Raw genomic sequence first — 144179 nt, 5'->3', positions numbered from 1 at the left:
CAGGTTAAGCAGTGATGGTTTTAGGTCACATGGTATTGTGCACCCATAGTATTCTACCCGTGGTATTATATGTAATGGACCTTATAAAAGGCTGGAAAGACTTCATTGTAATGTAAGACCTGGAGGTGAGTGGTGAAGGCTCATTTGGTCGGATTGGCCAGGGTTTTGGCCAAGGATAATGAAATTTCATTATGTTTGGGTTTTTCCCTGGATTTGGGGTTTTCCCAGATAAACATTTGTGTTTATGTCTTTATGGTTGTTGCTGGTTATTTTCTTATATATATTCCTCTCGGTAATTATTTGTGTTCTTGAGTAAATTTCTTAACATCTGGAACATGCCTTACCTCCTTTAATAGCCATTGGTTTCCATTCTGCTGTTTTACAAGAACCTTACCCATTCCAACGATTTTACAGGGTTTATCATCACCCAGACGAACTTTTCCAAAATCTCCTTGAACATAGTCATGAAAGTATTTCTTATCAGGTGTGGCATGGAATGAAGCCCCTGAATCTACCACCCATGAATCAGTAATATTTTCGAAAGAAAGAATCAAAGCATCTTGTAACAACTCACCTGTCACATTTGCTTCATGATTGTTTTCTTGCTGTGCATCTCCTTATTTTCCCTTCCGAGATCTACAGTCTTTCTTTAGGTGTCCTTTCTTTCCACATTTCCAGCACACTATCCCCGATCTCGACTTGGATCTGCCTTTCCTTGATTTACTGCGATATCCTGAGCTCTTTCCTCTTTCCATTTTTCTTCCTCTAGACTCTGCACTCAAAGCATTTCCCGATGTCTCACCGAAGCTTTTTCGTCGCATTTCCTCGCTAAGGATAGCACCGACAACATCATCAAACTTTAAAGTACTAGATCCAGAAACGGAGTTACTAATGGCCATTACCAAACCATTCCAACTTTCTGGTAATGAGCACAAGAATAACAAAGCTCTAACTTCATCGTCAAAGTTTACCCCTACATAGCTTAACTGACTTGTAACTGTATTAAAATCATTTAAATGGTTTGCAACAGATCCACCTTCCGACATATTCATATTAAATAACCGTTTCATAAGAAATACCTTGTTTGAGGCCGAGGGTTTTTCATATAGTTTCGACAACGTTTGCATCAAACCCTCTGTCGTGGTTTCCTTCGAAATGTTGAAGGTGACTGACGCAGCAAGGCACAATCGTATTGTTCTGAGTGCCTTTCTATCGAGAAGGTTCCATTCTTCGTCTTTCATACCCGTTGGCATCTTTGTTTTTCCTCCCAATGGTAGGTATAGATCTTTCTGATACAGATAATCTTCCATCTGCATCTTCCACAGCGAGAAGTTTTGGCCATTAAATTTCTCGACCCTAAATTTACCATCTTCTGCCATTGCTCCCACTCGAACCAGGAACCCTTCTTTCCTGCGAGTTTATCAGCCAAATAAACCTTCGGCTCCGATACCAGTTGTTAGAAAATTATATATTACGGAGCAATGGAACACATAAAATATTGCAGAAATATAAACACAAATAACGCACAAAACAAGAGAGACACAGATATACGTGGTTCACCCAGTTTGGGCTACGTCCACCCCGAACAGCCAGTCCTTCCTTTCTATTATCCATCAAAATGAAGAGACACAACCTACAGCAAATCGGCTGTAATATCCTCTGTTTTCTCTCACAGTCTCACCTCTCTGTTTCTCGCTCACAGAATACACCTCTATCACACGACCTCAAATACAATACCCTCATACAAAGAGAGGGGTTGCCTTCTAGGGCAAAAAGCCCTAAACTAAACATAAGTTCTATCGTCAGATCATCTGCCTAATGAACGGCCCAGATTGACTAGAAATTACTATACTTTTACAAGGCAATTTTACAGCTGTTTTTAGTTTCTGGGGCACTGCCCTCGAAACCCCCCGCAAGGGGGGGCTCCCAAAGGTCGCAGCCGCCCCCCCCTGAACCCCCCCTGCAACGAATATTTTACGGGCGGCGTTGCCGCCCCCATTTCGAACTGGGGTCCTATGTGGCGATACCTTTGAATATAGAAGATAATCAGGCTTCACACCCAACACGGTTTGACCAAATAATATCCCTATATTCACTCATATGTCAGCCCATAAAGCAGGGAAACATCCAAATTTGACCTGTTTGAGGAATTATTATTCCTAATGGAGTCTAAAAAACAGGGAAAGAGCAATAAAGCATGGAAACATCTCAGCTTTCTCTCAAGAGAACTCATGAAAGAATTGGCAAGGATTATCCTCTCATGCTATATATTAGAGGCTTGGGGCATTGTGAATGAGGTCGAAAGTATTGAAAGGATTGCCTATTGACTATCGAAGCTTTGCATTAGTCGTTGGCTCATCAAGAGGCTAAGAAGGGAGAGAGAGAGAGAGGAGTTGGAGGAGTAAGGGAAGCTTGATGCAATTGATGGTTGTAATCACTCTTTCCTATCATTAAATATAGACCTGTAGTTGTGTTGTCCATTCCATGGCATTGGTACTATGATTTATTTACATGTTTATGCAATGCTATTGATTATGAGTACCTTAGGTATGTGTAGTTAGATATCCTTATGTATTCTTGTATTGATTGTCAAGGCTATATGTTGTGATATTACGCCTCGTCGTGTCTATGTGCAGGTATTGATCTAGGAGCTAGTTGAGAGGTCTTCCACTCCGCTACTTTGAGTTCTCCATCAACACCACACCAAGATCTGAGGTAACAATCTTCCTTCTTACTCTGATTATCATCTCAGTAATATGGATATGTGCATGTATCTCTGGGTCAGTTGCAGCTAAGCTGACTGTCTCCCAAGGATCCCAGGAAGGTCATTGAGGGTATTTCCACCACAACCACCTGTGCATTAATCCCTATAGAAGAATTGGCGACTCCACATGGGACTACATGTTGAAAATATCAACAAGAAATGATAAAAATAGCATTGCTATAGATAGCAATTCAGGATATATTCCAATTTTAATTTGTCCTTGAATTAAAATTCAGAATTAAAATTCGAATTTAGTCTCACCAGCTGTTTGAAAAATAATTAATTAATTCATCTTGGGTTAATTAGTTGGTGAAATTCAAACATGAAGTCTTTGTGAAGACATGCAATAGTTATCCCTTTGATTGAGGAAGTTATCCCTTAATTAAGGAGATAAGGATGAGTTGTATTTGAGTTGTAATTAGTTAGCTTAGTTAACTGAGTTAAGTCCAGTTAAATTAGTTCCAAACAATTTGTGGAACTAATTGTGAGTTCAGTCAATTAATGCATGCATGCATGCAACTAGTGTTTTCCAGATAACTGAATATTCTCTCATAAATAACTCATGCATATCAGTTCAGATAAATACCCAGTTGAGATTAAAGGCAAGGACAGTGTACTATCAATTGCTAGAATATTCCTATGAGAATATCTCTTGCATGCAGAAGGAATTAATTCCTTGAGGATTGCACAATTACTACAGAGGTTAGAGCAGTGTGTGAGGTGACAATCACACAGGTTACAGCTGGAGGACCCAGGAGAAACTGTGCAAGGAAATAGGAGGCTTGGAGGATCGAGGAGAAGGAATATGTGTTGTCTATTCTGTCTATGAGCAGTAGTGAGGGATTGTAGTGAGAGCTAGATAGCTTGTGAGCTAAAGCTTTGTGTAATCTTGAGATATTTCCACTTGTATGATTATACAGATAGAGGGGTTTCTAGCTGAGGCTTTCCCCAGAGTATCCTTCTGTGTTTCATGTGTGATTGAATCTTCTTCTCTGTTATTTGTGTTCTATTTGATCTTGCTCAAAATCGATTAAGCTTACGCAAGTTTGATTGTAGAAGTAGATCAAGTATTTTGCTTTAGTGCATTGCATAATCAGTTTAATCTATAGTGAGAATTTCTACACTACACTTAGTTCCTAGTATTTTCCCTGAAAGTTCTCAGATCTCCCTTTCTTACAAGCCCTCCTATACTTCTTGATTCCCTTTCTGACCACTCAGGACTATACAACGCCATTCTCACAGTGCTCAACTTTTGATCTGATCCCAACAACCTTGTTTTAAAGCATCTGCCACACTAACGCACCTCAACAATGAAACTAGTGCTTTATAAAGAATTGTTGCCTTGAAAACAAAGCGTTAGTGCAACCACTAACTTTATGTTCCCTCTATTGAAGAGTGTTAGCCAACCAAATATTGATAAACAACCAGTTCTTTGAACTCCTAGGTTGGGAAAGTTTCTTGTAGGTTGATCAAGGATCTGTAGTTGTGCATGTTTTTTTGGCTGTCTGTTTCCTAAACAATTTTTTCTTTTTAGGAAAATAGCTTTGCTGCTTAAGTTTTTCATAAAAAGAAAATACAATTTTTTTTTATAGTTTTTTCTACTTAGTTGGTTAGATCCTGCATTTATTTGGTTTTAAAAGTTGTTAGAGAGCATTGAATTTCTATCGGTTGTGCTTGTGTTTTACTGTACTGGATGCATGGTATATATTGATGTATAAATGACCCTTTCCTTGTAGAAGAAACTCTTTCATCGAAGTGAAATTAAAAGCATTTTTCTGCATGGTTTGTGTCAGAGTCCCATATAACTCCATACGTCAACACCCCCACCAAAGACATTAACAAAGTATGCTTAAAAATTACATCGTAATAAAATCAATCAGTAACTCTTTTATGAGTAAACACACATATTAGTCTAGGTTAGGATCTTGGGCTAGGCAGTTGTGAGTTAGCTGCCCAATATCACACATCGAGACTAGTGTCATTAACGAGGGAAATCCTTCTACACTCATACTATTCATGACCACTCTAGTCAAAGTGGAGCTAAATGAGAGACAACATTAGAGTGTAAAAGAAAGTAGCCTACCTTCGATTACATCTTCTTTGGGTATTCTATGTATCAGGGATCCCTTCAGGGATATCGGAGCTGAGTCGGGGACTCAGGTATCCTACCCACACAATTTATTATCTACAACCATGTCCCCCCTGGTAGTGTCCGTGATTTGAGGTAACCATAGTGGCCATACTTTTTAGGGACGAACACAAGGTGCCTGTGGCGAGCTACCCTGGTACCTAAACAAACGAACCTACTATGTCTTCAGTTTTTGGGAGGATGCTCATCTTCACAAGAGTACCTGGCCCCATAATCTGAGGTTTGAGCGAAGCTCAAGAGTAATCATAACTGTACATTTGGCTAACTCTCTCTATTATACATTGTGATACTAGGTTTCATCTCCAGCAAACAGTGGTTATCAGACAGAGTCATACCCTCTGCTTGTTGATTGACTTATTTAGAAGTATTTTTTATTTTTTTAGGTGCTAGTTTGTTATCACTAAGACTATAATAAATATCGTTGTAAAATCTTTTAATAAAATCTATCAGTCACTGTGGCTACATACAACCCTCATTGTCAATCTAGACAGTTATAAGGTCTTCCTCCAGTAACTATGGAGTATCTACCAAGCCCCAGTGAGCCAGATTACCCATCTTCAGGTAATCAGTCTCCAATATCTAACACTAAATCAATTTATACATACCACGACTCAAGTCTACCGGAAGATTTATTTCCTGAAGGTTTTATCCCTCCTTATAATCCTCCAATCACAAATCCATTGGGACTGCTATTGATTCAAGTTACACCTATACCTCATATGTCTTCCACTGTGCCTATACCCACCATCCCATCGACGACTAACAAGTCGTGGGCTTTTGTGGACACTTTTGGTCCACCCTCACTTCCCCAGTCGACAATCAGCACTACACCGCTGATAACAAACCCCGATATCCCAACTGTACCAGGTATGAGCACCATAGTTACACCCAAAACGAGTGGAACCCAGTACATACCGGTTTCTGCCCATTTTGTGTCAACTCCTGGTCCTTCGGAAAGTGCTCCATATAGCGCAGTTAGCATGGGTCCCTTCAGTAACCCCTTTGGTTGGAATCCTTTGTTTAGTTCCAACCCCTAGGTTCAAATGTCTAGGGGAACCATTCCCAACATGCACATAATGACCGCGAACATATCAGTTTCCCCTTTGTTTATAGGACAAACTAGACAACCCTTGATTAACATGAATCCTCCATATGTTAGTTAAATGCCAATGACTAACTACGCGGCTGGTGGTATCCCTCAACCCGGTCTCTCTCAATCCATATGGGCACCCCATTCTCAACTTCAAATGATCCAAGGGGGCACTTATTATCTTGGGAAAAACCAATCATATATCCCACAGCCTAACAACCCCTATGGACAACCACAATATACGATTGTGCCCCAAGGAAATTATTATTCCATAAATCCTGTGTATAATGTTGTGAACAATATGATGGGAGGAACACAAGGACCCTCAAGTCATTGTCATCATCTTGGTTCGAATTGGGGGCATTAAATACATTTCCTTTCTTGGCAACACTTGACATCCTTGATTTGAACAAACTCACCAATGACCCCATCTTTCATAACTTACTATTGCCTCCAATCCTGCACAAAATTCCTATTGATATCCTAAAGTTTGAAGGGAAAGAAGGGGAGGATTTGGGTACACACATCACCACCTATCATATATGGTGAGTCTCTAACTCCATGGTGGGATAATAGTATCTGGATTCGACTCTTCCCCCGCACTTACTGGCAATGCAGCCAAGTGGTACATTGAGTTACCATGCATGTCAGTCAACACCTTTGGCACTTTAGCGATGGATTTTTTAAAGCACTTTTAGCTACTGATCCACTATGAAACCAAGATGGAACTCCTTACTAGTTTACGACAAGACACCGCCACCCACATCTCTGATCACATCCATGAATGGAGACGTAGTCGAAGGCTAGTCAAAGTGCCCCTCCCAGATTATCTATTAGCAGATTGGTTCTGCAAATCTATTCTCCCCCAAATCGCTAAGGAGGTTGCCTTAGGTGGTGCGGTCATTGAAGACCAATCCATTCATCATGCCTAACACTTAGATTTGATTTATTCACAATCTGGCACATTATATGATGTCATTCCCAATTCCTCTAGAACTTCCAATGCTCTTGCTATTGAGCAACCCGATGCTCACACTGATGGTATTATTGGCGCTACCTTTGGGGTTGCTGCTAAACAACTTAGAGGATACATTTCCTAGTTTTCTGTTGATTGACTTCTCTCCTACCCCCGCGATAAACTCTATGCAGTCTACACAAAAAATCCGACGGTAAGAATAATAAGATAAGAAAAATACTGCTCCTTTTGAAGAGCAGTCAGGCAAGTAGTCCCACCCAAAGCAAAAAGTTTCCATGCCATCTGGTAGCGGAAAGGGAAAAGCTGTCAAGTTCCCTTGCAAGATCTGTGTGGAAGACCATATGACACATCGTTGTTCACACCTCTAAGAATGCACATATCTCCTTACTCAAAAGGATACTGATCGAACCCTCGCAGTCCTACACAACCATTTCCATGCTCATAAATAGCAACATATTATTGCAAACTAGCCTCAACCCCTGTAACAGGGAAAGGCAGTTCACATCATCCTTCCTCTAGTGAAGGACCATCCATTGTTTACACCTTTGAAATAGTTGATCTTCAAACGAATGCCAAAACTTATGGAGTTCCAGCCACTAATGTTGAGGAAGCTTCCTCGAGTCCAAACACACTACTGCCCAACGATCTTCATATCGAACGACTGATTGGTAATCTTGTGATTCGCCCACCAAAAGGGGTACTTCGTCACACAACACATAATATATCTACATGTGCTATCCAGAACTACAATATTGTAGAATATTTGGCACAAGCACCGTGAGCTATGTCAGCACTAAAAGTATTGCAAACTTGTCCAAGACAAAGGAAAGCTCTACTTTCAGCTGTTGGTGGGGTTGACCCTTAGGACTCCATGCTAGCAATATTCAAGATGGAAAAATGTAAACATCCCCTTTCACACCAGCCTGCATTTCAGGTTCAAATGTTTTTGAAAGGACTGGGTGTACATAGAACTGTTATTCACGAAGGCGCTTCAACTTGTGTCATGTCAGTTTGATGTTGGCTCGCCTTGGGTTCTCCAACCCTATCCCCATCATCGAACTCCCTTAGAGATTTCGATGACCACACTTTCATCCCAAAAGGTTACCTTACCATCTACCCCATCACTTTGAGTGGGAAAACCGTAACAGCGAACGTTGAATTTGTGGAAAAAAAACTCGACAATAATCTATTGTTGGTTGTAGTCGGACTTATGCCATGACTACCATTGTGTCTACAATATTTCGTATCATCCTATTTCCATGTATGGAAGGTTAGTCACAGTGGAATAGTTGTCCTTTTGCACCCCAGATTACTCCCCGTTACCTAGTGGCTCTATACCTTTAGTGGGTGGCATACCTAACTCTTATGCTAGTATTGGTACCATTCTTTTGAAGGATTCTTCCCTGATGGGTTTCTTTCCTCTCCCGCCACCCATGGTTCCACAGACAGTTTCTATGGCCTCATCTATTCCTCATGAACCAACTGATCCCTAGATCCTCCCAACCCCTTCAGACATTGACTCTTATGGAGAACAAATGTCATTATCACTAGCTGAATTGGCCTATCAATCCATTCAATCTGCATCTGACTCTCTAGTCACTTTGGTCACGACCAATGGTATTGCCTCCTCTCTCATAACTACTCCCTCTAACGATCTCCTCAATCAAGTCCTACCTTCGGACGAAGCTATTCGAGAGATCATGTGTTTAGAGGAGAGACCTTGGGAAAACCCTCACCATTGCATTTCGATATTTAATTCGGACACCATACCTATACAAATCCTATATTTTGAAACACCTGAAATCATTCCCTCGAGTTATACAACCATCCAAACTTTGAATTTGGAATGGAACATGGGAAACCTTTCCAAGACACTGCTCATCGATATTTCAATGAAGACAGTGATCGTGGAAAACATACAGATTGAAGAAGATTGCACTCCTAAGGAAATTACAAGCTTCACCTTCCTTTTCAAGGAATTTTGCGGTGTATTTGTTGGTCTTACGAGGAAATGCCTGACATAGACCCATCTATTATCGAGCATGAGATCAAGGGTTATGACAATGCCAAGCCTGTCCGCCAAAGACTTCGACCAGTCCACCCACACAAATCTCCAGCCATCAAGACTGAGGTGGAAAAATTGTTACATGCTAGTTTCGTTTAGCCCATTCCCTTAATGGAATGGGTTTCCAATCTGGTTCATGTAGATAAAAAACAAGGTACCATCCACATCTGTGTCGACTACGGGGATTTGAAAATTGTGTGTCCAAAAGATAATTATCTAACATTGTTCATCAACCAAATAATCAACGATTGCGCCAGTTGTGAGTCCTTCTCATTTATGGATGGTTTCTCAGGCTATAACCAAATCGCCATAAAACCACTAACTAGCACAAAACTACCTTAATTTTCCCTTGGGGAATATTTGCATATAGAAAACTCCCAGTCAATTTAAAGAATTCTGGAGAAACATTTCAACAGCCATGGACTACGCATTCCATGATATCAGATATATTTTACAAGCTTACTTGGACAATCTTCCATCCCATTCCAAGAAGTGAGCCCAGCACCTAGTTCATTTAAAAGAAATTTTTCTTTGGTGCAAGTTCTATAACATATGTCTGAATCCACACAAAAACATTTTATTTGTCGAGTTTGGACGCCTACTTGGTGTCATTGTCTCCAAACATGGGATTAGGGTTAATCCTGATAAGGTAAAGGTAATTACTTAATTTCCCGAACCACAATCCATTCTACAGCTCCAACATTTGCAAGGGAAAGGAAACTTCTTACGACGATTCATTGTAAACTATGTCAAGCTAATGAAAGGCTTTATGCACCTATTAAAGAAGGGAGTATCATACTTGTGGGATGATTAATCCCAACAATCATTTGATGCCTTGAAAAAAGAAATTATATATGCTCCACTGCATAGTGCTCACAACTATGTGCGTGACTTTCTGCTCTATCTAGTAGCCTCGCCATCCTCTATTGGAATGGTGCTGATCCAAAATCATGATGATCTTAGTGAGCATGTGATCTATTATCTCTCGAAAGACATGTCTGGGCCTGAACTCAGATATTCACATGTGGAAAAGTTGTCCTTGGCAGTTGTCTTTGTTGTCAATCGTTTCCGACACTATACACTGTTGCGACAGACTACCGTCATCGTTTTGGAGAATCCCATGAGACAAGTTTTGTCTCGTCAATTCATTGGAGGAAAATATTCCAAATGGATTGTTATCCTCCAGCAATTTGATTTGGTTTTCGCCACTACCAAGGCGAAAAAATCCTTAGTCTTTGCAAAACTATTGTCGGATCTTCCCATTGTTAATCCAAATGAGATAGCCCATGATCCTCTCTCGGATGAATTTGTCTATATGATCAACTTAAATGACCCTTGATATGGTGACATTATGGTATACCTCCAAGCACAACGATTCCGCCCTGAACTATTGTCAAGTGGTCGTCATCGCATCCATCACCAAGCTTGACACTATTTAGTGTTAAACGATAATTTATTTCATCGTGGTGCTGATACAGTTCTCCGACGTCGCCTCGCTCATGAAGAGGCAGAACATATTTTAAATGACTGCCATGCTAGGGCATGTGGCTGTCATATTTATGGCATATCTACTGCCCAGAAAATTCTACGCAAAGGATACTACTGGCCAGCCTTGTTCAAAGATTGTATCAAGCCAATCGAGTAGTGTCACCCTTGTCTAGTATTTACAAATCAAATGTGTGCACCCCCGACCCCCCTACAACTGGTTATCTCTTTCGACGCCTTTGCCAAATGGGGCATTGACTTCATCACATTCAACCCCACTTCCTATGATGGACACAACTACATTATTGTCGTTGTGGACTACTTTACAAAATGGGCCAAAGCCATTCCCACTTTCCAGGCCGATGGAGAAACCATGATGTTACTCTTGTTCAATCAGGTAATCTGTCGCTTCAATGTGCCCCGCACGATCGTTACATACCATGGTTCTCACTTTCAGAATCACATGATGTCTGACTTAACATCGTTGCTCAATTTTTGTCAGGACTAATCATCCTCCTACTACCCCGAGGATAATGGCAAAGTGGAAGTCGTTAATGGCATCTTAAAAACCATGATCTGCAGGTTAGTAGGTAATCACAAAAACCACTAGCACTGCATGTTATATCTTGTGTTGTGGGCATATTGAACTTCAGTTAAAACCTCTACAGGATTCACACCATTTCAACTCGCTTATGGCTTGGAAGCAATACTATCTATTGAGTGCCAAATTCCTTCCCTAAAACTTGTTGTTGAACTCTTTCCTTCCACCACTGTCGAAGAAGAGAATTTTCTATATCTCAATCAGTTGGACGAGACCCATCGAGATGCCACACTAGCACTCGAAGCCCATAAGCATCGGTCAAAGTCCAATATGAGAAAAAGTTCAAACCTCTTTCTTACCAAGAAGGCGATCTTGTTTTACTCTATGATCAAAAGAACAACCTCTTGGGGGAAGGAACACTTCAACCATTATAGATCGGTCCAAATATCATCACCAAGGCCCTCTCAAAAGTGTCCTATGAACTTTAGGACTGTGAAGGAGTCCCGCTTGTAGAGCCCCGAAATGGGCTCTATCTGAAAAAAGTATTATGCCTAGTATTGCACTAGGCATGTGTTTTGTAATTATATGTATTTATAAGTTTTGTTTCCTTTTTTTTGTGAATATATTTTTTAATTTTTTGAGTATTTGTCTCATACATGTTTCTCATTGCGTAAATGTCTTCATTACCCTTACCATATGTAGGATATGTGGATGGTTCCAGTCATCACATTGCATCAGTTTCTTGGTTCATTTACACACCTGAGTCGGAACTACTTTGTTCTAGGGAAGTCTTTCTTGGTACTGCCACCAACAATATTGCTGAGTATATGTCTATGATTTCACTTCTCACTGAAGCGTCATCTCAGGACATCTCCAATCTGGTGGTCAGGTTAGACTCTCAGCTTGTCATTATGTAATTGAAAAATCATTATCACATTCGCAATCCAATCTTGTTACGTCATTATTTAAGGGTACGACTCTTGGAACATCAATTTGAGTTTATTACATATGAACACATTCCTCGAGAATTTAATGTAGTTGCTGACTCATTAGCAAACTATGTATTAGATTGGCATATGTCTCATTTATTATAGATACATGCATGAAAGTAAATATTTACATAGTTAAAAATTTACAAAAAAATTAAAAAATATTTATATCATAAAAATGGAAATATATATATACATATATATCAAATCCAATATTTTACATCAGAAAATTCCCAAAACTTGGGTGTTTTAAGTACAAAAATGGCTCTACTAAGCCTCGCTATAACACCGCTGGCTACACCAGGCTAGTGCTAAAGAGTCTACTTCTCATAAAAACTCAAAACATCTCTAGCTATCCTTTGAAGAGGAACCAGAAACCGCTCATGCACACCAACGATGTGTCACTACATATGAGTGGGAATCTCCCTCATGGGAAGTTGTCGAATGCCCATGCTTAGGCCTTTGAGGTTCCTCCAAACCTCACGGAGACTCTGAGCATCATCTCCATCTTTGGCAGTCGTTGCTCCCATGCCAGCTCCAGGTAGACGGTCCCCCCACCTTGCTTGGCGGGGCATGCCTGCTGGTCACACAGGTGCCACATCTGTGTCAAGCAAACGCTTCATGTCAGTACTTACTCACCCATAAAAACAAAAACATTACATAAATATTCAAAAGATAAAAAATACTTTAAAGTACTCTAAAAAACCTTTCTTACCTTGAGGCCCCCAATGTGTACCAGGTGACAGTATCAAGTCTGGATCTCCTGTAAATTTCACACCTTCATAGGCATAGTCATCAATCATCAAGATCTAGCCACTAAGCCACTCGAAGAAGTCCTCTTCGAAGAAATGTCGGATTGGTACCCCTCGAGTACACAGATCAAGAGAGGCCCATCGCCCTTGATCGGGCTCCCTGGGATCATCATAACCCACACTCATCCACGATCTCATCATGGGCACTCTCTCAAGTACGAAGGACACAATGAGAATACCATACCAAAAAGTCATTTAGGTACGAGTCTTGGAGGCTATCAATTCTACCTTCAGCTGACAAAGAACTGCCTCACACTAGTTAAATATATGAGGTTGTACACAGTCAACAACAAGCAATAGCTGGGCCTTTGTCACTACATGAGGACTCTTGGAACCCGCCAAGCATACAATCATCTACAAAATGGCCCTCATGGACCTTGACCTGATCCTCTCAATGGGGAACATGTTTCTCACTAAGCCATTGTCATATCTATAGTAAGTTTGGACCAACTCAAGGGTGGACCGTCAATCTATCTTACCCCCGATCAGGTTTTCTCGTGCACCTCTGCACAACAAAATCATCAAAAAATAGATATCATCTCTATCAATCGAGAGCTCGTGACCCCCAATCCGGAATGCCCCTTGGTGTTCATCCCATTGTTGGATTATCTAACTTAGAAGTTCTTCCTGACCCTTCATCAAGTCAAGCCTTGCATACTTCATTAAGCCACATCTTTGCAGTGCAAGTATGCATGCTGGATCATTCAACATCTGTATTTCTTGGCTATAATGAGCTCTTTCTCCCCACATACTCATGATGATGGCCCCAAACCTACAGAAAAGAACCCAAAAATCAATCAAAATGATGGAGAAATGCAAAACAAATCATATGATAATGTTTGTAAGTGCGCCCATACAGCCTAATGCCCCCCCTTAGGGCCCACAAGGCCTGCTAACACCATCCTCTAGGTCATGACGGGTGTTTAACACCCCTCTAGACCTAGAGGGGAGCGTTAGTTGCATTATATGAGCTAGGGCTTCCCAAAATTCAAAAAATCCACCCCTAATGTAGCTGAAAAAGGTTAAATAATGCAAGATAAAGGTTTGGCCATCTACCTAGAACAAATGGCACATCGAATGGTCACCTAGATTGCTCGTAATTGTCCAGGGAAGATCTACTCCTCTTTCACTCTAGAACACTCTCACAACACTCAAATGATGCAAATGGTGAAAATGGAGGCTCAAAAATCCTCCTTATAGTCACTCTGGAGGTATGACTCAACTTAATTTGTCATTGAAATAGAAGTTGTTCATTTCCTATGATATTTATCATGCGCTACTATGATATATTGTCAATATTACTCATGCTTTGATGAAGGGGTTTCAGGGTTGAATCGCGAAAATGACCATGTTTGATTCACCATGAACGCTTTCTTTTATGGGATATTTTCTCGCTCTTGAATTGAAAAATCCCCGAGTTTTCATCATCGGGCTCGTAAAATTCCTAAGACGACGATATGAGTGCTTTCTTTTTTGGGACTATTCTCACTCTTAAATTGAAAAATCCCCAAGTTTTTTCCTTCTTCGGACTCGTTAAATCTACGAAGAAAGCATGAGAATTTCTTTTACCTCTTTTTCCTCACTCATTAACTAAAAATATACCTCGAGTTTTCTTCATTTGACTCGTTAAAATTTTATGAAGATCTATTGAGTTTTTCATCGTGTGACTCATTAAAATTTCACGACGAATATCGAGTTTACTCCATCCCCTCATACTCGTAATAAAATGAGGCAAACGTCAATTGAGAATGGGTTTATCACTTTATCCAGACTCACTAGACTAACTTACAAAAGAGGAACCATGTCTAGTATATTGTTAAACCTTTGTCACACGTAGTTAACAACTATGACAAAGGACCCCCCTAGAGTCACTCTTTACGATCTTTTCAGACTCTCAAGATATGAAAAGACCACCGATTTTACCCGTCTGGCCTTTTTAAATTAATCGTATGGGGAAAATTGGACAACACAATTGCTTTATGTTAGTATTTTGGAAATATTTTTTTGGCAGTAGTCATTCCCTTGAACATGGCACTCCCTTAGCAAAACCTTCTTTATGACGACCTCTCAAGATGAACCTTACCATCCTATGAGTTTAGCCTATATACCCCAATGTTCTTGCATCTATGTATCCTAACACTCTTTGGTGTTCATGAATCTAGTGCTGCTTGGTTAAAACCTTTGTGTTGTGCCTTCTATTGTTTAAGGGATCCATTTATCCTCTGCTTCCTCCATCAAACCATCAAACATTTACTTCCATAATGTGCTATGTTTATTTGACCCAATGCTCAAACTATTCTTGAAAAATAAATCATTCTTGTCCCATTTAGTGTCGACTGGTGTAGGACACATTATTGCCTACCTTTTGACAGGTCTCTTCCTATCGACTTCAACACTCTATCTAAGAAGCAGATCAAGAAACACATCAACGCCTTGGAACTTGTAGACATAATTGGTAGGTTACCTTGTGTTTTATCTGGGGTTTTCATTATTGTCTCCTCGCCGAACGATTATACGAGTGTTTGACAACAAAAAAATTATTCACACTCACTAGATTGTACTATGCATATTGGATACCATCGCCATTATTGGTGGTCTTCCTCGTGTCTGTTAACAATCTTCATTATTGACTGGTAATCAGATGATTTTGTGCATGTTTTACCTCAATGCCTTTATTCACATGTATCAAAAAATGTTGTTAATAGGAAGTGGAGATTAAGACCTTTGGTAGAGGCTTACATCACTTAGCCTTGTTTCCTCTCCCAATCTACATATATTATTTTTTTGAGATAGCTCATCAAGATGATCCTATTATGACACAAGTTCCACATTATGCTTATCGGTGGACATGATCATCATATCTCTTTGTTGAGAAAGCACCCTAACATAGCTATTGATCGTGGGAATGCCCAACTTAGGACATGATTTTAGATTTTATATATATGTGGTTGTATTAGGTTTCTCGTAGTCTTGAAGCTCTAATCCTCTCTTTCTCTTTTCCAGACACGACAGTTATAATGTATTTCGGCCATCGTCTTTGCCTCTGATCTCACACTTTAGGGGGCATCTATTATACAGGAAAATGACCTCCTCATCAGCTCAGAGGAGAAAGGCAAGATGATTGAAAGATTGACCAAGTTCACAGGCCTATTTTCCAAGATAACGCTCCCAAAGAACTAGCAAGGTGCTTTACAAAGCTTCCTAGCCATGAATCAGGTGCATTAGTCCCTAGGGTAACTATCTATGTTGCCTTGAGGGCAGCATTAGTCAACTCTAGTGAGTTTCTGGAGGTCAAAGGAGCGGGTTGACCGAATAATATCCCTATATTCACTCATATGTCAGCCCATAAAGTAGGGAAACATCCAGATTCGACCTGTTTGAGGAATTACTATTCCTAACAGAGTCTAACAAATAGGGAAAGAGCGATAAAGCATGGAAACATCTCATATTTTTCCCAAAATAACTCATGAAAGAATTGGAAAGGCTTATCCTTTCATTCTATATATTTGAGGTTGGGGGGATTGTGAATGAGGTCGAAAGTATTGAAATGATTTCCTATTGGCTGTCAAAGATTTTCATTAGTCATTGGCTCATCAAGAGGTTAAGAAGATAGAAAGAGACAGGAGCTGGAGGAGTAAGGGAAGGTTGATGCAATTGATGGTTGTAATAACTCTTTCCTATCATTAATATAGACCTTCAGTTGTGTTGTCCACCCCATGTCGTTGGTACTATGATTTATTTACATGTTTATGCAATGCTATTGATTATGAGTAGCTTAGGTATGTGTAGTTAGATATACTTATGTATTCTTGTATTGATTGTCAAGGTTATATGCTGTGATATTAAGCCTCCTCTTGTCTATGTGTAGGTGTTTATCTATGAGCTAGCTGAGAGGTCTTCCACTCCACTACTTTGAGTTCTCCAGCAACACCACACTAAGATCTGAGGTAACAATATTTCTTCTTACTTTGATCACAATTTCACTAATACGTATATGTGCATGTATCTTTGTTCCAACTACAACTAATCTGACTGTCTGCCAAGGATCTCGGGAAGGTCCTTGGGGGTATTTCCACAACAATCACTTGTGCATTAATCCCTATAGCAATATTTTATTGAGAATTTTTGTACAACACTTGGAAGGGGAGGCCCGTAAATGCTTTAGAACTCTTCCCCAAAATAGTATCAATATTATGGATAGGCTGATTAACCTATTCTTATAGCAATATGGTGTAAAAAAGAGTAACCAGTGGTGGCTCACAGAAATTTCCACTTTAAAATTAAAACTTTATGAGTTAGTTTCTAATTTTAACTAGAGTTTACAAAATTTTATAACCTTTTACCTGGTATTATGCAACCATATGACACCACCACAGTCGTTTCTTATTCCACGACTCTTGATGAAGACTTATCATATGCTTTGCAAGAAAGAGAACCGACTACTTTAGTTGATGCTCAATCTAAGGCTTGTTCTTGTGTGGGAAACCTCATTTCTACTAGGAAACGTTCCTCTCATGATAATCAATCCGATGGTAAGAAGAAGATGTTTGACACATCGTAGCAACTTCCGGCTTCCTCCTCCTCCCAGGATCAGAAAATTGAGGAAATGTCGAATCTTATTAAGTCATTAAATAATAAAATCCAATGCCTTGAGGTTGGAAACAGGGAAGTTCCTCCACCTCTTGCAAACCCCTTTGCACAACTCAAATTCCATCCTAATCCACCAAATAGAAATCCCAATTTTTTGCTAAGAAATCAAGCCCCTTATCATCATCCTCCACAAATGTTGCAAAGAGGGAAAAGACTAGACGAGCCCCACATTTAGGCTCCTCTAAGAAATAATGATAACCTTGTTGATGAATACAACAATGATGTTGCTAGTCAGTAGATGAATCCTGAAGAGGATGAGTACCCTAATGTTCCATTAATACCTTTGAGGTGCATGACCAAGACACCTCTGATTATATAGAACATGATTTTTGGGATCCTCAGCTTTGGCCTTTTGCAAAATAGCTAGAAGCTCAATTTCAACATAAATATATTCTTAGACCCAGGAAGGGCCATGTTCCTCAGAAAGAACCCACACCTCAGCCCCTTCCGTGCAAGGATAAACCATCCATACCCCAAGAACCTAACCCACTTGAGGTTGATCCACCTTTTGCGCAAAGATTTAACCTACAAAATGAGTTGAACAAACCCAAAATTAGTATGCCTTTAACTAAATTCGTTAAGCTTCCTAACTATAAATAATAAATTGATTATTTTTTCAAAATTTCATATTGAACATCTCAATAAATGGGGTTGAAATACGTTATTAATATCCAAGACAAAGCTCCCAAAATTACTTTTGGTCCCATAAAACAAAAAGATGGTAATTCAGTTCCCCCTTTCTATATTAGCTTAAAGATTCATGATTGGAATATTCACAATTGTATGCTATATTATGGCGTCTCTCATAATATCATGCCAAAAGGAATTATGGATAAACTCAGACTAAACATAACTTGAGAGTATCACGATCTTTATTCTTTCGATTCCTGTAGTGTTAAATGTCTAGGTGTAATTAAAGACCTGGTTGTAGTTATAGCCCAGGTTCCTGTTAAAAGTATCGTTATGGACATAGTGGTATTTGACATCCCTCCTAACTACACAATTCTCCTATCAAGGATTTGGAGCATTAAGGTCGATCACTCATTGCAACTTGATCTCTCCTATGCCACCATACCCATATTTGCAAGGGGAACACGCTAATTATACAGAGAATCTAAGTTAACTTATATCATTAGTTCATAATAGCATCCCAAGAACTCACTAGTCTATACCTTTGACGATAATATGGGAAATTTCCTCTTCGTTTTTTCAGACACAGAAAAGGCATTTATTTGTGAAAAATATTCCTCAATCCCCCTACTGGAAGATTTTAATGCCATTTGGAAAATGTAATTTTATGGGGCCTCCTCTAGGGCAGGTTCTAGTGTAGGTGTTGTTTTTATACCACCATCTCAACGCAGTATTACTTACTCTTTTAAATCAAATTTTGAAGCTACTAATAATATAGCAGAGTATGAGGCTATAGTACTTGGATTATAGACTGCGCACAAACTAGGCATTCAAAATCTATAAATCTTTGGAGACTCCAAGTTAATAATTAAACAAGTGACAAATAAATGTCAAACTAAACATCCTCAATTGCGAGCTTATAGGATCAAGCCTGGGATTTAATTGATAATTTATTTTCCGCTATCAATTTTACTACTATTCCTAGGGAAAGAAATCAACTAGCGGATGCTCTTGTTGTTAATGTTGCTAATTTTACCCCTCCCACTAGCCTTAAATTAAAATTTGAGATCAAAGTCCTCTATATACCTTCTATACCTGATAACATAAAACATTGGTAGGTATTTGAAGATGATTAAGAAATTAAAAAATTCATTGAGATGATTGGTGAATTTTCATATGATCTGAAATTGAAGATCTTAGATTACTTTTAAGGTATTACACACTCATGTGCATGGATTTTCCTATATTACTTAGTGCAACGGATTGATAATATTGCGAATAATATAGACAATTGAACAGTTAGAGAAACATAATAGAAAAACACACATAAACACAGCAAGTTTAATATGGAGTTCACCCAAAACTCTTGGGCTACGTCTCCCGGTCCAGCCTTCAGTGGTGACCTCTCTATTATGTCTTCAAGAGTAGAGTTTTACAAAATGTGAGCTCAAAATGAGTCTCAACACAACAGATACAAAATAGCAGGAGTTTTGATTGAATCCCTCAAGCCTCTCTGAGTACACATACTCTTCCTCTCACTCTTTGTCTCTATGTTCTCTCTGTCTCAGCACTGCTTCCCCTCTATCTCTATCAATCTATGGCTTTAAAGCCAATCGGTGTTGTCTTCTCATTTCCCCTTCTCTAGCTCTCTGGCTCCTGGCCTCTGTATGCTCGAATCCCCTTCTGAGCATTAGCAATCATGGCATAACGTCTTCAAGGAAGGTGGCCACTTGTTCTGCAACGAAAGGGACCATCAGGCCTTTGAAATCCCCCAAAATAGTCTTCTCTATTTACACAAAGAAAAACTGTAAAATATGGGAAAAATCTGCCAAATCAATGTTTATCAGACTTCAAATATTATGAATTCCGCCCTATATGCCATCGGGTCCACCTTTAAATCATTATAGCATGTCACAAATGCCCATTCCATGGTTTCCCTTTGTATTTGAAAAATACATTAAAACACTGAAAATATCACAAAAAGGCTTTATGGAAAACTTGAAATGTTATATATTTGCATCTATAAGTTCCATCGGGTCAGGTTTTATATCGCGAAGGTGTACAGAGATTATCCACCCAAAAAGGTGGTTTTCTCATGCCACATGTCAGCTAGTGGATGGGATTGGGCGGAGCCCATCCAATACCACTTACCGCCTAAGGCCTGCCCGAAATACTACCCATTACGGAACTCAAAACATATATATCTGCATGTATATCCCTTTCGGGTCCAGATTCATCACTTTATTCGCATTTCCTTTGTTTTTCGTTTATTTACGAAAATACGAAATACATTGAAAAAGCCCTTTTACCGAACTTGAAATATTATCAACTTTCATCCATAATCCTATCGGGTCCGGCTATCGCGGTCGCAAGTATATCGACCCCGCTCCTTTGTATTCTACTGATGCGATATCGTGAGTTAACTTGGGCTGTCGATCTGTGCGCTTGATTGATGGTCCTCGTTGACCCGCACTAATCGCGATCGCAACTGTTATATAGTCACCTCCGATAGCCTCCGCCTATCACCGCCAATTGTGATATGCTGATCAGATCTGGACTATTGATTGGACAAATCTGACGACTCTTGTGCAAAGTTGTTTTGACCTCCAATAGGCTCTATTTCCGCTGTTTCCTTGTGTTTTTCACTCTTGATAGTGTAATCCGCCATTTTTAAAGGTTCTTCTTATGCGATAGTTTTGGATGTTTGAAGACTTAGAGGGTGTTTAGGATCCATTTTGGATCACGCCTTCCCACTAAAAAAAAAATTGGACCACCAAAATTTGGTTTTCAAGCATCGATCAAGTGAGGATACAACTTCCTCACTTGTCCAATCTCTATCCATCATGCACTTCTTGGTTTTGAACCTTTGAGTCCGATTCAGATGTACTCAACATCCCCTCTACACGTAGTTCTCACCTTCCTGTCCAGAACTGTATCTTCTTGCAACTCATTGAGATATTCAGGCAACAGATCATCAATAGAAGGCAACTAAATTTTCTCTTCAGGATCTTCAATCAATGAAGGTTCAAACAATCTCAAGTTCTCTGCATTAATGACTAAATAGATATGCATATAAGCTGGTAATCAAGGTGAAAAGAATTTTCACCAATTTTCTCAAGTATCTTGAAAGGCCCATACCTTATTGGCTTCAACTTCTTACCTTCACCTTGCATTCTATCGTTGTTGTTGTACAGCCGGACTTGATCACCAACTTGGAAGCTATGCTCAATTCGATGCTTGTCATGCCTTGCCTTGTACTTGGCCTGGCTTCTTTCTAACTATTCCTGCACTGCCTGGTGAATTTCTTGGATCTGTTCAATGAACTTGGTTGCTTTGTCCACATCACTGTGTCCATCAACTTCTATGTCTTTTCCAAAGACAAAATCCAAGTGAGACTTTGGTGTAAAACCAAAAACAGTCTCAAAAGGAGATCTTTGTGTAGAAGAGTGCTTGGCATAGTTGTAAGCATGTTGCACATAACACAAATGTTCATCCCAAAGCTTGGGATGCTTGCTACAATAGCACTTGAGCAACTGGATCACTGTCTTGTTGACCACCTCTGTTTGGCCATCTGTTTGTGGATGAAAGGCTGTGCTCTTCTTCAGTCTGGTGTCCATCAATTCCCACAGACTTGACCAAAACTTCCCAACAAATTGGGAATCTCGATCAGATACAATGGAAGCGGGTAACCCAAAATGAACCCATACACACTGAAAGAACAACTTCGCTATTTGTTCAGTTGTAATCTACTTGTTACAAGGTATTAGAATACACATTTTGCTGAACTTGTCCACAATAACATATAAATAGTCATGACCTTTTCTAGATTTGGGCAATCCCCCAACAAAGTCCATGGAAACACTTTCCCAAGAATGAGAAGGAACTGGTAGTGGAGTGTACAAGCCTAATTTTCTATTTTTGGGCTTGCTTTTAGCACACATGGTACACCCTTTAATATATCTAGAAACTGTTTCATGCATTCTTAGCCAATAACAGAACCTTTGCAGCTGTGCAACTATTTTACTTACACCAAAATGACCTGATATAAGAGAAGTATGTGCTTCTAAGATTATGTTAACTCTTTCAGTTTGAGGAATGCATAACTTTCCCAAATGATATAAGAGTTGGTCCTTAACATAATAATCCAATTCTTCTACTTGTTTTCCATGACTTAAAGTTGCATATACATCTTTAAAATCTATATCTTGAGAATATTGTTCAATGTAGCTTTCATGCATTACTAAGTTATGCTTAAGTATAGTAGAGGCATTTATGATTGGCCTGGATAACATATCTGCAACCTTATTGTGTATGCCCTTCTTATATATGATGACATATGAAATTGTTGTAGAAAACCCATCCACCTATAGTGTCTTGATTGCTGCAATTTAGTTTGTGAGTACAAATACTGAAGTGGTTGATGATTTGTATGGATGATTGTTTCTTTGCCCAGTAAGTAATGTTTCCACTTTTTCACACTCTGTACTAATGCATACAATTCTTTATCATATGTGGGATAATTAACTACTGCAGAATTAAATGTCTCAGAATGATAGCATATGGGTTTACCGTGTTGCATCAACATTGCTCCCATGGCATAGTCACTGGCATCTGTTTCAATCTCAAATGGTCGTTGAAGATCTGGCAGTGCTAGTACTGGTGTTCTATTAATTTTTTCTTTTAAGGTGTCGAAGGCTTTCTATTGTTTTCCTCCCCACTAAAACACCTTATTCAATCCTGTTAAAGCATGTAAGGGAGCTGCAATCAAGGAAAAGTTAGCAATAAACTTTCTCCAATATTGTGTTGCTCCTACGAAGCTCCTAACTTCTGTAGCAGACTTGGGTTTAGGCCAGTTCACAATGACTTCAACCTTAGATGGATCTATCTTGAATTCACCACCCCCTACAATATGACCCAAATAATTTAAAGATGTTTTTCCGAATTCACATTTTGATAATTTCACATAGAGATTTTTTCCTTTCAAAACATCTAAAGTTTGCTTTACATGCTTCAAGTCTTCTTCCCATGTTTTACTGAAAACAAGAATGTCATCTAAATATGCAATTATAAAATCATCAATAAAAGGTCTGAGTACATCATTCATAACTCTCATGAAAGTGGCAGGAGCATTAGTTAAGCCAAAACGCATAACCGGTAATTCATACAGCCCTTGCTTTGTTTCGAAAGCAGTCTTCCATGCATCTTGTTCTACTACTCAGACCTGATGATAGCCACTACGCAAGTCCAACTTGGAAAAGTAAACTGACTCTTTCAGCTAATCTAATAGATCATCAATGTGAGGAAGAGGATAATGACTCTTGATCGTTATTTTATTCAGTGCTCTGTAATCAATGCACATCCTCCACGAACCATATTTCTTTCTCACCAACACAATTGGGGATCTGCATGGTGATGTGCTTGGTCTTATGAACCCTTTCTCGAGCAGCTCCTATACCTTCTTCTTGATCTATGTATTCTCTAAAGCGGATAACCTGTACATTCCGACGTTAGAAAATGGAGCATCTTGCTGCAAATGAATATCATGTACTATTTCCCTTTTGGGTGGCAGACCTTTAGGTTCTTGAAATAGGATACGATATTCTAAAACAACTTTTTCTAAATCAATTTTCTGTTTAGCATCATAGCCCTCAAATACATTGGTTTTATCAGGGTTCTTTTCCTTTACAACCATTAGTAAAAATTGCTTGCATGAATTTACAATTCTTTTCATATGTCCTGAGTTTATGAGAGTGTAGTTATTTTTGAGTTTATGAGCTCTTACAATATATTCTATTCCATCTTTGGTGAGTTGATACTTATTTTCAGCTATATAGAATATGTCTTTTCTATCATACAAGTAAGGACTTCCTAAAACAATACCACATATATCCAAGGGAACTATATCTAACTCAACCTTATCTACAAATGTTGACCCAAATGCAAACCTAAGTTTACATTGTCTAGTCACTTGTAGCTTTGCTTTATCACATACCCAACCTAATGGATATGGCTTCTTGTGAGGTGTGGTTAGTAATCCCAACTTCTTTACAATTGCTTCAGAAATCAAGTTTACTTGTGATCCACTATCAAATAAAGTATCAATCTTTTGATGCTTGGAAATAACTCTAATATGAAAAAGCTCGTGTCTTTTCCTCTCATTTTCTTCATTATCAATAGATTGTACAAAATTACTAGTAGATGCTTTAGAATTTTTACCTTTTATACCTGTAGCTATGGCTATCATTTCATCACCTGAGTCTGACCCCAAATATTTCAGAATAGCAGCAGTAGTCTTCTTCTTCTTACCACCGAAATTTTTGGGTTTCAGCTCTGGATGCAAAGACTAGCAGTGTTTATCATCATGTACATCCTTCTTACAGTGAGTGCATGAAGCTTTGTCTTTCTGTACAGCGTTTGCCTTCCTCTCTTTCCATCTCAGCTTCTTCTTTTCCTTGTTCTTGCTTGCAGAGGGCATTGATGATCCCCCAATCTCTAAGTTCACATTCTTGCCTCTAGCCTCTAGATGTGTAGCCTAAACTGATACATCATCTAGGCTAGTGGGGTTAAAGATGAGAATGGTGTGCTTCAAATAGCTATGTAGACCACCTATATACTTCAACAAAGTTTCAGGTGAGTCTAGAGAAGTTCCAAGAATTAAAACTCTTTTTCTAAATTCCTGGGTGTAGCTTTGCACACTTTGGCCCTTTAATTGGCGAAGATTTTTCCAAATCATCATTGCTTGTTGCATATAAGCTAGAGGATAGAACTTTTTTTTAATGGCAGAAACAAATTTATTCCATGTAGAAAGAATTTTACCGTGCTTCTTCAAATCAGCTTGGGTCCTGCCTTCCCACCACACTAGGGCAGTTCCTCCAAGGCAAAGGCTAGCCAATTGAATTTTACTCCTTTCTGAATCGATGTTCTGCACCCTACAATACACATCAATCTGTCTGATCCAGTTATCTAGATTTTCTGCATTTAATTCCCCATCATAGATTGGCAAATGAAATTTTACATCTAATTTAATTAAGGATGTTTTCTTCTTTTTCTTTTCAAGGCTAGAAGGAGGAGTTGATGGAGGAGGCTGCTCCCCTTTACCTTTGCCTTATGAATGAGCAACTAGAAGAGGTTCCTCTACTCCTTTGCCTTGTTCGAGTGTTGAGGTGCTTTCACCTTGATCCTTCTTAAATTCTCGATACATTTCTTCCACCATGGCTCTCATATTCATGAAACTGTCCATGAACTGAGATTCTGATTCCAATGGCACCTCTCCAACCATTCTCCTCTGAGCGTAGACTCTTCCAATCTTTGGATTAGTCTCAACAAGCTCTCATTCTCCTAATTTGAGCTTTGACCTAGTTAGCATTCAAAAATGTAGCACAAGCTTGTCTAACCTTAGCAAACCTAAAACTCTCATACCACTTGATCTGAAATTGAAGTTCTTAGATTACTTTTAAGGTATTACACACTCATGTGCATGGATTTTCCTATATTACTTAGTGCAACGGATTGATAATATTGCAAATAATATAGACAATTGAGTAGTCAGAGAAACATAATAGACAAACACACATAAAAACATCAAGTTTAATATGGAGTTTACCCAAAACTCTTGGGCTATGTCTCCTGGTCCAGCCTTCAGTGGTGACCTCTCTATTATGTCTTCAAGAGAAGAGTTTTACAAAATGTGAGCTCAAATTGAGTCTCAACACAACAGATACAAAACAATAAGAGTTTTTCTTTAATCCCTCAAGCCTCTCTGATTACACAGACTCTTTCTCTCACTCTCTGTCTTTGTCTTCTCTCTATCTCAGCACTACTTCCCCTCTGTCTCTGTCAATCTGTGGCTTTAAAGCCAATCGACGCTGTCTGTTTGTTTCCCCTTCTCAGACTCTCTGGCTCTCGGCCTCTATCCACTCGAATCCCCTTCTTAGTGTTAGTAATCATGGTGTAATGTCTCCAGGGAAGGTGGCCACCCGTTCTACAACGGAAGGGACCATCGAGCCTTTTAAATCCCCAAAAATAGTTTTCTCTGTTTACACAGAGAAACACTGTAAAACATGAGAAAAATCTGCCAAATCACTGTTTGTCGGATTTCAAATATTATGAATTCTTCCCTATATTCCATCAGGTCTACCTTTAAATCACTATCGCATTTCGCAAATGCTCATTCCGTGGTTTCCCTTTGTATTTGAAAAATACATTAAAACACTGAAAATATCACAAAAAGGCTTTATGGCAGACTTGAAATGTTATATATTTGCATCTATAAGTTCCATTGGGTCTAGTTTTATATCACTATCGCATATCCACCATTGATCTGAGTGATCTTGATCCAACGGTTGAGATTCATTTCGGGTGGCGAAGGCGTACGGAGATTACCCGCCCAAAAAGGCAGTTTTCTCACGCCACGTGTCGGCCAGTGGATGGGATCGGGCGGAGCCCATCCAATACCACTTACCGCCTAAGGCCCACCCAAAATCCTACCCATTACAGAACTCAAAACATATATATCTGCATGTATATCCCTTTCGGGTCCGGATTCATTGCCTTATTCACATTTCGTTTGTTTTTCATTTATTTACGAAAATACGAAATACATTGAAAAAACCCTTTTACTGAACTTGAAATATTATCAACTTTCGTCCATAATCCTATCAGGTATGGCTATCACGGTTGCAAGTATATCGGCCCCGCTCCTTTGTATTCTACCAATGTGATATCGCGATTTAACCTAGGCCATTGATCTGCGCACTTGATCGACAGTCCTTGTTGACCTGCACTGATCGCGATCACCACTGTCATATAGTTACCTCCCATAGCCTCCGCCTGTCACCGCCGATTGCAATATGCCAATCAGATCTAGACCGTTGATCAACCAGATCCAACGGATCCTGAAAAGTTGTTTTGACCTCTGATAGGCTCTATTTCTGCTGTTTCCTTGTGTTTTTCATTCTCGTTAGTGTAATTCACTATTTTTAAAGGTTCTTCTTGTGCAATAGTTTTGGATGTTTGAAGACTTAGAGGGTGTTTAGGATCCATTTTGGATCATCATATTCCTACATAGACGAGGATGAAGAAATCAATCAAGCAAGTGCTAATGTCACAAACCTTAAAACTAAAATTGGAAAACACAATGTAATTCAATTAAAAAAATATTATATCCCCAGAGGACTGATTCCTTTAGAAAATATTTTTGATCGAAATTATGTTGTTCCCAACCTAGCATTAAATCATTCAAATATAGAAGTAGAGCTAGTGAACATTGCTCATACTGGTGAAAGTAATTTAGTTAACTTATCTCGACTGTTACCCTTTGATATAAAAGAGAAATATGCCAAGCTTTTGTCTAAATTTACCGATGTATTTTACTGGTCATAAGATGACCTCAAATCGTATGACCAAAGTATTATAGAACATTGTATCCCTTTAAAAGAAGGATTCAAACCTTTCAGAAAAAATCTTAGACACATCAACCCCCTCTTGCTTCCCCCCATTGAGAAATAAATTAAAAACCTCTAGATGCCAAGATAATTCACTACAAGAAAAAGGTCATTGGTGAGGGCCATGCCTGTGACAGACCTTTAAGGTCTGTCACCAATGTCGCATATCGTGACGATCTTTAAAAAAACATTGTTGTAAGTGTATATAGTGATAGTCCTTTAAGGTTTGTCATCAAAGCAATTTTCAATGACACTTTTGGTGAGGGTCATTAAAGGCCCGTCACTAATTCTCCCTTTGGTGACACTTTTGGTGAGGGTCGTTAAAGGCCCATCACTAATTCTCTCTTTGGTGACACTTCTAGTGACGATATTTTATTGACCAACACCAATGATCTTTTTGGTTACTTTTGGTGACGGTCAATAAATGTTCGTCATCATTGATCATTCCAATGAGTTTTTTATGACACTTCATGCCTATGACGAACCTTTAAGGTCCATCACCAATGTCGCATGTGGTGATGGTCTTTAAAAGTTGTTTTTGTAAGTGTATATAGTGATGGTCCTTTAACGTTTGTCACCAAAGCCATTTTCAATGACACTTTTGGTGAGGGTCGTTAAAGGCTCGTCACTAATTCTCTCTTTGGTGACACTTTTGGTGAGGGTCGTTAAAGGCCCATCACTAATTCTCTCTTTGGTGAGACTTCTAGTGACGATATTTCATTGACCCTCACCAATGCTCATTTTGGTTACTCTTGGTGATGGTCAAAAAATGTTCGTCATCATTGATCATTCCAATGAGTTTTTGATGACGTTATGTATCTGTTACTATATTTTTTGTCAAAATGTAATGATTTAAAACTGCTATTGTGGAGTCTTTTTCATTATGTGTCAAGGTCTTGGTCACCTCAGGCCTAGGTGCCTTAGAAACCTCATCCTGTTTTCTTTATGACCCCACCTCCAAGGGTTGTACTAACATGGTTTGGTGTTGGCTTGGTGAAGTGGTTATATGCGTTTTCAAGGTTGCCTCAATGAAGGTGTCCCATGTCATATTCTTCTCTTTCAACTAATGGATTACTATAACCTTTATCAGGCTATGGTGAAAGAAATTGGGATAATTCACTTTTCTTTTCAATTTCACCCTTTCAGACATTTTGGTTAGGCTCCTATACAAGTAGCTAGACAAATTTAGAGACTTGGCAACTGTAAAGTGCATGAGCAGTCTTATGTGGTATTGATATAGCTTAGAAAATCTACTCTCACATGTGAAGAACTTCATGACAACCTTCATCAATGGTGCATAGCTCTCCAACAAGTATCTGAATGGGAAAACATGTGAGTGAGCTCCTTTGTATTGTGATTTCAAGTAGGGGTTGTACTATTCTAGGTCTAGGTTCATGCCTTTGAACCAATTTTCACCATGGTTTGGTATGCTTGTAGCTTGAGAGATGGCATCCACTGAAAACATGAAATCAGTCCTTGCAATGGTGACCTTGTCTTCCTTCAAGGTGAGTGAAAATATACCTGTGAGATGCTCATGGTAACCAACTTCCTGCACTCTTTGAAAAACCCTAAACAATTGACATCTTCACAACATTTCATGACAAATGGGGAGGAGGTGGTTTCATTGTAATTAGAGGGCTCAAACCTCAATATCCTTCCCCCCTTGTTGTATTTCCTCTTCTTTGATGGTGATGAGTCAGGCTCCATACTTCAAACCCTAGGTGAAAGGCAAGCAAAAATAGTAAAATTTGCTACTGTGAGGGAATGAGGTGTTATGATGGACTTAGGAGTTACCTAAATTTGTAAGGAAATTTAAGAGGGTAGGGGACGATGTCAGTGAGTAGGGGAAAAAGGAATTTTGGGAAATGAGTGAGGGGAGGGGGTGGAAAAGGCCAAAACATAGGCCTATCCTAGAAAGAGATAGGGTAGATTAGGGTTGGATCTTTCCTTAGCATGTCTAGCACTCGTTGACACCCCCTCATATTCATTCATTTCTGTGAATTTTTACCTAGTTCTCCCTTTTGTTTCCCTAGCACTCCCTAAAAATCCTTGGTATGGATTGGCACACCTTAGCACTCTTCGACATGCCTTGCCACTCCATAGAATGTGTAATACTCCCTAACACACATTGGCAGTTGGCACATGTTGGCACTTGGAAAGTATTAGCATGCTTGGCATGCGTTGAGTTGCCTTGGTATGATTTGGCATGGTTTGGAACGGATTAATATTAAAGCTATTTGAGATCAATTATTGGAAACTAGGAGATAAGTAACAAAGGAAGATTTCACACTTAGAATGCACTAACACTTGGCACTTGGCACGTATTGGCACCTACACTACCACAAAAAGGCCTTTAGGGGAGGTTTGGATTGCAATGGTCTTACCAAAACCACATCTAAATGTGTTTTTAGGATTTAGGGATAGTTTTCGGAAACCCCTCGAAAGTCAGGAAAAAATGAACTTTTTGCGTGGTTTTATAACCACCGCCTCTAAAAGTGTTTTCTCATGTTTTTTTTTTGGAGCGTGGGGGGCGGGGGGGAGGGAGGGGGGGATGCGAATTGGTTGGGGGGAGGGTTAAATAATGTCCCCTAAATATATTTTTCATGCCAATTTTTAAATGCCCCCCCCCGGAAAGTCATGAAAAATATCTTTTTTTTTTGTGGCGGGGGGGTTCTAACAACTACCTCTAAAAAAAATTTCTCATGACTTTTCTGAGGGAGCTATGGGGAAAGGGGAGGTCCAAGCATGGTTTAGTAAGATCTATATTCCTAGCATTAGAGAATGAGAAGTCTGCTTAGGACCTAATGTCATATGGGCTAAGGGGCCTAGAGGGAAGGCAACAAAATTAATTGATAGGGGAACCCACAAAAGTGATGATAAGGGGTATTAGGGGCCCCATTATCACAACCCATAAGCCCTTAACCCATAACCGCTAAATTACCTATCCCCTTAACCCCCAATCCATAATCCCATAACATGTACACTAATAAATCATAACCTATTAACCCCTTGACCCATTACACATAAAGCCACTAAACCCTAATATAAAATCCACGAAACCCTTAAGCCCTAACCCCTAACTTATGACATTATGCTTCCAAATATGTGAACTCAACAAAAAAACACACTTTAAAATACTTGATTGTCTCTCAACATGTGAAAGAAAAAATAAACCCTTACCCTAGTCTTCCTCTATTGTCAATTTGGTACTTTTATCACAAGATCCCTTCTCTTCTTTGGAAAGAGGACATAAACAATATTTTAGATGTTTCTAAATGGAATACTCTTCACCTACGTCCTTCTCCTTTATACCCATGTGATGGGAATGCTAATTTTCATATTCTTGACTATGCCATTCTCCTTTTATACATGTGACCCTTAACTATACCATGGAATCGTCCAAAAAATTATTAAAGAATGGGAGCTCCTCTTCATACATGAAGCTAGTGGAATGTGACAAATTATCCAAAATTCCTCCAAATATGTGATTTGTTCCTTGGGAAATGTGAAAGGTATCATAAATTGGAAAATATGCATAAATATTTGCAGCCATGTTCCCTAAATGTGAAATTTTTCCTACTCAAACTAGCATCCTAGTTATGCAAGACTCATAAGGTGTCACTTTCAGTCAACTCAGGGTTGTTGGCACTGTCACATTAGCAATGAATCCTCTCACTTTGGATTACATATTGAATATTGGGGGTATCCCGAGGTGCAAATTTATGGGGTCTTTTATGTGACTGGCTGAAAACCATCTTTACATTGGATGGTTCAACATCTTGATGATCCGTATCCTATTGACTACAACTTTTGTATTGATTATTTCTCTATGACACTCGTCAAGGTTGGTTATTCTCGAATGACTTGGATCTTAGTTGAATCCACATCCACTCCTTTCTCATCAATAACGTACCCAAAATATTGATGTTTGTTCATGCCAAAGGAGAAGTTTTCCAAGTTAGCAAATAGCTTATGCTACTCTAGAGTATGTAAGTCCTACTGAATATGTTGCAAATGCTCTTCCTAACCCTTGTTGAAGATGAGGATATCATATAGATATACAACCACAAATGAGTTGGTGAAAGGCCATAATATGCCATCCATCAGCCTCATGAAAGTTGCACAACCATTTGTCAAACTAAATGGCATGAATAACCATTCAAAAATACCCTCCTTGGACTTGAAAACAATATTTCCACACATCTACACGTCCAATTGGAACTTGGTGATAGTCGGACTTGAAATCAATATTGTTGAAGTACCTGGCCCCCGAGTTGGTCAAGAAAGTCATTAATCCATGGAATCAAATATCTGTTCCTGACTGTGATTTTGTTTAGGGCTTAATGATCAATGCAGAGTCTCTAGGTCTGATCCTTATTTTTCAAAAGTATAATTGAGCTCCCATTAGGTGAAGAACTTGGTTGGATATGAGGAATTTGGTCAGATATTCCCTTGGTGCTTAACCCTTAAACCCTAAATCCTTTAACCACTAATCCATTAACCATGAACCCCTAAAACCCCTAGACCTCAACCCCCTACCCCTCAAACCCATAGCCCTATACCTTTATCCTTTACCCTTAACCCATGAAATCCTTAACTCGTACAACCCCTAAGCCTTTCTCCCAAACCATAGGCACACCAAGACTAATCCTCTTGGTCAAATTAGGTTTTTGTCCACCAACCCCTCCAAATACAACCTCCAAGCACTGCTAGGGTCCAAGGAAGAGAACCACAAGATCCCAAAATTTGATCTACATTTTCTAGACTGACACATTTCCCCCAAATATCCTCCACATATTTTCTTGCAAAGGGTAGAAATACAGTCTTCTAACATCCACAAATGCATATAAGTTCATAAGAATCAAGTAAATTTCATCTCCATGCATGAGCCAAATGTAATTCATGTCCACTCAAAATAAAAGAGAGCGTATAAGGTTGTCCCTTCATCTATCATCATCCTTTAACAATGGACCCTTCTCTTACCAAATGTATGGGTAGTAGTTCCATACCAGTATACAATATTTCTCAAAGGATTTTTCCACAAGATGCTCAAAACAACATTTAAATTCCCTTATTCTGGTCTAAGTCTATTCAAAACTAACATAAGCAGTTCTCAACTACATGAATGGTGCAATCTTCAAGCTCTGCACATCTAGGTTCATCCCCTTTTGACCCCCTTTTTTGTGCCTTCAATACAAAGCTGACGAAGGTAATCTTACAAATGGGCCTCCCTTTTTCATATGGAGAGAATACTACCTTTTCCTCTAGGAAGGACTTGCTTCTAAATAGAATTACCCTAATACTCTCAACATATGTTGGGATAGAAGATACAATAAGAGGAAAAAATAGGTCAAACTCAATATTATTGTCAAACATAGGTCAAACATACCTAAAAAATTAAAAAATATACACATGTAATTCTTACATTGTTGGTCGATTTTAGATTAACTCCATCATTTTGTTTCCCCAACTCCATGGTAACTCTCCATTCCATTAATTCTTCTATAGTTTCTTTCAAATTTCCAAGTTCCTTGTATTTTCTCTCAATTTATCTTCAGTATCATGCAATTGAAGTTGATAAGGTAAACCCAATAGTTGTGATAAGGGGATTAGGGGCTCCCTTATCATAACCTATATTCCCTAATTCTTTTAATCCCTTCACCAAGGGGGTCCAAGGTTTTGGTTGAGGGGGCAATGGGACCAAATTTGGGGGTTCATAACATTAGGAGAAGTGGAATGGTATGACCAAACGGTGGGAGGGGTATCTTATGGTGTATTGAGTGGGTCAAGGGGACACACATGTAGCATGGATGGGTAGAAGTGATAGGTACAAAAATGGTTTACTAAGGTTTATAATCCTAGCATTAGAGAATGAGAAGGGGGCTTAGGACCTAGTTGTTATCGGGAAAACTAGTGTCCATTCAGAGCTGCTAGTCCCACTAAGATGGGTATCTATCTTATAAACAAAAAAACTAAAGTTACTTGTGTTTTCCTTTATGAGAGATAGATGAGAGAGAAGCAGAGAGTACCAACCTCAGTCTTTCGCTAGTCTCCTTGCTCGTTTCCTCTCTTCTTTGATAGAGCTTTCACCACTCCTTTCTCACTTGTCTGACTTCGAAGAACACCTGTAGAGTCAAGGCAGCAAAATACCATCAAATCATAGAGATATATAACAATAAACAATGTAGGATCAGATATACATTAACCATATAAATGCATATACAAATACAAGATTCAGAGATATACAAGCATATGGAGGAAAACTCAAATAGATTTATTGATAGAAGTAGTAGAAGAGAGGATTAAAACCAAGCTGTCTGATCCAGCATCATCCTCCCAGCATAAAATTCCTCTTCACCTCATACAAAGCAAGATCACCCAACAATGTCTTCAAAGAGAAACCAACAGAACTTCCTTGCAAATTACAAAATTCCAGCCTCTGGATCTCTAGGATGAGGGATCCATATATAGATGTTTACAGGAGAGTGAGTCAGCTTCTAGCATTTTGATTAATGTCATTTCACTGATAGTTCTTGGTTCCACTTGGAGATTTCATGATCTCTTAATCATCCCTGGGCGAATTCAAAGAGGTAAGTGTCATATGACCAGTTTCTAGAAGATTCTTTGAGTTTCCACCTAGAAAACTACTTCTGCCATTTGTCTGCTCTCGCTCATCGCACCCTACAAAAGGGTTTTCCAGTATGCATCACACCCCCCATGTGTAATAGGTGAGATGCATCGCACCCTATGCATGGAGCAGTTTGTATGGTCCAGTTTTGACCTGTTCTGAGTAGTTTTTCAAGGAGAACTTCTGGGAAATGATGTAATCAGCTGACCTTGTTCCTTTAGGCTATGAAACAACACTTTTAGGGGTTTAGAAGCCCTTGGTTTATGGACATATGTGATTGGGGTTGTGCCCAAATATGCCTATAACACTAGTGTCATAGGGACTAGGGGGACTAGAGAGAAGGAAATGAGAGCAATTGATAAGGGAACCCCCAATAGTGGTGATAAGGGGATTAGGGGCCCCATTATCACAACCCATAAGCTCTTAACCCATAACCACTAAATTCCCTATCCCATTAACCCCCCAAGCTATAATACCTTAACCCCTACATTGATAACGCATAACCCATTAACCCCTTGACCTATTAAACCTTAAGCCACTAACCCCTAACCTAGAATCCATGAACCCCTTAAGGCCTAACCCCTTATCCTCTTAACCTATGACCCTTGACACCTAATTTATAACCACTAAACACCTTAATCACTTACCCTCTTAACCCATAATACCTAAATCCCCAAATCTTAATCTCGTAACCCTTAAATCCCTTAACCCTCAAGCTCTTAGCCCTTAACCCTTAAGCATTGAAACCCTTAACCACTAAGCATCCAAGGACCAAAAAAACACCTAAAACCAACACAATGAGCTCCTAAGAGAATCCTTCACCTTTAACTGAGCATATTGGCACCACTTGACTTTTAGAGAACTAGGTATTAGGCTTGAGGGTATGTGTTTGTGGGAAATGCCCTTATTACCTTGTATACCAAACATAGAACACCTGGATAATTTGCAAAGCCTCGATCTGAATTTCTCACAACATCTACACTTCATGTTGAGATGGAGCTTATAGTGCTATCCCAAATAAGGAATTGAAAATGAATAGATCACTCATAAAGACAAGGCCTCTCTATCACTAATGCACAAGGAGAAAACCCTCAATACAAATATTTTGTTTGCTAAAAAAATTCAATGTGTCAATGTAAAATACTATAGATAAGATAAAATAAAATGATATTATCCACATCAATTCTTCAAATAGCCTCACATTAACCATGAATGGTGAGTCAGGGGGTGAATGTGGGGCATTATTAAAGTTACATCATGTTTAAATTCCTTTTACATTGTGAGCTTGTTCTCAAGTAGGGTTGACGCATCATCACAAGGGAGCATGACACATTTTTGTAGGGGAGTGATTAAAGTTGTAATGAAATTCAAGTTATATACACCTCCAATGTTAATTACATCATTTTATGTTTGTGTTAGCTTGTTGGAGAGGTTATTTATAAATAGTACATTCAATTTACATAGACTTCATTTTTTCATGGCCTCAAATCTGAGATGGAATTTTACTAGGAACACTTCATGCAAATGATTTGGTGGGGTTGGGGATGGTGTTGGCCTTATTGTTTAACCCAGATACACACAAGAGCATTATATATAGCCCTTCAGATTCCTCTTGGTGGGTTCTAATTGGGATTACATTTAGCATGGAGTTGAAACTAATCGGCATGATCTTCCTATTCTAAATAACATCTGAGCTAGTTTTTCCATATACACAAGATAGAGTTATAAGATCAACTCATTTGTAGAAGCCCCATTTATTATAAGATTCAAGGGATTTTCTATTGTCTTTATCAAAATTTAGATGGGTCGTTGTTTACATTCTTTCAATACATGTCTAGCTCTTTTTATGAGGGAGGTCCTTGGATTTAAATCTTTATGTAAGGCTTTACGTGGCCTTCCCCTTTTTAACTCTTCTGAGGGGGTCACCTCCTTCCATGTTATCTTTCCCACTTAGGGCCAAAATTGAAAAACCAAGATTCAAATTTCTTCAACTATCAAATTGGTGAGGCCTCATACCTCTTCTTGACCCCCTCAATGGTACATATTTCTCTAGAGAGACTTTTGAGGATTTCCCATCATATATCGTAGGTTGGATGCCATATAACCTATTACCCCACTTTCTATATGGGTTTTTAGAGGATATTTTTAAATTTGGATTTACATCTCAACCCCTGTGGTTCTTGTCACATTGACCATTTTCCAAATGAGATATACAGATCTATATGTAATTCAAGGATGTATCATTAGTTTGATGACACCTTGCCTTGGCCATCTAGGGCAATAAGTGTAGGAAGGGGTTGCTTTAGCTACTACATTTAGCTTGATATGTATGATCCATGTGTATATGATACCTCCAATGTGTATTATTTTTATTGTGATCACTTAAGAACTATATTCTAATTCTTGATTCTTTGGCTGAAAGTTGTAAGCTGAGTTGTTCCAAGGTGTTTCTTGCTAGTGACTCTTCAGTAATAACATAACATAGTACCATCCTTTATTCAAGGAGATCAAAATGATATATCTATTTTTTCATTACTAGAATGAGCCTAGGCCAAGGATAGCTATTTTATTGGATAAAAGAGGACCGATTTACCCATAATGTGATGTTATTCATCAGGATTATGTGATGCTTGGTCAAGCCTACACTAGTGCATATGGGTAGAAAATCCAATGCCATACTCCAAAAGTTCGACCATATTGTCAGATTTTACTTGCATTTTTTGAACTTTGAAAAACAAGCCCAACTTTTTTCAGATATCCGATGATACATTAGTCAGATATCCAACGATTATTTAATGTTCGTTGGATATCCGATGAACATTTAATTGTCGTGGTCGAATATTTAACATTTGGCCATTGTACCATCCCCCACCCTTATTTCCTCATAAAATACATTTTATCTTCTAATTAATATGAAATATTAGGGGTTCTAGGTGAAGATGTAACTATCAAGAATCGAGGAGAGGCTTCAAATATCCCCCAATAAGGCAAAGTGTTTCTTAGAATGATAATGTTAAGATCCCTATGAATGAGTGCATAAAAAGGGAAGGGATCATTAACAAGAATGCAAATCCAAATGCACCAACAATGGACTCAAATCAAAAACCTAAGGATCAAGAGAAGCCTTGAGATGAAGTAGGAAGTATTATGAATTAGAAAATCTATTTGGGCAAGGAATCATATTAAGCTTGAGAAATTCCTTCAATGCATAAGGTTCATTCAATTTTATCTTTTGGATCCATTTCTCATTTTGGATCTTTGAAAAATGTTCCTCATTCTCCCTCCCCTTCACATCTGAAGGAAAATAAATTTGGAGATATAAGAAAGAGAGAAAGAAGAAATATTTTCTATGGGATATGAGACCTCTCTAGTCTAACTATTCAAGAAAAATATTTTTCTCATGTTACCCTTGATGGTAGGATTTTGATTTAGCGATTATGGGGCTTTCAAACCCAATTCTTTAAATTATACTTTATGGAAGTGGGAGACTTTAAGTGGGCAAGGAGGTTGTTTGTATGATTTTTTTTACAAAGTTGCACCAGAGGGTCAAGGTTTCTATTTTTGTTCCATGATAAATGGTGACTGAAATTCCATTAAAGATGTTGTCTAGTTTAGGGATAGAAGCAGCACTAGAGGAAAAACTTAGTGCCCGCGTATCTCAATGTAAGAGACTTATGGAAAGGGATTTGCAAAAGAGTAGGGGATGTTGCTACAAGAGAAGAATCTTATCAAGGCAAGTGAGAGGGAGAGGGAATTGACTCTCTATTGTAGTGGAAGTGAACCTCCCAGTGTTCAAGGCTCTCTGACTACCATTGATGGCTTTTTCGACAACGGTTTAAGACCGAATGTTGACACAAGGGACAATAATGGTTTTCAATCAAAGGACGAGCTTAGATATAATTTTAAATATTTGGATTACTATCACTCCCATGTTAATCTCAATTCAAGGTTTGTCGCCACCACCTCTTTCATGAGAGGATTGGAAGCTTGTGCAATGTTTTCAAGTTGTGCCTATACATGGTGGCATTTGTGACTGGAGGAAATCAAGGCCATTTGGCAATGGAAACAACAATATGATTATAGAAGGTCCAAAAATTTAATACTAATGGAGCGTTTATGCATACATAAACACCAACTCTAGACAACTATCAAACTATGTTAAATACCCAATAAGTAGGAAGATAAGGGCCTCCATTCTTTTAGCAATGTACTTGTTCCATTGTTGAGAAAAGCATCTACAAACATAATTTAAAAGAATAAGAAAAGAGGAAGAATATTTTGTAGTAGCCATTTAGGCCAAAATATCAAAGGAAACTCGACAATGAGTGTACCATTCTTTATATTTGCATTTTATAACTGAGAAAAGAGAGTAGAGAATAGGCCTCACCTTCTAGTTGGGTTTTCTCTTGTATTGGGTTTCTTATGATACATATTGTGTTCATTTTTTTATTCTTTCATTTTACTATTTTAGTTGTTTTCATAAATTTGAGCACCAAGCTAGTAATAATATGACCAAGGTAATAAACTACATTAAAAGATTTCATAATATTGCAAGGCTTGTCATGTTGACCTATTTGAGTGTAATATCCATGACACTTTACATATTACTTCATAACTATGATTTGCTTAATCCTTGAATTGCTTCAAGTAGTTGAGTATTAAATGGTCGATTAAATCCAAAACAATATCATGGGGAAAATTGTAAAGCTTTTTTGACAATATCCCAATTGGAGTGTCAAACCCAAGTTAGCTTGCTTGATTGTAGGAGCATTTTGATGCCTCAAGACATGGTAAAATTATAACTTATCAAAGTCGTGCATTTCGTGAAGGATTCAACATACTATACCAATGAAAATAAGCCCTTTAGAGATGACTTAATTTGTCATCATGTTTAGAATGATCAAAGAATCCCCCACAATCATTTTCCACAAGATTCCCTGAGGATAAACAATGAAAAAAAGACATTAAAAAGACTATCATTTTAGCTTCGTTGTTTGTAGTGATCGCAACATCTCAAATAAATCTTGATTTTTGGTTTTCCTTAAAATCTATGATGAATTCTCTTACATTTCCACCTTGGAAAATGGAATTATCAAGAAAATACTTTAATGGAATTATTAAGAAACTATTTTAATTTAGTTAGAATGATAGGGTTCTCTTACACAAAGTTGTTACCCGTGTTGAATTATACCCTTATTGACAATATACACCATTATTAAAACATTGTTTAATTTTTTTTTACAATGTACACCATTATTAAAAAATTGTTTAAGTTTTGTTATCCCAGGAGGTGTTGTGTATTCGAAAAACACCTTACATATTTCATGTATCGTTGCTCTTTCAATCATTATTTAAATTTGGTTGTCTTAATAAATATTGTATGCTGAGGGAGAATAAAATTTGTCGTAACCATTATCAATCTTTGTTAAAAATATCAAAATGGATAGTTATCAAAACCCTCATATTTACTTTACCACTTCTTTTGAAATTCCAACCCAGCCAAGGAAGTGCACATAATCCCTCATTGATCGTACCATAGAATCATCTGTCTAATCTTTGTCAACAAATTTTCCGACTCAGGTCGAGTTCTGTCGCTCATTGCCACTGAAGCGCTAGATGGATGGATATTTTTCTTGTTAGAACATATTATGATCCTTTTTTTATCAACACAAAGACTCTGTCATGCGCTCTAGATACTCTTGAATTATTTATTCTGTCATTGAACTGGTAATTTCCCAATCTTTAAAAGTTTTATTTTGCAACTCGTTAAAGATTTAGTATATATAATTTTACGTGTTTTGCTCTCTAGTTTCATTGAAAGATCTTTATAGTTGTAGTAACTTTGACATGTAAGTCACTGGTTTCACTTGAACTATGACATTCAAGGTTTGCAGGGATTTCGTTTGTATAATGTTATGCACTTTATTCAACATGGTGGGTTTTGTTGTTCCTTCTCATTTTCCTGGTTAATTTTTGAAAGGATCTTTGTTCACAACTCAACTTAAATTGATTTCCTTCCTTCAAAGCTAAGTAAAGACCTTGTTCTGCAATTTCTACTAGTTTTTTTAGCTACCAAGGTAAATAGAGGCTTAACATGTTGTGAGGATGGAAGTGGATTAAAAGTCAAAGAATTTGATGAGAAATATAAATTAAATTGTATAGTTTTAGTTAACTGCTTTAAAATCAAGGGATTTTTTTGTTGTTTAATTTTCTTTTCTGGGTTGGTTGTATGGATTTGAGGTCGAAACTAGAATTAAATCAAGGAATTTTGTGAACATAGCTTAAATGTTATGTCAATATAATAACATCCAAAATGAAGGTCTTCTTGTTGAACATATTCCAAATTTAGAGCTACGGGTTTCTATTGAGTAAAAAGGGTCTCCAAAATGATGTAAAACATTTGTTGAATAGAGGTTGCAATTGTAGAAAGGAGCTATAGGGTTTTACTGAAGGGAGGTTGAAATTAAAGCAAGTTGTCTCACAAGATTAAAATTGAACCTATGGTGGTGACTTTGACGCCCAATTCCATTTCGACATTGAGCATTGGGGTTGTGGATCTTAAGCCCAATAATTCAACCAATCAATCCCTTTTTTCAATTGAACCCATATACCAACCTTATCTCTTTTCACATGATCATTGCAACTTCACATTTGTTGGATTCCACTTTCATGATTTTTTTTTTGTTGCTCACTAGTTTGTAGAATTTATGGAAATTATTCCCCTTTGAAACATTTTACATAGAATTTTTATGACATTTGTGCTTGGAAATTATTTGCAACATAAGATGTTTAATTTGAAAGTACTATGAACGGAGTAGGCCTCTCATAATTAATAAGCTCTTGAATTGAACTTGAAGTAGCAATAACATCTTGAATTCAGAATTTAGTGAGGAAGTATTCATAGCCTCCATACCAAGGAATATGAAATATTTCATCCTTGGGAGGGAACCTAGGCTTCCTCTAATCCACTGGACCACTATGAGCATAGTCTGGCAGCATCATTAATGCAAATAACTGGAGCCCCTTTGCATTCACCATATTCATCAACAAAAACAATATAAACCACCATAGGAATTTCAAGCTTGAGATTCCTCAAAATACAATGCTCGTTTTTAGTCTGAGCAAGTTGCTCCCATGAATGAGACATAACATATGGTCCGAAACAATTTGTAGAAACTGGGCCATTAGGCTTCTAGCTTTAGGAAAATTTTGTATGGAGAAGGGAGATTATGAACATAATTTGGCAGCATCATTAATGTAAATAATTGGAGCCCCTTTGTTTTCACCATATTTGTTACCAAGAATAATATAAACTACCATAGGAATTGTAAGCTTGAGATTACTCAACATACAATGCTCATTTTCAGTCTGAGCAAGTTCCTCCCATGAATGAGACATAGCATATGGCCGTAAACAATTTGTATAAACTAGGCCATAAGCCTTCTAGCTTCAAGCAAATTTTGTATGGAGAAGGGAGAAGCCTCTAAAGGAAAATCTCTAAAACATTGCAAGATCTCAATATACTCCTAAGTAAATGGGTATTGACTTGGCTTTCACCTTCCTTTGGTTCATATTGACCCACCATACTCATGCATTGGGTGCTCAACATTAAAAAACCTCTCTCTTTATTAAGGTTGGTTTTTACACCATACTTTTTAGCTCATAAATAATTATGGAGATATCTAGTGGTTATCATCTACCACATCTCCATGAAATACGCACTCTTGGAATATTCACAACACTAAATTTGTTGTAGAATATAAATCTCACATTGTCAGCTTCTTTCAATGAGCTAACCAGTGGACAAGCAATGATACATTTCAATACGGATCCAATTTTTAGGTGGATGCTTCATTATTCTTACCAAACTACATTTTCACATATAGAAAAACTTGAACAATGACCTTACTTAACAATAATGTCCCTTACCTTCCATAGGATATTACATTGGCTTTTAATTTCTCATGTTCTTTGTTGGGTGACATGACTTTAACTTGACCATCACAAGTTCTCTCCAAATTTTAGATAAAGAAGTACTCAATAGGTGTGTGACACTCTGAGCATTTCATGCACATGACTTGAACTTGACCATCTCAAGTTCTCTCCAAATTTTAGCTAAAGGAGTACTCAATAGGTGTGTGACACTTTGAGCATTTCATGCAACAAAGTATGGTGAAGGATTTGTATATCTATAACCTTATGACAAATCTCTCCACATATACACACTTACCATAGTGAAGTATTTCTAATTTTTCTTACTCATTGCCATGTCTAATGCTATTATTGTTAAACAATGCCAAGTTCTTGAGTATCAAAGATATCGATGATGTGCTCTAAAAATGTCAACCACATCATCAATTTATACCTTGCCATTTTCATTTTTCCAAACTTTTGAAGTGATTCTCTTGTATTTAATTGATTTTAATAAAATCATCGATTCAAATCAACACTAGAAGCCTTGGTTTGTTTATTGGTGAGTACTTTTCAAGTAGTTTGTTCAAACTTCGTCAAATTCTCAAGTTGGTTTGACTTGCAACAAAACTCTAAAAGTCAATTCTCTCCACCTCAAGTCAATATTCTATGGTGTAGTCAAGTGACTTCACCATTAAATTATCATTTCAATAAGGTCATGGACTAACATAAATGGATTGGTTGTTCATTTCTTTTGATGGATTATCCAAACCAAAATGTGAGGAGGCATATGATGATTTCTGAGCTTTCTCCTTGCAAAAAATTGAAAAGGTTTCTTGGCTAAAAATGTAAATGGAACAACATATTAGTTGATTTTCCATTATACTATCTGTTAGCCTCCTGCTGCAGCAGGTTAATCATCTTTCATGATTGGCTTTTTTACATGCCAAATATGTCGTACTATGCATGCTGCAATGCTCCATATTTGCTACAGATGGCCAAAGAAGTGTCCATAAGAGTGGGCTAGTCTAAGTGCCACTGCTGTGTCCCAATTTTGATAAGCAATCCATTTTTTGGTTTAAGGCAGTTTTTCAGTTGGAGGTACTCAGGCTGGAATTCACTAACCTCTCCCTTTTTCTCATCACCCTTATTATATAACTCCCTGACAATTTTCCCCTTTCCCCTATTTAAAACATGTATATAAATCCCCTTATGTAAATATTCCCCCCTGGCAATATAGCCATATTTTTACTAAGTCAGGGAAATCACAGTCCATCTGGGACTGTTTTTAGCCCATCCGTGTCCAGGGATTACTCTGACATCAGGTCAGAATAATAACCTCTTCCCTAAACCAAAAAACCCTAAAAACCCCTAAAAAACCCATATTCCGCCCCTAACCCAAAGTTTCTGTGCATAAGTGTTAAGCCCGCGCCTGTAAAACCCACATAAACCCGTTTTCCTAAGTTTTTAACCCACCCGCGCAAATATTAAAAAGCGAATATACTCCGCATATACCCCGCACTTAACCCGCCGTCCCTTCGCGTCCGCCGCCAGCCGTCCGATCCACAGCCCCGCAGATCGACGGTGGGCGGGCCGCCCCATCCCCGAACCGCCCGGCCTTTAACGTCTGGGAGATGGGCGGTTTTGCCGCCGTACTCCCGCCACGCATCAGGCGCTGGGCTATGGCGGAGCCCCTCCCTCCGAAACCGCCATCCCCAAAAAGCGGTGCGCCACATACCGCTTACCGCCTCCTGCCTAGGTGACGTCACCGCCCACGTCACCCCTGCACAGTCACCGCCCACGTCACCCCTTGTCCAGTCACCCGATGAGTCACCTACCTGCGTGGCCTCCTGCCACGTGCCGTACCCTCCATGTCATCGTCCGTACGTGATGATTTCATGCTGACGTCATCCTGCCACGTCGCCATGCTGACGTCACCCGTCGTACAATGCTGACGTCATCAGCCCTTTTTGGATGCAGAGGCGGAAAAGTCGCACTTCGGAGCCCCGGAATCGAATTCTGAGGCAGTTTTTGATGAGCGATTTTCACCTAGCGCAAATCGCTCATCGCAGGATTTTTTAGGCCGAAATGGAGAATCTTCAGGGAATCTTTAAGGAATCTTCTCACCATGCGGCCCCAGGAAGCCCGAAAAGGCGCAAAAATGATCCGTTTTATTCACAGAACATATCAAAAGGATCAAAAGACAATTCCAGATGATACAGAGGCCGAACAACGGCCATTTACTGGTGAATAAACCCGCAGCACATCAGATCAGCAGTCCAGATTTTGTCAGAGAGTATCAGTGGAAGGAAAGACGCGAGAGAGAATCAGTCATGATTTTTTAGGGGTTCGAGGCACCTTAACATTGATGAAGCCCCCAGAAAGTCAAATCAATAAGCATCAGCCCATCCTTGCCTTCAAATCACCATCAAGGCATTCAAAGCACCATGACAGCAAGGAAGCAGAAACCCATACTCATTTATTGCAAAAAACACTGCAGCAAGCCACCAAGGACAGCCTCATTTATTTAGTTTTGACACATCGGTCCTGAGCACGGCCCGAGATATTTTTTTATTTATTTCAGGATAGGATTAGGTCAAGTAGTCATTTGTTATGACCTAATTAGGTCAAGATGTAATAAAGGAACTCTTCAGAGAGTTTTTGCCCTATATATACCACCCTCTGTATAGTTTTAAGGGTGGGTTAATTGAGAATTTTCACTAGAGACTCGCTGTGTATACCTGAACTTTTCTGTAATCAAAGATTACTTAAAGCTTGGAGAGCGAAATGTCTGTTGTTGATGAATGTTTTGAAGAGTTGAAGATGGAATTCCTGCGCTGCGGTCTGAAGCAATAAGTGCCTCTTATCTCTATTTGTGTGTTTGCCATTATCTAAATAGTAGAAAAAAGGAATAGCCTAGAATTAGTTTAAATACTCTCTATGCTCAATTTCTGTTGTTTCTTGATGTTTTCCTCTAAAGAATTGGTTATGAACATTGAATTCCTTCCGGCTCATGTTTACCCCAATTCACCTGTGTTGGCCAATTATCTAGGGATTCGTAACTGCCCCTAGGTAGCGCCCTGTGATTTTCTCTGCTAATATGTTGGAGAGATTCTTAACTGCCTCTCTTTCTTTAGCATTCAATTCATCCCTTAAACCTGAAATTTGCTTCAACCTCAGCTATCTTGCTCCATGTTCCCTCACTGTTATTAAGAAAACGCACCAGCGGTTCCCCTCCTCGACTCCACGCCCAATGGCTTGAAAGATTCAGACTATACTCTGCCTCTCTACCTGAAAGTGTCAGTTTTCCCACCAAAACTCAATCAAAACCCCTGTGCATCATATCTAGCCTAAAATCATCCCTTTTCAACAAAGCTAAATCTCAAAGAGAGAGCCCTCTCTGACTGCAGGTAGGCTAGGACCTGCAGTCCAAAGTTGGTTTGTGGTTACCTCGGCCGTATCCCTTTAGGAGTCAAAAGGGACAACCTGAGTGATAACATAATGGCGACTCCACTGGGGAAGTGAATCATGTGTTTATTAGTGTAAATCCTCAATTTTGACCAGTTTGCCTCATTTTCTAGAGAAAGTGTTCCTTTTCTTCAGGGTTTTTCATGTTCAGCTCTGATCTGTGATGGTGGACAAAGATCAGGCACTTCAAGGTTGATTCATCCACCTGGCGACTCCACATCATCCTCATAATAAAGACTCCGCTGGAGAAATGAACCCGAAGGAAATATATAAGTAGACCAGGCTCTTGACCTGGACTATCATCCAAGAGATCATGTTCTTTCTCTTGCACCAGATTTTGCTGTGCATATTGTACTTTAAAAATGATTTTATGTCAGATTTTTATGTTTTTCCTTTGGGAAAGGTTGTTGAAAAGCCTCCTTGCACATCAGAGCAGCAGCTTTCAAATGCTATTGAAAATCATCATACAGCCAAGGAGGAACCAAAAATAGAGTCCAGTCTTCTAGTTCCTGTACATACTCCCGTGCCTCGTAAAGTTCCTGAAAGATATAAGCCGCTCATTTTGCCTCCTATGCTTGGTCCTCTGCCGGCAAATCATCCTGAATATCTCCCTAGATTTGATGGAGAGAATGGTATTACTGCCCAGAAACATATCCAGGCTTTTGAAGATTATCTTAATACATTTGAAGTGGAAGATGAAGATGTCAGTCTTAGACTATTTTCCCTTTCTTTGCAAAGCGAAGCTAGGACTTGGTTTAAAGCGTTGCCTGAGGCGAGCATCTCTAAGTTTCAGCAGTGTGCCAAGCTTTTCCTTGAAAGATGGATGATCATAGGTAATCTCTTCGTGCTCATCGAAGAATACAATCATTTAGAAAGGCATCCAGATGAATCTGTTCAGCAATTTTCAGACAGATTCAATCAAGTGTATCAGTCCATGCCTTTAAATATAAGACCTCTCCTTGATCTAGCTCTATTGCAATATCCTAGAGCATTTGACACAGAGATGGAATTATGTTTGAGAGAAAGATGCCCGTCCACTTTGAAACAGATGCAGGACATAGCTGTGGACGTAGAGGCAAATCTAAGAAGGAGGGAAGAACAGCGCAAAGCAGAGCAAGAAGAAAGATTCCATAGTGTGTTACAAAGAACAGAGGAAATGATGCAGCTGATCACAATGAAAGTGGAATGTTCAGAGCACCAGAACAAATCTGTTTCACAACAGGAAAGTAGTGACATTCACAAACAAACCTGCCACAAAACAGATGACATATTCATTCAGCCATACATGATGGAGCAGTCTCCTGATATACTGAGTGAATATAATAGCTTCTCTTCTTTCAACTGTCTGCCCAAATATGATCTGTATGATGATGATTATGAGCCTAACGACCAAATCAGCCTTGCAGAGGAATCAGATCCTATTTTGGCAGGAAGCAGTGTTCAGATTCAGCAATCTGAACCCAATGATCAGCATGCCCATCTCAGCTATGAAGAAAAGGAAGAAAACACAGAGTGTGTTGATTTCAGTGAAGAAACTTTACCCTTTTGTTTTGAATCTTTTCAATTTATCAAGGATAACTATCATGCTGTATATGATCAAGTGTCACCGCGTGTTGTTATTGACCGTCTGGAGGTTAATCAAAATATTGTTCCAAAGGTATTGCCTCTAGTTTTGCAGCCCCAAAGAGCCATTGAATATCAGATTGAGGAGGACCCAGAAGCAGCAGCATATGACCAAATGATCCAAGTGGATCCCATGCCTCTTTGTTTTTAGCCATCTGAGTTGTTCAAAGAAGAAGAAGACCTGCAGCCTGCACAGATCAGTCAAGTCCTATTCGAGCCAGATTGTAATAAATTACAAGCACCTCTGCAAGTTTTGAATGACCTATCCGCTGGCAGGCAGAATGACGAAAGAGATCAGTGCTCTTCTCCATCAACAGGCTGCACGGCTCAGTATAGAGTTGTCGATGATCTCCCGACTCCAAGGCATGGTAGCGATCCTCAACCTTTGTACAGTTCTTTAATTCAGCCTAGAAATTGTATATATATGTTGCAGGGAATTTTTGTACAGTATTTAAACACCGCAAAGGAGGTCAGTAGCTTCCTGATCTTCACAAAGATTGACAAAGCCATAACAAATTGCAAAATCTCAGTTGGTCTCACCAGCAAGCACGAGCAGCAAAGCCCACTCATGTTGTTATTGCTTAAGTGGCTGCATTGGCTATTTCACTTCACCTAACAGCAAAGTAAGTACTGGTTAGGTTAGGTAGGTAGGTAGGATCAATAAGGTAGCCAGCCAAGGGAAATTTGCAGAACACAGCAACAATTGAATACAAGGTAGTCTGACCTGTTGTTCTTGACTTTTCACAAGGAAAAGCCATCCCCAAGTGGAGCCACTGTTAGCCTCCTGCTGCAGCAGGTTAATCATCTTTCATGATCGACTTTTTTACATGCCAAATATGTCGTACTATGCATGCTGCAATGCTCCATATTTGCTAAAGATGGCCAAAGAAGTGTCCATAAGAGTGGGCTAGTCTAAGTGCCACTGTTGTGTCCCAATTTTGATAAGCAATCCATTTTTCGGTTTAAGGCAGTTTTTCAGTTGGAGGTACTCAGGCTGGAATTCACTAACCTCTCCCTTTTTCTCATCACCCTTATTATATAACTCCCTGACAATTTTCCCCTTTCCCCTATTTAAAACATGTATATAAATCCCCTTATGTAAATATTCCCCCCGAGCAATATAGCCATATTTTTACTAAGTCAGGGAAATCACAATCCATCTGGGACTGTTTTTAGCCCATCTGTGTCCAGGGATTACTCTGACATCAGGTCAGAATAATAACCTCTTCCCTAAGCCAAAAAGCCCTAAAAAACCCATATTCCGCCCTTAACCCAAAGTTTCTGTGCATAAGTGTTAAGCCCGCGCCTGTAAAACCCACATAAACCCGTTTTCCTCAGTTTTTAACCCACCCGCGCAAATATTAAAAAGCGAATATACTCCGCATATACCCCGCACTTAACCTGCCGTCCCTTCGCGTCCGCCGCCGGCCATCCGATCCACAGCCCCGCGATCGACGGTGGGCGGGCCGCCCCATCCCCGAACCGCCCGACCTTTAACGTCCGGGAGATGGGCGGTTTTGCCGTCGTACTCCCGCCACGCGTCAGGCGCTGGGCTATGGCGGAGCCCCTCCCTCCGAAACCGCCATCCCCGAAAAGCGGTGCACCACATACCGCTTACCGCCTCCTGCCTAGGTGACGTCACCGCCCACGTCACCCCTGCACAGTCACCGCCCATGTCACCCCTGCACAGTCACTGACCGCGTCACCCCTTGTCCAGTCACCCGATGAGTCACCTGCCTGCGTGGCCTCCTGCCACGTCAATGCCACGTGTCCCCGCCACCGTACCTGCCACGTCATCGTCCGTACGTGATGACATCATGCTGACGTCATCCCGCCACGTCGCCCTGCTGACGTCACCCGCCGTATAATGTTGACTTCATGCTGACGTCATCAGCCCTTTTTGGACGCAGAGGCACAAAAGTCGCACTTCAGAGCCCCAAATCGAATTTTGAGGCAGTTTTTGATGATCATTGCAGGATATTTTAGGCCGAAATGGAGAATCTTCAGGGAATCTTTAAGGAATCTTCTCACCATGCGGCCCCAGGAAGCCCGAAAAGGCGCAAAAATGATCTGTTTTCTTCACAGAACATATCAAAAGGATCAGAAGACAATTCCAGATGATACAGAGGCCGAACAGTGGCCATTTACTGGTGAATAGACCCGCAAAACATCATATCAGCAGTCCAGATTTTGTCAGAGAGTATCAGTGGAAGGAAAGACGCCAGAGAGAATCGGTCATGATTTTTTAGGGGCTCGAGGCACCTGAACATTGATGAAGCCCCCAGAAAGTCAAATCAATAAGCATCAGCCCATCCTTGCCTTCAAATCACCATCAAGGCATTCAAAGCACCAGGACAACAAAGAAGCAGAAACCCATACTCATTTATTGCAAAAAACACTGCAGCAAGCCACCAAGGACAGCCTCATTTATTCAGTTTTGACACATCGGCCCTGAGCACAACCCGAGATATTTTTGTATTTATTTCAGGATAGGATTTGGTCAAGTAGTCACTTTTTATGACCTAATTAGGTCAAGATGTAATAAAGGAACTCTCCAGAGAGTTTTTTCCCTATATATACCACCCTCTGTATAGTTTTAAGGGTGGGTTAATTGAGAATTTTCACTAGAGACTCGCTGTGTATACCTGAACTTTTCTATAATCAAAGATTGCGTAAAGCTTGGAGAGCGAACTGTCTGTTGTTGATGAATGTTTTGAAGAGTTGAAGATGGAATTCCTGCGCTGCGGTCTGAAGTAATAAGTGCCTCTTATCTCTGTTTATGTGTTTGCCATTATCTAAATAGTAGAAAAAAGGAATAGCCTAGAATTAGTTTAAATACTCTCTATGCTCAATTTCTGTTGTTTCTTGATGTTTTCCTCTAAAGAATTGGTTATGAACATTGAATTCCTTCCGGCTCATGTTTACCCCAATTCACCTGTGTTGGCCAATTATCTAGGGATTCTTAACTGCCCCTAGGTAGTGCCCTGTGATTTTCTCTGCTAATCTGTTGGAGAGATTCTTAAATGCCTCTCTTTCTTTAGCATTCAATTCATCCCTTAAACTTGAAATTTGCTTCAACCTCAGCTATCTTGCTCCATTTTCCCTCACTGTTATTAAGAAAATGCACCAGCAGTTCCCCTCCTCGACTCCACGCCCAATGGCTTGAAAGATTCAGACTATACTTTGCCTCTCTACCTGAAAGTGTCAGTTTTCCCACCAAAACTCAATCAAAACCCCTGTGCATCATATCTAGCCTAAAATCATCCCTGTTCAACAAAGCTAAATCTCAAAGAGAGAGCCCTCTCTGACTGCAGGTAGGCTAGGACCTGCAGTCCAAAGTTGGTTTGTGGTTACCTCGGCCGTATCCCTTTAGGAGTCAAAAGGGACAACCTGAGTGATAACACTATCTTAGTACTAGACTTTAATATTATAAGTATAAAACCATTCAATTATGCATTAGGTGATCAATATCTTGATTACAACAGGGCTAGTGGTCACAAACCCACCTCCTGCCATGATGACTCCACACTGAGCAACAAGTCCAGGTTTCTCCTCCTCTACTTAAGTACTTGAATTTTAACACAGATCACAGATCAAACTCCAATATGAACAAGTTATTGGACTTTCCTAACCTTCATGGTAATTGTTGTGTGTGGTTGAGTATTAATTCCTATCAGTGAATGCTCCTCTAGCCTCAACAACCCCAATAAATTCCACACTTTTCAGTCCTTCAATGATGAGACTATCTTCAGAAAAGGTCAATCAAAGAATAATGCATTTCTCATGAGTAAGGTGAATTTAAGTGATAAAAAAGTGGTTCTCCCTCTCTATGTCCTAGCCAATTCTTTGGGTCATACTATGCCCAAATTTTTTACCATCCTCTAGAACGAGTGTGTGTATATATTTATACTTCTATTTGTTTTTAGTCATGGAGTTACCATGTCAATGTAAAACACAGTATCTTATTTATTTTTCATTACCTTCTATAAACCACTTTGCATTTGTAATTTAATCAGCAGTGGGAATAAATTGTCAAAGTATAGCAGGTTGTCCTACCCTCATCCAAGTCACATGCTTTGTGCAGTGAAATTCAAGTTACGTTTTCATCTTTATAATTAGATTTTTATTTTTTATTTTTTTTGGCTGCTATTATATCCCATGTCAAAGACAAATACCATGTTTAAATCTTCCGCTCCTTTCAGTAAACCACTTTGCATCACTAATTTTAAGTAGGAAAATAGGCATGTTGTCTTTGTGATTGAGATGAAAATCTGATGTTTTAAATGAATTCTCTTGAAATCCCACAACTTCATCATCATGAGGACTAATTTGATCCTCTCTACCCCTAATGGCTCCCTTTGAGGTCGTGGAAGCATAGTTGGTCACAACAAGGCAATGCCAATTGTTATAAGTAGAGTGGTGGAATATAATGGACGCTCAAACTCTGCCCTGTGCACTTTCTCTATCAAGTGAATCTCATTATCATCTTCTTCATATGATTTGGAAAAGGAATCATTTTCAACAGGTACAACCTTTTTAATTTCATTAAGAATGATGTTATATTCCTTATTACTACTACCATATTCCAGCAACAAAACTCTTTTAGTGATGCCAGCAGGGCTGGTCTCATTGGATCCTTTTGCAAAGCTTCAAGTTTGCACATTTCATAGTGGTTTCTGACGCATCTCTTACCTTATTTATGTCCTCATCAAAATTTTAATGGATTTGCTTACTTTGTGGCCCACCATTATGGTTGGAATTTTCCCTTTAGCATTGAATCCAAATGATTCAATAGTATAATCCACTTAGCTTTCTTTTTAACTAATCAAACGCTCGAATACAAAATCACGAATTATGACTCATTACTTTCAATCCACTAGATACTTTATTCCTATACTGTAAACCAGTTAGAATATTCATGATAAACTTAAGAACACCATCTCTCATTGTGGAGAAAATTACAGCTTTCAGTGTTCATGAAAAGACACCCTATTTCTCTATTATTTTATAGATCACTTGATAATCTTCTAAACTTTCTAGTTTGGTGGGTAAGATTTATGTTAGATGAGTTCAAAATACTCACAGTAGAAAATTTTATTGCAAATGACTGCACAGTGCATTTCAATTCGAAAATTTGTTGTTGAACAATATAAACACAAAATATGGCTAATATCTATGAATCTTCGTACTGAGAAAAAATATTCACTACTACTCTTGACATTGACCTTTAGTGAAGCCAAGTGTTCTGCAGCCTCATACACAACACTTTGTATGAGTCAATTTTGACTTAGAATTTATCATTAGATCTGTTATGACTACACATTGAAAACTTATTAAAATCCGCACCTCTCATTTTCTTATGGAGTGTTTTTTAATAGTAGCAGCAAATTTTTTCTATTAAAGCTAGAAAAGCTCCTCTCTATTGTGATATTTTCAAAGAAGTATGAAAAATCTATTCCACCTATTGATTAGGGATCTCACAATTTAAGTTTTTAGATATTTATGATGAATATTTAATTTTCTTTTGTAGGTGTGTTATTAGATAACATAAAGCATTTTTTTATAAGAAACCATTTCCCATAATGATTAGCACAACTACACAAAATAAGTTTTTACAATGAGAACTTCATCATTAGGTTAAGAGAATGTTGTTTCCATCCTGAAAATTCTTACTTTAATGTTTAATAATATATTGAAAATTTTAGTTTATGATTGACTGGTTGCATATTGTTAATTTTTGTTAGTTGGGCCTTTCCCTCCCTACACTATGTAACAGTTTGAGACCTTTTCTTCATTTCCAGCTCATCTCTTACCCTAGTTCTGTCCTCATCACAAGTTTCAAGGGTCTTATTACTTTGTGGCCCACCATTATGGTTGGAATTTTCCCTTTCAACCTCAGAGATTTTTTCTAGTTTCTACTTCACAAATGTTGTTATTAACATGCTTTTCCCATAAAATTTTGTCATAATATTTATGTTTCTAGTTACATTTCATATTATTTCAATTGTTACATGTTCTTTCCAACACTGAGTTGTTTGGACTTTCCTTAGGGGCAACAAATAAAATTAAGAAATATTCTCCCAGATTTGTGTTACTCCCATCAATGATACAACTAGATAACTATTGTTAAAATCACCCTCATACACATCAAATTAGTAATAGCCTCAGTATCACCAAAACTTTTTGCTGCACTATCACTACAATTCCCAAGGTTGTCCACATTTAAGCCAAAATTGATGCATTTCTATCCATAAATATATTTTTTCTTGAGTGGCGATCTTAAAACATAATATTCATTTTCTAGAAAGGATCTACATGATCTAGTAGTAGTGATGTTACCTTACACCTTGGTAAGGAGCATACTATTTTTTTTGGCATCACAACTAATCCTAGAATAACTACATGCAAAGGAAAAGCTTCAAGCAACAAAGAGCTTGTGCTTCTTCATTGAATCCTACGGTAACAATACCATCATATTTGTGATATAGGCACTACCAAAAGGCCTAAAGGGAAGATTGGGTTGATCCTTATGGAATCAAATTGAATTGTGGGCTATGATATCCATTTTTGGAATTTTCCAAAGCCACTCTCCCATATTATGTGAAGGGTAGTCCTAGAAATAGAATAAAAACTCCTTTTCAACCTAATATGCATTAGCACGTAAATACGATAAAAGCAGAGGAGGAATTGGTTATGCCTTAAGAGTTTATGTGCCTTTCGTGGTAAGAAGTTGTAGTAGCATAAGAATGGGGTAGATGACGAACATGAATAAAACCATAGCCCTTAATAGATTCTAAGAAAATGCCAAGCCTTCCCAATGGAAAATAACATTATCATATCCGCGTGAGCTAATAAAATATTGGATTTTTGTAGTACTATTTATGCATGCAACCTACAACATCAAAGAACAAAAAATTAGTAAGATTAAAATACATTAGATGATATATGAAACCAATGCGAAGAGAGAGGGAAATGGAGAATACGATCCCTCTCAATGGGAGTGCTATGAGAATTCTCCCTTCAAATTATAAAATTTCGATGGGAAAGGAGAAGAGAGCAATTGGATGAAAAAATAACAAATTAGAAATGAGAGTCACTTGAGGTTTTTGGATGAACTTATAAAATCATTAAGGGATAGACTTATATAATGTGACAAGTAACATAGAAGTCAAGCAAAAATCCCTACAACTAGTTATCTTTGAGTTCATTTAATTACTTGTCTCCATAAACACTGCTTAGGAAGTCTTTAACAAATATTCTAGTCATTAGGCCCGGGACTCTTATCTTTCTCGAATTTAGAAAGTACAACCAATAGTTCCTCGAAGAAGCTTTCCTCATAAATAGCCTTGTCTCCCTCCTCATTATTTAATCTGGGGAAATACAAAGCGAGTTTGAAAATCTCTATTATATTAGCACTTCTTGGCTTCTGAAAAATCTCATCAAAGTGATTCACCCCTAGACCAACTACTTCATTAAAACTTCTGACGATATTATCCTCCCCATCCCCCATTTCCCAAATAGTGTTAGTACTCTTCTTCAAATTTGCAAAGTGATGAAAATACTTGGTATTTTCATCCCCAAGTTTCAAACAAGTGGCTTCCTCTTTTTTCTTCTTAGGGAATGAATCTAGTGTGGGAAACTTATGGTTGAGCACAATTTATCCCTTTCAATATTTTTGTCCCTAGATGACACCAGAGGACAATCATAAAATTAGTCGTGGTGTTGCTCACTGTTCAGTCTATTTTAGAAGTGTGAGAAAGGCATCAGGGGAACAATTTCATTTATGGTTTAAATCCCAAAATTCTACTATATGGCTCTTTAACAATACAAATATGCAGATTTTATGACTAGGTAGATGGTTTGTCTTTGCATGCTTTAAGGAGGGTAACCTTGTTGTAGGATATTTGGCCTTTTTGCTGTCATATATTTGTCAAAATCAACTGTCAAATAGTTTCATTCTGCTATTGTTTTAGAGTATAATGTCAAATTTCAAATGCTTGGAAAATTTTGATCCTCAAAATTCTGAAGTGGTTTACCTTGTAGGCACTACCAGATAAAGACTTCAAAAGCATTGTTTCTAGGAGTAAATAGTGCATGAAATCAGGCCACCCATTCCCTCTAATATTGTTGATATATATTGGGTTCTGCACATATCCTTCCCTACTCTCAATAAGATAGTAAACACACCAAATTTACTTTTCACAATCCAAAAAGACAGTACGCATATTTTGTGACAAGAAAATAGTGTAATTTTCAAGGTGTTATACCCATTGTCAATGCATTGTAAGGATTAGGAACCTTGCTGCCATAAATTTGGTCAGAATATGTTGCATAGTATCTTGCAAATTCTGCCTCAAGTCAATTAGTTTGTGATTGTTATGGTTATGCATTAGAAACCCACCATTGTTGTTGGAAAAATTGTAATACAAACCCTTTCATTCCATCTCTAATGCTCTGCTTTACTTGTGACTGAATGTGGATTGACACAACCTTAACAATTGTAGATACAATGCCCTTTAGGTTGTACCAAAAGCAATTCTACTCTTGAAAATGTCATTCTTCAATAGTTGAGTCTTGTTGAGGCTGAATTCACTACTATCAATAGAGATCATAGACTGGTTCAATGAGGCCACAAAACTAGCTTCTTATGTCATTTTCATTTGGGGAAAACCGAGTTTGTTATTTTTAAGGCCTGATTCAAATCATCAAGTCTCATGTTTCAAGTGCAATATTTATTATTTTAGGGCTTCAAGAGCTGTCATAAATATGACTGTTATTATTGTTGAAAGTCTCCTTACTTCAGTCACATTTTACCCATGGCCATCATATAACATTTTGTCAAGGCATAGCTCACATGCGTGATAGGGATCACTTGGTCTGTGAACCAGCGTTTGTTCCAATCAAGACCATTGGCTAACTTATGCATTTTTCTCAAAAACTTTAGGGGCACCCCATTTTTGGGGTCAATAGGCACTATGAATGTGTTGTGTCTAAGATGTGTCAGCAAGGCAAGGAATGTGAAGAGTAACCAAAAATCCCTCAAGGTACCCCAAGTAAACTGGACACTAGGTTATCCAAGGGAATGATTCATGAGATAATTATGGCATATGTGGTCTCCAAAGCCTTCAAAACTGGTTTCCACTTCCAAATGTCATAGATCCATGAAAATGGGCTCCAAGTAGTGTGGAAGGTGAAGAGACACCTTGAGGATCCCCCCAAACCAAGCCAAATTCCATAAAAAAAGGTGGGTGTATAGGTCTCCAAATAAAAAATACATGTGTGGTCACCTCAAGATCTATGCCAAGTCCATGATCTAAGCCTCCAATGGTGGGCACTAGCTCCAATACTGCGAGGCAATAAAACAATGGGCTAACCCTAAAGTAGGGAATTAGGTTAGAGAACTACTCATATTAGAGGTAAACCTTCTCCATACATGTGAAAATGCTAGAATAGGGTATGAGAGATCACAAGTTGGTACACGAGTACAAGATGGGTTCAACCCCCAAATGCTAATCCATCTCCCCAACCCCATGTGTATATATGTTGATTCTAAGCTGAAAGTGACTTTTTGTTAGATCACTTGTTTTGCAGCTCCAAAATGAGACATATCTTCTTAACCCTCAATGAATATCCCTTATTGTTCTACTATAATGTTCTGTGAGGTATTGCAGTCCACACAAATGGCCTCAAAATGCTACTACAATAAATCATCTATTTCTTCCCACAATATAGTGCCTTTAACACTGAAAAAGTGGCCTAATTCACACGTTTTTTTTCAAGTTGTGTTTTTTTCCCATGGAAAATTCGTAATTTCATTAGTGTAAGAAATTACATTTTGTAGATGCATAAGCATATTCTGATATTTCTATCAATAGACACAGCTTCTGTAGAAGCAACAAAAACCAACTACCCGAGTCCACGCAGGGAGGTAGTAGTCTAGACAGAGTCTGGAAAAGAGTCCAAAAATATAACAAAAACCAGCAGTATGAATATTATCATGGTCCACGCAGGGAGATAATACCAAAAATATGTACTGTGCCAGTCATAGTATATCCGCAAATCAGATCATAAACAGCAAAATAAATATGTACAATAATTATGTTATTAGTGTCCGAACATTAATTCAAAATGTCCATAAAAGGCCTATGATAGTACTGGTAGAGTTCACCATCAATTTGTTCACTGATCAACCACATGCCCTCCTCCTAGATCGCGCCTTCTTTGGAAATACGGTCAGCCTCTGAGTTCCACTCCCGAAGTATTTGAGTCCCCCGAAGCAGCAACGGCCTAACCAAGTACAGGAGGAGAGGGTCGATGGGGTGGTCGTCCACGCTTCCTCAGAGCACTCTGGGCAGGTTCCGAAGATCTCAAACCAGGGCTCGAAAATGTGGTAGTACCTCTAGATCGTGGAGTAGCAATCCTATGAAATTCCTCAGATGCACGTGGTTGTTCCTCTCTGTCAGGGTCTTCATGAGACTGCACCTCCTGCTCAGGTGCATCTAGAGGAGAAAGACTCGCATACTTCCTGCTATTCCACTTGTTCAGAGGGCAGTCTTTGAATAAGTGCCCTACCTTGTGGCAGCGGCGACATCTGAAGGGTACTCCCTCATAATCCAGCAATTGCCTCCTCGTAATGTTCCTCCACTGTATGTTAATAAACTCTGGCAACCCATCAGTAAGGTCCATGTGAACTAATATCCTAGCAAATGCCATCCTCCCCGTGGTGTTAAATGAGTCATCAAAGGTAAGGAACGTGCCCATGGCATCCCCTATCTGCCTGAAAATCTGCTCTGTCCAGAAGTGACAGGGAAGGCCCGGCAGCCGAACCCAAATCGGTCCTGCCCCCGCTCTCTCCAGTTTAGGGTCAAACATTGGCGTCCACCTTTGGAGGAGGACAGGAGCTTGATCTATATGCCATATTGTGGAGAGGACCCAATTAGTGTGGGTGAGACTTTTGAATCTCAATGCGAACCACCCTCGAACAAACGTCTGTACCCTTGGAGGTTCCGACAGATGATGTCCCCATACCTCCATTGTCCATTTTTGGAGCCTCTCCACACTGTAATGTCTTCCCCTCACACAACCCACCAGTACCTTTTCAGCCGAATCCATGGCTTCACAGAAAGTAGTGTCCTCAGCAAGCTTGAGGAAGATTTCGTTACTGCACAGTGGGAGGCGTTTCTTCCTTTTGGATGTCCCTTTCTGCTTGTTTCTCATGCCAACTGCCAAAATTTCTGCCTGAACAGCCTCAAGAGTGGTCGGGTCCTTCCCCGTCAGAGGTCCTTTAGCCTTGAGGTTGTCGAAATGCCCCGATATGATTCCTATACCCGTGAAATTTCCCGGGGGAGGGTTACCCAAGACCGGCGGAGAAGATTGAACCTGTTGTCGACTAACTTGAACTGTAGGGCAAACCTCCAAGGGTTTATCCACCCCGACCCCCACAGGAATAGAACCCAGATCTTTCCCTAGGGTTTGTGCTTCCGGGATTCTCCAGTGTTCGGCCTCCGACAGAGAATCAGTAATGAGTGGAGGGCCTGTGTAGTCTCGGATAGCAGCCACATCAACAGGAACCGAAATGGAGAGATTGTGCTGCCGAGAGAGAGATGGGAGGGCATCAACCTCTGCTGTAAGTTCATGGTCGAAATCTAAAAAGTCCTCCACAGTGGTCCCGGCCTGTGACCATATCGGAAGGTTTTCCGTTGGAATCGCGGAAAAACCGGTTTTGTCCTCCATATCTGTCAAAAAACCGAGCTGACAGCTGCCTGCAGGTCTGTCGGAGTTGTAACACAAACCGTCTAGGGTGGACCAAAAACTTACTGGCACAAACCACAATCAGTTATAGAAAAACCTTAAGATGGTGCCGTGATAAAACCGTGAGCAGTAATGGAGGCACCTTCCGGGTTGCTTCGAGTTTTGAACCAAGGTTGCTCACCGGGCTCGATTTCCTAACCCCATTCACTGGATAAGCCTGCGTCCATCTTCATCGCTCACTCAACTTCTAATTTTCAAGTTGTGTTTATATGGTTTGAAGGAAGATTGCTAAATCTGTCAAAATTTCTCAAAAAATTACTATGGATGCTGCAATGTGTTATCACTCAGGTTGTTCCCCAAAGTTGTAAGAAAGGGAATACGACCGAGGTAACCATAGACCAATCTTTTAGATATAGATTCTAGCCAATCTGCATCTAGAGAGGGCTCTCTCTTTATAATTTAGCTTTGTTTTGAATTGTGTTAGCTAGTTATGAAGTGCAAGTGTTTTGTTTGGAGTTTGGTTGGAGGGATAGAAATTCAATAGAACAGTGAGGTAAAACTGAAAAGTTTCAGTCCATTGGGCATGATGGATTCAAAGAAGGATAGCTTTCTGGATTTGGTTTTTCAACAAAGGATGGTATCACAGAGCAAGGTAATCAAACATGGAACAATTCATAGGCTGGAATCAGTTGGAATGGAGTCAATGGGTGAAGGGCAATTAAGAATCCTTCATCATGTTGACAGAGGGAAAATGGTTGATTACTGTTAAGAAGAAGTTAAGAATTCCTTAGAAAATATTCAAGATGGAAGAACCAGGGGAAACAGGAGCAATTAAGAATTCACTGTTTATTCTAATTCTAAAGAAAACATTAATAATAACAAGTACTGAACACAGAGTGCAATCAAGCAAATTCTGAGTTATTATTTTTCTCTATTATTTAGATCATGAAACATAGATGACATAGTAAACACAAAAACTGTAAAACACAAGTTAGAAGGGACTTATTGATCCATTAAACGATTCAAGAATTCTGTAACAGGTCCTTGGCATCAATTTCCTCATCCAGTGAGCTCGACAAAAATGGTTCCAACAGCTTTTTATTCTGAAATTCTTTAGTATTACAGTCAAAACTATGAACATCCACCAACAACCAACCCCCAATACCTCGTTTGGGGGGGTATTAATACAAAATTGTCGAATATCTTACAAAATATCTGGTAGAAATAATATCTAGTGGTGATTAATGCGTTTTACAAAGATAGTGATAGACAGTCTCGAAAACAGGGGAGCAATAAATTGATGTTGTGCTGGTTGCCCCCTCTTTATGAGATGTACCAGAGGTAGGTGTTGTGAGTTGGTTAACGGCCAACTTCCACTGATACTCTGCGCTGGCTGCCCCATCATGCATTGGATGTTCTTTAACTTTGATGTGATGCGCTTTGACCCGCGTGACTCTGATTCATTTCTATTCTCTGCATTATAGTAGATGGTCCAAAATGTTCAATTGACCAAAGATACCAAAGATATCGAAGATAAGTTTATAGAATCTCTAACATACTTTGCCACCACTGTTGATCCAACAATTTATGCCTCTGAAGCTTCCTTAGTGTTTCATCAGCTTCTGTATATCTAACAAAATTAGGCTGGAGATGAAATAGATGTTTTACTTCATGTTCAATATAAAATAAGTTCTCCAAATTATCATAGAGACTTTGGCCTGAGGGAAGTGTGTTTTCTCCTGAAGCACTTGTTGATGAATTAACCTAATCCACAGCATATGCATTCAACTTATGTGTATAATCTGTGTGTCTCATTAGCCTATCATTATTTCCTAAAAGACTTGGCAGTCCTTTATCCTGCAAAATTGTAAATCTTTGCATGAAAGAATTGATTTCTACTTGCATATCCTGGCATCTTTTTTCTAAGTTCTGCATTAGAGTTTTCTTGGTTAGAACTCTTTTGATATCCAAAATGGTGCCTGTCCTGTCTTGGATGCAATTTTGTTCCAGCTGTTCTCTATTTCTATAATTCAAAAAATGAATGAGCCTATTGGCTTGATCAGGCATTTGTCCTAATAAAGCTCTTGCTTTTTGAATTTCTCCATGTGTTGCATTCACCAAGTCAATCTGCTCATAAATTTTCTCGATAGATGGCCAAACATCACTTAGGGATTGAGTGATGTTGGTCCAAAGGATTCCTTTGATTTCTGCTAGAGGCTTGTCCATAGTGAGATCCTTCTCTAATGATCTGACTTTATTTTGCAATGCTTTAACCTCTCTTGTTTTCTCTACCACATTAATTTTGGATTTATCATAACTCTGTTCTAGTTTTGCCAATTTCTCCTTTACTTGCTTCAATTCTGATACTTGCAGCTTTAATTCTTCCATGGCTTTTATCAGTTGTTATGTACTCATAGTAGTACTGCTGCCTGGTGCTATTGCTGTTGATGAGGTACTTGTGATGATCTTTGCTGTTGATGCCGGGACAGTGGGAGGCAATGCTGTTATAAGTGTGGAGGGGGAAGTAGTGATTGTTGGGACTACTTCAAGTGGCCAAGAGGTCGACTCTCCCTGCTTTTCTTCTAGAGCTTTCTCCAATGCCTGCTCTGTCTCACTCAATCTCTCATTCAGTCTCAGGAGCATGTCCATCATGTCCTCTTCATATTTCTGCTGTACAACATCTGTAGTCTATGGATGCATGGAAGGAGGCATTTTGAGCTGTTTTCTCAATGCAGCGATGTCCTCTTCTTTCTTCCTCATCAGTGCCTTTATGCCTTTGGCATCTTTGGGATCATGTCCCAATTCAATGATAATTTCTTCCAAGGATTTGATCTTGTTGTCCTTTGCTAGAGAAGAAGCTTTCTCCAAATCTAACTGAGCAGAGGTATTATTCAAGGAACTTTGCAATTTATGAGCTAACATAGCTTTATCAGCTACTGTGGAGTATACCATCTCTCCAGTCTATTTATGCAGCTCAATCTGGTCTATTGGATGAATATCCTTGGCCAAGACCTCCAGATTTGTCCTGATGTAATCAGCTACTGATTGTGGTTGCTACACCTTGGGCTTGAAATAACTCATGATCATTTTGCCCTCCTTAATGTCATAGGCAGACATCAACCTTTATTGGTTTGTGGGGGCCAGCTTAATATACTGGTTATAAATCTGCAGCCTTAATGGGTCATTTCTAGCCTTTATCTCTATGAATGTTCTTTTGATGTCAGAGACCTGCTTACCTGATGGCCTAGTGGATGAAACTTCCACACTATGCTGCCTTTCTAGCTCCTGTCTATGTGAGCTAGTTGATGTCTCTATTACTAGGGAAGCTTGCTGGCTAGTTACCCTCTCACCTATTAAGCTTTCAGTTGTTTCTTCAAAGATTTCCTCTTCTGATAGAGGGTTGAGTCTTTGCCTTTTTTCCTCTGGTTGTTCTGCAGGCCCACTGATAGGTGTGGCTTCTTCCCTATCTCTTTTCTTGCCTTTTTCCTCATTTAGAGGAGTCTATAATGCAAGAATCTCTGCTGCTTTGGTTCAGACCGGTGGAATTTGCCCTCGTTGATCAGTCATTTCTTGTTGCTCCATGTTTGCCACTTCCTTTCCCTTAGAAGACCCTGTAACTGGTGCATTGGCTTCTTGTACAGGCTGCTGTGAAGTTCCAGCAGAGGATGTACCCACTCCAGTTTGCTGAGGCAGCTTGAAAGATACCTGTCCAAAAGAGTCCAGGTCAAGGGTCTTTTCAATATCTTTCATAGCTTGTTCCATATTTTCTTGCTCAGTAAGTTCTTCTATTAATGTACCCTCTACCCACTCATTCTGATTAGCAAACTGTTCAATTTCAGGGATCCTATGATGTATATAAGCCGATAGCATGTTTCTTACTTCTTTGTCACTTATAAAGCTATTTGGGTCATATGGCACCCACCAGAAACTTTTCTTTAATTTAAGGTCTTCCCCTAATATCTTATCAGCATCTTCCCATGCCTCCCACTTATGGATGATAAAAGGGCATAACTGGTTTTTTATTCTCAGCTAAGCCTTTTTCTTTACATTGCAAAAGTGGGTTAAAACTGCATTGATAAGCTGCCTGAAATACTCCAGTGAAAATAGTCTCATAGGCACATACCTAGGCAACTTGAATGGGCATAATTCACATCCATATATTCTAATTTTAGTGTGATTCTGGTAGAGGTACAAGTCACCTATCTTGTATTTTCTAGAAAGCTGTAAAATCTTCTTTATATCACCAGAGAGCCTAGGAGGAGATGCTCCTATCAATAGAGAGGTGGTTGGATGTACAAACAGGTCAATGAATTCACAGTAGGTATAAGGGGATTCACAAACATTGTGGAAGACCAAGGTCCAAAAGGTCACAGACCTTCGCTCTCCTTTGGAATCCAATTTCCTGATGGGAAATGAAAAGCTATCTGGCTGATAATATAGCAGAAGGTGGTATATGAATGAGGTGTACTTGAAGACTCCTTCTCTGTCCATATTTATGAATTTCTCATTGATTTTATTGGAAATGAAAGAGGCATAATCATATTTGATAGTAGGGGGCAGTCCTGGAGTAAACATTGACAACATAACTAAGATGGTCTCATCAACAAATTCACTGGTTTTGAATCCTAAGATAAAGGATATCATGTCAAGAATAAGCCTGCCAGTTTCAGTGAACCACGAATGCACATAGGGAGGTGGGCCTTGGGGTTGGCAATCTGGTTTCATGAATAATTGAGCAATCCGGGTTATTTCCGAACTGGGCAATTAAGAGCCTTGCTCAAGAAAAAATCCCATGGAAAGAGGAGCAAGGGGTTGAGTGGGATGGAAGTGTAACATCTCATTGATAGATTCAACAGTTATGTAAAAGAGAACAATTTGGGATGGGGTTAAAACTGCTTTACTGACAGGGTCATAGTTGGTACAGCATTGGTGAATAATATCTGGGAACATATTGATAGAGGGAAGGTAATACGTGGGAAGATTGGATTCCCATATTCCATAGATATCATAGTTTCTCAGATGACAATTCCTAATTTGGCAAAATGCCTGGACATGGTTCATATCACCAGATAACTCTTTTATTTGAAAATCTCTGTCAGCCAAGGGTAACCAATCCAAGTCTTTATGAGGTACATTGAGGGCGCGACGTTCAAGGCCACAGGAGCTTCCATGTGTGTTTCTTGTGTTTTCAAACTGGAAGTCGGGCTTCTGGGGAGACAATGGTCTAAACAGTAGTTCCGGGTGTATTTATATGAGAGCTACAAACTGATTTTTCTTGAATTTGGCTTTCTTGAGTAAAATTCACAAAGGAAAAATGGAATTACAGGTTTGGGAAGTGAATCGGGGTAAATACATGTATTTAGGCGAAAAACAGTGCGTTTCGCAGGTTGACCGACAAGTTGTAGAGTATGACACTGTAATTTCTTGGTCGGGTGGCGGACTGGGTGCTCGAGCAATCAACGAACATAATGTGCATGGAAACAGTTCGCAGAGAAAGCGAATGAAAATAACATTTTCCCAACAATTTAACAAAATTTGGCTTTGGCTGGTAATTTTGACATTTAATGACAGATGACGTCAGCAAGGAGACAGTTTGTCGTTTAGCGAGGGTACGGAATGGTGACTTGGCAGTGACATCACAGTGACGTCAGCGGGGGGGTCAGCGGGAGGGTGGTAAGTGGTTTCACCCTGCACCGCTTATGATCTAAAGTGGTTTTGATGGGGAGGGTCGCGAGCAGTGCGGGAATGCTCCACGCGTCCAAGGTACGGGCGTAATACCGCCACTCCCCTGGGTGTTAACGTGTAGTGGCGGAGGGGGTTGTGATATGATCGTGGGCCATCGGATGAGCGGGCCCAGATCTGACGGCTAGCGGTTAATGGAGCTGGCAGGGGTTACAGCGCGGGGGCCCATGTAATTTAAACAATGATTTAACAATCTTCGGGGTGATCATTATTGGTTCGCGGGGTTCTTACATTAGGTTATTAATTAACCAAATGTTAGTTAATCCTGAGGTTGCGCAGATAGGGTTATTTACAAGGTTTCAGATAAACCTTGGATCCCTTGTAAAACATTGACATATGGCTATAGTTTAGCCGGGGGCGGGAATAATAAAATTTTGGGGTTTTATATAGATTTATATAATATGGGAAAGGGGAATAAGTGTTAGGGAGTTTATACAATAATGTCAACGATTAATATGAGAAATGATATTAAAAAAAAAAAAACGCTAAGTCATAAAGGTTAACAACTCAGGCTTGAGGGAAAAAGTTCATATGTGATTTTGTACAATCTCCTAAGTAAAAGGGTTTTACTTAGGTTTTTATGGAATGAGATGAATGGAAGGAGTTATTTGGTGATATTAAACAGATCTTAATATCACTGGGGAAGTTAGTAAATGATTTTAGGGAAACATGAGGGGAATTAGTCATGCCTCTGCCATAGTACCTGTGATAATAGTAAGATTATCATTCTGAGAGACAAAGTCAATCACAAGTCTCTTTTTCTGCAACATCAAAACTGCCTACCCAGCCTACTGTACCTAGCATTTTTTCTCCTTTTTCTTTGGATGCACTTGGACTAGCAAACCCTCATAAATCTTCTTTTCTTTTCTTTACATGCCAAGCCTATCTAAGTCTGCACTTATTTCATCCAAGGGCTCAGATTAGACTATTGAGCTCCTTTGCTTCTCTACCTATCTATTTATCTGCCAAGTTTAAACAGTTTGGACAGATTTTATTCTCTATTTCTAAACAAGAAATTCAAACATGAACTAGCTAAGATTGAAGTATATGACCATTCATCAATTGTGACAAAGAGTTCCACAAGCTGTACATGAAACTTTATTTACAGAACATGAAATAGTAGTGGCATTTGGACTTGCACACCTTCCTGGTCCTTTGTTTTGGGTTCATTTTTTCATTTTTTTTACCATCTTATTCTTTTTGCCCTTTGATTTTTCTTTTAGGGCATACCCTCTTTTCATTTTTTAATTTTTCTGATTTTTTGACAATATGGAAAACCTTTATAACAGGGAAAGGATGAACATATTAGGGATTTCAACCAGTCAATCATGAAATATGACACCTATTGGTATAGGAGTATAACACAATGAATGGGTATTGTGTTCACCTCAAGGTTGTCAGTATACAACTATTCATGTATTGGTTAAAAGCTCTCCAAAATTGCTCTATAACAACCTTCCAAATCTGTTTATCAGTAATGCTCTTATGTTGATATAAGTGTCTTGTTGGCTTGCAAACATAAAGAACCTTCACTATTTTTTTATGGATACTTACAGAGCATTCCAGAACACACTCTTAGATGTTATTTGAAACGATGTGTTGCCACCAAAATGAGGCTACTTGTCATGCTAAAAAGGGTTTCCTGGCTACTGCTATATATTAGTTGAATCACCTATGAATGTCATAGATTTGTCGACCCCTTACCTCATTGTTCCTACCCAGGAAAATATAACACACCGCTGTTAGTGAGTTACACTTATCCATGGTGGATTTAAAACTCCAAAATGTGTTAGATGCACTCTAAAATGTGCATGTGTTATATATTTGTTTCTCCATGTATACTCTGATAGTTTGGCCCTAAAGCATCTCCAGTAGAGGTTGGATTTGTAACAAGTTGCATGTAGGTTATCCCAACAATAAATTATTCTCTACAATGCGCATGTGTTATATATTTGTTTCTCCATGTATACTATGATAGGTTGGCCCTAAAACATCTCCAGCAGAGGTCTAGCAGAGGTTGGTTTTGTAACAAGTTGCATGTAGGTTATCCCAACAATAAATTATTTTGTCGATGGTTCATTTACAAAGTATACTTTGATGTGCTTAACATGCTGGTATAGAAGGTAAATTCATTGACATAGTACATAAGAGTGACATACAAGAGTGACCAAGGTATCAAAAATTGTTGCATTCTCCTTTTATAATCCTTTGTAGAGACTTACTTTAAGAGTGGCTCTATCAAAATCAAAACTAAAACAGGTAGCACAATCAAACACAAGTTATGTATAGAGAAGCTCAATATCCTTATGGTACATTTTCGCATACAACTATAGCTTATCTTGTCCATGATGAAATTTGTGGGAAGAGTTGTTGGTTTTATTGAAGCATTCAAGAATATAATTTTGCCATGGTATGCACCATCATGATATCTATGCATCCCTGGATCACACGCCTTTAACCTTGTCTCTCACATTTGTTAGGGTTGAATCTCTAAGTCCAGACTAGTGAGTTATGCTGAGCCTTAGAGATGTAATATTCCTTGATTACCACTACAACTTTTCTCATCTTCTGGAAGCTAAGATGCTATTTGAATTACTTACAGTCATGGATGGATCCAAAATAGTGCTGCCCTTGTTTCCTTGTGGAGAAGCTTTGTTGATTTGATATACTTTATGATGCCAATCCTAAGATAGAAAGTTCAAAAATTTTCCCATGCAAATTTGGTGGTAATTGGTCCTTGTTCCCTGGTTATTGACAACATCACAGTGAAGGGAAGGTTACCATTAATGATATTGAAGAAGTTCTTATTTACATTCTCCCATGATCTATGTCTTCCATGGATTGAACAATGGAAAATTGTTGAAGGAAACATGTTGTTGTCAAAGTCCACAAGAAGTTCTTAGAGGAGTGAAACTATAATAAACACATATTTTTGACAAATGTTATGAACAATCGTACAATAGGTTGTGCATATCTCAGTTTAACTTTGTAATAGGTTATGCATATTGTTGTTGAAGATTTTCGACAATGAACTATGTAGTTTTTTCGATCCATCCAACGTTTCAGGTCATTACACCATCCATCTTAGTTTAACATAATTGTATACGGAAGTTTAACATTAACAGTTGTGATCAAATTGAATTGTATAAGGCACATTTTTTTTTTAATTGTTGCATCAGTGGAATGTGGCAAGTTCTCCTACTTAGTTTATTAAGTTGTTTTGATCAAATTTTAGGGAAATTTGAAGAGATCTATGTTAGTTTTCAAATTCATGTTTACTTTCGTTATTCAAAATATATTTTTTATCCCGTTTCCAGTTTCTTGCTTTAAATTTATGGATGTGAAAGGAAAATCCACTCCTGCCTTATATTTTATGCTCTAATTTTTGTTTTCTAACCTTTCCTTCCACCATTTTTCCTCATTTGTTTTGTATTTTTCCTTTGCACTTTGTAGGAGAGACAATTGTGATAAAATTGGATATCAAGGAAAGAATAAGTAAAAAAGAGAAGATCCACAGAGTGATTTACCTTCAATTCAAAATCCCCGTCCATTGTCAAGTGTTGTTCTAGGAGTATTAGCTCAGCAAATTTTGAATAGCCAAGGCATGGTCCTCTTTGCAAATCATCTTCCCATTGTTCAGGTATAAATTAGCATGGTAGGCTCATTTATCTTCTCAGAGCCCAGTATAGGTTATGAAAAGTAATGCATTCTTGATGCATGAAAGGCATTAGGTTATTGACACATGAGATACATTTGGTTCCATTTTTTCCAACAAAGGACTAGATTCATTTGCAACAACATATTTGGTATTTAATGCTTATCCTACACAACATAGTTACGAGTGAACACTACATTCTCTCATCCAACAAAATCCATCTTACATTTGTACTAAAATATTTTCACTAAAATTTTGAATAAAACCCTTGACAAAAACTAAAAATAATTGACAAAGACTCAGTATGTTCAACTGTGTACCTTGCTTTGGGAGAAGGAAGTTGTCCTCTAAGGGGGGGTGCTGGTGGGGCACAGTCTCAGTCCTATTTTTTGGTCTACAGTTTTTCTTACATTTGCACTAGAATATTTTCACTAAATTTTTGAATAAAACCCTTGACATAAACTCAAAATCCTTGACAGAAACTTAGTATGTTCATGTGTACCTTGATTTGGGAGAAATAAGTTGTCCTTTGGAAGGGGAGGGACGTGGGAGGGGGGGGGGGGGTGGGGGGGGGGGGGGGGTGTGTGCTGCATAGTCTCCATCCTATTTTTTTTGTTCTACTTTCTTTGTATTTTGTACATGGATATCTATCATAGCCTCGTAGCCAGGACCCATTTTTTAGATTTAGACTTTTTTTGGGTACTTAACTAAGTTTCACTTGAGGGGGGGATGGGGAGTCAATGCACATATGTAGTTGTAAGCCAACTTAGGTAAATAATTCAATGCTCAGTTGGTATACCTTCCAACAACCCTTAAATTGTGGACTCCTCCCAGTTTGCTATAAATAGTGGGTCTCTCATTGTATTTCAAACACACAACAAATCTAATAGGTGTAGCACTGTAGTCTAATGAAGCAACATTTTGACTTTTTTCACTAGAATCTAGCGACATGATTCTTGGTGAGATAAAAATGTTTCATCATTTAAATTGAATTTTTGATTGTGGAAATGGATTTGGCATTATGGAAAACTCTTGTGGTTAGCAGATTGTGTAGACTCAACAACTTAGAGTTACGATTTTCATAGTTTCTCACCAGATTTCAGGTAAAATATACCTGGAAAAGGGCCAAAAACTCACCTTGTTCTACTACTAAAATCTAATATATGCGGTGATTCTTTTATTCCTTCAATTTTCTTTTGAGTCTCTGTTAATATTATGAGTTCTATTTTCTTTATGGAGGTTAAGGCCGTTATGATCCTTTTGTATGTGGCTTGATTTTGCACAAACTTCCTTCCCAGGATTTGTACCCAACTTCATCCTCTTGAAACTCATACTGTGCAAGTGAGTTAGACTACAACGAGAGTGAAACCATAGTATATGGATTAACACTCTGTTGATCTCACCTATGAATTGATGCCTCACTGGAAACTCTTTTTTGTTGTCCTTGTTTACATTGCACTGGTTCATTTTAGTACAGTCAAATATAATCACAAGACCAAGTCTTTGTTTTTAAATGTAATTGGAATGTTATGCTTGTATTTCAATGGTTATGGTTTCAGTGACCATCAATATAGTTAGAATTGTTTTTTAATGATTCCCATGAATATTCCAACTCCACTATGCTCACATGCCAGCAGGAATTCACAGCTTAATGGTTAGAACTTAGGATTATTTTTTAGTGTTCCCAAGAAATCTTTCAACTCTACTATGCTGACAAATGTTAACCTAACAAAACTATGAATATCACATGCCAAATTCTCATTCTTTTGCATCATATGCACTTGTACCTTGAAATCGACAAGATTATTTCAATGGTATATTGAGAATCACTTATCTCACACTTGATCTTGAAATTTAGATACTTAATATGGACTCACCTTTTTACATTTTCATTTAATGGGATGAATATCTTTTTAGAATTCTTAGGTGGAGACCGGAATCTATGATCCCCTTATAAAAACTTGAATTTTAAGAGAAAATTTGATGGTTAGAGATTGATGTTGAGCAATGTAAAGTTTTAACCACAGGATCATAAGAAACCAGTGGAAATTTTTGATACAGAGAGACTCTTCTCTATAATCAATCCAATCTGGCAAATCTTGAATATGGAACTATCATTTTCCTGCAATATTTCATATTTATTTTGACTTGATTGTAACTAGGTTGAAATTTGTTATATGTTTTAAAATATTCGTTTCTTTATAATTATTTACTTACAACAAATGGAAAGTAGAAAATCTAATTGGAACTTTAGAGTTGAAGAAGAAAATCATACAAGAACCAATGGAAAAAAAAATGTTTCATCAAGTTTGTGCATTGGGAATTTATGGGCTAAAACAAAGTTCTTTCAGAGGAACTTACACTTTGAAGGAAAAGTTTTGTCCTCAGTGAAACATTTGCCTCATCAAAGCCAATTCTACATTTACTGTATAAAACAAAAGTGGAGGTTTTTATTGCAAGCAAAATAGTTTCTACATTCATATTCTTCTCAATTCAGATTGAACTCTATAGGTATTTCCATCCCAATGCAAAAGAGGGAACTTTCCCAACAAATTCTCCTCTCTTTATCTAAACAAGTTAAAGCAACACAAATGTGAATTCTATTAGTCACTATTCTCCCCTATATTATTTCACAACGACAAATAGAAAGTAGAAAACCTAATTGGAACTTTAGAGCCGAAGAAGAAAATCTTACAAGAACCAATGGAAAAAGGATGTTTCCTCAAGTTTGTGCATTGGGAATTAATGGTTGAAATGAAGTTCTTTCAGAGGAACTGGGAAAAGTTTTATCCTCAGTGAAACATTTTCCTCATCAAAGCCAATTCTGTGTTTACTGTATAAAACAAAAGTGGAGGTTTTTATTGCTAGAAAAATAGTTTCCACAATCATATTCTTCTCAATTAAGCTTTGAACTCTGCAAGTATTTCCATCCCTGTGCAAAAGAGGGAACATTCCCAACATTATTCATCTCTTTATCTAAACAAATTAAACCAATACAAATGTGAATTCTATCAGTCACTATGCTCCCCTGTATTATTGCACATCTAGCAGGCATTTTAAGTTTTCTTTATTCGCCACACTATTCAAGGATGATAGTAAAATTATAAGATTATCCTTTGAATAATCCCTCTGACCCCTAATCCCTCTTCACGTCATTTCCTGTAAGGTGAGTCCATACCTTTGCTGCCCAAGAATAGTCTTGTTCCAAGGCCAAAGCTCTCAATAATGTTAGAACACTCTATAAACAAGGTCGTGTGAAATAAGCGCTGAAAAATTTCATATTATGGATAGCCTAGTAGACTATGGTGCATATCTTTGTCTTTTTCAGACCTACATATGGAAGAAAGCATTGCAGATGGAAAACTATTTATCTGTTGGATATGTCTGGGAAAACATTGTGCATATTAGAAAATGAGATTCAAATGTGAAAATTATTCTCAAATATGTAGCTATAAATAAAGGTACGTTGCGTTACATTATATAACACAAAAAAAAGTTGGATTGGACAAATTGTGCACATCACATTCGCAATCAGGGTTGACTTTGATCAATTATCCTTTAAGGTTCCTACACTGCAATTTATGGAAAATGTGAGCGAGAGAAACATAGGAAAGTTTATTTTGTTATGAGATCAATTGCAACATTAGACAACTTTGAAGAGTAAAAAAAATAAAAATAAAAATACTACCCCATTCTTGTAATTGTACCATGAGGGTTGGGTGAATTAGTAACTACCCCTAGCCAATAAGGGAGTGTGTTACATTGTGGAAATGACTTTTTGACATATGGTATTTCTATAAAACAACTTTGCTCTAAGGGAAAATTTGATGAGGCATCCAAGATTTTAGAAGACATAAACCAAAGATATATTGTACCAGGTATTACATTATGAAAATTTTGAAATGATTGGATTTATTATTTTTCCAATGAGACCACTCTTGCTTGAAGGAATGGAGAGGGGTTTTATCATAAGAAAGTACTGAACCAAGATCATTGTCAAAAAATGTTGAACCAAGACTATTGTTAAAATGCAACGCTACTTGGTTGCATGAAAATAACCCTTCATAAGTTTTACTTTTTCCTTAAAAAGAGCTATAATCTTGTCTGTCGATTTTCAAGAGTTATGCCAACAAAGGATCCAAATTATTAATTGTGCTTGTACAAGTTTCATAGGGGATTTACATGCTCCATCATGTTCATTTTCTTTATTGAATTGCCTACTCTACATGATTTTGATCTTTAATCACCATAGCATTTATAATGTCTATTTTCGTCAATTTTTGCTAGAGTTGTATACAATTTTTAAGTTGTTTAGTGATTTCTTTCATTTGAAAACTTGTACTAGAGGATCCATAGAACAAGGGGACATTGGGTTTGTAGTTAGGTTAGTCTCAAGTTTAAACAATTAGCTTTGATGCTATTTTTTAGGTGGTTGAGCATATTAACCATGTGAAAGTTGCTTCCTTGTTCTAAAACGATTACCTAGCATGTAACCTTGTCACTCCCTCCTTAGAACACTTGGAACTCATTGACACTCCCTATCACACACTCTTATATGTTCATTTCCATGCATTTTGAACTAGTTCTCCCTTGTGTTTTTGTGGCACTCCCTAACATTCGTTGTCACACATTGACACACCCCTACACATGGCACATGTTCGTATGTTGCCTTGGCACTCTATCATTCCTTGGCACTACCTAACATATCTTGTCGCTCCCTCCTTACCATGCCTAGAACTCACTAACACTCCCTGTCACACACTCTTATTCATTCATTTCCATTGATTTCAAACTAGTGATCCTTTTTGCTTCCCTGGCACTTCATAACACTCCCTGGCATGCATTGACACACCCTAGCACCTGGAACATATTGGCATGTTTCACTGGCCTCTAGCATGCCTTAGCACTACGTACCATACCTTGTTACTCCCTTAACACACCTGTATCTCACTGACACTTCCTATCACAAACTCTTATTTTTTCATTTTCATGCACTAATTTGACCTAGTTCTCCCTTGTGTTTCCCTGGCACTCCCTAACATGTCCTAGCACATGTTGACACACCCTGGCACCTGGCACATCTTGGTTGCATGTCGCCCTAGAAATCTAGCATGACTTAGCACAACCTAGCATACTATGTCACTCTCTCCTTAGCACACTTGGAACTCGTTGACACTCCCTGTCACACACTCTTATTCATTCATTTCCATGCATTTTGACCTAGTGCTCCCTTATGTTTCTTTGGCACTCCCTAACACTCCTTAGCATGCATTGGCACACCTTGGTGCTTGGCACATATTGGTATGTTTCCCTAGCACTCTAGCATGCCTTGGTAGAAATGCATAGCATACCTTGTCACTCCCTCCTCAGCACACCTAGAAATCGCTGACTCTAATGTTCCAAAATAGGAAAAATAGTTTTATGCAAAGAAAACAATAAAAAAAAACACCATAAAATTAAATCAAACCATCAGACCATAAAACTATCTGGCATGTGTTAGCACGCCTTTTCATTCCTTAGCATGCCCTTGGCACTCCTTAGCTATCATGCCCTCACAACTACCCTTACATTTTTTGCAACATGGGAACCCAACAAAATCCTACCTCAACTATAACAACAACTTGACCAAGTTACAATTACTACAACTAGACTATGCCTTATTCACCTAAGAACTTCCTATAACTCATCTTAGGCTACTCATGCATAGTTTCAACTTATCCAACTTAACAAGTTACGAAGACAAGGCTCACATCCAACTGTGGTCATAAATTAAATAACTAAGCAATAAATTTTACATCTTGACATGCCATAACATCTGGCATGCCTAATAATCCCTTGGCACTATGTATCATGTGTTAGCCAACCCAATAATCTTTAGATCAATCCTACACTTCTCGATGAGAGGAATCCAAGAAAACTATTAATTTCCATAGATAAGAAGACCCACATGGAGTTTGGCCCTAGTCTCCAATTTTAACGCTCCCTCTCAACTAGGGAGAACTCCATCTGCTAATCCATATGCCAGTCCGTACTCTCTGCCATTAATGCAATGCCCTGCACTACTATGCTCTGATCTGCTCTCCTGAACTATGAAGAAGAAGAAGTGATCGAGAATGTATCATACCATTCTCTACTAACCCAAAGTCAATCCCATTTAAAGAGAGTGTATCATACCACTCTTACTGATCCAAAATCAGTTACAATTGATCCCAGATCAATATCGTCCTAACATAGGGAGTACGGTAGTACACGATGTGTCCATCGGTAGTACTATGGTCCCTATCCTCATTTCCCTACTCAATGGCCATATGAGAGGTACTTCCCATGAGTCACAAATTTCATGGGTAGGATGTCTCAGCGGGAGAAGGATGAACCACTCATCCTACCTAAATGTCATCAGGGGTATCCTAGGGCAAGGCTAAACCACTCACCCTGTACACAAAAAATCACTAGGGGAAGGCTGAACCACTCAACCTATGATTGTGTCTCAGCAGGAGAAGGATGAACCACTCATCCTGCCTACATAGAAAACCACTAGGGGAAGGCTAAACCACTCACCCTATGGTTGCTCATTACTCCAAGAAGTACCCCAAGCCCCCCGGAGCTCCCAGAGATCAATATCCATATCATACAGGACCCTAGGAGATGGTCTCTCCATGACTCCTAGTCGTTCTCGGAAAGTCAATAATTTGACCTTTCCCAAGGGCTTCGTTTGAATATCAATGACCTTCACATCAGTCCCAATGTGATGGATCCATATTTCTCCTCGTTGTACCATATCCCAGATAAAGTGGTACCTAATGTGTGTGTGCTAGGAGCGATCATGAAACAAGGGATTCTCTGATAATCAGATCCCACTCTAGTTGTCATAGAGGATCGCGGTGGTATCTAGCACATGTCCAAACATCTCATTGAAGATCTTCCCTAACCAGACAGCTTCACATGATACCATACTCGCAGCTATGAATATGGCCTCGATGGTGCTCAAAACAACCAACTTATGCTTCCTTCTCATCCATGATATCGAAGCAGAACCCAAAGAGAAACAACACTCAAAAGTGTTTTTTCGATCCTCCACAATGCTTACCTGATCAACATTAGAATAACAATGCAGCCTCATAGTTCGAGCAACGTATCTTAGTCCATGACTGATTGTGCCCCTAAGATATCTCAGAATATTCTTGGCACCAATCCAATGTAAGTGATGAAGCTCAACCATATGTTGGCTCAACATGCTAACAACAAAACATATATCTGGATGGGCTTTTACCAAGAACATCAATGCTACTATGATTTGATGAAACTCAGAGGCATTTCCCAAATTAGGTATGGCAGTGCTACCACATAACTTCTTAAAGTTAGGCTCCATCAGGGTAGTCACAGGCTTGTAGTCCACCATTAAAAATTCGAAATCCAATTCCCTCTTACTTTTGTAAATGAGAGGGTCTGCACTTATCAGCTTCCAAAGCTGGAAGTTGGAACAACATCTGAATCAATAGTCTTGAGATTTGCTTGCCCTTTTTCTTCTACCTTGTCCAAATTTCAAACTAGCCTCCAAACAAGAATCTATATACACCACCATTCATACTTTTTGCTCTCTCTACAATCTTCTCACTTAATTGTATGAGAGCAAACCCAATGAAATGGGACTTTTCACTATTCAGAAGTCCAACTTCTAGTTTAAAATCCATTTTCCTTGGGAAATCTCAGTATCTGCAAGCAATCTCAGTTTTTTCATGAAGATCAATTTCTGCCAGCATTTTAACCACTCTCTTATCTTTGAAACTGAAAATTTTCTCCAAGGAGATAAAATTGACCTATAGCATTACTGACCCTTCCAAAATTTCTGAATTCCTCCACAGCTCTAAAGGGAGCTTGAATCTATTGCAAAGATGTTTGTTCCTCTTTCTAGTGAACAAATTTGGGACTTTTCATGAATTGTGAGACAATTCCAACCCCATAACTATCAATTTCTTATTTAAAGTTATACCCACTAGATTAGAACCCGTACAAGGAGAATTCCATTCCTGTTTCAAAAGAACCTGCAATTTCCTTATACCATGCTATTTAATATTTTATGTATTTCTTCTCATCCTTGGCCTATGACATAAAGATGAAATAGGCTACCTTGCATTTTCTATACTAACACTCCTAAACAATAATAAAGTATGCCCACTGTCATTTCAAATTATCTATGCAGCTCACCTTTTGGTTTTTCAATTATTGAAGTTGTTACCTATATTGATGAGATCATCTACAACCGAGGCCACAATGACAATATATGTTATCATTTTATCCATGTTGCACTAAAGGCTTTTTTTTCCTTTAGCAGCACTACAATACATTGCAGTTTCCATTTAGCGGAGAAGTGTACCCAATAGCAGCCTTGGTCTATGTGCAAATGGGTTGAATTCATAGTAGACTTTATCTGTTGTTTTGAAGGTGTTTCTCCTTCAATAGTACTTCATCTCAGAAAATCCTTTCAATCTACACCTTGAACAGATGCATACATCCTTGGGGTACATGCTACAGATTCCAGTTTTGCTATGAGGGTATAGAAACGATGAAAGAAGAGCATCGATTTTAGGCATCTTATAGTTTTTGTATGCAAGCATGCTTGTTTAGTGTTTCCCAAACTTATATAGAGACATATTTAGTATACTTTTATAGTTTGACTTAGATGATCACTTTTCTTAATTTAGGTGTTTTACTTAGTACTATTTTATGCACAGATTTATCTTTAAGAAAAGTGCACAGTAGAGAAGGGTTATATATTTTGAGCAAGGGACACTCTTCTAGGTAGGAGGTACTCTATTCTAGGGAGCTTTTGTCATGCATGTTAGGTGCTTTATCCTATACAGGGTTCCAAGTCCCTTCCTACTTGACAAAGTCCTTGCCAGACAAGACACTGGTGGATAGAGTTCTAAGTCCCTAAATTTTCCAAAAACCCACCTGAGCCTAGCTATCTAGCCTAAAATCCTTTACATTCCAGTCATCTCTTGGTTGTAATTTTATAGAGAGAGCCCTCTCTTGGTCTGTGGTTACCTCCATCGATCTCCTCATCAGCCTGGGACATTGTGGAGGATAATAGACAACATGCCAACTAGGGAGTGCCAAGGTGTTCTAGTGAATGTAAGGTTCCCAAGTCATGGAAAAATGTAATGCTAGTTATGAGGTCATGGCTGCCAAGGTGTGTTAGGGAATGCGGGGGCATGCTAACATGTGCTAGATAGTATGAAGACATGTCAAACAAGCTAAGATGTGCCAAGTGCTAAGTCATGCCAAGATGTACAAGGGTTCCAAGTCCCTACCTCCTCTTCTTCCATATTCTATCCACTATGAAATTTCCTTTGCAATATTAAATTGGTGCATTTGCTATTTATAGGTCATTTATGGGTTATAAATGTCTTCATAGTTTCACTTCTAACTGAGTATTCAACTGAACATATTGATTCTCTTATACATAACTATTTTTCCCTTCACCCACTTTTTATAACTTCAATAACCATTAGGTAGGGACCTGCAGCTTCGATGTTGCTTTGTTGGTTTAATAAAATATTGCCGAGACTTTAATTTATTGTAAGTTGTAGAACTTACAATTTATGAAGTTTCAAGGTCTAATTTTTAAAAGTATAATTCTTTAAAGGGTGTTATCTCAATGGAAGAGCACCTGTTATACAAGCAGGAGGTTGGTGGTTCGATTCCATCATGCCCTGACATCCATATGGAATGGTGACGATCGATTTTTGGTGACAGAGGCTCTTTTGACCATCTGAGCTTTGGTGACATTTTTCGACCCTCACCAAAAATATGAAATGGTGACGGTCAATGAAGGCCACCATATATATGCATCAATAGTGACGACCCTCAAAAGTTCATAACCATAAATCATTGTTGTTGATATGAAATGGTTATGGTCACTATCCATAATTATAGTCATTATTCGTGATGGACCTTGAATGTCACCACAACATCTATACTTCTGGCATTGCTGCTTTTCATGATGGTCAATGAATGTAACCATATATATGCACCAATAGTGACAGCCATTAAAGATCTATCACAATAAATCATTGTTGTTCACATGAAATGGTGACGGTCACTATCCGTCATTATAATCAATATTCATTATGGACCTTGAATGTCACCATAACACCTATACTTTTGGCAATGCCACCTTTGATGACGTTCAGTTTCTGGTGACCGAGGCTATGGTCCATCACCTTTGCTCATATGCAATGGTGACGGTAGCTATCTGTCATTACAAATCATTATTAGTGACGAACTTTGAATGTCAGTACAATACCTATACTTTTGGCGACACCACCTTTGGTGACGTTCAGTTTTTGGTGACAAAGGCTATGGTCCGTCACCATTTCTCATATGAAATGGTGATGGTCGCTATCTGTCATTATAAATCATTATTGGTGATGGACTTTGTATGTCACTACAACACCTATACTTTTGGCGACGCCACCTTTGGTGACGTTTGGTTTTTGGTGACGAATGCTCTTTTGACCATCACCAATGAGCTTATGGTGACATTTTTTGCCCCTCACCAATGTCCTTTTTTCTTGTAGTGATTGTTCCATTGCGTTATTCCACCTAGGTAGCCAATTTGGCCCATGTTAGGAAAAAGAATTGCGAAATTAGGCTATGCATAGATTTCAGAAACCTTAATCGAGCTTCACTCAAGGGAAATTATCCCCTTCCAACGATGGATGCTATCCTACAATGAGTGGTAGGGGAAACCCATATTTCCATGATGGACAAATTTTATGGGTATAACCAAATAGTTGTCCATAAGTATGATATGTATAAGACTGCTTTTACCACCCCCTTGGGAACGTTCATGTATCAAAATATGTCGTTTGGGTTAGTGAATGTTGGGTCCACCTTCCAGTGGGCGATGTATATCACTTTCGTTGATGAGAAAAATCAATTTATAGTCGTCTATCTAGATGATATGACTGCCTTCTCTCAGAGTAACAACCATTACCTCAAGCACCTAGAAGTAATTTTTTGCAAATTTTGAAGATATGGTTTTCCTTTAAATCCTAAAAATCCTTCTTCGCCATGACTAAGGGTAAGACGTTGGGGCATATTGTATCACAACACAGGGTTGGGATTGATCTTGAAATGGTATAGATGATCCAAACCATTTTTCTTCCTCGCACTAAGAAGGAAGTTCACGCCTTCTTAGGAACAAATAATTTCATGCGAAGATTTATCCAAAATTTTGCGAAGATAGTTAAAAATATTACCCAGATGCTTAAAAAGGGAAATGACATAAAATGGGATGAAGAGTCCCAATGTTCTTTTGAAAGAATCAAGAACACTATTATGGAGGCGCCAATCCTCATTAACCCGGACTATAAAAGGACTTTATTATTTTTCCTTTTGCCTCTGAACATACCATAGTTGTTCTTATGTTACAAAAGAATTAGTAGGGGTATGAACAACCCCTGGCATTTTTCAGCGAGGCTCTTCAGCATGTTTAACTTAAATACAACATAATAGAGAAGCAAGCCTATGCTTTGGTAAAAACCCTCAAGGCTTTTAGAGAATATATATTGCTGGCTAAGTCCATCATATATCTTCCACAACCTACAATAAGAGACATTCTTTTGCAGCATGATACAAAAGGGAGAAGAGGGAAGTGGATAGCTAAAGTCTAGGAATATGATCTAGAGTTGAAACATATTAAGATTGTGAGGGACCAAGGATTGGCTAAGTTACTAACCAAGGAAAACCTCGATGCATTATGTATCAATCAATATTCTCTTAGAACTCTGACAGAAGCAAATGAAGAACAATAGGGTAAACAATCATGGTTGTTGCTACCTACTTCAGCCCCTAACATGGTTCATCTAGATTTTTCTTTATCCGAATGGTATAGGGATATTATAAGTTATCTTCAGACCGTGCAACTACCAAATTCCTTGAGTAAATCCGCACGATGATCTTTAAAATTGAAAGCTATAAATTACTATATTATAAATAGTAAATTATATTGGAAATATTCAATAGGTGTACTTTTAAACTATATATTACCCTCCCAAGTGGATTATTTGATCACACAACATCATAGTGGAGTCTGTGGTGGCTATTTCACATGGCAAGATACTACCCATAAGATTCTTAGAAGTGGTCTCTATTGTCCCACTCTCTTTCATGATGTAAATAAAAAGGTGAGAGTTTGTCATTTGTGCCATATCTTTATGGGTTAGAAAAATCTTGCGGCCTTACCTCTAAAGCCCATCATGACTGAAGCTCCTTTCCAACAATGGGGTTTAGGCTTCATTGGAGAGATCCACCCTTCTTCTAGTGTTCAACATTGTTGGATAATCACTACTACTGATTATTTCACTAAATGGGTTAAAGCCACCCCATTAAGGAAAATTAATGATAAAGCAATGATGGATTTCCTAATAGAAAACATATTTTCACATTTTGGGTGTCCTAAAAATATCATAGCTAACAATGCTAAACTTTTCTATTCAGCAACACTTCATAATTTATGTGACAATTACAAAGTAAAATTAGGACATTTGATAGCCTATTACCCTCAAGGGAATGGGCTTGCTTAGTCCACTAACAAAAACATCATTAAAATTTTAAAGAAATATTTAAATTCTAAGAAGTGTAATTAGCATGTAGCACTTAAATACGTCGTATTGGTAGAGATGATCAACACTAAGAATTACATCAGTACTTCACCCTTTCAGTTGGTCTATGGGTTAGATATTGTCTTCCCTCTCTATCTAGGAATGAAAGTTATGAAAAGTCTACAAGAAGCCAATGAAGAGCCTAATGACCTTCAAAGGCAAATTATTCAAATGATTGAGCTACAACAAGAAAGGGAGCTAGTATATAAAATAATTAACCAACTTCAAGCATAAATTAAGAAAATATTTGATACACATGCCAAAGACATGGTTTTTCTCCCTGGTGATTGGGTTCTCAAGTGGGATAAAAGGAATGAGGAGCCAAGAAAGCATGGAAAATTTGATAATTTATGGCTAGGCCCATTCGTAATCGATAAGGTAATAGGGGAAAATTCATTTTCCCTTAGAAATTTTGAGGGAGAAGAAGTTGGTCACAATGTAAATGGCCAATTTCTGAAATGCTATCTTACCTACTGAGACTTTTATATGTTTAAAAAAAGAATGAAAAAAATTATCATAAAAATAATAAATAATTACTAATCATTGCATTCATATAATAAGAATCTAAAATTTGCGATATCTTTACAATAACCCTACATACTTCAAATCATGTGTGGTTCTTAAGCATCATTATTTTGGGTCATGCAACTTGATGGTTAAGACCGATCTAAATTCATATGAACATTATTAATCCCTAGGGATTATTTATACAATTACGTATCTTTAAAATTTCCAATGAGACCTCAAGTGTTGTCGCAATAATTTTTAATGGAGTCGTAAAACAAGTTGTCTTCCTCCTTCAAGGATAAGTTTCACCACTAGTCTATGATTCAAAATCTATAACCTTCCCTTCTTAGAATGGGGTATGCTTACAATGTCCGTCAGGGCTATGGACGCTCGCTGGCAATGGAGCAAGGTCAGTGATATTGATTTTTCAATGCTAAATATTCTCATTCCCTTATGTTGTGGATTTTGCAAGGTATGCTAGTGACTCCACTGGAGCTACGAACGCTCGCTGGAAGCAAAGCAACACTAGTGGCATTGGGATTAACTAGTGTGATTTTCTTCCTGCCGTGTTGCTAAAAAGTGAAATTCAAATGAAAAGAAAAAGCTGAAGCTCACAAGAAAGCCCAACTATAAGGATAAATAATTTAAGGGAGGTAAATTCTATTTGTGAAGTAGTGAATGACTCCGTCGGGGCTATGGATGCTTGCTGGCAGTGAAGCAATGTTCAGTGATAACTGTTGTGGAGGGGTGTTCAAAGTTTTATGTTTTATGTGTTTTCGGCTCATGAATCTATTATTGCAACACTTTAGTCATCTCATGGGTATTTCAATCATGTAACCATATGCTAAGTATCTAGTCGGTGCTAATTTCACTGCCATTATTAATTTTATTAACCAGGTCTTAATGTTCAGTCACTAGAGCCATACGAAGTTCCCTTTTAAACAATTACATGATGAACAGGTAGTAAGTTATCATCCCAACACATCATATATATATATATATATAAAAAAAAAATGAGAAACATAGTTGATATAGCTAATGGAAAACACAAGATATAATTGTTTGAATTAAAAATAGAGATAAAACTCTCTATTTTCCAACAAGGAAACATGTAAATATCTCATTCATCAGAAAACAAACATTTTTTTGAAAAATAACTCATATTCATAGTATATTGTTTTAAAAAGTCAACATATATAGTAAGCTAAGAACCAGTAATACATAATCCATGAAATCCATCAAAAGTTGAGTCACAAAGCTCCATTATTTTTACAATTTATACAAAAAATTTATCACGGCACAATTCCTTAAAGAGTAGCTTAATTTCTCATAAAGTAATCTATTCGTCAGAAACATGGATTATGTCCTTGCCAATTTTTTAGAGTTCGTGGGAGGAGTACTCCCCACAACTTCCCCTACGCATGCTTCCTGAAAAGTATTGCAAATACTAGGAAAAAATGCTAGCTTATCTTCAATTCAGACCATCTTCTCCTCCATCTTTGTCAACAGGCGAAATAGCCTGCCTAATTTCTCATGGAGAGTTTCAAGCCTTCCTCCACTATTTCCTGCAATAGTCACCATTGGAAAATTAACCTAACTTATCGCAAGTAGTTTTGGGGTAATGATCTGTGCTTAGACTAGTGATTTCATTATATTCCTCTTAATTATTTCACGTTGCTTTTGCATTTATTCTTCACTTTTACCCATCGCATCTCGGAAATCCTATTCATGCCAAATACATACGAAGCTAATGTCAATACGAAGCTATCCCATCATAAATCTCCCCACAATCATTCGTTTTAGACTCCATAACCCAATATTAAGGCACAAGGTCTCCGTTCTTAGTTCTTTGTGGGGAAGAACCATCCCCAGATGGAGCCAATGTTCTGCTCTAAATGTCACTCCCTTCCGAAAATTTTTAAGGTGGAACTATGGACTAAATTAATTATACCCTTTGAGTTTAAGGAAATCGAGATAGACAGTAACGTGTTTGCGAATCTGAGCGGTTGATTCATTTCCCAATGAAATTAGAGGTAGAAATGACTCATAGGATTAGTTCATGCCAGAAATTTAACTTTATTGAAAATGCCGATGAGCATAAAATCCAAATAACTCTCCCTTTCCATGATCATTCAATGCACAGTCACCTTCCCGATCCTCTTCATTGCACCCAAACATGTACATGATTTAAAGGTGGACCTACCACCCGATGGATCGAGACCATAGAGAAAAAGTTGATTTGATGGTCCTCGATTCACATTGGGTCAGAACATGCGTGATAGATAACGTGATATGTCGACCCGATATCATCCCAGCCATCCAATCTCCAAACATCAACGATTTTTGGGTTCCTAGTTGTGCGAAGTTTAATCACACACTTATGCCTGACGGACGGTATGCATGTTCTCAGGCAATGAGTCCGCCATTCAACGCTCAACAACTGTTGCGTGCATTAATTATCTCTGTAACCCCCATTTAACCTTAATATCGTCAACCTTCTATGATTCATTTGTTCTGCCTTTGCTTCTACATGTCACTCCCGGAACTCGTCAATCGAAAAATCTAACCTCTAAGCGGGCACAACATGCAGATCGTGTCTATTAAACTGGTAAGTTACTCTCACTTACTTTGCTTTTGTTGGGCTAGTAATTTAGTTACAGGAGTTGATAATATCTGAGTCTTTAGTTAAGGAAGCTCCAGTAAACGAGCTAGTTGGGGTTCAAGGCACTAAAGTATATATTACTTATTTACTCACTCTTAAAATGAATTTATCTATTTCCACCAGTGTATCAGATGATGATATGTTCATATTGAAGTCTAGAATCCTCAACGCCATCCTCCCTCCTATTCATTTCAACCCTGACTCCATTCTATTTCTTTCTAGGAGCTATGACCTCAAACAACAAGTCTTCTTCTTTCAATCTAGCTATAAGGACTTCTTGAATTTAGAGGAAGAAAGAGTGACCAATATGTTAGCCATTCCTACCCAAGGAATTGATATAACTGATAAGGGGTTAGACCAAAATTTTATTACCTGGGCAAAAGGTGATAAATTGGATTTTATGAAAACCTTACTCGAGATTCCTGATCTAAAACTAAAGTTACAATTTCCCATATCAACGCAATCGTTGAAACCCTTTTTTTAAACACTCGCTTCTTTTTTTTCCATTATCTTCGGATTAGTGGACGATACAAAAATGGATGAGCCATATTCCTAGTCATACGACTCCTCACTCTCTAACCAAACAGCCAAATGATCAATTTTCCTAAATATCTAACCCGAGCCCTTACATTCGACCTGTCTACTACTATCCTATTCATCTCCTACCACCACTGTACCTTTTTAATCCATCTAGTCCTCTTCAATTACCCCTCCTATTTTCTATCTACCAAGCTCCTCATGAGTATTACGGATGTTGACAATAAAGAGAAGGAAATTTACAAATGGACTGATGTAATCTATCTGTCAGCGTATCCCTCACTCGTATTCCCAATATATGGATTTATTTCCTTATCCTCTAAAGGTTAAAATAGCATAGGAAGAGGTACTAGACAAAATTTTAGAGGAGCAAAGAAAAATATTAAGGCTTACTGAAGAGAAAAGCATAGGTAGTTGGTTTTTATACCCTAACTTTACTTCGATTCATTTATATGGTTTCGAAACTCAACCCTTTTAGCTACCAAAGTAAATTTCTCCCTTATTGTTTTCTTATGAGGTTCTTAGGCAAAATACTATTGTGAATGAATTACATTTTATCTCTAAGAAAAAATGAGCATTATTTAACTATCCATATGCAATTTCACCTCTAATTGCCAAAAATAAAAATGTTCTAGATATCCTGGAAAAGGAAATGTTTCTTTTGGATTCCTACAGGACAATAGTTGGCATTATGATCCGTTGGGAATCATCTCAGGATTAAAGAAACAAAGAGGGTTATTAGCCTATACTCATGAGAGCAAGCCCGAAGAAGAAGAGGTGTCGAATGCTTTGTTACTTATAGATGATATCATACAGATGGTGCCATCTTTACCTATAGAAGAAAATGGAACAACTTATGTTACTCCCAGTTTTACTGAAATACAGATGCAAGAAATCAACGCAGCCCTTGTTTCCTAGCCACTACTACGAAAAGGAAAGCAGAGGTTGTGACCCCGCCTAAAATGTCGCAACGGGTAAAGGAAAAGGAAGACGACATTGACACTAGCATATTTGAACAAGAGATAGAGCAACTAGATAAAGAAATTCAACAATTTATTAATGACATAGGGCCGAGAGATTCAATGGCACAGACCTTTGACATTAAGCACAGTTTTACTGGAGGTAAACAAATAATGGAGACCGGTGCGGAGTTGGTTGTATTATCATAACAATCTCATTTAATAGAGATTCCAACACTTAAAGATGAAACTTCTACAGGTGGACCCCGATTTATTTTTTCCACTGACTTTGAAACAAATATTTTGAATCTCATAGTTGTCCAGCCAGAAATCGAGGAAAATCAATAGGTGTTGGGATCCTGGACTTCTTCCCTAGTTATTAACTTGGGGAAGGTGTCTGATATGGATGTTATCTATCTTCATTGACACATAGGCGAAATTGTGGCTCAGAGATTAATGGAATCAACTACAGGAAATAGAAAAATGTAGGTAATGTTTGAAAATGTTTCTGATCAGTAGCATGTGGCACACGAGGCTCTAGAGACAAAAAAAATTGAACAACATAAAGACACAAGGTCTGTTAAGAAGTTGTTGGAAGAAAAAAAAGAGATCAAAGCTTTACAAGCTATTCTAAAAATACATGATCATGAACCTCATGTTTTAATTTAGGCATTTGAAAGAAAAGAAGAGGTTGAAACCCATCTCCAAGAGATGGAAATAGCCTTGCGGCTCAAGGAGAAAGAATGCCAAGAGACCCTTAAAAAATGGAGCTACTAAAGACAAAATCTTGCAAAAAAGAGGAGCATCACCTCAAGCTCTTGGCAGAATACAAAGCCTCGGTGGATCGAGCTCTTAACTCTGCTCAAAGATCTAAAACTGAAAGGTCCCAACTACTACGTGTTAATATAACTCAGTTAAAAAAAGAACTAGAATTGGCCCAGACAGAGAAGGAAAGAGCCGAATAGAGAGGGGAGAATTTGGTAAATCGAAAAAATGAAGAGATCAAACAAATTCAAACTACTCTAAAGGAAAGGTATAATGAGATTAAGACCTTACGAGAAGTGATTAAACTTACCCACACGGGTAAGCAAGTATTAATTCATGCTAAAGGGGAAATATGGAGGGAAATCAGACATAAGATTTCTACAGTCTGAGCTTACGCTGAAATCCTCTCAGACTATGAAAAGGGCATTATTAGGAGTACAAACTGAGAAGCAAAAAGTATAGCCTCATCTCTTGATGAAATATTGAAAGATATTGATTCACTCATTGACCTTATCAACACCTTGGAAGATGAAACTTTGGGAGAGATTGATCTTCTTGCAAGAGATCAAAGCATTTTCTCTCTCTATATGCTAAAAGAAAAGTGTGTCACGATGCAAGTGATGCGGGAAGAATTTGAGAAGGCTACTAAGGAAATCGATGACTTTAGAGAAGACAGGAAATATCTTGGTTGGTGTGCCTTCTTTTTGTGGAAAAGATAATTGGGTGATATCTCAAGAGGAATTATGTGATAAACTGAAGAATATAGAACAAGACCTTGGTTGCTTTCCTATACAAGGTGAAGAGGAAATTTCAACAACTACAATCATAAATGGTCTTTGCAGAGATTTTTCCATCTTGGTTGGAATTAACAAGATAATAAAGAGCCTTCTTATAGCCCATTATCAGATTAGATCTTCATTGGTGGTGGTTACAACAAAATATAAAAATGTGCCTTGGTTGCCAGCTGCAGAATGTGATAAAATGGCTAAGCTAAGGAACCATTTGAAACAAAATATCATTATTGAAAAGGTCTCTTCAACCAGTCAAGTTGTTCAACCAGTTCCACTAATGTAATCTATAACAGAGCAACCGAAAGATTAGAGTGAGATTCCTTTAATCATGACTCAGACACCTATAAGCAGGATGCGTGGGGCCCACACTTTCTCGTCTACGAGCACAATGAAGAAAGTCAAGACTTCAATGCCGCGAAGGCATCATAACATATAAACATTTTATTTTAATTCGAATTTGTTAAATTTAAAACAATTACTCAATCAGCTATGTTTCAGACTAATTATTTAAGACCTTGTTTCTCGTAAAGGGGGGTGGTTGACATAAGTGATAATTTTCGATTTTTTGAAGATACTTGTACATGTTACACAGTCTGTTATTATTTCACTGAAATATTTTCCTCGTGTTTTAGATGAATTTTTTTGTGTTTGCTTTTTTGTGTCTATTATGTAAGACAAATTGGTTATGCATTGGTGCCTATGGTTGCTAGAGGCATAATGCTTGGCCAAAACCAACCTGTTATATTGCACATGCTTGATATATCTCCAGCAGTAGAGGCTTTGAATGGGGTGAAAATGGAGTTGATAGATGTTGCTTTCCCTCTTTTGAAAGGTTTTAATTATTTTTGAGATATTCTACATAAACTTGAGGAATCTGTCACTATTTGCATAAAGAGTGAGAGTACGAATGCGAGTGGTTTATTTCCCTTTATTATTGTATTAAACCATCTAGCATGCATGATTGAATGAACCTTAATAAAAATTAACCTGTGTTGAGAAAAATTATTATTGCCACCACGGATCTTATTGAAACATGTAGTGGTGTGAACATAACTGTCATGGTTGGTGGATTCCCAAGGAAGGATGGTTTGAAAAGGAAGGACGTTATGTCTAAAAATGTATCTATCTACCAGCTTAGATCCATCTAACACCAGATCTATCATGTGCCAAGATGGCTCAAATCCCTCGAGGTGCAAACCTTTCCTCAAGTTATACACACCAAAAAGAAGGTATGAACCTCAAGGGATTTCATCCCTCTCAACACATGATAGATCCGGTGTTAGATGCATCTAAGTTGGTTCCAGTTAAGAGAAACAATGTCACACTTTTAGATTATCATTATTATGTATATGATTGAGATAATATTCAAAATTTACATTATGTTTTTTTTGCTTCTCATGACCATATCATTCTCTTCTTTATTTTGGTTTGTGTGCCTTTCCTTGAATGGTTTGTACGTCTTTGTTCGAATACTGAGTGGTTTGTGTGTTTATGTGATTGGATTTGGATGATAATGTTTGTGAATATTACAATTGTTGTGTTATACTTTTATATGTGTACGTAATTGTTTATTAGTAATTAGTTGATGATAAAGAAACGAGACAACCTTGTCAATCGTTTGCAAAAAGATTGATATTTCAGAACTATTTCATTTAATTTTAGATATCACAACTTTTGACAACTAATTAATTCTAAACAGTGTTCCTCCAAATATTACAAAATAAAAATTGAAGAGGAGTTTTAATAATTTACTGCATCAAGATTACTCTTGAAATAATTTGTTTCTTCGTTTATGATCCAGGTGGATATTGGTGGCCACTCGCCAATTCCATTTGGACCCCCACTATGGTTTCTTTCAAATTTTCAGTTTCCTTAATTGTAGCACAATTTAGTATTTTTAGTAGTTTTTCTGGTCGTGAACATCCGGAGCCGTTTTGAGGCCCTAAACAACATTTTTTTGAGAAAACTGGGAGCAAAATGAGTCGATGGACCAATGTTTCTATTCTCAAAGTTGTAGTCCTCGGATAGATATTTCTAACAAGGTATTGTGCATGTCAAATGGAGATCATATGCCAAAGTTATGACCCCGGGAAGTTGATGTACCAATTTATCCAAAACGGGCCCATAGTTTGGCGCTTCATCTCCTAGGGTTAGGTTTTTTGATGTTTAGGGTTTTCCATTATTTCTCAACAATAAATATGCCTTGAGCCTCATTGTAACATAGTTCAGAGGCATGTAGCTGCCACATCTCTTCTCAAAGATAAGCTACCATCACCCTAGCTAGTTTATTTCCATTTCTGTTTGTAAGCATATTTCAGTATTTTACAGTAATGAAATGAAGTATTATTTCTGCTGCATATCTGTATGTATGGTTATATCTGTAATTGGTTGTATTCTTGTTTAAATCTGTATCAGTGGTATCAGAGCGGTCTACTCTTTCTCTATTTTTCTTTGTATGTCCCCAACGAGGTCGGGATATAAGGAGTTAGGGCTTGAACTAGCCGAACCTTTGCAAGACCGGCCTCACAAATCCCGACGGCCTTCCATGGCGGATGAAAAGAAAGACGATGGGGCACGAGATCCTATCAAAATCTTGCTCGAAGAGGCCCTCAAGTGAAAAAGGAACGCGATGATGGATAACTTTGCCCAGATCCTTCAGCGGCTACCCAGGGGCGACTCATCTACTTCCAGCAACTACTCTGGAAGCGCCACAGCCTTTAAGGTACAAGTTAATTTGAAATTCCCATATTTGAGGGTTAGATAGATGCAGACGCCATAAATAAATAGTTAAATTTGCTAGAAGGGTATTTTTTTGTTCATGATTTTTCCGACCGAGAAAAGATTACGTTCACTCTTCTCAAATCCACCCCCCATGTCAACGATTGGTGGGAAACCTACTACGAGCAGAAGGATGAAAGTACAGCCTCACTGTTTTCATTAGCACCCACTTGGAATTCATTCCGAGCTGCCATCAAGGAGCAGTACTACCTTGTCGGAAGCTATGAGGATCAATACATAAAGTGGACCACGCTGCGGTAGGGAAGGGACCAAGATGTGCCAGATTTTACCAATATTTTCCATACCCTTCGCACAAAGTTAAGTATCAAGGATTCGGAGGAGAATTTTCTACCCAAATACCACAGTTGCCTGCAGAGGTACATCTAGGATGAAATAGAATTCCTGAACATCTCCTCACTCGGCATGACATACCAATATGCCATCAAGATCGAGAAAAAAATTAAACAGAATAAACGAGACTTTGGATCTGCGAATCTGAAGCAAGAGAAAGGTGCCCCCAAACTGCAGAGCAAAGGACAAAGCCAAGACGGGGCGGCCCAAGAAACCCCGCCAAAGCTGCAAGCAAATAATAGCGCCGCGAAGCCAAAAAAGGACACGGGAAAGTGGTGTGAGTTCCATAAGAGCTCCACTCACAACACAAGCGAATGTCGGGCCAAGAAATCACTGGTGACCAAGCTAAAGGTTTTAGAATCATATGCATTTTCTAACCCTGAGTTAGAACCTGACAAGGGGAATGACAAAGGGAAGAAGATTATCGATGCGGAGCCCAATGCCACCGTTGGCACCACGAAGGTCCAGAAGAAGGAACCCGAAGATCCAGACGAGGAGGAGTGCCTCTCCCACTCCCAGATGTGGGTAAAGGTCTCCCTGCTACAATTCATTATTGACAGCGGGAGCCAAATGAACCTCATTTCGGCAAAGGTCATGAAGCGGTTGGGCTTACTGACCATAGCACATCCACAACCGTACACCATCGGGTGGCTTCACCAAGGACGTGATCTTCACATGAGCTAGCAGTGTCACCTTCCATACAACATCATGCCCTTCACCAATGAGGTATTGTGTAACGTTGCTCCCCTTAACGTTTGTGATGTATTATTAGGCCATCCATACTTATGGAAGCAATATGTTGTGTATGAATCAAGGCCTCATGTTGTTATTGTTACTTTGGGAAATAAGTTGTACAGGATACCAGAGGTAGCACCACCAACCGCCGTCTCTTTGGTTACTACAAAACAATGCAGTAAGCTCATTTCAAAACCATAAATTTTTTTCCTGATGATACGCCCTTAGGGAAAGAAGAAGACGATAGCCACAACCTCCAGACAAGGCCCCTCCGCATGCCAACTACATATGGACAAGGTCGTGGAGGAGTATGAGGACATCTTCACCTTCCCCACAAGGGTTCCTCTGCATTGTCAGGTCAAGCAATCCATTGATTTGACCCCAGGTGCGTTGCTGCCCAATGGACCAATCTATCGGTGCTCCATTCTAGAGAATGGTGAAATCAAGAGGTAGATTCAAGAGCTGTTGTAGAAAGATCACATTCGTCCAAGTTCATCGCCCTGTGGGAGCCCGATTGTGTTGGTACAAAAGAAGGATGGGACTTGGAGACTCTGTATTGACTATCGGGTGCTGAACAAGATCACTATCCATAATAGGTACCCAATCCCACGGATTGATGACCTCCTGGACCAACTGAAGGGGGAAAATATTTCAGCAAGATCAATTTGAAGTCAAGATATCACCAGGTACCAATCAAACCCTCCGATGTGTGGAAAACTGCCTTGAAAGCCAAGGAGGGCCTTTTCAAATAGTTGGTTATGCATTTCGGGTTGACGAATGCTCCTACAACCTTCATGAGGCTAATGGATGACATCTTGCAACCATTCACCAACTCATTTGTAGTGGTATTAATGGATGACATCCTGATCTTCAGCCAGAGTTGGGAAGAGCACCTCCACCACATCCGACAAGTTCTCCAAATACTGTGGCAACACAAGTTATGTGCCAATTTGGAGAAATGAACTTTTGGAATGACCCAGGTTCAGTATCTAGGATACATTATTGATGAATGGGGGTGCATGTGGATCGAGATAAGATCCAAGTCATTCGGGATTGGCCATCTCCAACCACTCTGACAGAGCTCCGCAGCTTTCTGGGTCTTGCCAACTTCTATCGCAGTTTCATGTTGGGATTTTCTCATATCACTTGGCCCTTGAGTCGAGTCACCAAGGGAGGAGCGAAAGAAAAATTTGTTTGGTTTGAATCTCAATAGAAGGCATTCACAGAGTTGAAACATCGCCTTTGCTTGGCGCGAGTGCTCGCATTACCAGACTTGCAACAACCATTTGAGGTTGAGACAGATGCCTCTAACTATGGTATTGGGGCAGTCCTTACTCAACACAGGCATCCAGTGGCATATCACAGCTAGGCACTTTTAGACACAGTCCAGAAGTATCCCAATTATTACAAAGAGATGTATTCCATTGTGTATGTTTGCCGACAATGGAAGCATTACATTTTGGGGAAGGAAACGGTCATCCACACAGACCACCAACCCCTGTAGTTCATATAGACCCAAGGGAAATTGCAGAATGATCGTCATCAAAAGTGGTCCACATACCTACACCAGTTCCATTTGAATATCAAGTATAAGAAGGGTGGCACCAATAATGTTTCAGATTGCCTCAGTCAACCACCAATCATGGCATTAACCATCGTGCTCAACTCTTGTGGGCACGAGACTTCTGATCAGCAACTTCTCTACAAAAGCAACCCAAAATTCAGCCACACATACCAGACACTCTTAGAGGGTCAACATGTTCCAAATTTTCACCTCTAGGATGCCCTGTTATGCTACTTGGGTCACCTTTTTGTTCCATCAAGTGAGCGTTCCAAGATGATTTGGGAAGCACACTACAGTTGGGCTGCTAGGCATTGCGGGGTTGTGAAAACGGTGGCAGTACTGTAGAAGTATTTCTATTGGCCGAATCTTCGACAGGATGTTGAGAAGTACATCAGATCATGCACTACCTATGCCATTGCCAAACTGACCATCAAGAAGCAAGGCCTATATACCCCGCTGCCTACCCCTAGTCGACCTTGGGAATCCATCTCCATGGATTACATGTCGGGCCTTCCTTCTACTAAGCATGGAAACGACTGTGTTTTTGTGGTCGTCGACAAGTTCTCGAAGATGGCCATTATGGTGGCCTACAAGAAGAATATTAAAGCAGAAGCCACTGCTAAACTCTTCTTTGAACCAGTGTGGGTATAATTTGGCATCCCACAGTCTATCATCTCAGATCGGGACAACAAGTTCCTCAGTACATTTTGGTCCAGTCTCTGGTTGATGCTGGACACCAAACTCACTAAGTCCACAGCCTTCCATCCCCAAACTGATGGCCAGACAGAGGTTGTCAACAGGATGATCGTACACATTCTGTGCATGTACAACTCAAAGCATCCACACACATGGGATGAGAGCCTCCCCTATGTTCAGCACAACTATAACCGGGCTCTCCACAGCTCGACTAGCCACAACCCTTTTCAGGTGAGCTTGGGATTCTAGCCACTATGTCCCATTGATGTGGCCATGCCATTTGCAGCTACTTAGGCAGATTCGGCTCATGTTCAGTCCGAAACAGATAAGGCAAACAACTTCATTGAGCACATCCAACATATTCGCCAGTAGGTCCACGACATTCTAGAGAAATCAAATGCCAATTACAAGCAGCGACATGATCAACATCAGGTGCCACATAAGTTTCAGGTGGGCGAAAAAGTCTGGTTGCATTTGCAAAAGGAACGCCTTATCGGAGCCTATCGGAAAATCAGACCACTCCGATATGGTCCTTACACCATTACCAAGGTTGTGGGAGACAATGCATTTAAGCTCATCATTCCCCCATTCCTTGGCCTACATCCAGTGTTCAATGTGGACGGCCTTCAGCCATACTTTCCACCATTACTAGACACATCTGACATTGCAGAACAATTCACACCCACAGAGTTAAATCCAGATTGCATGGAACAAGTTGCAACTGATCAGATCATGGACATATAGATCAAACACACTCGCCAGCAAAAGATCCAACTATATTGAGTTGTTAAAGCAGGCAAACTCCTTCACCAGGGCAAGTGGCTCACCAAAAGTTTCCACTTAGAAGCTGACCCTCTAAGGAACTCAACGCAATGGGGACTATTGCTTCCTAAGGGGGGAGGAATGATCCAAGTGAATATTGGTGGCCACTCGCAAATTCCACTTAGACCCCCACCATGGTTTCTTTCAGTTTTTCAGTTTCCTTAACTGTAGCACAATTTACTATTTTTAGCAGTTTTTCGGGTCCTGAAGTTCCAGAACCATTTTGAGGCCCTAAACAACATTTTTTGGGGAAACTGGGAGCAACATGGGTCCATGGATCGATGTTTCTCTTCCCAATGTTGTATTCCTCGGATAGATATTTCTAACGAGGTATTGTGCATGTCAAACAAAGATCATATGCCAAAGTTACGACCCCGGGAAGTTGATGTACCAATTTACCCAAAACGGGGCCCATAGTTTGGCACTTCATCTCCGAGGGTTAGGTTTTTGGATGTTTAGGGTTTTCCATTGTTTCTCAACAATAAATAGGCCTTTGAGGCTCATTGTAACACAGTTTAGAGGCATGTAGCTGCCACATCTCTTCTCAGAGGTAAGCTACCATCGCCCTAGCTAGTTTATTCCCATTTCTGTTTGTAAGCATATTTTAGTATTTTACAATAATGAAATGAAGTATTATTTTTGTTGCATCTCTATATGTATGGTTATATCTGTAATTGGTTGTGTTCCTATTTAAATTTGGATCAATTTATGTTTCAAATAATTTATTTCCTTCAAGAATATTTTGATCATTTTTTTATTATCTATAGCCTATTTTGCAAAGTTAAGAAATAATGTATTTTTTATTTTTATTTTAATGAGTGGCCAGATTTATAAAATATTTACATTATTTGTTTCTCCAAAAAATTATCACATTTCCTCAAGAATATTTTAATTTGTTTTGATGTTTAGAAATATACATTTTCCTCTTATAAATATTTTGAATACATTGTTGTATTCAAGTACTCTATTAGTAATTTTGAATATATGTAATTTTGAATATATTTTGAATACATGTAATTGTCTATTAGTAATTAGTTGGTTATGAAGAAGGGAGATGATCTTGTTAAGGATTAATTTGCACTTTGCAGGAGGATTGATTCTGCACATCTTTTTCATTTTAATTCTAGGTATCGAGTTGGTTATGAAGAACGGAGCCGATCTTGTTAAGGATTAATTTTCACTTTGCAGGAGGATTGATTTTGCACATCTTTTTCATTTTAATTCAAGGTATCGCAACTTTTGACAACTAATTATTTCTTAATAGTGTCCCTTTATGTATAACTAAATATATATATTTTTTTTTAGTAATCTATAGCCTCAATATTAACACCATCTAATGCAAACAATCAAATAGGATTAGAAAACAACATCTACACTGAAATAAATGCATCTAATGTAAGAAATCAAATGAGATTAGAAATCAACATCTACACTGAAATTAATGCATCCAGTGCAAGCATTCAAATAGGATTAGAAATCCGTATCTACGCTGAAATACATGCATCTACTGCAAGAAATCAAATAGGATTAGAAATCCATATCTACACTAAAATCCATGCATCTAGTGCAACTAATGAAATACGATTAGAAGTCCACATCTACACTGAAGTCAATGCGTCTAGTGCAAGAAATCAGATATAATTATAAATCCTCATCTATCCCCCATCCATCTAATCTTAAAAAAATATTTTTAATAATTTACAGTCTCAAGATTAACATCTAATCCATCTAATTCAAGCAATCAAATAGGATTAGAAAACAACATCTACATTGAAATCAATGCATATAATGCAAGCAATCAAATAATATTAGAAACCAACATCTACACTGAACTCAATACATCTAGTGCAAGCAATCAAATATAATTAGAAATAACATATACACTAAAATCAATGCATCTAGAGCAAGCAATCAAATAAGATTATAAATCACCATCTACATTGAAATCAATGCATCTAAAGAAAGAAATCAACATCTAAACTGGAATCAATGCATCTAATGCAGTTCGCATGGGGTAGCTCAAGTGGCAATGGCCGTGGAAATGAAGTCTCACCGAACCGGAGATCTTGGGTTCGATTCTTGTGCTACCCTCCCTAGAAATGGGGTGAATAACGGACATGTAAAAACTCGAAAATGAGAAGGTCCCACCTAAGCTTACAAAAAAAAAAAATGCATCTAATGCAAGCAATCAAATATAATTAGAAATTGACATCTACATTGGAATCAATGTATCTAGTGCAAACAATCAAATAGGATTAGAAATCATCATCTACACTAAAATCAATGCATATAGGAAAATAAATATTCTTCCCTCTCCCCCCTCCATCTATATCTATATCTCCCTCCATCTCTCATTCTTTGTCCCTCTATCTCACCTCCCAAACACACACACACACACTCTCTCTCTCTCCATATGCATATCTATCTCTCCCTCCCTCTCTCTATCTCTCTCTTCTTCCCTCGCTTCACCTCCCATCTATTGAGAATGAAACAAGATGATGGAGCTTAGTGGAAAGGAGTCGCCTTCACTAAGTGGGCCCGCAGGCAAATTATGGCGCAAAGTCTATTTTTAGACTATGTCTATTTTTAGACATATGGATCATGGTCTATGAGTTGCAGGATGTTTTTTATGGATGATTGGTCATGTTGGGAAAAATAGATGGATTTCTATTTTTGGATCACAGCAGGAGTGATCAGAGTCTATTTTTAGATTTCTAGTCAAAAATAGAAAAGTCAAATATTATTGTCTCATAATAATATTTGGACTATAAACATTATCTTATCCTCTTGGAGCACTTCAGTTTGAGCTACAGATGTGGCACATGCAGCTATCAGAAGGAAATACGTTTTCTTGTGAGTCAGTTGAGCTATTGTATGCAGGACTTCAGTTAGAACTCAAGTAGTTGAGTTTGGTGGAGTTGGATGTGGAGTTGATGGAGTTGTGTTCAGTTTGACTTGGTTAAACTAGTTGTACTTAGTCTAACTGCAGATATACTAGTGATGAGTTATGTGAACTAATTATTAACTCATAAAGCAACTAAATCATACATCAGTTAACTCAGTTTCATGTCAGTGCATGTACAGTTCAGTGGAGACAGGTGTTAGAGGTTGAGATTGCTATCAGTTGTGACTATAGTTGTGCATGAGATCTTGCACAATCAGAGGGATTGAGTTATGCCAATGAAGACTACGCAATGTGGGCCAATACCAAGTACTATAGCATGTGCTCACGTGATTTCCAAGGTGAGTGATTCTCTTCAAGCATTGTGCAGTGGAGACATGCAAAGCAGCGGAGAAGATTTGAACCTGTGACTTGTTCGGATCTGAGCTAGTTTTGTGTGTAACAGGTGGAGATAGTGTTGGATACTTGTGAGGAGTATTGTACTATGTAATGTTACATGTTCTCAATCATTAATATATAGATAGTGTGGGGTTTTCAGCTGTAAGCTTTCCCCGGGTTACATATTGTGTTAATGTGTGCATGCGATTGATGTTTCATTGTTTTTGATGCTGCTAAATTGATGATTAACGTAGAGGAGATTATGTATTGTGCATTTATTCCGCAATAGTGTATAATCGGGATAATCTCTGTGAATAAGTGTTTATTATTCAAAATTTATACATGGTATCAGAGCTGTTGACCATCAGATCTACTATTCAGGAAGTGTTTACATCTTATTTCTTTAGGAAGAGTCTGTAATCGGGCCAGGTAGCCTCTGGATTCATCCTTCCTTTGGAAGGTGAGATATCCAGTAAAATCCCATACAGTCAATCTCTGTACAAGAAATACTTTGTTCTCACGAATTTTAGATCAGAGGTGGTTGAGTTTGGAGCTAGTGGAATTCGAATTTGCAGCAGTGTTTTCTTGGTATCAATGAGGCAATGTCTTTCAACGGATTGCGATTGGAGTATGCTCTTGAGGGCAGCTCGAACTATATTGCATGGAAGGACAGGATGGAGGCAGTGTTAGATGATAATGGGCTGAAGGATTTCATAGAGGCTGATGTCCCAACGCCTACTGATGCTGCTCAAGTTGATGCTTGGCAAAAGAAGACAGCAAAGTGTTGAAGGATTCTGTTGGAGGGCGTGAAGGATCACATTATGTCCAGCCTGCATGGAAAAGCTTCTCCATACTTGATTTGGAAAGCGTTGACAGATATATTTCAAAGCAAGAGCGATCAGAGGAAGCTGGCGCTCAAGGATAAACTCAGAAACATCAAATGTGAGAAGGGAGACAGTATGCCCAAGTATATCACGAAGTTCACTCAGTGCAGAGATGAATTGGGAAGTGTGGGGGTGACTGTCGATGATGAGGACTTGGTGAGATTGACTAAGAGTTGCCATTCCTATCAGGACTCTGTCAATGGTCGGGGGAAATTGCCAGGATGGGAGAGACTTTAGCTAGATCTTGTGCAGGAGGAGATCAGGTGGAATACTAGGGAGGATCTTCATCAAAGGGAACTGAAGAAGAAAATTGCGCTTTGGCTGCCAAAGCAAAGAAGGGGAAGAGAAAGAAATCTTCTCAGTCTCGTGTGAAAGGCAAGAAGCAGGACATGTCTAAGGTGAAGTGCTTTCACTATCACCAGCACAGACACTATGCCACTAATTGTCCACAGAAGAAGAAGAACAAGCAAGCTGTTGGATCTGTAGCAGGAGAGGCTCTAGCCTCGCAGTTTGAGCTTGATTTTTCATTGATCGCATGCTTGGTTTCAAGTGTGATGGGATCGGTGTGGTTCTTGGACAGTGGTGCATATTTTCACATGACAGGAGATCGAGATTTGTTTTCTGATCTGGAGGAGAAAGATCTTGGAGTGCACATCGAGATGGGCGATGATGGTAGATACCGTGTGACCGGTATCGATACCATTTCCTTTGACAGGGAGTCTGGTAAACCCTTCATATTGAAGGAAGTGATGCATGTTCCAGGATTGAAGAAGAATCTTATCTCTGTGGCGATGTTAGAAGACAAGGGGTATGATGTTGTTTTCAGCGAAGGAAAGGTTTTCCTACGCAGCAAGACAACTAGAGAAACCCAGAAGATAGGGGTTCGAGTAAGGAACCTTTATCAGTTGCATGTAGATGGCTGCGCAGCAATGGCATGCAAGGCAAAAGGATTGGTGAGCCAGGATGATGGCAAGCTGTGGCACAGGAGATTGGGTCACCTTCACCATGGAGCCTTGAAGATACTACAGCAGATCACTATAGGGCTTCCTAAAGGCACTCTTGCGCAGTCAGATCAGTGCAAGGGGTGTACTTTGGGAAAGTTTGTCAAATCACCTTTCACGAGAAGGATAGTCGTGCCACGACGATCCTTGAGAGAATTCACACAGACGTGTGTGGACCTTTCTCAGTAGCTTCGACAGCAAAACACAGTTATTATGTGATCTTTGTTGATGATTTCTCTCGTAAGTACTGGATCTTCTTCATGCAGAAGAAGAATGAGACATACTCAAAGTTCTGTGAGTTCAAAGCACTGGTCGAGAAGGAGTCGGAGAAGAAGGTGAAGGCTCTTAGGAGTGATAATGGTGGTGAATACATCTCTGGCGAGTTCAAGGACTTTTGCAGTGTAGAAGGGATTCGAAGAGAGCTCATAGCTCCCCATAACCCACAACAGAATGGGGTTGCTGAGCAGAAGAACAGAATGATCGTGGGTGCTGCACGGGCGATGTTGCATGATCAGGGCCTACCCCTTCACTTGTGGGCGAAAGCATGCAATACAGTAGTTTATGTGCAAAACCATTGTCCTCACAGGATACTTGGCATGAGTACACCCGAGGAGGCTTATTCTGGTAAGAAGCCTGATCTTTCTCATTTGAGGATTTTTGGTGCTAACGTTTACATGCATGTGACGAAGGATGCCAGGAAGAAGTTGGAGCCGACTGCAGAGGTTGGGATATTTGTGGGGTACACTGATACGCCCCACAACTATCGTGTGCATTTTCCAGACAGTGGCAAGACTATTGTGCGACGGGATATAAAATTTCAGGAGGAGAAAGCCATGAAGTGTTCGCTTAAGAGGGAGCCACACTTGCATGAAGATGAGGAGCTATTAGTTCCTAAGGATGAGCTTTAGGACGTGTATCAGCCACAGGATGAAGTTCATGGAGTGGAAGAGACCACTCATGCAGCACCAACCATCAAAGGGCGAAAGCGCTTGACAGAAGCTGAGCGATTGGCTCAAGATGCAGAGAAAGTTGTAGGACCACCTACAGCCCAACACAGGCAGAGACAGTGACCTGATCGGTACACTGGATACATGGCTCTTATGAGCAAATGTGTTGTGACTGAGCCATCCTCTTTCGAGGAAGCTGTGGAGGATCCCGAATGGGTAGACGCCATGGTGGAAGAGTATGATTTGATTGTCAGAAACAGTGCATAGGAGATTGTTCCTAGACTGGAAGGGAAATCAGTGGTGGGTTCGAGATGGATCTACAAAGTTAAGTAGGCAGCTGACGAGAGTGTGGAGAAGTACAAGGCAAGATTTGTTGCCCAAGGCTTTTCACAAATAGAGGGGATCGATTATGAGGAGACCTTTGCACCTGTCGCAAGGTATTCTTCCATACGGACGATTCTTGCTCTCTTAGTGCATATGGGATGGCACATTCATCAGATGGATGTGAAGACTGCGTTCCTCAATGGAGTTATTGAGGAGGAGGTGTACATTGAGTAGCCCGAAGGTTTTGAGATCTTCAGCAGCGAGTCGCATGTGTGCAGTCTCAAGAGAGCGTTGTATGGGTTGAAATAAGCACCATGTGCTTGGTACACAAGGATAGACAGTGATTTCACCGGACTTGGATTCTCCAAGAGTGAGGCGGATCCTAACCTATACTAGATTGTGGTGGAGGGTAAGTTGCTTATCATTATACTTTATGTAGATGATTTGATTCTAACTGGTGATAAGCTGTTGATACTTTCATGCAAGGATGATCTTGCTAAGGAGTTTGAGATGAAGGACTTGGGCCTCCTTCATTATTTCTTGGGATTGGAAATTTGGCAGCGAGTGATGGACTATTTGTTTCTCAGGGTAAGTATGCTCAGGCGATACTGGAGAAGTTCAACATGCATGGCTGCAAGCCTATTGATACTCCTCTTCCTGGAGGTTGGAGGAAGGAGGATGCCACTTCAGCAGAAGAAGTGGATGCCACTGTTTATCGACAGTTGGTGGGGTCGCTTATGTATCTGGTCAATACACGACCCAATATATGCTATGCTGTTAACCAGCTTTCACAAGCTATGGTTAAGCCAACCAAGCTCTTCTAGAAGGCAGGCAAGCATGTATTGCATTATTTGAGAGGCACATCGGGATATGGTTTGTGGTACAGACAAGAGGATGAGGTGAAGCTATGTGGCTTCACGGATGCAGATTGGGTAGGGAGCCCAACGAACAGAAATAGCACATCAGGAGGGGTCTTCAGTATCGAGTCGACAACAGTTTCTTGGTACAGCAGGAAGCAGAGATCCGTGGCACTCAGTTCAGCAGAGGCCGAGTATATGACAACAAGTTTGGCTGCATGCGAGGCTATATGGATGAGGAAGATCCTGGTCGGTTTGTTCGGTTCTCACTTGGAGCCTACTGTGATTTACTGTGATAGCCAGAGTTGCATTAAGCTCTCGGCTAATCCTGTATTTCATGATAGATCTAAGCACATTGACATCAGGTACCATCATATCAGAGATTGTGTCCAGCGGAGAATCATGTTACTTTCATACATTCCAACAGAGGATCAGGATGCTGATATCTTGACGAAGGCGCTCACCAGGAGCAAATTCGAATACCACCGAGGCAGGATAGGGGTTGCTGATAATCCATATCTTGTTGAGAGGGAGTGTCGAGAATGCAACAAGATGATGGAGCTTAGTGGAAAGGAGTCGCCTTCACTAAGTGGGCCCGCAGGCAAATTATGGCGCAAAGTCTATTTTTAGACATATGGATCATGGTCTATGAGTTGCATGATGCTGTTTATGGATGATTGGTCATGTTGGGAAAAATAGATGGACTTCTATTTTTGGATCACAGCAGGAGTGATAAAAGTCTATTTTTAGACTGCTAGTCAAAAATAGAAAAGTCAAATATTATTGTCTCATAATAATATTTGGACTATAAACATTATATTATCCTCTTGAAGCACTTCAGTTTGAGCTACAAATGTGGCACATGCAGCTATCATAAGGAAATATGCTTTTCTTGTGAGTCAGTTGAGCTATTGCATGCAGGACTTCAGTTAGAACTCAAGTAGTTGAGTTTGGTGGAGTTGGATGTGGAGTTGATGGAGTTGTGTTCAGTTTGACTTGGTTAAACTAGTTGTACTTAGTCTAACTGCAAATAGACTAGTGATGAGTTATGTGAACTAATTATTAACTCATAAAGCAACTAAAGAATACATCAGTTAACTCAGTTTCATGTCAGTGCATGTACAGTTCAGTGGAAACAAGTGTTAGAGGTTGAGATTGCTATTAGTTGTGACTATAGTTGTGCATGAGATCTTGCACAATCAGAGGGATTGAGTTATGCCAATGAAGACTACGCAATGTGGGCCAATAACAAGTATTATAGCCTGTGCTCACGTGATTTCCAGGGTGAGTGATTCTCTTCGGGCATTGTGCAGTGGAGGCAGGCAAAGCAACGGAGAAGATTTGAACCTGTGACTTGTTCGGATTTGAGCTAGTTTTGTGTGTAACAGGTGGAGATAGTGCTGGATACTTGTGAGGAGTATTGTACTATGTAATGTTACATGTTTTCAATCATTAATATACAGATAGTGTGGGGTTTTCAGCTGTAAGATTTCCCCGGGTTACGTATTGTGTTAATGTGTGCATGCGATTGATGTTTCATTGTTTTTGATGCTGCTAAATTGATGATTAACGTAGAGGAGATTATGTATTGTGCATGTATTCCGCAATAGTGTATAATTGGGATAATCTCTGTGAATAAGTGTTTATTATTCAAAATTTCTACACCATCTATATCTCGATCTCCCTCTGTCTCTCCTTTGTCTCTCTATGTCACCCCCAAAACATACACAATTTTTCTCCATATCTACAATCTCTCCCTCCCTTTTCCTCTCCCTCTCTCCTCCCCTTCACTCTCTCTCCCCCACCTATCTTTATTCCCTCCTCTCCTCTTTGCCTCTCTCTTTATATCCCTTATCACTCCCTCTCTCTCTCTCTCTACCTTTCTCTCTATATTTATTTCTTCTTAGCTCCCTCTCTCTCCCCACCTTTCTCTCTCTATGTATTTCTTGCTAGCTCCCTCTCTCTTTCCCTCCAACTCCATTTCTCTCCCTCCCTCTCTCCTTCTCTCTCTCACGTTCTCTCTCTCTTCGTTCCTCTCTCCCTTTCTCTCTCACCTCCCTCTATCTCTCTCCCCCATCAATCTCTTTATTTACCCTCCAACCATGTCACTATCTCCCTCCCTCTCTCATTCTCTCCCCCCTTCCTTCCATCTCTCTATCTCACCCCAAAACATACACACTCTCTCTCCATCTCTCCCTTGTCACTACATCTCTCTCACTCTCTCCACTCTTCTCTCTCTCTATCTCTATCTCTCTCTCTATGCTTTTTTTCTTATCTCTCTTATCTCTCCCTATATATCTCCACCTCTATCACTTTATGTCTTTGTTCTGCCTTCCGTACATATATATATAGAGAGAGAGAGAGACTTAATATATATCATGATATATTAATATATATTATAATATAAAAATTGATATCATATTAAATTTAATATTGTATTTATCCAAAGTTATTAAATTTAATAATATTAATATTATATTTCATAATGTTTTTTTATGCCATGATAACAAAAATTATAATAAAATTACATCAAATTAATATTTTCAAATATTATAACTTTGATGTGGAAATATTTATGTCTTTAAAGACTTTAATATATCCATAGGATATGATTTTTCCTTTAAAGATTCATTTTACAAATATTTAATCAAAAGAAATATTAAAATATTTTGGAGCAGGATTTTTTATTCTCTCGATTGAATTAACCTTTTTCCTTTGATTTAAGAGATGCTATTAGCTTTAGTAAATATGAATAAATATGTTTACTATTTTACCTAATTTGGAATTTTAATGTGGTAAATAGTTTTGGTAAAGGGAAATTTATCATCCATACAAATTCATGTACATGATGAACGAATGATTAAATGCTTGAGATAATTTATTATCCATTCAAATTATATATAATAATACATAGTCCAGTGATAAGATTAAAAAATTATATATAATTTAAGGTAAAAGCTAATGTTTTGTCCGACATCATGAGTAAAAAATATTTTTATTATTTTTTGAAGACGTGACATACTTACACATCGGAGTCATATTGGGCTGTAGAATGCACCTCTTTTAGGGGCAACAAGTCACAGACCTCAACATTAGAGAAACATGTTGCTCCAAATTGCAAGGTGAATTCAATTTTTAATTATTTAAACAAAGGGAAAATGCTTATTTTTTCATTTTAAAATTTATCAGGAATAGATAGAGCTTCATCAAATATCCCTTGTTTTGGGAGTTGGCAATGCCTTTCTGCAACTAAGTATCTCAATGTTTTAAATATTTTTATGGGACTACTATCGTGTGAATGTGCATTGTGAGGTCCTATTTGCATTTCCCCTTTATGGGTGAATATCAATTGACACAATGAAAAACAGAAGTTGTAAGTTTTTCTCACTAGTAATAGTCTTAATACAAATTAATTCAGACTATTGAATTTTTGGCTGTCAAGTCTTGGTGGTTGCTAACCCGAAAAATACTAATGCACTAATTTTGAAAGTTTGATCCATCTATTCACGTTCCCGTTAGTAATGTAAATAATGTCATAATTTGGGGCAACCACTCTTCAAGCCAATATCCCGATGTTTACCATGCCACAAATGTAACTGGAGCAAGAGAGAAACCATTGCGAGAGCTTGTTCCAAATGATGCTTGGTAATTATCATGATGAGTTACAAATATTATGTAATTCATTAATATTTTTTTTTAAGAATCATTGTAACTGGAGTCACTATGATTGCCATTTATAAAATTATTATTATTATTATTCTTTTATGTAGTTTTGGAGAAAATTATGGATGATGTACTTGTGATAGAGAACATGTATATTTTGGTATATTTCAGCAGAGAACATGTATATGTTGGTATATTTCAGGTTGGATGTAGAATTTATCACCACTGTATAACAATGTGGTGCAACAATTATCAAGGCACGGAAGTTGTCTAGTGCACTATCTACAGCTAGTTCTGCATGTGATCATATCTGTGTTGGGTGCTTAGGACACCTAAAGTAACACTATATAAATAAAATGATTTCTAATTGTGTTATTGTTTGGGCTCGTGTCACAAATTACTTACATGTTTATATTTGCAGAAGATCCTACCTATTTTATTATTTAAGCAAATAGTAGTTGGCAATTTATTACAGGGTACATGGGTTTCAATGGGTGTATATTCCAATGGATTTTATGGAATATGGGTGTATATTCCGATGGATCTTATGATGTTCCACCTGGCATTACCTTTTTGGAATTGGTCTTGTTAGCCCTGGGGTGCACTGCTGTTATTTTAACGGAAATCTCCCATGTTTTATCCTCGATGTTCCACGTCTCCTCTTGCTCCACTTTGGCCATAAGCTAGACTTCAAAAATATTACTCTCGCATCTATAACTGCTTCGGGTCCGGTCTTGCAATCGCAATCGGCGCTTTGCAGAGGACAGCCCTTTGGGCATTATGCGATGGTCGGATGCGATATACATTAAACCAGAGCACAATGTTGCAGCGGATCCACGTATACGTATCGTAATCGAGGGTTTGGGGTGATGGTACATAGCTGAACCATCGATTTCCACTGTCGCCGATATTTATGCCCGCTCCGAGAGTGTATATAACCCTATCTATATATGTTTTGCCCCCGATAGCTCCCGATAGCTCTTGATAGCTCCCGATAGCTTCTGATAGCTCTCGATAGCTCTGTTTGGCTATGTTAGTATTTTTTGATAGAGAGACAAGTGAACTGAAATAACGGAATATATGGTCAAAAGGGGAAAAAACAACAGCACGGTGCAGCTGAACCAACAGAAATGATCATGGAACGTCGCTGGCATGAGCGAGCCACCTGACAGTGTGGCAAAATTACCAGAATTTGGTTACTGTGTTGTTAGAAAAAGAGACCTCTGAGCTCATGTTTGTCTAGTTATGGCATAAAGTAGTTAAAAAGACAGATGGGATAGATTAAGACATCTCGAGCCTTAGAGGGTTCGAGAGCATTGTAAAAAACCTATAAAATGTTGTAAGTTGGAAGTATCAGGGGTTCAACTTTTGGAGACTGTGGAGACTCTGCTCCTCTCAGCGTATCATCTTCATTCCAGTAATATAAGCTTCTTTTGTTGTTACATGTTCAATTGACATCTCCTCCTCTGCTCTAAGCTTGCACTTAAATAGGTTATTCATGTTTTTCTTCTGTGTCTAATGCCAGATAACTGTCGTCTTATCTCTGCGTTGATAAATTAGATTTGCAAGCTTCATTTACTTTATGTAGCTAGCCATTCATATGTGTTTATGTATGCATCTACTGGTACAGTCAATATTATCCATATATCCATTGAATCTATAAACTATTGAGCATTAGTGGTCTAAAGCCTTGTTACGCTGAGGGTGTTCATGCATGTCTGGAGTGAAAACGGAGTTGAAATAGTCATCTGAATTGATCCAAACCCCAATCCATTCCAGTGGTTCCAAGAACGATATTGAAGATTTATATGTTACTAGGCATCTCCGAGCTACAACCTAGGAGAGTTTCCTAAAGTGCTAACATAATTAGCGTCGTTGCCAGGGAGAGGAGATAGAAGCTCAGCTTCCCTGGGGAACGACACAGATCCAGCTTTGATGATAGATAAATTCTGGACACTATTTGGGTTGTAACCATCTATCTGACAACTCTACTGAGGGACAAACCTCTTGGCGACTCCACTCCATAGTGCTAGCTCAGTTTGTGAGGCATACTCAGAGAAATCCTCAGAAGCCACAGGCTGACCCAGTACCTGATCCTAAAAGAATCATCAAAGAAAGAAAGACGTTGCAGAAAAGAGCATCGGGTTTAGGTAGTTCTAAACTATATTCTATATCTCTTCAAGAAAATCCTGTAGTAGAACAAATACATGTTGAGAGTATAGCATCTAATACTTGCAATGAAGAAAAAATCTCAGAGATCCATAGAGCTCTTTATTCTTTAGGTTATCATAAAGTTCTTGAATGAGAATATTTTCACTAGATTTGGTTGTCCAACCAAACTAGTCACTGATAATGCAGCAGCTTTCAGGGCAGAAGAATTGGTGGACATGTGTGAATCCATGGACATTCAATTGGTGCATTCTACCTCATATTATCCTCAAGGCAAGGCCCTGACAGAATCATCTAACAAGAATCTTGTAAGGATAATCAAAAAATTGTTGGAAGACAACAAAAAGAACTGGGATTCCAAGTTGAAGTTTACACTATGGGCTGACAAAGTTACCAACAAGAAGTCCATAGGAAATTCTCCATTTAAGCTGATTTATGGCGCTGATGTTGTTTTTCCTATCCAACTGATTCTCCCTGTGGCCAAATTCTTGCAAGAAGAACAGGATGAAGAGAACGTCATGGCGAAAAGAATGAGTAACTTGGTTGAATTACAGCAGATCAGAGAACAACTGGTTGAGAAGTCAATAATTCATCAAAAGAAGATCCAAAAAAACTTTGATAGAAAGGCAAAAATAGACAGTTTTCAAGTTGGTGACTAGGTTCTCAAATGGGATGCATTGAAGGAAAAGAAGGGCAACCATGGTAAATTCAATGCCTTATGGACGGGACCGTTTGTCATCGCTCAAGTTCAGATGAACAATACGTTCATTCTACACAATTTGGAAGAAGAATGTATTTTTGATGGCCCAGTCAATGGACGGTTTTTGAAACTTTACTTCATATGAGGCTTTAAGGCCTTAATATTGTAATAGGTTTTTTCAGTTTTTGTTTGTTATGTAAATAAACTCCATGCCCAATGGAACACAGGAGATAAGTTTGTTTTGATTGTTACTGGAAAGACAGTAGTCTACAGTTCTTGAAACCTCACAGGGAGGCTTTCATCCCCAAAAGAGTCAGAGTTAGCCATGTAGTGCACTGTTGCTATTTTAATGAAAATCTCCCCTGTTTTATCCCAGATGCTCCATTTCTCTTCTTGCTCCGCTTTGGCCATAAGCTGGACTTCAAAAATATTACTCTCGCATCTATAATTGCTTCGAGTTCGATCTTGCAATCGCAATTGGCGCTTTTTAGAGGATAGCCCTTTGGGCATTATGCGATGGGCGGATGCAATATACATTAAACCAAAGCAAAATGTTGTAGTGGATCCGCGTATATGTATCGCAATTAGGATTTGGGGTGATGGCACATAGCCGAATCGCCGATTTCCACTGTCGCCGATATTTATGCCCGCTCTGATAGTGTATTCCGCGCACACATATATAAGCTCTGCCTTTTCGCTTTGATAGTGTATTGCATATATGTATGGTTTTATGCCGCCGATAATGTATATAGCCCTATCTATATATGTTTTGTCACCAATAGTGTTATTTGCATATATATATATATATATATATATGGGTTTTGGCTTCCGATAGCTCCCGATAGCTCTATTTTGGCTCTGTTAGTATTTTTTGATAGTCAGACAAGTGAACTGAAGTGACGGAATATATGGCCAAAAGGGGGGAAAACAATAGCACGGTGCAACCGAACCAATAGAAATGGTCATGGAATGTCGCTGGCACGAGCAAACCACCTAACAGTGCAACAAAATTACCAGAATTTGGTTATTGTGTTAAAAAAAAAACCTCTGAACTCATGTTTGTCTAGTTATGGCATCAAATAGTTAAAAAGACAAAGGGGGTAAATTAAGACATCTCGAGCAATGTAAAAAACCTATAAATGGTTGAAAGTTGGAAGTATTAGGAGTTCAACTTTTGGAGGCTGTGGAGACGCTGCTCCTCTCAACGTCTCATCTAATATAAGCTTCTTTAGTTGTTACATGTTCAATTGACATCTTCTCCTCTACTCTAAGCTTGCACTTGAATAAGTTATTCAGTTTTTCTTTTATGTCTAATGTCAACTTTTATGTCTAATGTCAGATAATTGTTATTTTATCTCTGTGTTGATAAATTAGATTTGCAAGCTTCATTTACTTTCTGTAGCTAGCCATTCATATGTGTTTACGTATGCATCTATTGGTACAAGTAGTATTCTCTATCTATCCATTGAATCTATAAACTATTGTACATTAGTGATTTAAAGTCTTGTCAAGCTGAAAGTGTTCATGCATGTCTGAAATGAAAACAGAGTTGAAACAGTTATCTGACTTGATCCAAACCCCAATCCATTCCAATAATTCTGAGAACGATATTGAAGATTTATATGTTACCAAACATCTCCGAGCTACAATTTAGAAGAATTTCCTGGAGTGCTAACAAGTCCATTGTACAAGGTACGATCATTTTTTACTAGAAATTAGCAAGATTTGCATTTGGTGTTGGTTTCAAATTTTGGACCAGAAATTTGCAAAATTTACATTTAGAGCTTGTTTGAGAATTGTCTACGGTTGGGATAACTACTTCCAAAAACACTATTTGATATGTTTATGTGAGTTGTTATTTTTGATGTATTGTGTATTCTTCTCATTTTGAAGAGGTTTCATTCTTTTGCAGGACTTCCAGTGAACAAGTTCTCAAGGAAAAACCTAGATGCCACTACAAATGAACTTGTTGAGGAAAAGGCTTTGGCCTATTGTTGCCTAAGTTGATTTATCCTTTTCAGATGCATATGTTCAAGCAGCTGATTTAAATAAGTGCTATTAGTGAGATATAGCAATAGCAAAGGTCTTAATAATTTTATATGGCTTGAAGTATTAGCATGATTGATAAGAGAAATTACTCATTGATAAGAGAAATTACTACTCTCCATTTGATTTTACTTTGTTGTACCAAAATCACTTCAGTGGACTGATTTTTCCTTTATATGTATGAAAAATAAAATCATTAATTCTCCCATATTTGTCTAAAACTTGCATGGGGGCTTTAGCAGATTTAAGAAACATTACCACTCTCCAAATGATTTTATAGTTTGGCTGGAAAGGTTACCTTGTTATGCCAAAATCACTTCAGTGGACTGATTTTTCCACTATCTAAATATGTGTATGAAAAATAAAATCATTAATTCTCCCATATTTGTCAAACACTTGCATTGGGACTTTAGCAGATTTTCTGTCATATTAGACCCGAGTTTAGAGCCACACACAATACCCAGTATTATAAAAATTCTTTGCTCTTATGGGGCTGAACTTCTTTGACGTTTATTACAAAGTGAAAGAACTGGTCGAGTTTCAAAAATAAACATGTTTCAAAGTTTTGCTGAGGTGTTTTAAATATGCAAATTTGAAGAAGTGCAGCTCAGGGACTTGCGCAGTGCAACTCTCCTTGTTTATTTATCTTTATTCATTGGCTATTCCATAGCATATCTTTTTCTTGATTCGATGCACACCCTTTGTCCATGCAATTTGGCCCAATATAACACATACATTTTTGTCTACTTCAAATTAGAAATATCTTACATGTAGCATGGGTAATGAAACATTAAATAATAAAAATAACCATATCATTATAAGCAGATTCAACATGGATATATAATTGGCCACACCGATTTTCATTACCCATTACAAGTAGAATAAACATGGATAAAAAATTGATCATTCAGTATAAAAAGACACAAACATGCCAAAGAGACATCCAATATATTTTAACATTCTCAGGCGAATGAAAAATTAAACATTTATTATCCTCAGCAACCAATATCTATCAAAATCCCCGCCTCATACTCAGTAACGGAGCACAACAGGGGCCAAATAACACACAGACAGAAGCATTCCCTTTGGGAAGTCAGAGACTCTGTGTGTTAAGTTGAACCTCTCTCACTCAACATTAACATCCATAATCTTGGGCTGTACCTTGCCCTTTGGAATGGTGATATTGAGGACACCATTTTTCAGTTCCGCCTTTATTTTGTCCATCTCACAGTTCTCAGGCAACGCCAGGCGCGTATTGTAGCTGCTGTAACTTCTTGCTGACCACGAATCCTTTTCCATCTCTTCTTTGTTGCGACTTCCTTTGATCACCAGAACCCCATCCTCCACAGAGATCTTTACATCCTCCTTTGACAGTCCCGGCATGTCCAATCTCATCTTGAATTCTTTCTCATTTTCCATAATGTCCCACGGGGTTCGAACTGGCAACTGGTTATCTCTGGAAACCCCCCGTGAAGAAGTCGGAAACATGAAAGCATCGTCGAAAAGCCGATCCATCGTATCAAGCATCTGTCTCATTGTCTTCATCGGCGAAAATGGATCCACGAGACCTGTCAATTTGTAAATTGTATGACTAGTTAGAACTCCAGCCTGATGAAGACGGACTTAGGGTTAAAGATTTGTCTGGATAAACTTACCTAAAGGTGAAATTTCCGTCGCCCTTTCAACGGCCCTGGGTCTCTGGTCCGCTACTTTTCTGGTTCTAGTATTATCTACATGTAGGGCGCCTTCATTACTGCTTTCTGCTCTCACATCAATCCCCTTTGCCCGCTGCTGATTGGAACGAGAACTCAACCCCACCTTGCACCACATTCGCTTTTCACAGGGAAACAAAGATCCATTTCTGCCGGATATTGTAGTCGAACAGGTAGAAGAAGTTGCAGGCATGTACATATTAAACAGAGTGCACGCCATTTTTTACCGAACCAAGCCGGACCTGTGGGAAAGACAGATTTGAAAAATAAATTAATACAAAAATTTACACATTTTCCTAAACCTGTATATAGCAAAATCCAAGCGATTTCATTCCTACAGAATTGAAACAAACTTAACAGAAAATTGACGCACTTTCCTAGTCCTGTGAACAGCAGAATCCAACTTATTTCAATACCTTTAAATTGTACAAGTCTAAAGACACCAGAAAACCCGTTGCAAATGTTTACCTTTAAGATCCAATTATTACCTCACAATCAAATGCAATAAGCTACAATTTCCCGAAAAAGAAGGCCGCAGGCAAAAGCATGATATAGGGAGAGAGAACGGTAGGAGAATGTTCCAGAAGAGGTTCGATCGTGAACGCATTCGAATAAGCTCTAGAGTTTTCCGGACGCTCCTATAATTAAATCTCATCCCGTTCATGTTCATGTAAGAGGGCGTGGGGCCTACTTGCGTGCCGTAATGTTTGTTGCATCAAAGATCCAACATAAATGTTAATGGACTCCGAATGGAAGTTTCTAGGTAAACGTTGAGATATGTCAACGGTTTTTGTAAGAATCTATTTGAAATTGGAGTGCGGATGGAAGTTTCTAGGTAAACCTAGACAGAGATTAACATCAAGTTTTGGTATATAGTCGATCTATTTTGAAAAATATCATGATTTTAAAGTGATAAAAATAGTCAATCTAGTTTGAAAATATTCGTGATTTTAAAGTGATAAAAATGTAAATATGGAAGTTCTGGGAGATATTTATTTTATGAGATTTTATTTATTTTTAAATAGTTTAATATTAAATTTCTCTTTGAAAAATAAAGTATATTTTAAAAATATGTTTTATTTTATTTAGTCGAGAGGTTTATTTTACAATTCAGTGTGAGGGGATTTGTAATTTTATATGTGCTTAATTTGGAGTTGATATTTAAAAAAATACTTTAAATGAAAAAACATTGTCGGCTATAATAAAAACATAAATGATTATACATATTTGATTAGTTTTAATTAAAAACATCCACTTGTTAGTCTGAAGGGATCCTCTCTTTATGAAATCCAAAGTTTGCCTCACTTCAAACCTCCTCCTCAGTTGGCATTATCTTAAAAGGCTCTGTAAGGGGCCTCCCCTTCCCTATCACATTAATAAATTGCTATGGACCCTGTAGAGAGAGGCAGGACTTTTGGGATAAGTTTCAATCTAGTGGCTTGTTAGGGGACCATTCTCTCCTTTCAACAGGTGATTTAAATTTCACTATCTCACTAGGGGATTCGTGGGGGTTTCGTGCCCATTTTGATCCTATGACTTCCTCCTTTTTAGCGATGTTGCAGAACCACAACCTTTGGGATATAACTTCGTTCCCATTCGCTCCCATGTGGAGAAATGCAGGGTGGGTCTGAAAGGTATTGCTAAGTGACTCGATAGATTCTTAATGGTTGGTCAATTGGTGGGAAATATCAAGAGATATAGATCTTGGATATGTCAAGATAAAATCTCAGATCATATGCCAATTCTCTTGGAATTGGATTTTGAAAATCACATGAATAAATATCCTTTCAAATTTAACCATATATGGTTGGAAGATGATTCCTTTAGATCTCTGGTGAAGGGCTATTGACAAAGAAGCGAGAATTTGACATACAAGTCCGCCATGGGATCCCTTGTCAAAAAATTGGGTGAAGTAAAAAAGGAGGTTGACATTTGGGAAAAGAAAAAGAAGGCAAAATTAAAAGAGGACTTGCCAGAAATAGAACTCAAATATGATCATCTCTCCTAGATCTTTTCTAACTTTCTCTTTCCAAGAGACATAGCCTAGAAAATGAGTGTCTTGGAAAGCAAAAAAATGCAGATCTTAAAGAAGGAAGAAGAGACCTAGAGACTAAAGAGTAGGGAAACTTAGATCAAGCAGAGAAACGAAAACACAATATTTTTTTCACAATTGTGCAAATCACAAAAGGAATATAAATTTTATCCGAGTGCTTGAGATAGAAGATGGTAAAATTGTTACTAGCCAACAAGATTTAAAGGATGTTATTATGTCACGCATTGCTTCTCTTTTTAAAGTTCCTGACTCTTCTAATATAGTCTCTCAACTTCAAACTATTTGAAATTATCCAAAAGTTTTCAGCCTTGAGGACTTGTCCTGATTGGTCATCTTGTATCCTCTAATGAAATAAAATGGATTCCAAAGTTTTTTTCCAAAGATAAAAGTCTAGGCCCTAATGGTTGGATAGTCAAACTCTTCCTTTCCTTTTTTTACCTTAAGGGGCCCGATCTTTGCAAAGAAGTGGATGAATCTAGAAGGCATAGAAAGGTCTCCAAAGATATAAATACAACATACATCGCTCTGATTCCAAAATGCTCCAAACAGAAGTCCTTACTTTACTTCTAACCAATAGATTTGTTTAACTTAGTTTATAAAATCGTATCAAAAGTGATCTCTAATAGGATCAAGAAAACTCTTGTTGAGAAAATGTCGCTCAACCAATTCGATTTTCTGGCTGAGAGGCAAATCCATGATGCTATTGGCATCGGCCAAGAAGTTCTGCATTCTATAAAAGCTAAAAATATAAAAGCCTCAAGATCCTCAAAATGGACCTTAATAAGGCCTTTAAAATAATTAATTGGACTTTTCTCATATTTGTCTTATTATAGTTCGATTTGGGTTTGGAGGTCACCAATTGGATTATGGGTTGTGTATCCTCAACAACCTTTTCCATCTTAATCAATGGCTCTCCTTCCAGATATTTTCCTAGCTCAAGAGCTCTTAGGCAGGGGTGTTCGTTGTCCCCCTTTCTTTTTTTGCTTGTGATGGAAGGTTTAAGCCTCCTAGTGCTAAAAGAAAAACATGATGGGTTAAATATCAAAAGAGTAAAAATCACTTTTAATCAATATATCACCCACTTGCTTTTTTTGGATGATGTTCTGTTGTTTGGGGCTAAATCTGTCTTTAAATGACAGGCTTTCCATAGGGTTATCAATAATTTCTATCAAGCTACAGGGATGGAGATTAGTTCTTCAAAATCTAACTTTCTCCATAATGCGTCCAACTCTAAGATTCTCTCACACATTAAAGTTTTTTTTTTCCTTTCAAAGGAAACACATCAAAAAAGGCCTCAAATACTTGGGGTTCTTCCTAAAACCAAATGGATATGACAGAGAGGACTAGATGTGGCTACTTAGAAAAGTTGAAAAAAAATAAACTTGTGGTGTTACCATTGGTTGTCACTTGGGGGAAGAATGGTCCTAGTAAAATATGTTCCAAAATCTATTCTAAATCATATTAGGAAAAGGTTTTTCAACTTCCTATGGATTGGGAAAAAACGTAAGGAGGGATGCCATCTAGCAAGTTGGGACTCCTTATTTAGGCCAAAACAGTTGGGTAGGTGAGGTTTCAAGAATCTAACCTGGTTTCGTAAAGCTCTTGCTCTTAAAAATATGTGGAGAGGATTATTTGGGGAGGGACTTTAGAGAAAATTTATTAAAGAAAAATATCTAAAAAGAATGCAGGTGATGGAATGGCTTAGTAAATTAGCAAAAAGTCTTGTCCAGAGAGGATCCATCATATGAAAGGCCCTCATGGATTCCTTTCCTCTCCTCTATAAATGGATCACATGGAAAGTTAGAGATGGCAAGCAAGTGATTCTTGGAAAATATCCATCTATTGGTAGAGCCTAAGTTTTTAAACTTTCCCCAGATCTAATTTCTTTTTTAAATGTCAAAGGTTGCAACCATTTAAATCATGTATATAAAGCAACCTCCTCTCTTGATACTAATAGTCATTGGTTGACCTTAGCAGATCTAGGGTTGATTGGCCCTTTGGCGAATGGGTGGGATTCCTTCATAAACGAGTTTTCTATATATGGGGTCTATATAGAAAATACTAAGGATAAATTGGTTTGGAGTTGGGATACCTTCATAGAAAGGGTGAAATCAAAACTAGCTTATGAATTTATTGCTCATTCTGCTGAAAAGTTGGAATCTAGTTGGTGAAAAAATTATATTTGGAAATGGAATGTCCCAAACAAGTTGAAATGCTTCTCCTAGTTAGTCCTTCAAAAAAAATATTAACCTGGGAAAACCTTTAGAAAAGGGTTTTTGTTAGGCCAAATCAGTGTTTTCTTTGCAAGCTACAAGAAGAAATAGTGGATCATCTCTTTATAAGTTGTAGCATCTCTAAGAAAATTTGGGAAACAACCCTTCTATTAATGGGTATAAAAGAGAACATTGACCAATTTTCTTTTGAGGACATCTTGCCACATTGGGTGGAAATGTATAAATTTCACTACACTCTTCCTAACTATGAGGTATCTGAACTCTCAGAAATAGGGTCTTTTTTAAGAACTAGAAAATGTGTGTACTTCAGTAATCTTCTAAGAGTGTGTCACTTTTTAGGGAACATCCCTTGAAGCAAATCAAGATTACACAAAGAAGCATTCATTTCCCTCACATCTCATAGGATTTTCCTGTTGGATTTTTAGACAGAGCTACACAATAATACAAATGTGGAGGGGTGGATTGATTAAAATGCCTATGAGCAAACTGATTCACTTTAAAATCAGTTTAGGCTCCAGAACATATACATAAGTAGAGTTGATTACTATTTGGGCTCTGATGTTTCTAGCTTCTCTAAAAAATATAAATTGCATTCAAATCCTAGGAGACTCAAAATGTATTATTGATTGGCTAGCAGAAAAATCCCAATAGGAGGTTCTGAATCTGGCGGCTTGGAAAATCAAAATAGAGGAAATAAGGAAATATTTCTAGGAGATATCCTTTATCCACAACTACAGGGGGCTTAACTCAACTACATACCTTTTATAAAAAAATCTCTCACTATGGAACTAGGCTTCATGTTTTATGAAGAGTTGATTGGAAATACAGTTCAAAGAGCACATTGGGTGCCTTTAGGCTAGATGAATCCTCTAGTATATATTTTACAGTTCATTTGAAGGAAGTTTCCTCTCAGACTACAACTTCTAATCTTCCCAATCAAAGGTAGTTTAATTTTTAGCCTACAATTTAAACTTAGTTTTTGATCTCAAGATTTACTTTTTTGTCAAAGCAAAGGCCTATATTTTTTTTTTTTCTAACTTTTGTTTCTAGACTAGCAATTAGATAGTCCGCAAATTTGTTTTCTTCTTTATCAACATTTCTCAATTTTCAGCAGAGCTGTTCCTTATATGACAACCTTCTATAAAAGGATAAACATATCACAATTATAAGCATAATTGCTCCTTTGTGACAACTTTATGTAAAAGGTCATAAAAAGACAACTCAAATCAAATTATCTTGTACTTTTTTTATTCACAAGAATAACAAAATTCTATTTTTTTTTTTTCTCTTAAAAGAGCCACATTCTCATTGTGCTCACTTGGTTCGTTGATATTTCACTTTCACTCTTCAAGTAATAAATAATATATATTGATGTCTATGTTAAATAATATATTTTTTTATAACTTTACAGAAATAAAGTATTTTTTTTTAACTTCTATTTCTTTTATAAATATTTCAATATAAAACTTAAATAAACTCTTTGAATACTCATATTAACTAATATATTTCAATATATCCATATTAACTAATATTTTCTTGACATGTAAATCTTTTTTCAAGTTTTGCATTTTAAAATGAGGTTTGCATATAATGAAATTTAATCCCTCTCTCTCTTGGTAGATTCGTGATTAAGATAGATTTATACTAGTAATTATAAGTGTTAAAATTAAGATTAAAAACTATTAAATTTAAATGACAATTATTAATGTTAAAATTTAGATGAAAAATGTCAAAATTATTGTCAAATTTAAATAATAAATGGTTAAAAATTATTATATAGGTTATAAAAATCAAAGGTGATGACAATTTTAGATACTCATAAATATATAAAATTCCAAATTGCTTACTAACTCAAATCAACAAATATCATCAATAAATATTATTAATATATGATTTTTATTATTATTTTAACTAATTATATAATTATGATATTTTGATGAAATATCATTTATTAAATTTAATTAATACATAGATAATAATTTTAATATTCTCCTTTTATTCAATTAATTAATATTCTTTTCAAGCTGGGTGTGTATATGAAGGTGCAATCTCTACAACTTGAAATGAGTGCAACTCATTTAAAGCAGAGGGGTAGAATGGTCACCAAATGGCACTCCACATGGATTAAGGTACACCTACGACTACAACCCATTCTGGTTTGTTCTTGCGAGAGGGTAGAAGTGATGGCTTTCTAGTCTAGAATGGGTCATTATATTGTTTTTCATCCAACTCAATGTTTTTAGAGTGGAAAAATTAGAGGAACTAACTCATAGGACTATTTTTACATACAAGACCTAGTTTGGAAAAGTTGAGTCTAAAAGATTCTAGGAGCATTTTGAAGCATCAACCAACATTTATTGAGGGGGTAAAACTTTTATCCTTTAGAATAACACCTTTTTTTCCTATTCTACACACATAGACCTTTCCAACAACGTAAGAATCACCTCAATTAGAGTTTGTTTGCAAAAGTTATGCCACTTGGAAGCTGACCTTCCAGCTATTTTGTCCACCATAATTCTAGAGGATGCCACATCAGCGCCCATTAGTCATGGAAAATGGGTTGGGAACATGATCATGATGAAGAAGACTCTAGAAGATTCAATATTTTAACTCTAGTTAAGAGTTGAAGTCAAATCTAACCGCTAGTAGGCTATAAGGTTGTGTTATAACGAGCTACTAGGAGCAAAAGGGGTTCCATCTTTTTGAGAGAATATTGTTCCATAGGCGAGAAGAGTAGTCAAGAGGGACAGGGAGAGAGTACGCAGAGAGGATTTGTGCATTGGAGTGTCCCAAAGACAACATGCTTTACTTCTTTATACTCATGACCATTTTTTCTATTCAAAGAAAGAGAGTAGAGCAACCTCACCTTCCACTCGTAAAACATGAGAAATTAGTGATTAGGCGACTAAAAAATTTAGCCACCACAACTTTTCCAAGTGAAATACTACCAAAAATCAACAATATTAAGTGACCCATCTAAAAATGACTAATATAAACTACTAATTTAGTCTCAGGTTAAAATATATGACTAACTAATAAGTAATACGACTAAAAATTAATAGCATGAATGACTAATTTAGTCTAAGAACAAATATATGACTACCTAACAAGTACTACAATAATTCAAAAATGTCATTTATGTTAGTCATTGTAATTGTGTCACTTCAATAATCTAAACTTAGAAGTGATATATGATCTTCAAAGGTTGTTATAGATTGACAATTATGCTTCCTTAAACACTTTTTTTTTTTTTTTCGCTGAGTCAAATGTTTATAGTACATTACATTACATTACAACATCTCTATCATACTGGACTTGCTAGCGCTCACACAATTAATGCAATAGTAAAAGTGAACCAAAACATAAACTAGCAATTTCATAAATTTGCAATGTAATCAAAATGTAAAGTGCGTAAATTTAAATTTGTTCTCTTTATATACTTGGGTTATTGTATATGCTTTTAAAATTTATTTTATCTTTTAAATATAAATTAACAATTCAAATATTAATTATGTTTTAAGAACTAATCTAAATTATATTAATAAATTTAAAATTCATTCAATTGATTTTTTTAAAACAATTCTAAATTAATAAAAATATATAATAATCTTTTAAAAAATTGACAATATCTAAAACTTTGTTCCATGACACTATATCAAATACAAAATTTATGCAAACATAAGAACTAATATTTTTGGATTGAATTTCTTAAAACACACAATAAAATGGAAAATATATAGGATACCATTGCAACTAAATGCAATAATAACATAAAAACACAATTTTATGAGTGACGAAAAATTATAAACAAGTGAGGTAGCTATTGATTTTCCCTTTGCTAGTTAGGCCAATTCGTTCACAACAACACCTTTTCTCATTTCCCCCTTTTTATCGTATCCATCTTTCAATTGTGTTCCCTTCCCTCTCATTTTTTTAAGGCTTAATCCTTCAGGGTCATGAATGAATGGCAGAGGAGAAGATTAGGCATAGACCTGGGTCTTGAGTAGTTTTGGTAGTAGAATATATGTGGAAAGTTGTGAACGTATACCAAAGATGACAGCGGAAGCACAATTCCCCTCCCCCTCCTCCCATTTCTACCGATACCAAAACTACCAACAATAAACAATATCTTAGGTATCGTCACCTACTAAATCTCAAAGGAAAATATGTAGAAGAAATCATAGAGTGGGAATCACTTTCCCAAACTTCGTAGAGTAGATCCACATCTACAATCACCTCCACTAAAGACCTAGTACCATATTCATTATCTGTGGCTTGGATGTCGCAAATGCATAATGTTCATAAATGCATCATAAGGGAGCTTCTAAAGTAGGTACTACATATTCTCTGTGTTGGAAATAATAATGAGAGGGGGGGTGAATCAGTATTATTCAAGTCAATAATCTTTTTCTTTTCTTACTTAATTTCATATATGCTACTTCAATGAAGGCAACCCGCGTGTGTATGCAACTGTTTTTAAGGAAACAAGCGTATATCCAGCAAACTAATGATTCTGTTAATTCATCATATGTTGATCTTTAATCTAAGTATCAGACATTAAATAGTAACCATGTGCAGTTAATAACAGAAAGAACCATCACACATAAGCATCACACATGAACACCAAGATGTAAGGTGGAAACCCAATGTGGGTAAAAACCACCTGTTGTTGTCGTCTCTGTCTTCTTTTAATAATAAGAAAATATGTTTACAACAATGTACTGGTGCAGACTCATACCAGTACGTAGGCTTCTACCTGCAGAAGGCTACAACCTTCTCTCGTTCTCCAGCTTCTACTGGAAGGGAGCTACAACCCCCTAGCTCTTGTACTAGCTGATATGTTGACTAGTACATAGGCACCGACCTACAGAAGGCTACAACCTTCTCTCTTCCTCTAGGTACCACGTTTCATAAATTTTCAGACTGGATACTCCTAGAACACAACACAATAATCTGAAGGCCACGTTTCATCCAATTTTCATATTGGACCCATCAACAACATTCAAGCTTAAAATCAATCACTACTGCAATACATCTATCAACTATATCTGCATCAATCAATCATTGAAACTTAATCTGAATCAACCAAACTCAATCAATCACTGACAACCTTTGAACCTCTGACACAACTGAATCAATCATTGATTCATACTTTAACCAATCAACTATAATAGATAGATCACAGATCAATCAAAATCAGTTGTGATCTAAAAACCATGCTTCAGAGTGTATACGCTATTTGGCAGAAGCCAACCTGCGTGTATATGCAGCTTCCTTGAAGCAAACCAATGGGTAGATCTGCAAACACTTTGCTACACTTCCAGACTTCAGACATAATCACACATAGAGGATAAAACATGTGTTAGTGATCAGATCTAGCCCATCCAGTATCAGATCACATAATGATAAGTCATTATGATCTTGATACATCATTAGATTTCATCCATCAACACTAAAGCTAATAACAATCAACCAATCTGAATATGCAGAATATTGTCACCAAAAAATAGTCACCAAATCACAATGTAAAACCCATAACTCTGCATCAACAACCAGAACCAATTGTAACTTCAAAAATCATGGTTCACGAGGTATACGCTACTTGGATGTGTCCAACCTGCATGTATACGCGCTTTTACCAAGGTAAACCAACGTATACATCTGTAAATATTCATTTATAATTTTGCAGCTATTCCAAACTAGATCATAATATTTACATATCAACACATGCATCAGTATACAAATTTAGAATAAACATGATCAAACCATATAAAGCTTATTCATTCCAAGCCTTAAGATTCTGATCCATCATTAGATCTTTTCCTCCATCAACTGCTAAGGTTCATCCTTGGTTCAGATCCAGCTATGCCCAATAACATGTATTCTCAATCTTGCTCTTCATAAGATATTCAATACTTGAGTGCCTTTGCCTAATGATCTTCTCCTCCTTTTATAATCTTAAGCCTTACTCAATACCATGGTCCAAAACCACTTAGAAGCAATACCTTGGACCAAATACCTGGGGTCACCACTTCGGACAGGATACCTTGGACCAATACCATGGATCAAAATACCATGGACCAAATACCACAGACCAAAACTTACTTTTCCAACATGTACGCGCTTTCCCTTCTATGAAACTGTGTGTGTACATATATGCAACTTTGTGTACACTGAACCCGCGTGTATACGCGGCTTTGTCAAGGTGAACCTACGTATACCTCTTCTTCTTCATTCTTTGTAGTCTGATAATTAATTCTTTGCTATTGACTTGCTGCACTGTGATTTGTCATCTGAGTGAGTTGCCATCAAGGACAACACGTGAATCATAATGCCAACACTCTGCTTACTTCTCTTCTAAATTTAGAATTGCTTTGTTTTCTCAAATTAGGTTTAATTTCTTTATCTTCCCCATTTCCTCCCACATGATGTAGCTGAGGATGACATTATCAAGGGTATAATGAGTATCTATGATGCTGCAAAGTTGATTTGCGAGGCCCATGAACGAGACCTCAAACAACCTCTTGATTTTCCTATTTGGGAGAACCCCACCACACGTGTGCATAGCTTAAGCCCATGTGACTCCGATGACAATGCTTGATTAATTAACCTCTCTTTTCCATATGTTGGGTTCGACATAATGAAGTTCGCTTGAAATCAGGTTTAATTTGGGTTTTGTTGTATTTTTTTTCTTTTCTGCTAGGAATGTTGTTGGCTTAGTTCTTCCAATTATTTTTTAGTATTTATGACTTACTGTATCAATGGGATCCCAATTGAAATTTACTATATAAATATAGCTAGACAAGAAAAAATGGATTCTATTAATCAAAACATATTACCTACTGGCCATTTACATGAGGTTTACGAAGTTAAAGCATGTCTTATAACAAACAAAGATATGAATGACTGGCCCTGCTCTATGTCAAAAATCCAAAATTCTTGTGATAATAGATGCATAACCATCAATATATGCTATAAAGTGAGGGGATTTAGTCATCAAGGAGTCTTGATTTTCTAGCAAAAAGCATGTGCTTTTTATGTGTTGTCGTTGTTGTTATCTTGGAAGTGGGCACTAAGTAGGCTATCATTTGGTAAGGGCCAAAATGTACTTAGAGGTTCCCTTTCATTGTTAGCAACCAACAAAAAAATGTATTTGTAGTAGCATATGAATTCTCCTCCATTACTCGTAAAGTTATTTATTTCTAATAATGTTTTGTTTTGTTTTTTGTTTTTTGGTTTTGTTTTGTTTTGTTTTTTGTTTTTGTTTTTTATTTATTTTTTCTTTTGTATTAGGCATTGAATAGATTAACCCTTCAACTTGAGACCCTAAGGCCATTTCCTTTCCCTAGATACTCTCTAGAGACTTTTGTTTATAGTTGGGTGGAGAGAAGAACCTTGTAATTACAGAAGACAAATAATAACACAAATACAAATTTAAGATTCTAGAAGACATATCCCTTCAAATTTTAGAACTGGAAGCTCAATGAACAAAGGTGGTCTGTAACATTTTTCTTTGGTTGTCTGATCTCTGCTTAAATGACAATTTAATTTCTTTAAGCTATTATACTTCCTTTAACATATCCATTTCTGATAGCCTTTTCATACATTCTAATCCATCATCTCACTACCCCTTTGTTGAAAATACATACCTGAAATATTCAATCTTTATGGACATTTTGAAGAAAATACAGTGTAAATTACAAAAGATAAATTCTAGCACAAGCACAAATTTAGGATTCCAGAAGAACAAGTATTCTCTTGTTCATTGTATTCACTTTGTTTAATCTTTAAATTTTCATAAAAAATGGTTGTCACAGTATCTTTCCCTCCATCTACATAATCACTAGGGTCCTGAATAAAACCATCTTTGCCAAGTAAGAGGGTGTTCCCAAACATCCCTAATAATGCCTCCTTTTAATTTGAAGGGGAATATTTTCTTCGTACTTGTTCTAATAATTGTATTTGGATTTATTTGAACATTCATAATGTCTCCTATAATATTATAGGAGAGTCCCTTTTCAGTTACAATTTTCTCTGTATTAATTCCCTAATATATGATAACAACCTACTCAAATTTAGAAGGGGTTTCTATGGCTTGGAAACCTTTGGTGTTTGTACTCTGAAGTATTGTTGATTAGTTAGGAAGAAATGATTTTCTAATCTCTAGGAACTTGGATGAGAAGGATGGAAGTATCAGTGCATTTATAGTTTCTCTAATAGGAAATTGATGCAAGAACCTTATGATCTTTATTTGAAGTTATCTAATTGTTCTCATCAACATTATCATTTTTTATGTTTGTACTATTTTTTGTTTCACTCTTCCAATAAAATGCTAGTGTGAAGTTTGTACAAGTGTGTGATTTATTTTTCCATCGAAGATATTCCTAGATCATAACTCTAACAAATAATAGAGGTTTGTGTAAGGATTTTAATTTCCTTAGCATTAGAACTCTTGATCCCAAGGACATTTACATATTCTAATTGCATGCCTAAAAGGTTACTAAAAAAATCAAAAGATGGCCTGATATAGTCATAATGCATCTTTAAAGTTTGTAACTGATGTATTCATTGGTGTTGACTTGTTTCCAGTTAGTTAGTGATTTAGACGTTAGTTGGGTGTAGCTTGAGTGGCTAGCAGGAAAATTTGTGTCATTACTCACCAAGGTTCAATCCCACTCTGTGAATCAATTTTTGTTGAGATGTTGACCTGACCTTGACTCTTTAGCCTTGACGAATCCATTTTACACATGGTATCATCCTCAGAATGAGGGGAGGTGCCTGGTGGGTTTCCTCGGAGATGGATTCCACAGAAAAGAAAGAAAAAAAAATATAAGTGATTTAGATGAACCCAAAATTATGTTACTGCCTTGTTCTATGTTTTAGCCATCTTAGTAGGGATGGGTTGAATTTATAGTTAATATATATGTTGTCCAAACCATATGTTATTTATTCTTGGAGAATATCATACATTTTAAGACTCTGCTCTATGATCAATATTGTTAATTGTATTTTTAATATGGACGGAAGAGGTGTCTAGTTCCTTGTCTTATTGCATTGGAAAAGAATATGCTTTCACATGGATTTTGTATTTTCCACATTTATTCATATCTACGAAAACCCATGGTGTATTTGATGAAGTGATGTTTTACATCTTCTGAGTTGGTGTAGTGTTGTATTATGTATCCATGATAGGTGTTTTCTTATGATGGGTCACAAGGGAGTCGTTGATTCAACTGAAGAATGATACTGCAGAAGTTTTGAAGTCAAGGCTTAATGCATTTCACAGGAAAATAAACCTTGTATGTTGTAATCTCAACCTTCTTATTTCTTTGTCTAGGAAATCAACTTTAGTTGAAAAAAATATTTATGCTTGAAACTGCATGCAAAAAGACAATTAGATGAAAATGCATTTCATTCATTTCCTTTGACTTCTAACTTTAATTTTACCCGATTTTATAGTTGATGATCCTTAGGACAATTTTAATTGTATAACTAGGGCATTCCATTCATTTGCCACAACCTTCATCTATATATATTTATGTTTAAACCACACAAGTCTTGTAAATATTTTTTATATGAAATTCAAGTAATATAATCACCTTTAACACATAAACAAATAACAATGTACTATGTACTGAAAAACACATTTATGATAGTTTGGCAACATGACATTAGAATACCTTACATCATCTTCATTGGACATGGAAAACCAACCATGTATGTTTGTCATGAACATATTGTAACATATACCTATAATATTAGACATCATTTGCCCACACGTGTAGAATCTAAGTGGGAAATACTAATACTACTTGCCTTTCTGATTGTAACGTATTGTGAAATATGGTACCCAGACCATTTTACCTTTGCATATTTGCCTGTAGTTTGTTTTATTATAGGAGGATCTTGTTCCTCTGGGATGGCCCATGGATGATATTCCCAATAGCATAAACTCTCCATTGACCTATTTGATAGCCCATAGTCATAAATTTTACATGGAGTTGAGTTTTACTAGAATTAGGAGTTATTTCCTTTTTACTACTATTATTATTTAATCCTCTATATCCCACAAAAATTAATCCATCTCTAGGGTTTGCGCTTGAGAATTGTTTTGAACTAACCCAATTGGGAACTTTGGCACTATTGCGTTGTCTTATGAGAAAAATGGAACTATCGCTATAAGACTTGTATCTAATAAGTTAGAAGTTATATCTAAAGTTTGAACCATGTCTTAATAGCTCAAAATCGAAAAAAATGGAAAAAATAAATTGATAAGTGTCATTTGTCACTACTATACAAGAATCCCCCCATTTTCCCTTAAGGATCTTTGGCTACATAGTGCTATCATACTTGAGAGGTAAGGCCTTTATAATCATCATCATTTTCGGGTAGTCGTGAGTACAAATTTTATTCTTTACTTAGTTATAAATTACACTTCATAACAGAGTTTTTGTCACTTTTATTCAATAACTCCAGTGCCTATGTATGATATGTCCCACTTTGGCATATTATTTATTATGAATGAAGTAAATGAGTAGTGCTAGGAGTGAATCATTGAATTTATGATACTATGCTATAATTTTTTTCATGTTCTTTGCATTTTCAGACACAAGATAGATATATGCATTGATTGTGATGTGTAGATCGATAATTTCATAAATGTCTAGTTCCTATGTGAAAAAAATAACATTAAGGTTCATATGATTGGTAAAAGAAAATAAAATTAGGAATTTCATTTGAATATTAGAGCGTTAATTGGATTGTATGTTTTTATGGTTGGGGTTTATTTGTTTTTTGCGTTGAACCCAACGCCCCTCTCATACTTTGTAGCTTTGGAAAGATGATTCTCTGTTTGCATGCACAAAATCCTTTGCCATAGACATTACTATTATTTTCCCTGGCTTCAGAGCTTTTGATTTTTCCTTCATTTTTACACTACCATATGGGTTAGTTCAATTCACACTTCAATGATGTTCCTTTCTAGCTTTTGTTCTATCATCTTGTCTATGGTTTAAGGAATTTTTTGTTTTTATAGTTGATTTATAAACTCCACCCATCCCAATGAGAAGAAAAATCCTTTTGTAAGTTATGTGTGTATGTGATATTCATGGTTTCCCAACCCGCCATTCACATAATAGTCTCATGTTGGAATGACCACATTTCTTTTAATGGGCCTCTAGGATAAAGTGTAGCTTTATCTTGTTTATTACTTTGGGTCACATTGAAGGTGGCAACATCTTTAGGAGCCACTCATTTTTATGTTGCTTGCCTTCTTAGGAGTTTTTAGATGTGCTAAAGAAGACAGAAATGATGTCTGTATGAGGAAGTAGTGTTTGTGATAAGTTGACTATTGCTTTAACCATAATGGAGCCAAGTAGAAGCCGTGTTAGCTCCTATTATTCATATGTGGAGCTAACCACATATTAGTTTCCATGAATATTCTAGAGGATCCAAAACACTATCCTAAGTCTAAGAGAGGGAGTCAAAACCATAGCCACGAGGAGACATAGGATTTATTTTCCTGTTGGAGTAGATTTATGTTCTAATCCAAGAAGGTGCAATGGAGACATAATATAATAGAGCAGAGGAAGAATGCGACATTGTGGAAGTTTTTATCAGGGAACAATATATTTAATCCATATTTAGTTAGTTTTCTCTGTGTTTGCATTGTAATCTTTGATAATGAAAAGAGCAAGGCACAATTCTATATTCCTCTATGTGAATTTATGTTGGATGCAATTAGCTAAAATTACCTCAAGAGGATTTATATATCCCTTCAAAAGTAGTGGGTTAGTATAGATTATAACAAAGGATTTGAATGTTGAAGAAGTATTATTCAAAACAATACTTACATATCTTGAATTTGTTTTTCATTTCCTCTAATATAATGATGTCAACCTTCAAGTTTTTATACATCACAATAAAGTCAATGCTTTCAAAGTCACCCATCTTGAGATTGGAAAGATTGTGGTTATCTGAGTAGTATTCACATCTCCAATGAGATTCTTGAAGATATCCCAGATTTCCTTTGCACTTTTATTGTTCATTGTATGATGAATCATATTTGGCTCAATATTTTAGGTGATTAGCTTGAGGGATTCAACATTTTTAAGTCTTATGAGGTATTTGTTCATTGTTGGATGAAGGAAGAGGTTTTGCTAGATACATCCGCAGATCCTTATTTTGAAGAACGAGTGTCATTTGGTTTGCCCAAACATGATAATTAGTCTCATTCAATCAGGTGATAGGCCATTTTAAGTCCATTAGGTTTTAAAAAATAACAAACAAAGAAGCCACATCCATGTCATAAAAAAATTGGCTTAATAGATCCAAGAAAGAAGAGGTACCAACAATTTTAGGAAAATAAATCTGCAACAAAAATAGGAGAGCGCACTGACCATAAAAGGGCATTTTAAACCCTAAGAAACTCTAGAAAGATGCGTTGGTGTTAAAAACAACTACTAAATTGAGTGGGGGAGGCTTACACTTGCTTTGGTACCATGTTGACATTCACAATGTTAGCAGGAGTTGTAGAATTTTCTTATAGATTCAAACTGCAGATTGTAATATGCTAAAACAATTGACTTGAATCTACTCTACTCATCAGCAGAAACAAAATTTGATCGATGAAATCATGAAGAAGAAAAGGAAGAATTTCAATCACACATAACACAATAATTTTATGGGGAAATCCACAGCTAAAAACCCCTGCTATCTGTATATTTCATTAATCAGAAGATCTAAGAAGAAAATACAATGCTTTTTCAACCCAAACAATCTTTGCACAAGTACAATCTATCTCACTACTTCACAAACCAACTCAAGCCAATACTTAGCCAAATATGTTGCTTTCCAAGCTCCTACTTCCTTATGAAGTTTCCTAGGTAATTAGCCCATATTTAATTGGGAAATTCCTCATCCATAACTGCACAATCCATCGTTAGGCCTTCCTCTGATTGCACGCATCATCTGTTAAATTTAGACAATTTTTCAACTGATAGTACACTGTCCTTGGACTCCAATCTCAAATGTGAATTAAATCCAAATTAACGCACTTGACTTCTCACTAGTTCCTCCATCAGTTAGAACTAGTTTAACTGAATTTAACTCATTTACGCTGAATTAAATAATTACAACTCAATAATAACTCAACCTGGACACCTAAAATTTAGGGATCACTCTACATGACTCTAGATAGACTCCCAAATTGAATTTACTGAGCTAACTAAGTCAAATTAACTTAGTTAATTGTTACAAGTTGCTATGAGAATTAGGATTACAATTTAATTCAAGGACAAATTAAATTAGGATTTTTCTTGATGCTATTTTTGACATTTCTTGTTGCTATTTTCAACACTCCCTCTCAACAAGAAAGGAACTCAACTCTATCCTGATCCTATACCTTTGGAATGTTCTACATGAAACACTTGTCATTGTTTTTGTTGCTATTGCAACATCTACAACCAAAAAGCATCCAAATTAAATTGAATCAATTGTGTTTGCAACTATCTACTGGAAAAAATGTGTTGTTGCTAACTCTGCTCCTGAGCTTCCTGCTCTATTGTCAACACTGTTTTTCACTCCTCAGTATAAGACTGACATTGATCCTACTACTACTGAATACTGCGGGGCTCCATAGAAAGGTAATGATCCATGAGACAAAAAACACCTCAATGGATCCATCCCAATTTTTAAATTCTTGGGACTATTGCTTCACATCGCCCCACCTATCACCTGTAGGTATGGCTGCATGTGCTCCCTCTGCCCACTTGGCTCAAAATTCCCCCCTACTGGAGGTCTCTACTTGATTGGATGTCTCCACTTGGTCTCCTCTCTGCTTGTCCAAAACATGTTGAGGCTACTTCTGAGGCTGCATGTTGAGAGGTAATTCATGCTATTTCTCAACCACCAATCTCTAACCTTTGCCTTTCTCCCAAGGCTTTGCATGCATCTTGTACCTCAAGTGCTTACAGGTTCTTGAATCGCACACCGGTATTTTGCACCTGTCCCGTGGTGATGTGTCTAAGAAAAACATTTCCTTTGCTAAAAATCGCATTGTAGCCACGGTCTTCCAATACCGCGACAAAAACAAGATTCTTCCTTAGTCCTAGAACATACATCACATCTGTGAGTTTGAGAGGGGAGTCAAGCTCCCTTAGAAAAGTAACAGTAACGATGTCAGTCACGCTATACCTCCCATCATCTCCAAACTCTATGTTATGCTTGAGGTCTTTCTCCTCCAAGTCACTGAAGAGATATCTATTCCCCACCATATGGAACGAGGCACCGTTGTTGTGATACCACATGCTTCCCATTACAGTGCGTTCCATGCATGCAATGAGAGTGAAATCAAGTTCGAATTGTGAAGCTAGAGCTTCAACTGTTACTTCTATTGTAGGCTCCTTCTTGCTTTCTTTCATCTGTGGGCATTTCATGGCATAGTGCTAGAACTCATGACAATAAAAACACTTGATGTTCAACAAGTCATTCTTCTTGTCACCATCCTCATCTTAGGACTTCTTTCCCTTAGATTTATTTTCTTTGTTGACTAATGCAAAGTCCTATTCCACTTGTTTGGATGAGGTCCCATCTCTGGTGTTCTGCTGAATATCTTCTTGTACCAAGTTGAACCACAACCACTCCCACTTTGGTACTTTCTCCCTCCCATTCATTGAGTCCTGGTAACTATGTCAACTCTTGGGAAGTCCTAGAAGTGCTAATCTCACTAGATTGTCTTCAAAAAAGGTAACACTGGTACTTCCAAGCTCATCCCGACATTGGGCGAACTGGGTCATGTACTTCAGTATTGAGTTGCCCTTCTCCATATTTATATTTCCGAGCTTGTCCTTCAATGCCAGCTTCTTGTGGTCACTGTTATTTTGAAACAAGTCTATCAAGGTCTTCCACATTGCAAATGGAGTTTCCTTACCATGGAGGTTTGAGACAATATGATCTCAAACTCCTTCTAGGATAATCCTTCTCACCTTTGCCACACACTTTCTCCACTCTGCCATATCTTTAACATCATATGTTGGAGGCTTCATGATATCATGATATGAATTCCTTTAGCCCATTGTCTTCCAACACTGCCTCCATCATGTCCTTCTAAGAAATATGGTTTGAACTACCCTCAAGGGTATATTCGAGTCTCAATCTATAGAATGACATCCTACTGGCTCTGAAGTATGATACTGCAAATTTGATTTCTCCTGCAAAACAAACTCGTATTCTCCTTTTCTATAGTGATTTCATCTCTGATACCATGTAAAATTTTCATATAGAGTCAAATTGTAGATTGTAATATGCTAAAACAATTGACTTGAATCTACTCTACTCATCAGCGGAAACAAAAATTGCTCGATGAAATCACGAAGCAGAAAAGGAAGAATTTCAATCACACATAACACAATAATTATCTATGGAAAGCCATAGCTAAAAACCCCTACTATCTGTATATTACATTAATCAGAAGATCTAAGAAGAAAATACAATGCTTTTTCAACCCGAAAAATCTCTGCACAAGTACAATCTAACTCACTACTTCACAAACCATCTCAAGCCAATACTTAGCCAATATGCTGCCTACCAAGCTCCTACTTCCTTGCGCAATTTCCTAGGGAATTAGCCCATATTTAATTGGGAAATTCCTCATCCATGACTGCATAATCCATCCATATGCCTTCCTCTAATTGCATGCATCACCTGTTTAATTTAGATGATTTTACAATAGATAGTACATTGTCCCTGAACTCCAATCTCAATTGGGTCTTTCTCTGAGCTGACATGCATGTGTTATTTATGAGTGTATTATTAGTTATCTGATTGATCACTCCAAATTAATTCACTTGACCTCTCATGAGTTACTCCATCAGTTAGAACTATTTTAACTGAATTTAACTCGGTTAAACTGAATTAAATAATTACAACTCAATAATAACTCTCATTGCAAAAACCATTGATAAATCAAGTCCACTGGCCTACTTTGATGGATCAACACTAGCTGATGGTTGTGGAGGAGGAGTGATATTGTATCTTGTAGATGATCATTATTTCAAGTTAAAAATCGTATTAGGGCGAGGAACAAATAATTTCTCTGAACTAAACAACCTTAAACTCCTGCTTATTTTTTCTATTGAAAAAATATGTCGTCACCTACATATTTATGGAGATTCAAAAATAGTTGTAGAGTGGTTCAATCAAGTTGTTATTTGTCATGTGCATACTCTTAGAAACCTGCTGGATGAGATTATGATATTAAAAACCCATTTTGATTCTATAACATGCAAACATATCTACAGGGAAAGGAATCAGGCGGCTGATGTTTTATCCAAAGAAGTAATGGCTTAGCAATATGGTACTTGGATGATTCAGGAGCATAGGGCTCATGAATTTTTTCAATACTATCATAGGCCATTTAGCAAAATTCATCAGCAGGTGTAAGGATCTATTGGACTACTATCAAGATATTGTGGAGATCAATATTGGATACTGATGCAGATTCTATTGCTATCATATTAGTCATATAATTGTAATATGCTACTCTTTGTAAGAGACAAGTCTTGGTTACAATAGTGAGATATGTTTTTTTATAAAGCATCTACAACATGTAATCTTCATAATTATAATGAAAATTATGTTTTTATGAGGAAAAAAAAACTCAACCTGGGCCCCTAAAATTTAGGGATCACTCTACATGACTCTAGATAGACTCCCAACTCGAATTTACTAAGCCAACTTAACTTAGTTAATTGTTACAAGTTGTTATGAGAATTAGAATTAGAATTTAATTCCTAATTTAATTCAAGGACAAATTAAATTAGGATTTTTCTTGATACTATTTTTGACATTTCTTGTTGTTATTTTCAAAAAGAGTATCTAAAAGAACCAAATCCATCCTAAATTTTTCATTGAAGAAAGAGATAAAAAGATTTAGGGCAACCAATAGATGCAAAAATTTATAGAGAAAAATAAACCCTAGCAGAATTATGCTAGATAGAAATAACTTTATCATATGATAGATCAAAACAAGAACAAGAAAGTTTAATGATTTATGGTGACCTTAGGACAAATCACTTGTTTAAGAGTAAATAAATGAGCACATTATGTGAAAATACAAATAAGGGTTGTGTATGGGGTGCTTTCTCCAATGATGGGTTATGGGCCTATATTGAGTTAACTAGGTTGGCCTTAGCAAAACCTAGAAGCATGACATAAAATCATTATTGAAAACATTGATATTGGCCAAAAATCGGCGAGGGTTTGGAAAACATCTTCTTGGAAAAATTAGCAAAAATAAATAAACCACAATAAACATTACAAAGTATAAAATATATTCATTTTTTCAAAAATTTAAACATATAAAATAACAACAACATTAGATAAACACATTGACACATAAACATGGAGAAAGAAAAAATATATATGATGTAATGGATTCCAAATAAAAAATGATACTAAATCCTGAACCCTCATCATCAATATTATCCTCTGACCATTAATGATGAAAATAAGATAGAAAAATCTTAACATGACAAATTGAGATTTTCTTTGAGTGATGGATACATTTTTACTAGGGTCATGACAGAGGAGTTCAATAATCACTGCCACCATCATCCGGGTATATAAAGGGTTTGATGCCCTTTATTAAATGTTAATTCCATATCCTCATACATGACAAAATTGAATGGAAATGTTGCAATCCCCCAAATCCTGAAGTCCTGAAATTTGTTATGTTTGTTGGATTGTGAGTGGGATCTAAAATTCTAATTTCTCCATATGAAATCCAATGAGGTCCATTGAAATATGTTGATATATAATTGTTTATCTATATATATATATATATATATATATATATATATAGATATATATATATATGTGTGTGTGTGTGTGTGTGTGTTGTTCATTAGTCCATAAATCCTTACTTTGAAGAATGAGAGTCAATTGGTTTACTTTAAGAATTTAACATTACCATTAATGACATAGAATTAACAAGGCCTAGACAAATCCACTTTCCCAACATGTGGAATCCCTTCTAACACTGTGAAATAACCCTTAGCTACAGTCAAAATTGCCTCATAGCTCCAAATTGTTGAATGAAATAAAGGCATTATGACTCAAGATTCATGGTGAACTAGATGTAGCTACCCACTATGCTAGAAGCCTAGAAATTGTGTTTCAATTGTTATTCTTTTATCAATGCGGATATAGTTCTATAATTATCATTACTATTTTAATTAATTAAATAAGTGAGGAGAAATATATGATCAAATATTAAGTCTTTGATAACAAGGGAAGACACTAGTAAGGCCATAATAATAAGGTATGAAAAGGATAAGGTTGTGACAACTTTTAGGGTCTACAGAGCCTATAAAGCTAGTTTTTTCTAGAGGTCCATATCAAAAACTATATCAAAGTGCAGGATTACATCAAAACTTTCGGAAACTTTGTATTTCAATCATGTTTATGTTCCCAATTTTATATCGTGTTTTTAAATTTACTTTGGAAGAATTGTCTTTCAAGTTGCAATTTTTTAAAATTTAAGGATGTCAATCGTGTTTCTAACTTGTTTTGTTGGCCAATTGTTCCTTGAATTGTGGTGTTCAACAATTGTTTTGTTGATATGAGTGGTTGTGGGATACTGTTGCTTGAGTTAGAAGTGATTGTTTGGGAAGTATATTTAATGGTCACAAGGATAACTGTCCATACCGCTCCTTGCTTTCTTGGAGCCAATTGGAAACATTGTGGGAGAGTTTGCCTCATTAAAGGTTAGGTGTTTATAATTAATCATAATTAATGTTCAAGAGTGCTTCCATTTCTGAGGTCTATAGGGTAGCTGAATCATTTAAGAAAAAATGAACTAAAGGCTACACTATTAGTCTAGATCACATGAAGAAAAATTACATTCTAACATTGCCAGGAGAATTCTTTCATTGAGAATTCAAATAAGCATTACGTTGTACTTGTTACCATATTCCTTAGCGAATCACACAAATTTCCAGCGTGCTGATTGAGAACTTCACAAATTTCCAGCATATTGTTTTGTCTTAATCTAGAGTTTGAGTAGGATCCTTTCTTCCTTTTGGAATTTAACAAACCTTCCAGCATGTTGACTTGAATGGTGTTCTTCTTACAAGAGTTGTCGAACTCATGGAAATACGGGTTAGTCACCTCTCTCTTTGACAAAATTTGTCCTCTTGTATCAAGGTATCCTGACAAGCTTAAAGGAGTTGACACTCCAGAAGTTGCCAGGGATTTGAAACAATCTTGAAATTCCAGGTGTAAGATATGGATGCTAGCCTAACAATTGATATCAAAATAAATTAAGATGCAAAGGTGGCCTATTAATTATCATGTTAAGAAAAATCCCAAGAATTGGTGCATTTATGGATCTGATTTCTTGTATTGTTCTAAAAAAATTATAGATATAAAATTTCATTCTTTAAAAAATGCACTAGTTGTTGTTTCTATGTTCATTCCCTAGCTCATAAATTGTAGAGAAACATTTTGATATTAAATGAGTGAATGAAATCACAAGAAATCCCATGGAAGTCAAGTGCAATTTTGGACTTGGGGTATTGTAAAGGTTTGGAGGAAACAAACTTGTATTGATCCAGAAAATATTATGTCAATGGCTACAGTTTGACTAGGTTTGCAGTCTCATTGCCCGTCATGTTTCTGTCTATCTGGTGGATTGGTTCACATCGTTGGTCGTAAGGTATTCATGTTCTGAAAAATACTCTTGTTAGTTATTGTTGTCTCTAGTTACTACAATTAACTCTTCTCTTTTAGTCCATGGTTACTCATTGAATATGATAAGAGGAAATAAATTTTCTTGAGAATTACAACTCTAGGTCTCAGTGCTTCCCACAATTACAAACATTATGCACTCCACAACAAGATAATTAATGGTTTATACACTGGGATATATATATATATATATATATATATATATATATATATATATATATATATATATATATATATATATATATATATATATATATATATATATATCTGTGTGTGTGTGTGTATCATCATATGTGAGGTTGGAGAGTATATATACCTCACTTTATATAGTATTCATTGCTCTGTTGTAGGGTGCTTATTGATAGCCTCTCACATTGCCTTCGTTGGATAATCTTATAGAAACCCCAATTCCTCTCCCTTTCAGTTAACATGACCACTTAATAGAAGAATTCCTTAAAATTGCACCTAATGTAGGCTTTGCACTTAGTTTTTCCCCTTTTCTTACACGAAAAACCTAGGGGAGGATCATGTCCATTTTAGAATGTCTCAAATTATCAACAACCAAATACCAGTCTTCGCTTTTCTCTATGAAATTTAGAGATCGGTATCTTATCTTGCACTTAAAAGATCTCGCGACTTAAATGCGATAGGTCTTTTTTGAAATATAGCTTATGGAAAATGTTTACAAGTAACAATCATTGGTTGTTCATTGATGCACTTAACAACTCTGGACTAATTTTACAAAGCTATCTCCACTCCTTAGGCATGAGAAAAGTTATAGCACGCCTTTCAAAATAGGGAATCCCCTTGGGAAACCATTTTGTATATAATATGTTCAAAAAATATCATGAGGATTACCCTCAAGGTAACATTTTATCTTTGATCCTTAAAAAAACATCGAAAATTTGACAAATGCATGTAAAGAATAATCACTTATGAGCCTTAGCCGAACATATGTCTTCCTTGTTTTTCATGGAAAGTTACCTTGAAGGATCTACTAAATTGAAACAATGTATGAACAAATGTCTTCCTTGTCTTCCAGTATATATACCTTAAAACCTTAAGGGTTTTGCTAAATATAAACAGTGAATGAGGATGAGTAGATGGGGGAAGATGATATTGTGGTATACCTTAGCAATAAATTCCATGGATTTGAAAATGAGAAGTTTGAGGCTGTTATTAATTTTTTTTTAGTATATCTTAATTTCTAGGATGCAATAACTTACTTTGTGTGCATTGACAACTTGAATTTATAATATCACCCCAAGTTTGGCTCACCTAACAGACCTAGTGCAACATCCCTGCATAGTTGAGAAAGCCGAGAATTTAACTACTCATAAATATCAAACTTTCCTTAACCTATACCAACATTTACATAATTGGGATATACATGCTCAAATTCAGGGTGTGAACAAACATGGTCTAGCGTCATTGATGGACTCCTTTTTGAAACTTTTGGTATTTTTATAATACGATGTTTTACTAGGTATGAATAAAAAGAATTAGCTCATTCAGATGTATATAATAGAAAGAAACAAGACTCACCCCTTCTTTTCAATGTTTGCAAAATGCAAAAAATATATTTGTGTAATTGTTGCTTCTCAAATACATTTCTAGTCAGTGTCTCTAGTGTTTTAGTATATGTGAGGAGATTGGGTGGGATCTGGAACTATATATTGGTTGAGGCCCTACCCATCCATACATGCTAGGATTTTGTACATTCTACAGTTTATTAATATAATATTCTTGCAACCTGTTGGGAACGGGATCCCCCAAAGGACAGTTTTGGGGTTAAAAGCCCATATTTTGGTCAAATTTTGTAATAAACTCGTAAAGACTCCACATTTTGTGGTCGTGGAGCATGTAGGTGTCATGAGTCATAAATTGTTTTCCACCCTTAGTTTTTTTAAGTAAAGTCGGCTATAAGATATCTACCCCTGGTCCACGGACCATGGGATTGTATAAAAAGAGCTAAGCTCTAAGTAGTTAGAATCATCGATCATGTAAGAGAGTCATAGCTCTGAAGTAAGAAGTCTAAGTTTCAGGTCGTAGCATAGGTAGAGGCTCTACAACTAAGTGCACAGAGGCCTAGGGTAGAAGTTTGTAGCTGAGTGCATGGACCCCTGCAGCTGTGTGTGTAGGGAGGATAGAGTCTATAATTACTTTGAAATATCAATAAAGAAGAGTATTATGCAATTTTGTGTCTTTGTTTCCGATTAATGCATCTTGTCATTTTATGTATGAATTCCCTTTTTAATGCTTATATGATGCATGAATGAATACAAGTACATTGGATAACTGAACGTAATTAAGGATACCTGTTTACGCAGTGCTAACTGTGAGTATCTAATAAGACAAGTAAGATTCTTAAGGTAACTTGATAATATGTGCAATACATTGCCTTAGCAGCATGAAAGTATCTAAAACGAGGGATAAGGCTGCGTGAAGGTCATCTGTACCCTTTCATGGAGGTATTGAAGGATAGAATAGAGGGCTCGTCTGCCAAGCCCTAGAGCGAAGTGACATGCATGAAGGGAGGAATGAAGGGAATAAAACGAAATCACAACCATCTCAGGGTGTGGAAACTTGGTTCCATCATCCCCCCATACTGCTTCAGGTGAGACTTCAGTACGTGCTCCACAGGCTGATGCTGAAAGGGACAGTAATGTAGGGATTTGTTTGGATAATTAACGTTGAACCTAGGTTAGGCCCCCTCAAGCCGGCCTGTTGGGAATGGGATCCCCCAAAGGATAGTTTTGGGGCTAAAAGCCCATATTTTGGTCAAATTTTGTAATAAACTCGTAAATACTTCGCTTTTTTTGGTTGCAGAGCGCGTAGGTGTCATAAGTCATAAAGGGTTGTCCGCCCTTAGTTTTGTAAAGTAAAATCAGCTCTAAGAGATCTACCCATAGTCCGCAGATCATGGGATTGTATGAAAAGAACTAAGCTCTAAGTAGTTAGAGTGATTGATCATGTAAGAGAGTCATAGCTCTGAAGTAAGAAGTCTAAGTTTCGGGTCGTAGCGTAGGTAGAGGCTCTGCAGCTGAGTGAGCAGAGGCCTAGGGTGGAAGTCCATATATGAGTGCGCGGACCCCTGCAGTTGTGTGCACAGGGCGGATAGAGTCTGTAATTACTTAGAAATATCAATGACGAAGAGTATTCTGCAATTTTGTGTCTTTGTTTCCGATTAATGCATCTTGTCATTTTATGTATGAATTCCCTTTTTAATGCTTATATGATGCGTGAATGAATGCAAGTACATTGGATAACTAAACACAATTAAGGATATTTGTTTACGTGGTGCTAACTATGAGTATCTAATAAGACAAGTAAGATTCTTAAGATAACTTGACAATCTGTGCAATACGTTGCCTTAGCAGCGCAAAAGTATCTAAACCGAGGGATAAGGTTGCGCGAAGGTCAGTTGTACCCTTTCGCGGAGGTATTGAAGGACAGAATAGAGGGCTCGTCTACCAAGCCCTAAAGCGAAGTGACCTACGTGAAGGCAGGAATAAAGGGAATAAAACGACATCACAACCATCTCATGGTGCGGAAACTTGGTTCCAACATCCTCCCATACTCCTTCGGGTGAGACTTTGGTCCACACTCCACGGGTTGATGCTGAAAGGGCCAGTAATGTAGGGATTTGTTTGGCTAATTAACGCTGAACCTAGGTTAGGTCCCCTCAAGCCGGCCTATTGGGAACGGGATCCCCCAAAGGACAGTTTTAGGGCTAAAAGCTCATATTTTGTTCAAATTTTGTCATAAACTCGCAAAGACTTCGCAATTTGTGGTTGCAGAGAGTGTAGGTGTTATAAGTCATAAAGGGTTGTATGCCCTTAGTTTTGTAAAGTAAAGTCGGCTATAAGAGATCTACCCATGGTCCGCAAACCATGGGATTGTATAAAAAGAACTAAGCTCTAAGTAGTTAGAGTGATCGATCATGTAAGAGAGTCATAGCTTTGAAGTAAGAAGTCTAAGTTATGGTCGTAACATAGGTAAAGGCTCTACAGTTGAGTGCGCAGAGGCCTAGGGTGGAAGTCCGCAGCTGAGTGCAGGGACCCCTGTAGCTATGTGTGCACGGCAGATAGAGTCTGTAATTACTTAGAAATATCAATAAAGAAGAGTATTATACCATTCTATGTCTTTGTTTCCGATTAATTCATCTTGTCATTTTATGTATGAATTCCATTTTTAATGCTTATATGATCCGCGAATGAATGCAAGTACATTGGATAACTAAATGCAATTAAGGATATTTGTTTACGTGGTGCTAACTATGAGTATCTAATAAGACAAGTAAGATTCTTAAGATAACTTGACAATCTGTGCAATACGTTGCCTTAGTAGTGTGGAGGTATCTAAACCGAGGAATAAGGTTGTGCGAAGTTCAGTTGTACCCTTTCGAGGAGGTATTGAAGGACGGAATAGAGGGCTCCTTTGCCAAGCCCTAGAGCAAAGTGACATGCACAAAGGTAGGAATAAAGAGAATAAAACGACATCACGACCATCTCAGGGTGCGGAAACTTGGTTCCATGATCCCCCATACTGCTTTGGGTGAGACTTTGATCTGCGCTTCGTGGGCTGATGCCGGAAGGGCCAGTAGTGTAAGGATTTTGTTTGGATAATAAATGTTGAACCTGGGTTAGGCCCCCTCAAGCCAACACAATCCATGGGAAAATACATCGATTATGAGACTAGTGCATTAGAAATGTCTTATCGTCCCTAGGACTTGATTCCATGGCTAGTTTGGCAAGGTTTTGAAGGCTGATTCGGGCCTTACGATACGTAAATGGATTTGGTTCACCAAGTGTCTTTGTGACAAGACAACAAAGTTGTGTGCACCCCTAAAAAAGCATGGGATTTCCATAGAGATTTATTATTTGAACACCATTTTGGCTTATAATATTGTCTCATTGAGAAGTGCAAACATGTACTTCAACAACATCATTGAGAAGAATCTCTCTTCTAGTATTCCTTAGCAATCATGTGTGAATACTAGTAGAAAGCTACTTCTCAAGTTTACTTTCACTACAATGTTTAGTGACTGATTTAGGTGGGAAATCAAAATGGTAGTAAACGAACTCTAAAATGGTATAGGTTATAACTTGGCACTATCAATTTTACAATAGTTGCAAGTAATTCTATTTTTGGTTGTCTCTCATCTTAGCACAAGGCTTCAAAAGGATTGAAAATGGAAAGATACTTGAAAAAAATAATTACTTTCCTGGAGCATACCTCTCTAGATCATGATAAAATGAATTTGAAACATATCCATTGTTACAATACAATGGAAATCGTAATCTTTCAATACAAACAAAACAAAATAATAATAGAAATTGCAGAACTAACAGAAATAATATATGTCGTGTGTTTAATTACAAGAGATCACTTGTGTTTATAATATAGTGAGAGGGGTCTGGCATTACATATAGGCGGTTTTCTTGTTCATCTACCAATCAGTGATAATTCAAATATGCACATGATTAGACACTATGATCTAAATAAACTTAACTACATGGTTTATGTACACCAATGCCCCATCATAAGTGCAACTTAGGGACATAGGGAAAAATGTTAAATCTCAAAATGGGTAGTGGCTACAAGGTCATGATAGGTACCATGTAAAAAGTGTTTAGAACAAAAAAAACCAGAGAGGGGAGTGAGATTACCCCCACCTTAGGGACAATTTCTATTGAAAATAACAACAAGAAATGCTAAAAATAGAATTTCTAAAAATAGCACTGCTATAAATAGCAGTTCAGCCAGTGTTGACCTTAGCAACAATGGATGGAAAAATGGAAGTGCTAAAAATAGCATTCTATAAATAGAATTTCGGGATTCCTTCCTATTTGAGTCAGTCCCTATACTAAAATAGTGAAGTAAAATTTGAATTTGATCTTAGTAGCTGTTTGTAAATTAATTAATTAATTCATCTTGAGTTAATTAGTTAAGGAAAATCAAACATGAAGTCTATGTGGGGACATGCAACAGTTTCTCCATTAATTGAGGAATTTATCCATCAGTTAAAGAGATAAGAGTGAGTTGTAATTATGAGTTGTAATTAGTTGACTTAGTTAACTGAGTCAAGTCCAGTTAGATTAATTCAAACAATTTGTTGAATTAATGTAAGTTCAGTTAGTTAATGCTTGCATGCATGTAACTATTGCACTTCATATCACTAAGTATTCTCTCATAAATATCTCGTGCATGTCAGTTCAGACAGAGACCTAGTTGAGATCAGATGGAGGGGCAGTGTACTATCAGTTGCTAGAATATTCCATTGTGAATATTCCTTGCATGTAGAAGGAATTCTTTCCTTGAGGATTGTGTAGTTAGATCAAAGGTTTTAGTGAGTGTGATGAGGCAAATTCACACATGTGGCTTCACTGGACCCCAAGAAAAACTACGCAAGGAAATAGGAGGCTTGGAGGGCTTGAGGAGGACATATACTATGTCTATTCAGTCTGTGAGCTATATTGTTTGATTGTAGAGAGAGCAGGATAGCTTGAGAGCTAATTCCTTTTGTACTTGAACAAGATTTCCACTTGTATGATAATACAAAGTTGGGGTTTTAGGCTGAGGCTTTCCCCATGTTATTTCTTCTGTGTTATGTGTGATTGATTTCTCATTCTCAGTTATATGTGTTCTCTTGATCTTGCTCAATTCGATTAAGCTTTCGCAAAGTGTTGTAGAAGTAGATATTGTATTGTGTTTTAGTATATTGCATAATCTATTAATCTACAGTGGGAATTTCTACATGGTATCAGAGCAAATGTGATCAAGGCAAAGAAATGTATACAAGAAGGAGAAGTTTGAAGTTTGTGTTCCTGAATATAGAAATCGAGTTCTTATCACATCTCAATTTCACCTATGGCGTTCAGTGGTTTAAGACTCGAGTATGCCCTTGATGGAAGCTCGAATTATATAGCCTGGAAGGATCACATGGAGGCAATATTAGAAGATAATGGTCTAAAGGACTTCATTGATCAAGAAATCCCCAAGTCCACTGATGCTACTCAACTGGCGGAATGGAGGAAATGCATGGCTAGAGAAAGGAGAATCCTCTTGGAGGGAGTTCGAGACCACATTGTCTCGAGCCTCCATGGGAAGGAGACCCGTTTTCATGTGGAAAACATTGAAATATTTATATCAGAACAACAACAACCAGAGGAAGCTGGTGCTACAGGACAAGCTTCGTAAGATCAAGTGTGAAAAGGGCGACATGATCTCTACATATCTGAACAAGCTCACCACCTACAAGGATGAGATTGGAAGTGTAGGGATCACGACCGCTGATGATGACATGGCAAGTCTTGCACTCCTCAGTCTTCCTAAGAGCTGGCATAGCTACCAAGACTCAGTTAATGGAAGAGAAAAACTGCTAGATTGGGAACAACTTTAGTCGGATCTGATGTAGGAGGAAATAAGAAGAAGCACCAGAGATGGATCCTCATCGAAGCAAGAAGATGAGGAAAATTTAGCCTTAGCGAGTAAGGTGAGGAAAGGGAAAGGGAAGGCATCCCATCCCAAATTCAGTTCTTCCCATGGTGGGAAGAAGATTGACAAATCGAAAATGCGATGCTTTCATTGTCATGAAGTGGGCCATTATGCTATGGATTGTCCACAAAAGAAATCCAAGAAGGGTTCCTCGAAGGGATTTGATGGTGAGGCACTGGCATCTCATTTTGAGCTAGATTTCTCACTTATCACATGCATGGTTTCATCCATGATGAGATGTATGTGGTACCTGGACAGTGGAGCTTCATTCCACATGTCAGGTGACAAGAATCTTTTTAGTACCTTGGAGGAGAGGGATCTCCAGATGCGGATCGAGATAGGCGATGATGGAAAGTACCGTGTTTCAGGTGAAGTTATGGTTGTGTTTTAGAGGGAGCATGGAGCTCCCCTCACCCTAACTAATGTAAATTATGTACCAGGTTTGAAGAAGAATCTTGTGTCTATCACTATGCTAGAAGATAAAGGCTATGATATAATCTTTAGTAAAGGAAAGGTATTCCTGAGGCATATCGGTACTGGACAGTCAAAGCGAATAGGGATTTGGGTCAAGAATCTCTACAAGCTGGAGGTAGATGATTGTGTTTGTTTGAGTTCCAAATCTGAGATGGTGCAGAGCCAAGATGTTGGCAAGTTATGGCATAGAAGACTGGGCCACTTGCACCATGGAGCCCTGAAGATCATGCAACAGATTTCTACCAGATTACCTAAGGGAAAACTTGAGCAGATGACTATATGCAAAGGTTGTACCTTGGGTAAGTATGCGAAATCTTCCTTTCAGGATTGAGACAGTAGAACCAGAGCAATCCTGGAGCGATTTCACTCAGATGTTTGTGGG

At 37.8% G+C, this 144179-nt stretch overlaps 1 protein-coding gene and 1 pseudogene across 3 annotated transcripts; one reads left to right on the top strand and one right to left on the bottom strand.

Annotated features, from left to right (window-relative positions):
- The first annotated feature begins 59107 nt into the window (after window positions 1–59107).
- Window positions 59108–106332, top strand: LOC149221442 (malate dehydrogenase-like; annotated as a pseudogene).
- Window positions 106333–111049: 4717 nt separating this feature from the next.
- On the bottom strand, window positions 111050–112412 carry LOC149221441 (small heat shock protein, chloroplastic-like). 3 transcript variants are annotated; one of them, XM_089385114.1, is made up of 3 exons: window positions 112279–112412; window positions 111734–112032; window positions 111050–111646 (listed from the first exon to the last, which is right to left on the bottom strand). In XM_089385114.1, exons 2-3 carry the CDS (start codon window positions 112008–112010, stop codon window positions 111204–111206), a joined length of 720 nt encoding a protein of 239 aa, XP_089241240.1. In that variant the 5' UTR covers window positions 112011–112032; window positions 112279–112412; the 3' UTR covers window positions 111050–111203. The 3 variants fall into 3 exon arrangements, with proteins under 3 accessions (XP_089241240.1, XP_089241239.1, XP_089241238.1); XM_089385113.1 differs by having other exon boundaries at window positions 112259–112400; XM_089385112.1 differs by having other exon boundaries at window positions 112207–112356.
- Window positions 112413–144179: the final 31767 nt, after the last annotated feature.

This window comes from Pinus tabuliformis, chromosome Q (assembly GCF_031772625.1).
Source record: "Pinus tabuliformis cultivar Carrire ecotype Pingquan chromosome Q, CPIR1, whole genome shotgun sequence".
NCBI classification, from domain to species: domain Eukaryota; kingdom Viridiplantae; phylum Streptophyta; class Pinopsida; order Pinales; family Pinaceae; genus Pinus; species Pinus tabuliformis.
Note: the sequence above shows the minus strand (reverse complement) of the source record. Positions and strands in the feature narration are given on the sequence as shown.

Bases quoted from the DNA above. Each gene is read 5' to 3' on its own strand.
- LOC149221441 (XM_089385114.1), bottom strand. From the start codon at position 112,010: ATGGCGTGCACTCTGTTTAATATGTACATGCCTGCAACTTCTTCTACC. The intron at 111,647-111,733 runs GTAAGTTTATCC...ACAAATTGACAG, and splicing joins GACGGAAATTTCACCTTTAG to GTCTCGTGGATCCATTTTCG.